Below are 144179 nucleotides of genomic sequence, written 5' to 3'. Positions count from 1 at the left end.
TTTACCATGTATGTAGTGTGTTCTTCTTTCTTAGGGTCTCTCAAATCTTTGGTGTCAAATTTGAGCTTAAAGGATTGACATCTCTTTCTAGTATGTAGGCTAGGCACCAGGAAACTAGAATAGTGCTAGTGGTTTCAGATTCATTTGATCCCTTAGGCAGAAGAGGAGTAGGGACAGTAGGACAACAAAGGGAAAATGTGCGGGGGGTGGGGTGAAGGGAAGGCTGGAGAAGAAGGGCTGAATGACTGCTGCTAAATAGCATTTTCCTCAGTGACTGTGTCTTCTAAGCAAGCAATAACTGCTAAGCAGCTCTTCCTATTGGCTTCATCAGCCTGTTGTCCTTGCCTCAGTTACTCACCTCCTCACCTTCAGCTGCAGATCATCTGGTAAAATGAACACATGGAGGGGGAAGGGGAGATTTTTTTGCCCAGGGATTATGCTCTGAGAGGAAGCACTCTATCCCAGCAGCGGCAAACAGATGATAGGTTTCTCACAGATGATATGGCTCTCATAGGGTGAGTTCTCTGTTATACTGTTCTTTAGCTTGTAGATTTGGTCCTCTGGTAAGAAAATACATGCCTGGTAAATTTTTCAAGTGATTTTTTGCACCCACTAGGGTAATTTTTACTGCTAAGCAGATGGTTAGTTTTGTCTTGGAGCTGACTTTGGATCCTAGCCTAATTACAATCACCTATATGTTCTCCCCTCCCCCCTCCCCCACAGGACAATTTCTTGGTATGTTTTTTCCATCTATCTTTTCTTCTTGAAAAATAACCTGAAAGTCCAAGAGCTTTATTATTATTGAAACACTGTAGAATAATGAGCTCATGGCTGTGGAATTTTAAACCACCAGGATTCTACATTTCTTTAGTTAATGATGGATGGATGTGATATGGGCCCACGCACAATTACCTGATTCTACTGTAGTAGTTTCCCTGCAGGTTTCACTGGAGAATGGCTTCTCACAGCCAGTCCAGGTTATTCTATGGGGGTTTGGAGTGTGGAGTCACACTTTGGGAGGGCCAGGGTTGCCCTCCTTTGTGAATCATTCATGCCAATGACTGATTCCCAGCTACACTGTCCTTGGATTAATTTATATATCTTTTTTGCAGTTCTTTTATTAAAAGACAGGAATGAATTGTTTAGAGAATGCTCTGGACAGGTACTTTCAGAACATCTATATGAGCAAAGACTAAAAAGACTGGGGACTGTTGATCTTAGAAAAGAGACAACTAAGAGGGGTAGGGTATATGATAGAAGTCTATAAAATCATGAAAGGTGTGGAGAAAGTGAATAAGGAAGTGTTATTTACCCCTTCACATAATACAAGAATGAGGGGTCACCCAATGAAATAAACAGGTTTGAAACAAATCAAAGGTAGTACTCCTTCACACAATACACAGTCAGTTTGTGGAACTCATTGCCAGGGGATGTTGTGAAGGCCAAAAGTATAACTGGGTTCAAAAAATAATTAGATAAGTTCATGGAGGACAGGTCTGTCCATGACTATTAGCCAAGATGGTCTGGGACCAGCCCCATGCTCTAGGTGTCCCTAAGTCTCCAACTGCCGGAAGCTGGGACTGGATGACAGCGGATGGATCACTCGATACTTGCCTGTTCTATTCATTCCTTCTGAAGCATCTGGCACCAGCCACTGTCTTAAGATAGGATACTGGGCTAGATGGACCATTGGTATGTTCTGAAGAACTATGCTGTAGAGAGGTAGGAAGAAAATTCAGATTAATTGTTATGATTTTGGGTAATTTGGATTTACCATTTAGTAAATTCCTGGCAATCTGTCTGTCTTCATCCATTGAATCTATATTTTGACATAAATTACATTATATGATTAAAAAATTAAATGAATTAACATTCATTATTTTTCCTGATTTCTTTTACAAAGTATGGGTGGTTCTGAATCATCTTCCTCGCAAGTTTGGAGATTTTGAATCTAATAACTATTGCATTAGAAGAGGTCACTGCAGTCACTAAATATGATCTGAATGTTGATCCATCCCAGATTATTTTAACTGTCCATTGTTATCTCCAGAAGCTTTTTGTCCGAGTTTAATTTTAGTTGCCAAATTTTCAAAGATTACAAAATTAGACAATCTCTCAACAAGTCTGAGATTTTTAACATTCCCTTTTATACCTATGTGGGCCAATAGAGTAATTCTATTCAATTTTCAATTAAGTGTTCCAACTGTTTGTTCTTTTGTGTCCATGTTTTTGATTTGGACGTGCAGTATAGAAGGGTAAATTCCATTATTTTCTCTAGTGTTATATAAATGAATGAATACTTTTCAGATCTTTGGGTGAATATAAAAAATTTCTACCATATGTAGGAGAATATTATATTTGTAATCCACTGCTCCATTTTTTACCTGGGAAAAACTCTCTCTCCTTTGGACAGCCATAATTTCATGGGTTAATTCTCTGAAATAGCTTCATTTCTCTTTCAGATGGAGCCCAGAAAGTTACCTATGGACTTCCATCCTTCTTGCCCAGCCTTATTTCATATCTCTGGGCATCCACAAGGGCAGACTGTAAAACAGCATGAATTCCAATGTGAACAATATGCACATGACACCCAGGCCTACACCTTCTTGCCAACACATGCACACAACATAATTTTGCAGCTAGGAGACATCCTAGCTGTCTTCCTAGGAGACATAAGCACCTGGATTAAAAGCAGTTGGATGAAACTAAATTTGGGCAAGGGATCAATGATGCTGGTGGGGAGAAAGAAGCTCTTCAAAGAATTTGTCCTCGTAGTAACATGACCTTTTTATACTGAGGTCGTTCTGCAGTCTTTGGGCCCTCTCTTCTCACTGATAATAGTCACAGAAATAGCTATGACTGTAAAAAATGTTCTCTTCTGAGTTCCTCTGGAGATTCTGTGACTGTCTTCTTGTGTCAGATACAGATTTCAGCAATATTTAGCAATGCAGACCACCAAAAGCTTATCATTTCATTACTCTGGTCTCTTTAGGGCCTATCCATGGCTTCAGTTGTGATCCTTACAAACCTTCATGGGAGTGCCTGGTGCTAGCTGTTGGACTGCCTCAGTCTCCAATATTATGTGTCTGCTCATGGCAGCTATGTTCCACTGGAACAGGGAACTGTCCACCAAAACATGAAGCTAGCATGTGCTGGAGATGGAGCTTTCTCAGAATCTAGCCCATAGTTGTGAAAATCACACCAGAAGGACAATGGCTCTAGCCACTTTCCAAATAAAATATAAATGCACCTCATTGACCTAGTGCTCCTCTAATAACTTTACACTCAAAAGGAAACAAAGATACAGTGTGGTCCAGGGAATAGGTACTGACTGGGACTCTGGAGACTTTGCTTCTTTTCCTTGTAGTGCCATTGACCTGCTGTGTGATCTTGGGCAAGTCACTTCACCTTTCTGTGCCTGTTTGCCCTTCCCACTTCGTTCAGTTGAAATGTAAGATCTCTGTGATAGGGAGTGTCACGGTGTATGCATAGAGCCTAGAAATGAGGCACTGATCGCAGCTGGGAACCCTACATGCTACTGTAATAGAAATAGGAAAAAAAGTCCCTGAACCTGGGGATGAAGAGAGAAATATTAGATCCTCCATGTGTTTCTGTTTAAAAAAAAAATTTGCTCAGGTATTATGGTGATGCACATGTATAAGAACATAAGCGGATAGATAATGAGATAAATGTGTAAGCAACAGTGTAATTTGATATGTTTTCAAGTTTTCTACATGCTTGGCCTTGCAATTTGCTGTATTACCATTTTAAACATTTACTATGCAATGTACAATTTTGGGGTACTTAGTGGAAGCATCTGTTCACAATAATTAAATTGCAATGTTTACATCATTTTAACTGCCCTTATTCTTCCCCAGAGGATAAGATGCTGATCCTGTTCCTAGGTCTTCCTTAATCTGCCTTTCAGGTTCCAATTATCCCTTACTGTTTTGTCTACTTCTTTGCTGAATTTAATTCCCAAGTAGACTGTGCTTTTAACACCTGTTTCCATTTTGTAAATAAGACAGAGGAGTGTTAGCTGGAAAATGCAATTATACTTATTTCTGATACCAGTTTCAGCATTATTATAGCTGGTAAATGCCCAAATCTTGAGATGCACCAAAGAAGAATTATTGACCCCTTCACTCCCAAGTGCAGCTGCTTTAGTTTCTGTGCCAAACCAAATGTGGGAGAGTATGCCTCTGAATGTCAGTGCTTAGAGTGACATGCTTGGGCCAAGAATGACTCTATGTACCCTCTCTAGTAAGTATATGCAGCAGCATTCAGCTAGCTAGTATTATCTGACCTATCAGTGACTGAATACCATGTAAATTGGATCCTTTACATTGCAGATTAGGAAATGCCGCATTTGTTGAGGGAAGACTTTAATGTTGATGGATGATGTTAATTTATAATCCTTACAATTGAATGCATAAAGTATTTTTTCTTTAGTAGATCTCAAAGTACTTTATGAACGTAGATAAGCTGTATTATTCTATAGGTGGTGTAACCGAGGCACAACAGAGAGTTAAATGACCTGTCTGAGTGCACACAGGAAATCAGAGGCACATTTAGAAGACCTGAGTTCCACTCCTATCTCCCAGCTTTATTGTCAACTTAGTAGACCACAACAGTGATTTCACTCCAAATTCGTATGTATGTTGCCACAAAGAGGAAACCAAGGCAAGAGGCATAATGTATTTAAATGATTGATCTAGCAACTTCCACACATTTTATATATATAAAACAACAACCGTGTGGATGTTGCTAGGTCAATAGGGAATCAAATGACCAATCTGTTGTCTTTGAGGGCACCTATGTATATAGGATATATTGGTGACATCAATTTAGAAAATAACTAAAATGCAAGACATGATTATGTATTATATTTTTTTTATCTGAAATGCAAAGATGGAGCTGCTTATAGAGTAGTAAGGATTTGCAGTATGATAGGCTCTGTGGACCAGATTCAACTAAGAACTATATCAGAAGTTCTCTTGCAATAAACAGTTGTGAGAATATGCTGCAGCCAGAGACTGAGATAAAAAATCACTGACAGATCCCCCCAACACCCTCCAAAGGAAGCAGTCTAAAGATATTAAAAAATCAAATACACAAAGAACAATTAGAAAAAATATGGTGCAGAAAAAGAACAATTCTTCCAAGTGTATGTGTGGGGGGAAAAAAACACTTACAAATTAGTAGCAGAACCAGATAAGATGAACAAAGGAAACCGCTGGACAAGAATGAGCTATTTTAGCATGGTAGAGAGAAATATTCGGGAGAAAGGTGTGTGTGTGGTTTTTTTTATTTAAGATGTGCATTGAGAGAGCTAAACATCTAAAAAAGCAAAATTGAAGATACAACTAGAAGAAAAGGTAGATTCTTCAGTTAATGGATGAACTAGAATAATACAGGAATACTATTGAGGAGCCAGTAAGTGGAGAGGGGAAAATCAGAAAATTCTGGCCTTTTGCATACACATACCGTACCTTCTAACCCAATAATTCCTGCATCTATCTCATAGCTTGAGCTTTTAGAAAGATACCCGTTTTGATTTAAAAACTTCAGGCGATGAAGAATCCATCACGTCCTCAGGTAAGTTGTTCCAATAGTTAAGACCCCTCGCCGTTAAAAAAGCATAACTTATTGCTAGTCTGACTCTGTGTACATTCAGGTTCCAACCAATGGAAATTGTTATACTTTTTTTTTTTCCCTGCAAGATTGAAGAGCCATTGATTATCCGAAATCTCTTCCCCATCTAGTTACTTATAAGCAGCAGGTGAAAACGAAGAGGCATAAGCCAAATCATATTTTATGTAAGAAGAAAAAAAGATTAAAGAACAGGTTATTGAGTGAAAAGAAAAGGTAGAGATGATGAAGAAACAAAAATTGGAATGTTAACAACATGCCATGCAGAGAGAGAGAGTGGGAGTTATCAAACAAACCTTGTGACAAAAGTTTGGAAAAGGTGACTGCAGCCATCAATGTATTTGGTAGAATATGGAGCTAACTTAAAGGCAGAAATCTGGAAAAAGAGCATTTAATTGCAGCAGACTGAAAAGAGCTAGTACTTAGAGCAGCTGCAAAAAGAGATGATTCTTCACCTGACAGAACTTAACAATGCTAAGAAACTGCAGCAAATGCTAAACAGAATAAGCTGGAAGGAGAGAGGCTTCTTCGAGGAGAAATGGAGCACAGAGAGAATTCCCTGTAGTAGATGTTATAGATATGTTGGGAAAGTCTTCTACTAGCTCAAATGTAAGTATCTAGTTGTTCTTAAATATTTATGGGCAAGCTTGTGAATATGTAAATGAGTGCAATCCATTATTCAAGATTTAAAGCTGTGACTTTTAATACAGCATAAAAATGTTAATAGTTAAGAATTGTACATTAAAAGGGTCTCAGTTGAAGAATATTTAGTGTGGTAGTCATGTCAGGAGCATTTTGGAATCATTACCTTTTTAGAGTGGTGCTTAATAAATAGAGGAAGTAAGGCATAATAGTAACTAAAGCAAGATGAAGGCCACTCCTGGGGCAAAGTGTGAATGAATAACATCAGCTATGTCTTAAAAGGCTTGGAGAGTTCTCTGGAGTGCAGGCTGTCTGGGAGACAGCACCCTGCACCTTCCCTTTCAGGAGCCCAGGGAATACTCAGGATTTCTTAAGTGGGGAAAAATTGAAAGGCCCAGTAATTGTGGGATAGTGTATGTGTTTAAGAAAGTATTCTTTAAATTATTTGGAGTGTTGCTGTAGCTAGGTTGGGTCACAGGATATGAGAGAGACAAGGTAGGAAAGGCCTGTAGAAGAGCTCTGTGGAGATCAAAAGTTTGTTTTTCACCAACAGAAAATGGTCCAATAAAAGATATTCTCACACCCATCTTGTCTCTTTAAATTGTTACTGAGCTGCTGGTGTGATTGCAGCATGGGCAGAGTAAACGATCAGAAAAAAACAATGGTAGTTAACAAGGTCTTTTGGAAAAGTAGAAGAAAAGAAGTTAACAAATGGGGGAAATCCTGGCCTGCTGCTTACATAAGACAGCAGAAGAAAACAAAATTTAAAAATAAGTATATACATTCATAATGTATAGAGATTTTCTTATAGCTTGGCATGGAAGAGCAGGAAGTGGTATATAACTATATAGGTGGTTTCAGGGAAATATTACCTGTTTGTCATTTCAGATGTGATTCAATATTAATATAACCATGGGCAGCGGGTATCGTAGGCAAGGAAGGCAATGCCTCCACAAACAGCCTAATGTGGTCCCACCCACACTTCACAAGGTCTCCCTTCCTGCCTGCTGCTCCCTTCAGAGAGGTTGGGGCAGGCAGGCTGGGGGCCCTGGTGCCCAAGACCATGCCACAGGCCAAGTCCTCCCAGCACTGGGACCATGCTAGGGCCAGGGGTGCTCCAGCGGTGCCACCCGCCTGCCCAACTCTGAAACTGCGCTGGAGCCGGGGGGTGCTCCGCCCGCCTGCCTGCCTGCCCAACACTGGGACTGGGGTCAAGGGAGGGGATAGTGGCGATGGTGGTGGTGGTGGTGGGGAAAGCGGTGTGCTCTGGGCTCTAGTGGGGGAGCAGAAGGGGCGTGTACTTGGGCAGAGGGGGAGGGCCAAGGGCTAGCCTCCCCCAAGTGCGCATTCACCTGCCGCCCATGAGTATAACAAACCATCTATGTATTCATCACTTAGTTCGGAATGCATCTCTCAAGGTGCCTAAGGTATGATGGAAACCCAAGATAATTATATTTACAATGGGTAGAAGTCATAGATTCAAGGGATGACTTGGAAAGAGCTCTTTCTGTGACCAGATTGCATGGACTATCTGCATTCTTTATATTTGATAGAGATGTATCAGTGTGATTCCTTGTGTAATGCCAGCAACAAATTTTGCCCAGTGTGGTTTAGTAATACTTGTTTAACCAATATAATATAATCGTGCTAGGGTTAGTGGAGGTGAATAACTGAATTATCTGTAAATGGAAATTGCATGTGATGGTACTCAGTTTTAACTTGTTGACTGGGAAATATGTTGCCAAATATCTCACATGTGAGATCTAAATGATAATTAGAATAATTTAAGAACAGTTTACTAAATGCCCTAAAAACCACAGTCCCACAATTGAGGAAGAAGGCTATGATGGTTTAAAAAAAAAAGCATGGTTTAGAGGGGAAGCAAAGGCATCTATAAAAAATAAAAAATGGAAGAAAGAAGTTGATAGTAATGAATATAAATCAGAAGCTAGGAATTCTAGAAAATTGATTAGGGAAGCAAAGGGACACAAGAAGAAATCTCTGTTCAGCAGGGTTAAACACAATAGGAAGGAATTTTTAAAATGTATTAGGAGCAAAAAGGTACTGGTCCATTATTAGATGGAAATGGTAAAATTATCAGTAATAATGAAGAAAAGGTAGAAATGTTTAATAAAAATTTCTGTTCTTTATTTGGAGAAGAACACATGTAGTGTTATCATATAGTGATGACACTCCATTCTACCTGTATCTCTGGAGGACGTTAAATGGCAGCTACTGAAGTTAAACATTTTTAAATCAGCAGATATGAATAACTTTCATCCAAGTGTTTTAAAAGATCTGGCAGAGGAGCTTGATGGACTATTAATGCTGATTTTCAATACATCTTGGAGAAGGAAGTTACATTAGCTTTCTTCCAGTCTTCTTTAATTCCGATATTTAGAAATGGTAAATGGAATGTCCCTGTTAATTCTAGGCCCGTCAGCCTGACGTCAATCCTGGAAACAGTTGATACGGGACTCAATTAATAGCAAACTAAAGGAGGGAATGTAATTAATGCAAATCAACATGGGTTTATGAAAAATTAAATGAATCTTGTCAATCTAACTTAATATACATTTTTGATAAAGGTAGTAGTATTCACATAATATACCTAGATTTCTTTATGCAGGGGTGCTGGAACTAGGGGTGCTGGAGGTGCCACTGCTCCCTTTGGCTGGAAGTAGTAATTACAAACACTAAATACATAGTTTCCATCATCAGCACCTCCACTATAAAAATTGGTCCAGCACCCTTGTCTGGAAGGTGTTTTGATTTGGTACTGCATGACATTTTGATTAGAAAACTAGAACAATATAAAATTAACATGGCATAAATTAAATGGATGAAAACCTGACTAACTCATAGGTCTCAAAATGTGATTGTAAATTGGGAATCATCATCAAGCGGGTGCGTTTTCAGTGGGGTCTTGCAGGGTCTGGCTCTTGGTCCTAAGCTATTTAGCATTTTTATCAATGACCTGGAAGAATACATAAAATCATCACCACCGATAAAGTTTGCAGATGACATAAAAAATGGGGGCGTGGTAAATAATGAAGATTGATCACTGACACAGAATGATCCCAATTGGTAAATCGGGTGCAAGCAAACAATATACATTTTAATGACTAAATATAAATGTAGGCATCTAGGAACAAAGAATATAGGCCATGCCTATAGGATGGGAATCTCTTTCTGAGGCAGCAGTGACTGAAAAAGATTGGGGGCTGTGATGGGTAATGAGCTGAACATGAGCTTCCAATGTCATGTCAAAAGAATCACTGCAGTCCTGGGATGCGTGAAAGGGGAATCTTAAGATGGTTCTTTTACTTCTATATTTGGCATTTGTGGAAGTACTGCTGGAATATTGTGTGCAATTCTGGTGCCCACAATTCAAGAAGGATGTTGATAAATTGGAGAGGGTTCAAAGTAGAGCCATGATTAAAGGATTAGAAAACATGCCTTACAATGATAGACTCAAGGAGATCAATCTATTTAGTTTAATAAAGAGAAGGTTCAGGAGGGGATGTGATTACAGTCTATAAAAACCTACATGGGGAACAAATATTTAATAATGGGTTCTTTAATCTAGCAGATAAAGGTATAACATGATCCAATGGCTGGAAGTTGAAGCTAGACAAATTCAGATTGGAAATAAGGTGGACATTTTTAACAAATCAGAGTAATTAACCACTGGATTAATTAACAAGAGTAATTGGCCATGGATCATGGTGGATTCTCCATCAGTGACTATTTTAAAATCAAAATTGGAAGCTTTTCTAAGAGATGCTCTAGGAATTATTTTGGAGAAGTTCTATGACTTGTGTTTGGTGGTCAGAGTAGATGCTCAGAATGGTCTCTTCTGCCCTCGGACTCTAGTAATCTTCAGTTTTCAAACATTGATTCATAAACTTATTTTGAAAAACATCTTCATAAATTGGACAATTGTTAAAAAGACTTTTGATATGGGATGTTAGAGTGGCTAGGTGTTGCATTTTTTAACTAACTTTTTAGTATCCTTAAGGCAACATCACAGATTACCCATAGATTTCAGTCTTGTGTACACAGAATACTAAGTAGTACTTTTCTTTCTAACTTCTCACATCATTACTGTCACTTAGTTTCTAGAGCAGCAACATTCTTTCAATCTCTTTCCATACATATTTAAAAAAATTAAAAAACCTTTAGTTTTGAAGATTGGTATCACTCTGTTTATAAGAAACAGAAATCATTATGCCCACTAAACAAACAGATCTTTCTCTCTCCATAGTGCTGTTATTGTAATCTTTTTGTAAATGTCATTTTTCAATGTGGTAGTAACTTCTGTAATCAGCCCAAATATACAATTTTTCAGTGTAGTGTTTTAAATAACTGATTTGAATGTGATATTGAATATAAAACAACTTCTCTGTCTAATTTTGATCAGGCATCCTGTTATATAAGCTTTACATAAGTACATTTTTATTTGCATTACAATTCAACTCTTGACTACCTCCACAAGCAATGGACTCTGTCTTCCCCACTTTCACTAGCCAGGAAAGACATGAGTCCAAAGAATAGGTTGTGGAATGATATTAGTGGGATTAGTTGCAGAGTATTGTACTCATTGTGTACTAACTGTGGTAACATCACAAATGCATCCGATGAAGTGAGCTGTAGCTCACGAAAGCTTATGCTCTAATAAATTTGTTAGTCTCTAAGGTGCCACAAGTACTCCTTTTCTTATCACAAATGATAAATCTGATTCAGATCTAAATTACACTGGTTTAAATCAGGAGTAACTCCGCTGTAGCCAATGGAGTTACCCAAGTTTAAAATGGGTGTGTGGTCAGAATCAGACCCAACAGATTTTATTTAACCAATTTTTTTGTATTCCTGCACAGAAAATTTGGTTAAATAAAAGAGACTGTTGCAAAAATGCATATCCAACACTGCCATTTGATATTGTTTTTCCACAGATATGTATTTAATTTTTTTTCACCTGTTGTACTATGCACCTTTGCATCATGTAATTACAAAATGAAACCCAGGAGGTCTATTTCCATGTAGTAAATGTCAATACAAAGACACTTTCTCATCAGCCTGACCTTTTTTCTATAACTTCTTTCCAAATAATTCATTACTGTTAGTTACTTTTAACCTGCGTTTAATATTACTTTTATTTCTCCTTAATTGTTACTGCTTTCACCTTGTGTTGACCAATTTTGCCATGTATTAATCCAATTCCTCTTGAGGCATTGAGTATCTCTCCATAGTATGACTGTTCAGTTGTCATCACGTCTTTATTTTTTGCTCTTGGATACAGTAGCTCTTCAGCGTATTATTATTTGTTGTTGTTTGCATTCTAATAGTACATAGAGGCCCCAGCTGAGATGGGGGTCCTGTTGTGCTAGGTGAAGTACATACACATAGTTAGAATGAGTCTCTGCTGCAAAGAGCTTGTAATTTAACTACAGCAGACAAAAGATGGGAGGAAATATTAATTCATTTTACAGAGGTGGAAGTGAGTTACATAGAGACGAAGTGCTTTGCACAATGCACACAGGGAGCCTGTCAGAGATGTCCTGAGTCCCAATTGTTTTTCCTTTCTAACAGAAATTTTCAATATATATTTAACTGGGGTGGGGGGGGGGAGGAATTTATGCTGTCTTGATGTTTTAGGGCAATCTTCACTTACAAATCAGCTGTCTGGAAACATATTTTAGATTTCTTCTACTCCTTCAAACAAGCAGTTATCCCACAGACATGAATTATAAGAAATTGAAAATGAATGTAGTAATTGCCTTTTCCTCGCTATTGCCCTATAACTGTCTGAGATGTATGTGCAATATTAGATATATTATAAGATGTTAGGGTCATTAACTAATACAAATGAACAAAAATCAAAGTAAAAAATGAAATAAGTGTAATGTACTCATGGAAATTGAGGGATTAAAGTCAGAATTTTTTCATTGTAAAAACTGGAATCACAGCTTGAAAAAGTTTCAGAAGCTCTGCATTAAATTGACATATTTATGTCTGCTAAGAAATGGACAATATAATCATGAAAAGTACCAAAGACCAACCACTGCATAATTTTAAGTTTTATCAATAATAAAGAACTGTGCACTGGAGAATTGGTGAGGGAGATTAGCCTTTGGAAGGTAGACAGAAGAAATGAAAAAGAGCCATAAAACTAGCCAGAAAAGAAGAAAATTAATGAGAGAGACTCAAAAGTATGTTGAAAAGCAAGTCTTCTAACTGCTTATCAATTCATTTTAGTTTATACCTGTAACTTCACAAATGATAAATCTGATTCAGATCTAAATTACACTGGTGTAAATCAGGAGTAACTCCGCTGTAGCCAATGGAGTTACACAAGTTTAAAATGGGTGTGTGGTTAGAATCATACCCAACAGATTTTATTTAACCAATTTTTTTGTATTCCTGCACAGAAAATTTGGTTAAATAAGAGACTGTTGCAAAATGCATGTCCAACACTGCCATTTGATATTGTTTTTCCATAGATATGTATTTAATTTTTTTCACCTGTTATCACCTTTGCATCATGTAATTACAAGTTACATTTATAATGTCAATTTTCTGTGGTCAGATGCTGCCTGTGCAATAGTGAAGAACATAGTGATTCCTCTATCTGAAGAATTAGATGGTCATCAGTTGATGAGAGCTTGCATTGAAAATCTCTCTCAAAAGTTTGAGTCCTGAAATAATAAGCTAGATGTGATGTTAAATTCTTTCACTACTAGTTAACCACCTCAAATGAGAATATTGCTATTTTAATATGAAAAGCATGATTATAAGCAAAAAAGAATATTGTGCCTTTTGACTAGGCATTTATCTGTCCTCATCACCATACTTTGAGCATGCAACACCGATGCAAGGTAGGGAAGTATAATAATCTCTTTTTACATTGTGGCAACTGAGATCCAGAAGGGCAGGTCTTCATCCTCTAATAGGAGGGATTAATATAGCTCTGCTTAAAACTCTGGTATCAATGTTATACACCAACATAGTATGTCGGCTTTTGATGTGGTATATAAAAGGTAAAATAGTAGTAATATTAACAGCCCAGAAAATGAGTTACTAAAATCTACAAAAATATTTCCTAACATCCCATAGAATACTTGCTAAGCAGAAGTCTTTACCTGGCCACATTATGATGTTACAAAATGATTTTGTAACTGATACAAAGTGTTCATCTGCAGATAAATCCAAAGACATAAACACCTAGATCCAACTACTATAAACATTTATGTTCACTTGTGGAAACTTGAACTATTATCTAAGTAAACTGCCAGAGAAGATGCCATTCCAAACAAGCACTGAAGATCACCAGAATTTGTTTTACGAGATTTCTTCTCTATCTGCCACCTTCCTCACGTGATCATCACACTAAGAATTGGTTAACACTGTTCTAGTACTATAACTAGAATAATAGAACATCAGGGTTGGAAGGGGCCTCAGGAGGTCATCTAATCCAACCTCCTGCTCAAAGCAGGACCAATCCCCCAATTTTTGCCCTAGATCCCTAAATGGTCCCCTCAAGTATTGAGTTCACAATTCTGGGTTTAGCAGGCCAATGCTCAAACCACTGAGCTATCCCTCCCCACCCCGCCGTTGAAGTGTTAACCCTGCATTATCATCATCATCATCATCATCAGTGAAACAATATTAATGAATTGTAGCAATCATGCAGATTCATACAATAGTCATGGTCTCAAACCTTTCAAGACTCATGATCACAAATCAAATGAACTGAAACTAAATTGACTCCAAAAGAATTAACAAAGGCTGTTCTAAAATATGTGGTTTGAAATCCGTCCAAATCTATTTCAGACAGGCTCACCCCAGGCTGCAAAGAAAATCTAAAGGAAATCAAAGGAGAGCTGAGAAGTGTGAAGAAAAACAGGAAGGTAGCCTGAAATGTTTCAAACAGGATCAATTGCATTAGGTGGGCACATGAATCTGAACCATCTTCAAACATTGGATATAAAGAGTAAATTAGAAGTTTGGCAGTTGTTAGGTTAATTACTTGAGAGTGAAGAAGCTTTAAATTAAAGAGGGGGTTACAGCCTGTTAAAATTGTTCAGAATAATTCCAAACGGAGGAGAGTCTTAATAGTACCATAATAGGTTTAAAAAATAGGCAAATATTCTTTCAATTACTATTTTGGAATAAAATAAAGGGAACATGTTATGGGTTTGAAACACTGCACTCAGTGACAGCTAATAAAGATACTTGTGACAACATATAGAATTCTCATTTGAGCTACTCAATAAGATCTTTGCAATGAAACTTCAGAAGGCTTTGCTGCTAGAGTTCGCTCTAACTTTCTATGAAAGTTGCAGAGAAATCATTGCCCACCATTTTAGGTGGGATTAAAGTCTGTAAATGGTCACTCTGGATTAAAGATTCAAAGTCCATTCATATTATGCAAAAGCACAGCAGGACAGAACATTAGCTAAAGCTGTACAAAGTTCAAGTATCTCTATATTCCAGTTCTCAAAAAGCCCTTAGCTTAGTTATTCTTCATTTCGATTCAAAACACCAGTTTTGAACTTTAATTTTCCTCAGCTTTAAAAGGTTCTAAGGGAAATAACAGGGAACATTCTGTACCAAGGTTTTCAAATGGCTCTCTTCATTCATAGTAAACATTTGCATTTCCCATGTGTAACCTTGTGTGCTACCTTCTAACTGTTCACAAATGGAATGTCTGATTGGCTAGCTTTGCTCTGAGAAAAGCAAAACCTTCATCCAACAAGAGCGGAGACAGCGGAAGTGTTGACTAGCTGTCTCTAATAAAAAAACATAAACCATTATACATGGCTGCTTAATAGCTGTGAATGCATCAGATAAGAGTTTAGACTAAGAACCACTTTACTGTTCTTTTTAATTTAAATTTTGATTGTTGTGACAAATAGACCTAAAAATGGAGGAATGGAAAGATAATGTAATGCGAGAAAAGTCATAAATATACAATTAATATACTATGCTGAAAACATTTCTAACGATATTTTCTGGATACAGGGAAAGAGTATGCATGAAACTAAGACATAAACAAAGGACTATTAACTTTAGTGGAATTTTACCTGATCTACACCAGTGTGAGAGGTGAATCAGGCCCATTAAACCTAATTGCATTCTGTTATACTGTCAAACTCTGTTCATGAGATATTCTAATCAGCTCTTTTAATTTCTAAAATACTGCCAGTCATTACCAGGTCATCTTCAGCAGATGCTTCTTTCTGAAAATTCCAGCTCCTTGTTTTTCCTTAACTTGCTTTAATTCTCATCTATTGTTTTTCATTTTTAGAATTTATTTTTGAGTTTGTTTCACTAGCCACAATGCAAGTCGACAACAAAAGAAGCAATTTCAATACAGTACTCAGATTATTGGTGGTATTTCATCTAATTTATAGAGACACCTTCCGGGTTCTGTATTTCAGGTTGTAGTGAGTTTTCCACTAAAAGCGGAATGTAATTTAGCAGGATAAAGAGATCATTACACATGTGGAATATTTCAAGAAGGTAATACTTTCTTTTTCTAGATTTTTTTTAATATGCTTTACAGTCTTATTGATAACACTATATTAAAAAGTTGAGCTTCATCCACAGTCTAATGTTTTTCCAGGTTTCTGTAGCATAACAATTTAAAAAAAATCATAAACTTGAAAAGCTCCCAAAAGAGCAATTTTTTTTTTTTTAGTTGCTGGGCTTCTTCACAATAGCTGTTTTATTCTTCATCATGAAGACTGAAAGAACACTGTATCTTTGTGAGACCAAGAGGTTGCCAGAGGGCAAGACAGCTTCTGTAGTGGAGCCACATACTCCACTCCTTGGGCAACTTTTGGATGTCATCCAGGCTAATTATCTAGGAACTTCTCCGAGTCCTTTTTTCTTGCTTCCAAATATTGTTGCTTCTGCTTCCATAATATTTCTAAGATTCATCCTTTTCTCTCTATTCCAACAGTTAAAATCTCTCCTCATCTCCCACCTTGATTACTTTCCAGCCTTCTGAATCACCCCTTCCAATCTATTCAGAACAATGCTGCTAAGATCATCTTCCTGAACTATCACTCAGTCCATTTCACCTGCTCTCTGAAATCCTCCATTAGCTCTTCCTATGTCACCACATCAAGTTCAAGCTGCTTGTCTTCCCTTTAAAAGGCCCTTCCTAGCTCTGGCCCTCCCCACTTGTCTCCTCTTGTTTCTTATTGCTTTGCCCCCTTCCCTTTGCTTTGCCAATGTCGACAAGTCTCGTTTTTCCGTTTTGCTTCTCACACAAATGTCTCTGCATTCTTCCATGCTGCCCCTTACACAAGGTATATCTCTCTGTTGTGAGATAACTGGATTTGATACAATCTACAGCCATCTTGTGCATTTAACAGCCTCCCACATCCCTAAATTGGAAATGAGGACACCACAGAGTCGGGAGAAAAATCTGGCCTTGCTTAGACAGACAAAAACAGCTGCAAGGTGCAGTGTTACTGACTGGGATAGATAAGTGAAAGGAAGATTCATAAGTGTGTGTGTGTGTGGGGGGGGGGGGGAAATGTGGAAAACTGATCTTGATTCTGATTGTGTTTGTAAGTTGTTTTTTTGCTGAAGCTGCTTCGCTAATAAGGAGCATAATTAATTGTTATTGGCCACTGTTAGGGAAATTTGTTAGCCTGTTGGGGATTATTATGAGTTTTATGTGCTTTGTCTCAGAAAAATCTATAAAGAGTTTAGTTAGAAAGTGCTTTGGAGCAGTCTGAGGAAGCTTTTCTGTGGGCAAACTGTGGCTCCTTTACTATTAAAGTGTGGCTTGCAAACCCTCCAGGCCACCCCGCTTCTCCGCCTACCAGACTGGGAAAGGGGAGCTCAGGATTACTGCCTTGCCGTAGGGAGGTGGGGTAGGAGCTTCTGTCCAGCAGGGAGGGGGAGTCTAGGGGCTTCAGCCCTGCAGGGCATACCTGTCACGGCTTCAGCAGGAGTGGGGCTGAAGCCCCGAGCCCTGGCTCCTGGCAGCAGATGTGCCCCGACTCTCAAACTTCTGAAGATTTTTAAATGTGGCTCAGAGCTCAGTAAGTCACCCCGCCTTATAGAAATAGTTTTTGGTACAAACAGGAATGGTTTTACCTATCATTTATCAGACAGAGGAGCTATGTCTCCATTGATTTATTCTTGACATTGCCTGGAAAGAAACAGTTAAGTTACCATTGCTTTGGGTTCTGAAAACCCTGGGTAACACTCCCACTTTTGAAAAAATTACTTGCCAAATGGCAAAGCTCTTCTGATGATCTCTAGTTATTGCAAAACAATCTTAAGTTTTCTAATATGTACTGACTGGAGGAATGAGTTATGCTAAAATATCCGAAGACCAGTCCAGTCTTACACTGAAACTGTTTAGAGTTTGGTGCAATATTTAGTTCTCTCTTGGTATTCTCCATTATGGACAGAGAAGTCATCTTTAGTTGAGTTTTTGCCTGTCCTAACTAGGCATCAGATATACCTCCCGTGCACACCAGCTCCAACCATATAAAATATAAGGGCTATTGATCCAGTTTTCTGTACCTTAACTGATGTAATACAGACACCAAATCTATAGCAATGTGGCTTTTCTCAGGCCTCTTATTCCATTAATTGGCTATGTTTCACTGACTTTTATAAAGACTACCAGTTGAGTTAAACTTGTTCAAAAAGAAAGTTCTTGCAATAATTTAGTTTGCTGCTGCCTGTCTGTACTATTTCAGCTTGACAATTTGTTATAAAATAGCTGGAGAGTTTCCTATATGCACATACTACAAATATGCACTATTTGCAGTTTTTGGCAATGAAGAACTTTATCACATTATTATTTCTATATGTACAGAGCATTTCATTCCTTCTGAAAATAAACATTAAACAAGTAATGGCCTGCCACTGAAAATCTCAGCCATGTTTGTTTTTTTTTCCTTCCCCCACAGTTCCTACTTACCTTTGAGAATGCCAAATATTGGAGGGGACCTTCATTTCACTATGCTATTCCTGGAAGTACTACTTTTAGAAGGTGATGAAATAAAGTATAGCACAGAATCAGTAAATCGGCACTGTTGAGGCCATTACTTCAACAGCAACAATAAAGATGGTGGATGGCTCAAAGAATGATAGACCTCCATTCTACTTAACCCCTCCTCTTTTTTTTTTCCATCCCCTCCTCTCCCTATTCCGGTATGTCGTCTTATTACTGTTACCCCTTTCCCCCATGATATATCTATGTAGTATTGTCTGGTCTTGCAGTTTTGACAAGATGTATAATTGCATAATTCCAATGTAGAGCCTGGGAAGCATGAAGTATTTAGAAACGTATATAAGCTGCAAGTCATTTGCCTTTTTGCACTTTTCCTTGTCTGTTTCTTTATGAAAATCAATAAAAAATTTAATCACAAAATGGTGGAGTCTGCTGGCTTGGCAACTAGTTTGGCAGGCATGACCATGATCCATGTGTTTAGAAGTACCTGAAGTTTGCTGGGCTTGTTTGACCCAACTCTAAGTAGAAACAAATGACTGTCATGGAAACAAAACCAGCAAAAAGAAAAGGAGTACTTGTGGCACCTTAGAGGCTAACAAATTTATTTGAGCATAAGCTTTCATGAGCTACAGCTCACTTCAAGCTTATGCTCAAATAAATTTGTTAGCCTCTAAGGTGCCACAAGTACTCCTTTTCTTTTTGCAAATACAGACTAACACGGCTGCTACTCTGAAAACCAGCGAAGAAGGTGAACTAAAGAAAAGTTGTTGGGCATTAGAAACAAACATGGAATACAGGATGATTAAAAATCATATTAAAATGCTTAATTTGTTCACAAATCAAGCAGATTTGTTGGGTTTCAATTATGAGCTCCCCCCCATTGGAGATTTAGCTTTTATTTTAGCTAGTTTATGGCCTGCTATGTTTTCATTACCATGATGAAAGTCTGACATTTTGCAAATTAATCCTTGTTTCAAACTTCATGCCTTTGTGGGCAAGATTTTTGAAGACCAGTGGAACCTGAAGTCCTAAATGGATAAAACAGAAATTGGACACTGTTCAGAGCAGTCTGTATAATACTAAGCAAGAGCTTCAACCGCCTTCAAACAAAGTCCAAAATGCCAAGATTAGAATGATCAGATTGGAAAACACACATGCTCTGGGTATATGCCTTGTTTGGGGGTCCAGGAAAGATCAGGATTCTCTACCAAATAGAAATGATGGTTTTGAGAACAAACTGAAATTTAGGAGTACAAATCAGCAGGAGATCCTGGAAAAAATAGTTTGGAAATTGATACCTTTTTGTGTGTGGACTGAACGTGACAACTCTGCCAGTTGCTAAATCTCTTCCCTGAGCTTCAACTGCTGTTCCCTAACCAATTTATCTTAATATTTCTTGTCTTTCCTACTTCCGATCTTGTGGGAATTGCTACAAGAATAACTTTCTCATTGTATTTTTGTAGATCTGTTTCTAGATGGATCCAGGAAATAGAGGCGCACTGAAATTTCAGCAACAAAAATTAATCGAGTTTTTTTTCAAACCTAAAAAAAACTTTTAGTTTTTAATTTGGGTGGAAAACCTTATTTTATCCACTGAATTGAATCAGTCATCCTTAATTACAAAACATGCCATGCTGGGTCAGAGAAGTGGTTTATCTAGCCCAGTATCCTGTCTCCAACACTTGCCAGAACCAGATGCTTCAGTGAAAAATGCAAGAAATTTCCCATACTGGGCAATTATGGAATAACTTGACCTGAGAAGTTTCTGTCTATTCTGTATCAGTTAGTGGTCACATACCTTGAGGGTCTGATCCAAATCCAACTGAAATCAGAGAAAATCTTTCATTGGATTTGATGTGCTTTGGATCAGGAAGGAGGGTGTTTATCCCTTCTAAATTTTTCTTTTGTTCTGTCTGATGTTATGATGGATGTTCTCCTTATCCATATACATGTCGTCTTTTTTTTTAATCCTTCTGAGCTCCTGGTCTCAATGGGTATATCTATACTGCAATAAAAAATACGGAAGCACCAAGTCTCAGAGCCTGGATCAATTCACTCAGGCTTGTGGGGCTTGGGTTGCAGGGCTAAAATTTGCAGTGTAGATGTTTGGGCTCAGGTTGGAGTCCAGGCTCTGAGACCCACCCCATTTCACAGGGTTTCAGAACCCAGGCTCCAGCCTAAACCTGAATGTCTACACTTCAATTTTTAGCCCTGCAGACCAAGCCCTGTGAGACAGAGTACGTTGACCTATGTTAACCGCAGCTGTACTGTGGGTCTTTTATTGCAATGTAGGTGTACCCAATGAATTCACTTGTGTCAATTAGTCATGCAGGCTAATTATGCAGTACATAAAAATCTCCTTTTTATCAGTTTTTAATATGTTGACCTTCAGTTTAATTGAATGACTCCTTTTTATTCTTGTATTATGAGAGGATAAATGAGTACCTGATTTACTTTCTCTGTCTTGTGCATTACTTTATGTACTTCCATCATGACCCGTCTTAACTAGTTTCTCAATTAAATCTTCTCCGTCTTTTCAGACTCTCCTGACATGGATAGCCTTCCATGCCTCTGCTCATTTTCAATGCTCTATTTGTTTCTGAGGAATTCTTTTGAGATAGGTGGACCAGAATGGAACAAAATATTTCAGGTGATGGCCTACCATTGATTTTCACTTAATGACAGAATATTTTGATGATTATTTTTCTATCCCATTCCTTATGTGTCCTAACTTTTTTTTAATCATTGCTGCACACTGAGCAAACTTTTTAATTAAGTGAGCTCTGTTGTCTCCCAGATCTTTTCCTCTAAGCAGTTTATAGTTAATTTAGAATCCCATAGTAGCTCAAATTATTCTTGCCAAAATGTGCATTTCCTTGCATTTATCTGCACTGAGTTTCATCTGCATTTATGATGCTTACTCACTTAGCTGTTTTTAGATTTCCATGTGCTTAACCTGTTTTTATTTTGTTTTATGTCACCTTATTTTCTGCCATTGGGAGTGTGTTTTTTTTTTAATAACATGCTGTTGTCACTTTAATCTATTTAAGAGATAAGGGCCTGACTTTGAGTATATTTACACTGTAATGGCAGATATGATTGCAGCCCAGGTAGATATAGCTGTGCTATCTTTAATCTAGCTAATGCAGTGGAAAATAGCTGTGAAGATGCAGCAGCGCTGGCTTCATAGAGGCCTGTGCAAGCAAGCCTGGAACCCTGGGTATGTATTCATATTCCTAGCCTGCACTGTGGCCCATGCCATGGCTTCACTGCTATTTTTAGTCATGATAACTAGATTAAGCTAGTACAGGTATGTCTACTCAAGCTGCAATCACACCTCCAAGTGCAGTGTAGATATACCTCATTTACACTACATCATTCTGACAGCATGGGTAAAAGTAATTGAAAATCAAGGCCACGTCTGTTGTGACATCATCCTAGGGAAAACCTAATAAAATAACAAAACCTACAGTAATGTCTCAAAAAGGTAGAGAAGTATTGACTCAAATAATAAAGTAGCACCTCTCAAAGCTACTGTCTGCTTGTTTTCAACCAGCATCTTCTGTTACCCTTTTGTGAAGAAGGGATTGTTGAATTATTTGTTTCAGTTTTTAAGCAACTGTTTTGTGGCTTTCAGGTTACTGTCGGAGTTTTATGAATAATTCCTTTAAACGAACATCCTGCCTCTCTCTCCTTCTTTTGAGAGCAGACCTTTGGATTTGTGCTTTTGTGCTCTTCATTTTTACAAGTTGAGTATTGCTTTTATTTTGTGCAAGAAAATTTCCATTCTAGATAGACAGCCACCTGGCGCTCACCACTGGGTGCAGTTTTTGAGCTATTTATTGATATTGGACTGGACAGCATTCTGCCTAGGGGCTCTACTGAGCTACAATAGAAAAGAATCTCAGGGTAAGTCTCAGGATTCCTCCAACCCCTGCAGTGGCACTATTCTATAGTTAATCTTCAAGAGACGTCCTAGATCAGTAATCCAAGTCTATTTGTTAGGTAACATTGTGAGGTTAAACAAGATGCCCCACACTGCCTGGGTAATGCTCTGTTAATGAGAGGTTATCACATTTTCTCATAACTTTGGCTGTATCCACTCCACCAGGCGGTGTGATGCTTCCAGTATTTGCAACAATGCCCCTTTGGGTACCAGAAAATTACTTTGCTATGTTCTACAGAAAGGCAATAATGACTGACATTGGACTGAATATTTTAAACTGACATAAATAATGCAGTTCCTTAATTGTTTGAATTTTAGTTCTTTGAGAGGGCTGTAAATTCTATGGCTCTGTGCCTGCTCATCTCAGGATCCTATGTGTATCCAAATGCATTACATGCTATGGACAAAATATACATTTAAACTCCCTCTTGTTTAGTTTTTCCATTATGTTTTCAATTCCAAGGTATGTAGGAATTTTTTGTTTTGAAATGAGTGATTCACGGACCTCATTCTTTCAATTTCCTGTAAGAGACTTTTGTTATGTAGCAATGGTAGAGAATCATGGAAAGCATCACTTTTAACAAACACCAAACAGAAAGTTTTATTAGAATAGGGAAAACAGCACTACATTTAACTCTCCTTCCTGTCTGCTTTACTGTAGATCTTCTTCTAGAACCTTCCCCAATCCCCTTCCCTTTAGCAGTATATACTCTAGCTACAGAATCATAGGGCCAGACCTAGCTATTTAAGCAGGTGTGCAAATATTTTGTACCTAAATAACTTCTGATGGGCAGAGGGGGAAAATTTGTAAGGAGCTGTGAGTTGTCACAGTAAAGGCAGTGAGACAAACTTGCCACAAGGAACAGTGGGGAGTGTTGTAGGAGGATTGAGAGCCTTTTCATATCTACTGCTCTCTCTGAAGGAGTGCCTTCATTTCAATGGTATTTCAGCTAGTCAGGTTTATTATTTTTTAGCTAGGACTTGGCCAAAAAAAAAAATAAAAAATCTTGAAACCATGGCAAGTTTATTTTTGTTCATTACTCTAACATCTTGAAATTATTGTTGGTATAAAAAATTGCTTTTGGAATTAGTGCTTTTAACCAAGTTTCAGACTGATGGGGTTTGAAGTGCTTCCACTATTAGCCCATGCAAATGTAAGTTAGAACGTTAATGCAACCTAAGCAAGGTTATTGGGCTAATTAGGCAATTAAACATAAATGACTGATCAGCAAGGGCATGTTCTTCTTGCTGACTGGGCATTTTTGGTGATGCCATATTTGTGTTTGTCTATCTCTATAGATATAAATAAGAAATGACCAGCTGTGTCATGAAATCAGCTCATTTACACAGTAAGGGCCACAGCTTCCACTACTTTCTTCCTGCATTCCGCTACATCTATGCTTCTTTTGTGTTTTCTGTATTCTGACCCCTGTGTGTCTTGGAGCAGCATCAGGGCTGCTCCAAGTTGCATTGGCTTGTAATGGGCCATGAGCAGCTAGTATGCCAATGGAAAATAGTGGGAGAACCAGGAGCGTTCTCTCTTCCCCAATATACTCCCAACCAACATGTTCCCCTATAGCTCTAGAGTGCCCAGGGAACACCAGATTGGCATAAAGAGGCTGGGGCCCACTGCAGAATTTGGTCCTAAATATAAATATACATAATATGTAAATAGACTTGTAAATGCTCTTGGTGGTGGTAGTGGGGCATGCGGAAGAAAAAGTAGGGTAGCTAAATCAATAGTGGTAAATAAGTAATTAAATAAATGGTCTCTTTCCTCTGCCATTGTAATCAGTGGGCTAAACTAACATTTGGATAGAAAAAAACTCTCCTTAGTTTCCTGTGCAGCCATTAATTAAGCCTGACGGCCACAGAACCAGGTTTTCCTCCCCCACAACCCCTACAATGGTTGCCAGCGGGACTCGGAGTGAACTTGGAGAAGTGCCATGTTTGCTACTCCCAGACCTGAAGAACAGCTTTGTGTACCCTTGAAAGTTTCTCTCTTACCAACAGAATGTGATCCAATAAAAGATATTACCTCATCCACCAAGCCTCTCTAATTGCCCAACCATGGGCCAACCATCTTTACATTTTGGATGCTGGGCTGCTGGAACTAATGGCAGGCACTCCTCTCTGCTGCTTTGCAGCTCCCTACAGGAGTGTGCATTACACACTTTGGGGCACTCGACCTGCTGCCTTATATGGCTCCTTTGGGCCTGATTTTGCTCTCATTTACAGGAGTGTAACTCCACCAGCAGAAGTGGATTGGTGTGAATGTAAAACCTATGTAAGACTAGAAACAGACCCTTTATCTGAAAGAGCCACTGGCTGATCTGAATGGTGCATAATATTTTTCTTTTTCCCCATATTGTCAGTACTCCACTAGCAGACCTACCACTGACCATAATCTGATTTTCAATAACTATTGTGTGTAGTGGAGTGTATAGAACACTGAAGCTTAGAGTGTTAGAGCGTTATTTGCTAGGGAAGGAAAGTTAGGTTTTTTCTTTTTTCCCATACCCTTGATTTACTGATCTGACATGTCTTAGCTCAGCTTCTAGAAGTGAAAGCAAAACTTCAGAGACTTCATTACCCATGGAGTTCTACTGAGCCAGGCAGCTAAGCAGTTATATTTCACAGGAGCACTAACTTTTTTGAATGCCTTTTCTTGCTTGGCCCCCTAGTGGACCAGAATCTGGCAGTTGGCAGACCCTCGTTGAAGCTTAATTTTTCACCTGTAAATCTTAAATATAACAGCATTTAACTGCTCCTATTTCACCTTTTATAAGTGAAAAACTGGTCTCCGAATGATAGATGGGAGTAGGTGCATTAATGTGCTTCTCTGAGACTGCCCTGGCTTCTGATTTGTGCAGCACTTTCTGGTCAGTGGGGCCATCCTCCATTATAAATCCTAATGCACCAGCTATTTAATACTCTCCCACCTTTTTCTCATCTTGTTTTATCCTCTGGCTTATAGAATGTGGAAGATGGTAGTGTCCCAGACAGAGACAAAGTATTGTTCAAAATGCAACTGGATTCAAGGGTAGGGGAAGGAATGTAAATCCAACATCTAAACTAAAAAATGAAATACAGATTTATTTAGGAGGGCTACTGAATTATCAGAAAACCCATTTAGTCTGAGTGAAAAGTACTTATTAAAACGGCTTGTCGTCTGATTCCTCAAACCTGTCACTCTTCTGACAAAAGGGAAGAGAAATACTGTAAGCCGATTATGCTGTTCTGTGTCTGCTCTGAACCATGCTGGGAAGGCAGCTGTCTCTCTTAAAAGCAGGAAAATAGTAGTTCTTTCAAAAGTGAACTAGAAAAAGGTCCTCATAATAGCCATCTAAGATCATGCTCACACAATCCTTATAATAGATCAGTAGGGATGAGTGAACCTAGAAGGTCATTTAAAACTCTGTTTTTCTTCCCAGAATACTGTTGTTCATCAACTACCACAGCAAATACAACCATATTTGTATAAGGAAACAGCATCGTTGTGCAGTACTAAAATGGAAAGCATGATTTAGTTGTTAAACTAGCATAAACCAGACTTGCTGCATAACATTGGACCAGTCATTGGTCTCTATTCTTAATGTGTCCACAATTATGAAATAGGCATATCTATCTCAGAGAGGCGGCGTAAGGGTCAATTCATTACCATTTGTAAGGCAATTTGAGATATTCACATGTAAGGAATTATATAAGTGCAATATATTATATCACAATTACAGTATTATAATTCTAGACAGGACTGGTAGTATCATTTATTATTAAGGTTGCCTAACTCTTCCCATTATAAGTTTCTGTTTTCAGCTGCTCATAACGTTACATAAGAATGGCCATACTGGGTCAGACCAAAGGTCCATCTAGCCCAGTGTCCTTGTCTTCTGGACAATGCCAGGTGCCCCAAAGGGAATGAACAGAACAAGTAAACATCAAGTGATCCATCCCCTGTTGCCCATTCTTAGCTTCTGGCAAACAGAGGCTAGGGGCACCATACCTGCCAATCCTGGCTAATAGCCATCAATGGACTCTATCCTCCATGAACTTATCTAGTTCTTTTTTGAACCCTGTTATAGTCTTGGCCTTCACAACATCTTCTGGCAAGGAGTTCCACAGACTAACTGTGCGTTTTGTGTGAAAAAATATTTCCTTTTGTTTGTTTTCAACCTGCTGCCTATTAATTTCATTTGGTGACCCCTAGTTCTTGTGTATTGAGAAGAAGTAAATAACACTTTCTTTTTTACTTTCTCCACACCAGTCATGATTGTATAGACCTTTATCATATTCCCCTCTTAGTCATCTCTTTCTGAGCTGAAAAGTCCTAGTCTTATTAATCTTTCCTCATATGGAAGCCGTTCCATACCTCTAATAATTTTTGTTGTCCTTTTCTGAACCTTTTCCAATGCCAATATATCTTTTTTGAGATGGGGCGACCACATCTGCACGCACTATTCAAGATGTGGGCATACCATGGATTTATATAGAGGCAATATGATATTTTCTGTCTTATTTTCTATACCTTTCTTAATGATTCCCAACTTTCTGTTCACTTTTTTGACTGCCGCTGTAGATCGAGTGGATGTTTTCAGAGAACTATCCACAATGACTCCAAGATCTTTCTTAAGTGGTAACAGCTAATTTAGACCCCATCATTTTGTATGTATAATTGGGATTATGTTTTCCAATGTGCATTACTTTATCAACATTTGAATTTCATCTGCCATTTTATTGCCCAATCACCCAGAGTTTTGTGAGATCCTTTTGTAGCTCTTCGCAGTCTGCCTGGGACTTAACTATCTTGAGTAGTTTTGTATCATTGGCAAATTTTGCACCTTACTGTTTACTCCTTTTTCCAGATCAGTTATGTTGAATAGGACTGGTCCCAGTACAGAGCCCTGGAGGACACCACTATTTACCCCTCTCCATTCTGAAAACTGACTATTTATTCCTACCCTTTGTTACTTATCTTTTACCCAGTTACCAATCCATGAGAGGAATTTCCCTTTGCCAAGCCATTTGAGCTGAAATATTCCATGCTGGATGTCTGCCTCAAGCTGAATTGTCTTGGAAAACAACAAGAGAATGGGGCTGGGGAACATGCATTGTTTTACCCATGTTCAAAAATGTTGGTAGCGTTTGAATAGTTCTAGCACCCTCATGCTTTGAAGCAGGTAGTTGAAATTTGGCAGAGCCTTTGTCAGGGATGTGTCTTTTGCCATTCCCATGAACATTTTCCCAAGTTTGTCCAATTTATAAGCGTTTGAAAAATTGTTGTTGTCACGTACACAGAGACTTCAGAGATTTTAGCTGCTAAAACTGAGGAAGAGTCCACCCTTACAGAACATGGCTCAGCCTCTCTCAGATCCTAGTTCCAACCAGACTGCACATGCATCATCCTGACAGCATGCCTCATCTCCTCACAGCTCCCTTGTGTGAACAGACTATACATACCCCTCCTCACAGAGCAAATGAGCATGCCACAAACCCAGGACAACAGGACTTTCCCTGTAGTAGCTGGAACTGAGAGCAGAAGGCCTGTCTCTGCTGTGTTCTCAGTGAGCCCCCTGCTTACTGCAGGCTGTGCAGGGTAGGAACTTGCTGTCTGATTCAAATGCAGAGAGGACAAAAGCCATATTGGGAGAGGGAAAGGAGCAACTTGGGACAAAAAATCAAGTAAGACTGAATCTCAGGGCAGGAGAATGGACTGGGACAACTGGACAAGGAGACTGGGGATGGCAGTGGGAGAGGAGAGGCTTGTATTGGTTGGACAAGGAGACTGGGCAGTGTTTTCCCCAGGAATTGAAATTAGTGTGAGATGGCTGACGAGGGATGAGACCCTGAGGGCAAAGGCAGGCTACATGGCGTGATAGTAAAAACTGAAAAATATTTCATGACCATTCTATTAGATTTAACTCATGTTTTTAAATTATCATATAAATTAAAGTTGGCTACTCAATCTTACTATGAAGCACTACATCTGTATCCTTCTTGGTTCCTTGTAATTTTGCACAACTCTGTTAATGAACTTCTCGAATGCAGTGCATTCATCTTTGGCTTCTCATGTGTCTGGTACTTCCAGTACTTCATGATATGCTTATGATGAGGCAGAAGGCAACAGAGGGAGTTTGCCTGGGATCTGTCTGAGAGGAGGTCCGTTAAGTGCTGCATTGGGGGGCTATGTTGGTGAGTATCTGAGTGTCTGTTGTGGGGACAGTTTGTCAGTTTGACCGTGTGCTTGATTGTTTGAAAAGTGTGAATTGGGAGTGCTTTGTTCCAGGTGAGCCTTGAGTGGGCCTGACTGTTATAAAAAGCCAGTCAACTGTGAACCAGCTGAAGGGCAAACAGAGGGAGTTTGCCTGGGAGTTCACCTGTGGAGAGCCCATTGGGGCTTACATCTTGCAGGCTTCTCTGAGTAGTTACTACAACTCCTGAGGAAGCTCATAGAAGGAAGGTAATATGGATGGTGAGCATTCAGCTGTTGTTACCTGCACAGGATGTGCCATGTTTGTCTTTCTTCCACAGGACAGAAGTGACTTTGTCTGTACAAAGTGCAAGCTGGTCTCCATATTGGAAGAGAAGGTTCAAGGTGTGGAGAAACAAGTAACGGCCCTGAGTTGCATAAAAGGAACTGAAGATTTCCTGGACAGACGTCAGGATATGCTTCTATGGACACAACATTCTGAAGATTCAGAGCAGGCTGCACAGCGGGGACAGAAGGACGGTGAAGAAATTTGGCAGCATGTGACCTCTTGAAGAAGAAAGGGGAGCGTCCATGTACCAGCAATGCAGATACAGGTAAGCAACTGTTTTCATGTTCTCTCCACAGGTACTAATGTGGAGAGTGGACTAGATGATACATCTGAGGGAAGGGAACAGAAGGAGACTCCACTTATTGGAAGGCATGAGATGCACTGTCCTAGGGTTGGGGGTTCCACGACCACCACTCCCAAGAAAAAGAGGCAGGTGGTGGTGGTTGGGGACTCCCTCCTCAGGGGGACTGAGTCATCTATCTGCTGCCCTGACCGGGAAAACTGAAAAGTCTGCTGCTTGCCAGGAGCTAGGATTCACGATGTGATGGAGAGACTGCCAAGACTCATCAAGCCCTCGGATCGCTACCCCTTCCTGCTTCTCCATGTGGGCACCAATGATACTGCCAAGAATGACCTTGAGTGGATCATTGCAGACTACGTGGCTCTGGGAGGAAGGATAAAGGAATTTAAGGCACAAGTGGTGTTCTCATCCATCCTCCCTGTGGAAGGAAAAGGCCCGGGTAGAGACTGTTGAATGGTGGAAGTCAACGAATGGCTACACAGGTGGTGTCGGAGAGAAGGCTTTGGATACTTTGACCATGGGATGGTGCTCCAAGAAGGAGGAGTGCTAGGCAGAGACGGGGTCCACCTAACAGAGAGGGAAGAGCATCTTCACAAGCAGGCTGGCTAACCTCATAAGGAGGGCTTTAAACTAGGTTCACCAAGGGAAGGAGACCAAAGCCCTGAGGTAAGTGGGGATGTGGGATACCGGGAGGAAGCACGAAAAGGAGAGTGCGACAGGGGAGGGCTCCTGCCTCATACTGAGAAAGAAGGAGGATCAATGAGTTATCTCAAGTGCCTATACACAAATGCAAGAAGCCTGGGAAACAAGCAGGGAGAACTGGATGTCCTGGCACAGTGAAGGAATTATGATGTGATTGGAATAACAGAGACTTGGTGGGACAACTCACATGACTGGAGTACTGTCATAGATGGATATAAACTGTTCAGGAAGGACAGACAGGGTAGAAAAGGAGGGGGAGTTGCATTGTATATAAGGTAGCAGTATGATTGCTCAGAGCTCTGGTATGAAACTGCAGAAAAACCTGAGAGTCTCTGGATTAAGTTTAGAAGCAACAAGGGTGATGTCGTGGTAGGAGTCTGCTATAGACCACTGGACCAGGGAGATGAGGTGGACGAGGCTTTCTTCCAGCAACTAACAGAAGTTGTTAGATCGCAGGCCCTGGTTCTCATGGGAGACTTCAATCACCCTGATATCTGCTGAGAGAGCAATACAGCGGTGCACACACAATCCAGGAAGTTTTTGGAAAGTGTAGGGGACAATTTCCTGGTGCAAGTGCTGGAGGAACCAATAAGGGGCAGAGCTCTTCTTGACCTGCTGCTCACAAACCGGGAAGAATTAGTAGGGGAAGCAAAAGTGGATGGGAACCTGGGAGGCAGTGACCATGAGATGGTCGAGTTCAGGATCCTGACACAAGGAAGAAAGGAGAGCAGCAGAATACGGACCCTGGACTTCAGAAAAGCAGATTTTGACAACCTCAGGGAACTGATGGACAGGATCCTCTGAGAGAATAACATGAGGGGGGAAAAGAGTCCAGGAGAGCTGGCTGTATTTTAAAGAAGACTCATTGCGACAAACCGTCCCAATGTGTAGAAAGAATAGTAAATATGGCAGGCGACCAGCTTGGCTTAACAGTGAAATCCTTGCTGATCTTAAACACAAAAAAGAAGCTTACAAGAAGTGGAAGATTGGACAAATGAACAGGGAGGAGTATACAAATATTGCTCAGGCATGCAGGCGTGAAATCAGGAAGGCCAAATAACACTTGGAGTTGCAGCTAGCAAGAGATGTTAAGAGTAACAAGAAGGGTTTCTTCAGGTATGTTAGCAACAAGAAGAAAGTCAAGGAAAGTGTGGGCCCGTACTGAATGACGGAGACAACCTAGTGACAGAGGATGTGGAAAAAGCTAATTTAATCAATGCTTTTTTTTTTTTTTTGCCTCTGTCTTCACGAACAAGGTCAGCTCCCAGACTACTGCACTGGGAAGCACAGCATGAGGAGCAGGTGACCAGCTCTCTGTGGAGAAAGAAGTGGTTTGGAACTATTTAGAAAAGCTGGAAGAGCACAAGTCCATGGGGCTGGGTGCGCTGCATCCGAGAGTGCTAAAAGAGTTGGCGGATGTGATTGCAGAACCATTGGCCATTACCTTTGAAAACTCATGGCAATTTGGGGGAGGTCATGGACGACTGGAAAAAGGCTAATGTAGTGCCCATCTTTAAAAAAGGGAAGAAGGAGGATCCGGGGAACTACAGGCCAGTCAGCCTCACCTCAGTCCCTGGAAAAATCATGAAGCAGATCTTCAAGGAATCAATTCTGAAGCATTTAGACAAGAGGAAAGTGATCAGGAACAGTCAGCATGGATTCACCAAGGGCAAGTCATACCTCACTAATCTAATTGCCTTCTATGACGAGATAACTGGCTCTGTGGATGAGGGGAAAGCAGTGGACGTGATGTTCCTTGACTGTAGCAAAGCTTTTGACACGGTCTCCCACAGTATTCTTGCCAGCAAGCTAAAGAAGTATGGGCTGGATGAATGGACTATAAGGTGGATAGAAAGCTGGCTAGATCATCAGGCTCAATGAGTAGTGATCAATGGCTCCATGTCTAGTTGGCAGCCAGTATCAAGCAGAGGTAGCCCCAACGGTTGGTTCTGGGGCTGGTTTTGTTCAATATCTTCATTTAATGATCTGGAGGATGGCATGGATTGTACCCTCAACAAGTTTGCAGATGACACTAAACTGGGAGGAGAGGTAGATATGCTGGAGGGTAGGGATAGGATACAAAGGGACCTAGACAAATTAGAGGATTGGGCCAAAAGGTTCAACAAGGACAAGTGCAGAGTCCTGCACTTAAGGTGGAAGAATCCAATGCACTGATACGGACTAGGGACCAAATGGCTAGGCAGCAGTTCTGCAGAAAAGGACCTAGGGATTACAGTGGACAAGAAGCTAGATATGAGTCAACAGTGAGCCCTTGTTGCCAAGAAGGCCAACGGCATTTTGGGCTGTATAAGTAGGGGCAATGCCAGCAGATTGAGGGACATGATCGTTCCCCTCTATTCGACATTGGTGAGGCCTCATCTGGAGTACTGTGTCCAGTTTTGGGCCCCATGCTACAAGAAGGATGTGGAAAAATTGGAAAGCATCCAGTGGAGAGCAACAAAAATGATTAGGGGACTGGAACACATGACTTATGAGGAGAGGCTGAGGGAACTGGGATTGTTCGTTCTGCGGAAAAGAAGAATGAGGGGGATTTACTAGCTGCTTTCAGCTACCTGAAAGGGGGTTCCAAAGAGGATGGATCTAAACTTTTCTCAGTGGTACCAGATGACAGAACGATGAGTAATGGCCTCAAGTTGCAGTGGGGAAAGCTTAGGTTGGATATTGGGAAAAACTTTTTCACTGGGAGGGTGGTGAAGTACTGGAATGCGTTACCTAAGGAGGTGATGGAATCTCCTTCCTTTGAGGTTTTTAAGGTCAGGCTTGACAAAGCCCTGTCTGGAACGATTTAGTTGGGGATTGGCCCTGCTTTGAGCAGGGGGTTGGACTAGATGCCTCCTGAGGTCCCTTCCAATCTTGATATTCTATGGTTCTTTCAGAACACAAAATTTTATTAAATGAAGAAAAAGAATGCTCAACTGTAGCTCTTGTGACTGGGAGTTTAATTCCTACTTCTAATTCCTACTTCTTTCATCCCAGGAAACATAGCACAAAAATTGGGTTGAACCCCTAGTAATAAGAAAGAAGAGGTTGAAGTCAAATCTTCATTCATTCATCATATGATATTCCACTCTGTGTTCAAATTCTTTGTCCTGTCCTGATCACATAGCAGCCCCATTGTGGGTAGTTCCTCACTCCACTCCAATTGTTGGTGTTTTGTAAAACAGGGATCAGTAAAAGCTGTGCAGAGGTTGAGTAGAATCCAGAAGTCACTATTGTAGATTTGTAAGAATCAAATCTTTGTACTTTTCAAGCTGGCTTAACAAACACCTTTGTCCTCTTCACTTAAGGAGTCAATATAAGTACCTTAATTAGTCAACTTTGAACTGAAGTCTTTGCTTCTTCCAGTACGTTTTCCATGGATAGCTCTCTGATTAACCTAAGTGTAGCTTCTATTGCTGGACAAAGATCTACTACTGTTGGAGCAGATGCTTGGATGGCATTGTTTAATGACCCAAGTGGTTTCAACAGTAGACTTAAGAGAATCACAATAGTATTCCCTGAACTTAGTAGCAAAAGTAGTCCATCACTACTTTAGATCACTACCCAGTCACTACCTTAGATCTGTTCCATCTCGGTAGATTCTTTCCAAAGCTGATAATAATGGTTGCTGTAATTTTAAGACAACAGCTAAGGATCACCAGGTTTTCACAGGTTGGACACAATTTCAGTCCCAGTGTATCTTCTATTTTTTCCAAGACATTCAGTCCTTTTAGCCTGTTGCTGAAAAAAGAGTATAATGAAGACATTAAATGCGTGGCTTTTTAATGACTTCTGAAGCTTCTGCAGCTCGTACTAGTGCTAGTTGGAGTAGATGGCCTCTGCAGTGTGTATAGGAGAGATTAGGGTTACACTTTTCTCTGAGCAAAGCTTATACTCCATGTTGCAGTGTGGTCACCCGCTCCAGCCTTAAAGGGCTTAAAACAGCCCAGGAGAGGGCTGTGGCTGGGACCAAGCAGTTCCCAGGCTGATTGGGGGAAGCAGGCTCAGCTGGCCCTTATAAGAGGGCAGTGGGCCAGGAGCAGACGGAGTCTCCTCTAGTTGTGGAGGGAGATGGTCCTGGCTGCTGGGGAGCTTGAGAAGGTACCTGGAGTGGAGCAGGGCTGGGGGAAGGCCAGAGGAGCTGGGGAGTGCTGGCCTGGAAAGCCCACAGGCTGAAGGCCTAGTGGAAGGCCAAAAAGGGTACTGGGGTTGCAGGGAGCAGCCCACGGGTAGGCAGAGGCACCAGGTCCAAACCCCCCTTGCATGTGGTGCTTGGCTTATACACTGCAGTCCGCCCCAGTGTGCGGGGGTTCAGTGGTGACTGGCAGTCAAAGACTGAGGTGAGGTGGGGATAGTGCGTGGGGGTTCCCCAGAGGGGAGACCCAGAGACTGGGGGGGTACTGCCAGTGGGCAGCACCCTGGGTAAAAGGAGCACCGGGGTCTGGGAGGTATATGGGGGCCAGCAACAAGTGGGACACCAGCCTGCAGAGTGCGCTCTGAAGGCTGGGAGAACTAATTCCCTGAGAGACCAGCAGGAGGAGCCACAGGGGTGAATCTTGCCCTGTGACACTCCACCATGTCTTCCAGAGATGTTTGCAACTCCATCAAATGCACAAGCAACCATCTCTTTGGGGTTCATTTTAAAAGCATTTAACTCTTCTAAGATGTGCGTTACCACAGATGCAGGTGATGTGTCTTCTATAAACTGAATATCTAGAAATGCATCTACTGGCCTACCACTGACATCAAGATAACGTATGCAATGACTTAATACTTGAATGCACCGATTCAAATTGGCATCATCAGACACGTATGCACATTTTCTGAACACGGTGAGAGAGTTCTTTACTTTTTCAACTGCTGAGTCTCACACTGTTGAAATGCATGTTTCTAACCAGTCAGTTGAGTTTCTTGCAGAAAGATAGTGACCATTTGCTGGTCTTGGTCAGAACTAGTGTGACAATGCACATAACAAGTGACAATGCACATAACAGTGGCCTTCAGTAGTGTGGTAGCTCTTGCTTAAATAAAAAAGCATGATGTGACAGCCATGTTTGTTTGCATAAAGTGTGTGGTCTCTCCAGCATTCTTAACAGCCTAATTAAGTATTTCTAAAATTGGCTTTCATAGTGACTGGCTTATAAGGTTTTCTGCATGTCAATGCATTCCAGACGCTTGGTGTTTTGCAGCCTTTTCACATAGGTTGTCAGCATTGGTTTGCTGATCAGTCTGGCAAACCAAACTCCTCCACTTTTACTGAATAAACCCCTGGTATGCCCACATCTTGAATACTGCATACAGTTCTGGTCAACCCATCTCAAAAAAGATATATTGGAGTTGGAAAAGATACAGAGAAGGACAACTAAAATGATTAGGGGTATGGAACAGCTTCAATATAAGAAGAGACTAATAAGAGGGACTTTTCAGCTCAGAAAAGAGATGACTAAGAGAGGATATAATAGAGGTCTATAATATCTTGACTGATGTGGAGAACGTGAATAAGGAAATGTTATTTACTCCTTCACATAACACAAGAACTAGGAGTCACCCAATGAAATTAATAGACAGCAGGTTTAAAATAAACAAAAGGAAGTACTTCTTCACACAACGCACAATCAACCTGTGGAACTTTTTGCCAGGGGATGTTGTTGTGAAGGCCAAAACAGGGTTAAGGATAGGTCCATCAATGACTATTAGCAGGATGGGCAGGAATAAAACACCATGTTCTGAGTGTCCCTAGCCTCTGTTCACCAAAAGCTGGGCATGGATGACAGGGAATGGATCACTCGATAATTACCCTGTTCTGTTCATTCCCTTTGAAGCACCTGGCATTGGTCACTGTCAAAAGACAGGATATTGGGCTAGATGGACCCTTGGTCTGACCCAGTATGGCGGTTCTTATGGAAAAAATAATTATAATATAATAAAAATGTTTAGTACAGAACTCCCCAAGATAACGACCGCTCAAGATAGCAACACTGAGATAATGACCTTGGCAAATAATGCATTTTAAAAATCTTGGCCTACTAGGAAATGTATCTAGAATTCTGGAGCAAAGTCCGACAAACAAATATTCCTTTTAAAGTACCCCTTCCTTCTCCCTCCACTGCATCCCACTCATAGTTGTTGTCCTTGGTCAATGAAGACCAAGAGTTCAGAGGAGCATTTGCATGAGTTCACTTCCCCGCCCTTCCCCGCCCCCATGAGGCAGGGGGAGGGAGAAGGCACCTTGTTTATTCCTCCAGCCACTCGCTCTGCCCAATTGCTCTGGCCACTGTTTGGCATGCCATTTGTTCACTCCATCGCTCCATCACCCTGCACAGTCACCTTCTGCTGCCACCTGCCATTGTGACCTTTGTGCTCTGTTGAGGTTCCACCAGCTCTTGGTGACTTCAGCTTTCAGTGGGAGAACCTCACTGCTAGTGCAGCCTGGGCAGGATCTTCCACAGAAATGCTGTCCTGCAGCAGGTCTAAGCACTTAGACCTGATTATCAGTGATTTTAGCTCTAGTGGTCACTTAACAAAACAAAAAATTCTCAGTGGAGCCTAATCAGCTCTATCTTTAAACAGCAGAGGAGGACAGATCAGATAGTGCCTGTGACTCTTAGGCAAAGCCCACACCACCAAGCAAAACACCTGTCCCCACCCTCTCTGTCTCTCCACTGGTATCTGCTATCCAAACCCCTTGCTTAGTGATGCAGTTCAGTTGAGGGGGACCAGTGCTTGCTTTGTAATTAAAGAAGTTTAGCAAGTTTTTTTTTTAAACTTTCATAACTGATGTGTCAAGCTAAGAGGTCCCAGGACTATGAACTGCTAAGCCTATATATGCTGGGGCTCAAACTTGGCAAAAATTAAGCACTGAAGGTGACCCCCTCAATCAGGTTTCAGAGTAGCAGCTGTGTTAGTCTGTATTCGCAAAAAGAAAAGGAGTACTTGTGGCACCTTAGAGACTAACAAATTTATTAGAGCATAAGCTTTCATGAGCTACAGCTCACTTCATCGGATGCATTTGGTGGAAAAAACAGAGGGGAGATTGATATTACACACACAGAGAACATGAAACAATGGGTTTATCATACACACTGTAAAGAGAGTGATCACTTAAGATAAGCCATCACCAGCAGCAGGGGGGGGAAAGGAGGAAAACCTTTCATGGTGACAAGCAAGGTAGGCTATTTCCAGCAGTTAACAAGAATATCTGAGGAACATTGGGGGGGGGGGGTGGGGGGGGGGGGGGGCAGAAATAACATGGGGAAATAGTTTTACTTTGTGTAATGACTCATCCATTCCCAGTCTCTATTCAAGCCTAAATTAATTGTATCCAGTTTGCAAATTAATTCCAATTCAGCAGTCTCTCGTTGGAGTCTATTTTTGAAGCTTTTTTTGTTGAAGGATAGCCACTCTTAGGTCTGTAATCGAGTGACCAGAGAGATTGAAGTGTTCTCCAACTGGTTTTTGAATGTTATAATTCTTGACGTCTGATTTGTGTCCATTCATTCTTTTATGTAGAGACTGTCCAGTTTGGCCAATGTACATGGCAGAGGGGCATTGCTGGCACATGATGGCATATATCACATCGGTAGATGCGCAGGTGAACGAGCCTCTGATAGTGTGGCTGATGTGATTAGGCCCTATGATGGTATCGCCTGAATAGATATGTGGACAGAGTTGGCAACGGGCTTTGTTGCAAGGATAGGTTCCTGGGTTAGTGGTTCTGTTGTGTGGTGTGTGGTTGCTGGTGAGTATTTGCTTCAGATTGGGGGGCTGTCTGTAAGCAAGGACTGGCCTGTCTCCCAAGATCTGTGAGAGTGATGGGTCGTCCTTCAGGATAGGTTGTAGATCCTTGATGATGCGTTGGAGAGGTTTTAGTTGGGGGCTGAAGGTGATGGCTAGTGGCGTTCTGTTATTTTCTTTGTTGGGCCTGTCCTGTAGTAGGTGACTTCTGGGTACTCTTCTGGCTCTGTCAATCAGGACAGGTTAAGTACAGTCCTGCTGCCCTTTACTCATACAATGAGAATAACAACATTTCATTACCTCTGCATTCAATACTAATGTGATTTGTAACCCAACATCAACCAAAATCGATCACTTGTGCTTCACAGCTCTGTCTGCTGGATACCTAGGCAGAATAGGGGTGTTCATGTAAACACAGTCTTGTCCTGAAGCCTTTCCCTCCCACCCCAAGTTCATCGTTAGTTGTCATGGGAGAGCTCATTCAGACTTTGCATACAAATCATAACTTGAAATTATTAGGTTGGCTAACACTGCCAAAACAAATATGCCAATGTGGTCAGAAAAAACAACAGCTGTGTGAGGAAATTAGTCTTTTTGTTCATACTTTTCAAACCTATTATGCTTTTTCAAATACAAGTATTTTGTCACATACTGTATATGCTTTTAAAGTGTGTATTAATGTTTAAATTTCACTTCAAATTTTCAACCAGTGACTAAATTGGCAACACTGCATGATGTAACTAGTTGGCCACAGGGGAGAGTGATGGGGAAATTCAGCGGGTTGTAGGGAAATCCCTGAGACAGGGCGTGGATGCCAGTAAGAGCAATGGGTTGGGAGCCAGTTGGCTGGGTGGGGTGGAAACACTGAGATCAATAAACTGGAGGAATGGAGAAGACTGAAACTGGCTGGACATGGAGCCTGGAGTTAGGAACCTCTGTGTGTGTGTGTGTGTGTGTGGGGAGGGGGCAGAACAGGGGCAAGGAGGAGAGGAGGCAAATCTGACATGGAGTTAGTGTGTGGGGCAGAACTGGGACTGGTTGTACAAAGAGACTAGGGAGAGGAGCTGTGGAGGGGATACTGAGAATGGACAAGGAGCCTGGGGAGGAAGACTAGAATTGGGAGCCAGGAGGGGTTAGTGGGGTGAGACAGACTGGACAAGGAGCCAGGAAGGTGGAAGTGGGATTGGCTGGGCAAGGAGACTGAGACTGGGAGTGGGAGTGGGGAAGGGGAGAAACTGGAAGTTGATGAGGTGGGGGAAGAAGATTGGGTCTTGAGCAGTGGAGTGGGAGAATGAGTGGCTGGGCAAAGAGACTGGGAATTTGGATGAGAAGCCTGAGGAATGGAGTCTGGGATTATGCGAGCGAGGTGAAAGGGACTGGGGCAAAGCACCAGAGGGAGGGAAGAGACAGGCTGGGAAAGGGCAGAAAAATCTATGCCCATCTATGCTCCTTGCCCAAGTCTTGAACAGAACCAAAGATTCCTGAGTATGTGAAACACTGGCAAAGTGTGAGCTGCATCCCTCTTTAGTGCTGGTTCACATGAAGTATAACAACCTACTACTTCAGTCAGTTATTCCATCAGTTAGCGCAAGCAACAGGGGTCTGTGCAATGGAGCTAAAGTTTCCAACCTTGCAGATGAACCATGTAGGTGTCAATATGATGCCACAGGATGGAATTACTGTTTTTTCAGGGTTTTTTTTTTTTTTTTTTTTTGGAAACCTAGGAAATTCACACACACAAACAACATTAAAGGAACATTATTAAGGTTACAAAGTCAAGCACTTAAAAGTTAGGAAATGCCAGAATTCAGGATGTCTATGCAATCCTAGTGATGACAGCCACAGCAAAGTCCAGGAGGAAATTAATAATTCTGAATTAAGTACAGGGTTTGAATAGTGTGCAGTAAATAAGATGTGGCCACATATTGACCAACGAGGATAAAACAAAATTTGAATAGCTGCTCATTAAGGCCCAGATTTTTAAAGGTATTTAGGTGTTGCCACGCTCATGGGCGCTGACTTCCCCTCTTTCCTGTGGATGCTCGACACCCCCTCCGCCCCTGGTCCTGTCCCCACTCCACCCCTTCCATGATGCCCTGTCCCTACCCCGCCTCTTTCAACTCCTTCCCCAAATCCCTGCCCCTGCCCTGCCTCTTCCCTGCCTTCTCCCCTGAGCATGCCACGTTCCTGCTCCTCCCCCACCCCCCTGGGGCATGCTAACGCTGCCAAACAGCTGGTAAGTAGGTGGAGGAGTGGGGATGCAGCGCGCTCAGGGGAGGAGGAAGTGGGTTGGGGCAGGGGGTTTAGGGAAGCTTGGGTACAGAGAACCCATTAATTTTTCCCCATGATTGCTCCAGCCCAAGAGCACCCATGAAGTCAGTGCCTATGGCTGCACTCAGTGTTGCAATGCCTAATTGATTTAGGCTCCTCATTTTCAAAAGGGTTTTAGGCACTTAAGAGCCTAAATCCCATTGATTATGAGATTTTGGCTCATAAGCACTTAATTCCCTGTTGAAAATGAGATTTAGGCTCCTAAATCAGTTGGAGGTTGTAATACTGGTGCTAGATCAATAAGCAGGGCCCTACCAAATTCACGGTCCATTTTGGTCAATTTCATGGTCATAGGATTTTAAAAATTGTAAATGTCATGATTTCAGCTATTTAAATCTGAAATTTCATGGTGTTGTAATAGTAGGGGTCCTGGAGTTGGGGGTGGGGTGTCATAAGGTTATTGTAGGAGGGGTTGCAGTACTGCTACCCTTACTTCTGCACTGCTGCTGGTGACGGCACTGCCTTTAGAGCTGGTCAGCTGGAGAGCAGTGGCTGCTGGCCAGGAGCCCAGCTCCGAAGGCAGAGCCACCACTAGCAGCAGTGCAGAAGTAAGTGTAACACAGTGTGGTATTGCTACCCTTACTTCTGTGTGACTTCTGGCAAGGTGCTACCTTCAGAGCTGGGCGCTCAACCAACAGCCACCTAGCTTTGAAGGCAGCACAGAAGTAAAGGTGGCAATACCATCAGCCCCCTAAAGAACCTAGTGACCCCCTTCCCAACTTCCCCAATTTGAGAAACACTGGTCTCCCCCCTGAAATCAGTATAGCATAGGGTAAAAGCACACAAAAGATCAGATTTCATGGGTGGGGGGAAGACCAGGTTTCACGGTCCGTGATGCGTTTTTCATGCTCGTAAATTTGGTAGGGCCCTATTAAAGCTTCATCATTTTTCTGTCAGTTGAGAATCTGGCTCATAATAGCTGAAGAAAAGCTGCTCATGTTTTGTTTTTCATTTCAGATCTGGGCTGACCTTTATTGCTTTCTTATTCATTAGAAAGTATTTGCATACTACAGTGAAGCAGGTCACATACATAGTTTAATGAGTAGCAACTTTTAATATTTCATAGATGGAAGTGTGTGGGGAGGAGCTGGGTTAGGGTTGGGGATTGGTTTTATTGGGGACCATTTGGTTTCACTTTGCATCATGCAGGACCTTCACTGAGAAGGAAATTGACTCAAAAGAATACATTACTTTGATTGTGGTACTGCTGGCAGTATATAGCTGAGCTGAGATTGAACCACAGGACTTCTTAATGGGGTTATTTCACGCTAGGCCTCCGGCTCCTCCATATCCTTGAAGGTTGGAGTGGATTGTGCAGAGGAAAGCTAAGCCTGATACACAGTAGAACACTGCGTACAGTCTGGTCTAGAGCAGAACACTGAGTAATCCTCTCTGAAGTACTGAGTTTAAGGGTTAAGAAAGAAAAGCAAAGGAACAAAAAGTTAGGGGTGAAAAAGACCCTCAGATAAAGACACAAAACCTTTCTTTCAAGTGTGCTGCTCTTTTGAATGGTCATCTCGGCCATTGGAAAAAAAGTTTGTACACTAGCCTTCCTCCCCACTTTGAGAGAAACAAAATATATTTTTAAAATTAGTTTTATACCTTGTAATAAAAGAAAGCTATATTATACTTTTTTTGAAAGTTCATACAAATAGGTAGTTGGCACAACAAACCTCATGTTTTACTTAGTTGATAAATGTTCAAGAAAGTTCCTAAATCGTGATGCATTTTCCCATAATCTGTGAGTACTGATTTTAGTACCCAATGAATCTGCTATTTTCAAGCACATTTCTTTATAACAGAATCTTGTTATAGAGTGTTGCCTAGTGGTTAGAACAAGTCACCGGCTGTCACGATTCCTGGGTCCTATTCTCATCTCTGTTACTGTCTTGATGTATATGACCGTGGGCAGATCACTTGCTTTGTGCCTCTCATCTATATATTATAGTGATATTTACCTGCCTCATGGGCATATCGTGACTAGGCTTAATTAATGTTTTTGAAGTGCATTGAGGTCCTTTGGGAAAAGTGACAATATAAGTGCAAAGTATTATAATTACTACTACTACTATTTATAAAATTAGTATTCTCATCAAGATCCAGATCCTAAGCCTACTGCAGTCAATGAGTTTTGTGATTTGATTTAAGGGGGTAGTATTGGTCCTTAACAGGGAAGCAAACAGGGTTGTAAAATGTGCAGGATCAGAAGTCAGATAATATATGTGACCTTTCCTTTAGGCATATTATGTTGTCTAGTAATGTATTCAAAAAAGAAATGTTTATCATTGGAAAAATGACTCACTAAGAAGTCTTTAAATGGCTGTATGTGCCTGCAGCACTGCTAGCACTGGCATCGTGTCAGACAGTCAGAAGATGATCAGAAATAATGATGAGTGAACAGGACATTTCTTCTAAATGAGAGTGCTCTTCCAAAGAGAGGAAGTGTAAAGTATGGAGTAATGCTGCAGCTACCCGACAATATGCTAGGTTCTCCTCTGTTGTGCAGGCAAACACAGTTTAAGGGCAATTCCCTGCAGGACTCCCTGAATCGCAGAATGGGGTCTGCACTTTTCGGTGATGTCTATTTTTGTAAAAAAAGAAACTCTGCTCCACTTGTTTCAAATTTTCATTGACTTGCACCCTGTGTGTAAAAACTGCAATAGTACACCTGTGGTTATAAGGATAACCCTCCCCACTTATAAATAAATACATAGTCCTTAGATATAAAGTCCTCAGCAGCAGTATGGTTAAAGGAATTTGCCAATTATTTCCAATTTATTTTGTTGGGTGCAACACTTTTTTTTTCCTAAATTCGCAGTTAAAATTAAATTATTATATAGCATGTACTAATTGCTCTGTGTGGAAATTATTCCAAATGATTGTTAAGCCCTATTGGACTAAGAAGTTTAGTCTTGCTGAGTCTTAGGGTTTTCCCTCCCTAATCATACCTTGAGCTTTCTGTTAGGTTTGTACAGGAGCCTCTAGATTGAATTCCAATTTATCTAGTGTGACAGGGTCAGGCCAGATGGCTATAGGAGAGTAATAGAAGGCAGATATATTAGCCCCAGGCTAAGTAGGTCCCTTTTCCCTGGGTAAGGTAACAGGGAAGGTTCCAGAACAATCAGGAACCTTCTGGAGAAAATTAAGACAGGCTGATTAAAACACCTGCAGCCAATCAAGAAGCTGCTAGAATCAATTAAGGCAGGCTAATCAGGGCACCTGGGTTTTAAAAAGGAGCTCACTTCAGTTTGTGGTGTGCATGTGAGGAGCTGGGAGCAAGAGGCACTAGGAGCTGAGTGAGAACGTGGACTGTTGGAGGACTGAGGAGTATAAGCATCATCAGACACCAGGAGGAAGGTCCTACGGTGAGGATAAAGATGGTGTTGGGAGGAGACTATGGGGAAGTAGCCCAGGGAGTTGTAGCTGTCGCACAGCTGCTCCAGGAGGCACTCTAAACAGCTGCATACCACAGGGCCCTGGGCTGGAACCCGGAGTAGAGGGTTGGCCCGGGTTCCCCCCAAACCTTCCAACTCCTGGTCAGACACAGGAGGAGTTGTCCTGGACTGTGGGCTCATGAAAATGGCCAAACTGAGGGCTGCTGTGAAGCTCCAAGGAAAGCAAATCGGCCAATAAGCGCAAGACTCACCAAGGTAGATGAGGAACTTTGTTACATTAGTTTTTTAAAATGATTATCAGAGCGCTTTTATTTTGACTTGGAACTTTATTCATCATCACCATCTGAGTATCATCATTTATTCTTCCTTTGGGGGAGCTCTTTGACAACAAGTTGGATGGAAAATATGGGCCTGTTCTTCCTCCTTTTGAAGTCGATGTGAGTCTTTCAATTGACTTCAAAGAGCTTTGGATCAGGCCCTTTGTAGTCCAGTCAGATGAATCTAATGTGGTGCACCTCAGCCTAGATTTTGCTTACTTCATTCTTTCCTGGGACACCAGCAATTTACCTATATGTGTTAGTACTAATTTTCTACTGTTCTATAGGTTGTATCTCGGTGAATTCTTGATTAACTATGGGAAAACCTCAGAAGGTTAATAGTTGAACTAGAAAGATTGGATGCTGTTTTGAAGTAAAATTCTTGGATCTGCCAAGTAAAATCAGAAATTTCATTAAAATTTTGATTTCTTGTGATGTTTCTCTAACTTCCTGCTTTATTTGGGTCAGGAATAGTGCCAGAATGCTCCGTTCTGTTCTGTTCCATTCTGTAAAGGTTTTTATATGTTTATGTTTGTTAGAAAACGTAGATCTGAGAAGGGTGCATTTTACTTGGAATAGAAGCTGGTGACATGAAGATGTTCCTACAGGAGTTTGTTTGGACTGGTGTCTGAGAAAGCTTTGTCTTCTGTACTGTCAAGCCTGACCCTTATGGTAGAAAGCTCCATTTGGCCAAAGAAGTAAAATTTGCCATGCTCCTCATCCCAGAGAATTAGGCAATCTTTTAGGTAGGCCTTAAGTGCTTTGAAGATAAGGACCAAGACCTTGAAGTTCACTCTATATTCTATGTGAAGCCAGTGTACGGAGAAGAGGACTAGTTTGATGTGCTTGCAGTAGCCTGTGTTGCCGAAACTTTCTGTAGTATTCTGTACTAGCTGGAGTTTTCTAAGGGCTCATGGCTGTGTGCCCAGGTACATTACATTGCTTTAATTTAGATAGGAGCACAGTTGCCAACTTTTATGCAGTAAATAAGCACCCTGACTTTCACAATAAGCCAAAAATCAAGCTAATGCCATTTCAAAACAAGGCCAAAACAAGCCAGTCCCTAAGAACTCCAACTCTCTGTGACTAGATTCCCCCCAGTGTACAATCTGGGACTGTGGTGGGCCTGCTGTGCACCTCTGACTCTCTCTGCCCTGGCCCCTGCTTGCTCCCGCCTTGCCCTGCTTGCCGGGAGCCAATAAAAAAAAAAGCAACCAGCTACAAGCCAAAAACTAGCCAACAAGCAAATCGCAAGCCAATGAAGCCAAAAAACAAGCCCAATTTCTGCGTTTTTTCCATGGGTCTGACATGTCTGGATAGGAGGTGTCAAAGGCAAGTATAACTGAGGGCAGATCATTGTCCACCAGGGATGGATATTTTTGGACCTGCCAAAAGTGTGAATGTTCAGAGTGCAAATAAAAAAATCCATTATTGAACTGAACTTTCCTATACCTTGGAACTAGCTCATCTGTGAAAATTGAGTGAGGGTTTGTGGTGGTGGAAATAGGTCTTATTTTATATGAACTGTTTCCCTTAAGGAGGGTCTTGTTGTTAAGGCACAGGACTGGAAGTCAGGAGATCTGTGCTGTATTCCTGGCTCTGCCATTGAGAATCCTGTGTGCTACTAGGGGAGTCACCTACCTTCTCTAGGCCTCACTTAATCCTTCTGTAAAATGGGGATAACAATACAGGGTGAAGTAAATTCATTCGTGTTCAGAGATCCTGAAAATGCTTTATAAATGCAAATATTAAGCAGCCTTATCCCCTCTGGGAATTGCCTCTGAGAAGGTGTTTATGGTAGGAGGTGTTTCTTGCCTCATTTATTTTGTAGACTTATTCCTAAATACATGCTGAACATTATCAGTCCTGAAACAGATATATATCTCCTTAAGTTATTTTTCTGCCTTTGAAGTATGCATTTACTGAAGGGAGAATATATTGCAGTCCAAAAATGGTGGGAGAAAAAATGGTTCATGAAGGGATTATATAAAAGAGTTTGGTAAAGTTATAAGGTGTGGACCTCCCAGATAAATACTTGTCTGTATTGCATAGCACACCAGACAATAGTTCTAATGCTGGCCAAACAGCAGTTCTAACTCTTTGATGTATAGAAAGTCAGCATCATGGAGTAATCAGGCAATCTGTACTCTCAGGAAATGTGCTGTATAGTGGAAACTCTAGTACCAGATAAGGTACTATCTATTAAAGCCATAGCAACAAAAAACATAGCTTGATTGGCACTGGCTGAGGAGAAATCTCTCTTGTATCAGGCCGTATGCTTTGCGGAAGAAATTTTGAATATAAAGGACACTTTGGGGCTATGTGAACCTGGAAAGAGTTGGTTTTTGCACTGATGCTGCAATTTAGTTTTCACACAGTGGAAACAACAAACTAACCCATGTAGATTTCCTTGGAGCTTTGAGTGTAAGAAAAGAAACCCCATGCCACAATTTCTTTCTCCCTTCAGCTGCCCACTTGCTCCACCATGTCCCACCTCTGCCCCAGACACACAAACCCTCCATCACCAACAAGCATCAGGACACCTAGTTTTTCTTTAGACGTTTTCTGGAGGGTGCATTGGTGTGCTCCCTTCCCCCCTTGTATAGTAGAGAATAGATGGAGAAAACACTGAACTGTTTGGGGGGGAGGAAGGCCCATAACAGTATGGTAACTAAGGAACTTCTGCAGACTTTTCTCAGCCCCAGTGCAGTAGAGCATTGCTTCCTCTGGGGTATTAGCAGGACAATACATCTTGCCCACTGGAAGACCCTGTAACGATTGGGGATGCAGTGGCTTGTGGTCCCTTTTTTGAAAGACACTCTAAAGGAAATGGGACTCAGTGAAAGCAATGGAGGATTCCATGAGACTTGAAGATGAAGGGCTGGGTGGGGGGCAGGCCATTGGAGTTGCCTGAAGATATTTAAGGCTGATGGGGAAAGTCCTGAGGCTCGGTGGAGGGGAATGAAGGAGAGCGCCTATGGGAGAAGTTGTTTCCAGGTTTTGCAGCCAAGCAAACAATCTCATCCCAGGAACATTTCAAGGCTGGGCCGAGGTTTGCAAAATCACCAAAGAATGAGCCCAATTGCAAATTCACATTAATGAGAGATTTTTTTGCCCTGCTTTTGTGAACTTGATGTTTACCAAAGAATTGAAAGAAAATTCATTTTCTGTCTCATAAATTCTCCCTGAAAATATAAAAGAACCCTAGTGTGTGTGTGTTGCAAAATTGGCAGATGACAGTTAAAACATACAATTAATCGAAGTAAGCCTTGAATTAACCTGACTTTATTGTTAGAAAACAAATCTGTATTTGAAGTGTGGATTTCAGAGGGCTGCTTTTTTATTTCTCATCAGAACAATGGTTTGCTTTAGGAAGAGCCCCACAAACACTTTAAAAGCTTTAAACAGAGCATCCCATATCATTAGTGAAAGGACATTGGTTCGCATTGTTATGAAACATGACAGTTTTAGGTTTCTTTCATAAACACACTCTAATATACTTTAAATCAGTGTTTCCCAGTCTGCTGGGAAGTCCATGACAGGGAAGGGGCAACAAACTAGTTAAAGGTGCAGTGCGGGCAGAGGAGAGGATCAATGGGGATGAATAAAGCTGTAGGGCTCAAGATCCAATCCCACACTTTGTAAATGTGCTGCTCCATTTGCAGGTGAAGTGGCAGATTGCTCCTTGGAAGCCACTTTCGTTCCCTGCTCCCATGTGGAAAGGAGGAGCTCACATGTACAGGGCTGCAGGCTCAAGAAACCTCCTCGTCTAGGAGTTTCTTCTGATATCATGGCACTCAGCTCAGCCTGGAGTGACAGTGGGTTGGATGCCCATCATTGCTAGCAGCATGTAGCTGGCTGGTGAGTGGAGGAATGGGGAGTGCGAGCAAGATGGATAAGGAAAAGAGTACAGAGGAAAGATGCAAAAGAGTAAGGAGGGAAGAAAAGAAGAGAGGTGGTAGAAGGAGCAGGCCTAATCCATTTGAATGGGAGGGGGAAAAGCAACAGATATTTTGCACATGTTGTGGAAACTGCTTTTTGGAACATGAAAGCATGTGGAGAAACCATACTGCTATTTTTCAGCCAAGATTTCTGGGGCTTCTCTCATATTCAGTCTGAAAATCTAGTGATGACAAAACTCATCGTTTACCATCGGCAGTTCTGAACAGTATCCCCGATAATGTCATGGCTAACCTGGTGGCTGAACTTTGTGACTTTGTCCTCACCCATAACTATTTCACATTTGGGGACAATGTATACCTTCAAATCAGCGGCACTGCGATGGGTACCCGCATGGCCCCACAGTATGCCAACATTTTTATGGCTGACTTAGGAGACGAGAGCTGAGGAAGCGTTCTAATGCCCCTACTCTACTTGCGCTACATTGATGACATCTTCATCATCTGGACCCATGGAAAAGAAGCCCTTGAGGAATTCCACCATGATTTCAACAATTTCCATCCCACCATCAACCTCAGCCTGGACCAGTCCACACAAGAGATGCACTATGGTGCTAATAAGCGATGGTCACATAAACACCACCCTATATCGGAAACCTACCCACTGCTAGTCCTACCTACATGCCTCTAGCTTTCATCCAGATCATACCACATGATCCATTGTCTACAGCCAAGATCTACGATATAACCGCATTTGCTCCAACCCCTCAGACAGAGACAAACACAAGATCTCTATCATGCATTCTTACAACTACAATACCCACTTGCTAAAGTGAAGAAACAGATTGACAGAGCCAGAAGAGTACCCAGAAGTCACCTACTACAGGACAGGCCCAACAAAGAAAATAACAGAACGCCACTAGCCATCACCTTCAGCCCCCAACTAAAACCTCTCCAACGCATCATCAAGGATCTATAACCTATCCTGAAGGACAACCCATCACTCTCACAGATCTTGGGAGACAGGCCAGTCCTTGCTTACAGACAGCCCCCCAGTCTGAAGCAAATACTCACCAGCAACCACACACCACACAACAGAACCACTAACCCAGGAACCTATCCTTGCAACAAAGCCCGTTGCCAACTCTGTCCACATATCTATTCAGGGGACACCATCATAGGGCCTAATCACATCAGCCACGCTATCAGAGGCTTGTTCACCTGCGCATCTACCAATGTGATATATGCCATCATGTGCCAGCAATGCCCCTCTGCCATGTACATTGGTCAAACTGGACAGTCTCTACGTAAAAGAATAAATGGACACAAATCAGACGTCAAGAATTATAACATTCAAAAACCAGTTGGAGAACACTTCAATCTTTCCGGTCACTCGATTACAGACCTGAGGGTGGCTATCCTTCAACAAAAAAGCTTCAAAAACAGACTCCAACGAGAGACTGCTGAATTGGAATTAATTTGCAAACTAGATACAATTAACTTAGGCTTGAATAGAGACTGGGAATGGATGAGTCATTACACAAAGTAAAACTATTTTCCCATGTTATTTCTTCCCCCCACCCCACCCCACCCCCCACTGTTCCTCAGATATTCTTGTTAACTGCTGGAAATAGCCTACCTTGCTTGTCACCATGAAAGGTTTTCCTCCTCCCCCCCCCCCGCTGCTGGTGATGGCTTATCTTAAGTGATCACTCTCCTTACAGTGTGTATGATAAAACCCATTGTTTCATGTTCTCTGTGTGTGTGTATATCAATCTCCCCTCTGTATTTTCCACCAAATGCATCTGATGAAGTGAGCTGTAGCTCATGAAAGCTTATGCTCAAATAAATTTGTTAGTCTCTAAGGTGCCACAAGTACTCCTTTTCTTTTTGCGAATACAGACTAACACGGCTGCTACTCTGAAATCTGAGTTCTGACAGTGAAACTATCTCCGTTTTACAGCCTGGGTAAGCTAAAGTGCAGGGAGGCTAACTTGCCTGAGACAACACAGTGAGTCAGCAGCAAAGCCAGGAACAGAGCTCAAGTTTCCTGATCCAAGTCCAGTGCCCACACTCTTTCTTAGGCCAAAATCCTTACTCTTGGGGTTAGCTTCCTGATGGACACTTAAACTTCTTCAGGCCCCTTTTTTAACATTAATACAAGGTGAAGCTGGGCTGCATTCCTTGTATGTGAAAAGGTCAGCAGAGTGATGGAGATTAAATATGCCATTTTGTCTGATTCTGCAAACTTTACTCATGTGAGCAGTCCTTAATCAGGCATGTAATACTGTTGAAGTCAATGGGACTAATTGCATGAATGAGGACTACTTACAGCAGTGAAATTTTGTCGGAATAAAGACTTACATAAGAGCCAGAAATAAATTAAATAGCATGTAGCCCCTAAAGTAAAATATTTTTCTGGTCAGACTTGGAATATTTTCCATGAAATGGTATTTACAGTAATTTCTGTGGTACTTGACTGTCTCTCTCAAATCTCTCCATTTGGAAGCATGCTGTTTTGAAAATTGTATATCTTGTGTAGCTTTGCTCCACAGTATATCTGAGGCTTAATTTTTACCTCTGTAATGCATTTCTCAGTTTGTAACCAAATGACAAATTGAGCTATGGAGCAGGAAACTGAGAGACAGATAGTTTACGGAAGATGATTTTTGCAAACAAATTATGATTCTACTTGAGCCTTTGAGTATCTTCTTTCCTTCTTTCTAATCTCTGTTTGTTTGTTCCACTATATTAACTTGCAAAGATGTTTTACTTAAAATAAAAGAAGGGTTATTCAAAATGAACAAAAAATTGGAGCCATGCTTCTGCTGTTTTTCAGACAAAGCTCCTGTTGAGTTACTATTTTTTTTTATTCTGTTTACTTACCCTTTTAAGGATCAGAACTGTCTGTTCTATATTTACCTTCAATTTGCATTACATTGTATTTCATGTTTTACTTGGATGGAGAAAAATATCATGTGATACTTGCGGCAGTCAATTTGGTGATAATTTTTTGTTGTATTTTGAAAGTTTTACATGTGAACCCCACATTGGGTCAGACCAATGGTCCATCTAGCCCAGTATCCTGTCTTCCAACAGTGGCCAGTGGCAGATGCTTCAGAGAGAATGAACAGAACAGGGCAATTTCAAGTGATCATCCCTTGTTGTCCAGTCCCATCTTCTGGCAGAGGTTAGGGACACCCAGAATATGGGGTTGCATCCCTGACCATCTTGGCTAACAACCACTGTTGGACCTATCCTCCATGAACTTATTTAAGTCTTTTTTTGAACCCATTTATACTTTGGTTTCATAACATCCCCTGGTAATGAGTTCTACAGACTGTGTGTGTAGTGTGAAATAATTCCCTTTGTTTGTTTTAAACTTGCTGCTTATTAATTTCATTGGGTGACCCCTAGTTCTTATGCTATGTGAAGGGGTTTACAACACTTTCTTAATCACTTTCTCTACTCCATTCATGATTTTATTGTACCTCTATCATATCCAACCTTAGCTGTTTTTTTTTCTAATAATTTTTGTTGCCCTTCTCTGCACCTTTTCTGTTCTAATGTGTGTGTGTGTGTGTGTGTGTGTGTGTGTGTATATATATATTTTTTTTTTTGAGAGGGGGTGACCAAAACTGCACACAGTATTCAAGGTGTGGGCATATCATGGATTTATATAGTGGCATTATTATATTTTATGTTCCATTATCTATCCTTTTCCTAATGGTTCCTAACATTTTGTTAGCTTTTTTGACTGCTGCCACACATAGAATTGATGTTTTCAGAGAATTATCCATTGAATTCAATGAGGATAGGCTCAGCTTGTTTGTTTTGACCTTTTACTTCTAATGTTTTCATTTCATGCCAGTACAAACTCCCATGCTACCTGTGGTTTTGCGAACCTTTATAAAGAACGCCCTTATTGCTGCACTTATATGGGATAATGCTCATCCTCTTTCTGCAAGGGTGCCACATCTTTTAATTCTAACTACAATATATGTGCACAACTCCAAAAAAAACTAATCAAGCTCATCAGTAAAAATATGATCCAACTTTTAAAATTGTTCTTGCAAGGCTGAATTTGATTAAAATCACTGATATTTTTTTAAACCACAGCTTATATGTACTTCAGTCAAATAACTTTGTAATTAGGAAGTTAATTATAAAAGGGACAGGTTGGATATGATAATTCTGCTTGTTCTAAATAAAAATTGTTTTTGTTGTTAGGCTAGTTAAGTTTTGGAACTGAATGTTTGGGGGCTTATCCAGAATGAACCACTAAACAACTGGCCATTTGACTAACTTTAGACAAGAAGCTGAAACTGACATTCTAGCTGTGGATGTAATAGAATCATAGAAATGTAGGGCTGGAAGGGACCTCAACAGATCATCAAGTCCAGCCCCCTGCACTGAGGCACCATCAAGTATACCAAGACCATCCTTGACAGATGTTTGTCCTATGTGTTCTTAAAAACCTCCAGTGATGGGGATTTCACAACCTCCCTTAATCTTAATTACCCTTATAGTTAGAAAGGTTTTCTGAATATCTAACTTAAATCTCCCTTGCTGCAGATTAAGCTGATCACTTCTTGTGTTACGCTCAGTGGACATGGAGAACAATTGATCCTCATCTTCTTTATAACAGCCCTGAACTCGGAGGTGCCCAAACTTTTCCTGTCACACCCCCCAGCCCCCCAGTAATGGAATCTATCACACACATCCCAACATTACTGCACAGGTGGCTCAGCAGAGGAGCTTGTGCTGACAATGGAACTGGGGGCAATACTGGAAAGGAGTTGGGGCTAGAAGTGGAGCTGTCCTGGGGATGGAGTGTGAATGAGAGCAGAGGTCTGGCCAGGGCTGGGTGGCGCTCCCTCCCTGTCCCCCGCGGGAGCTGGCCTGGCTCCTCCAAATGCCCCCCAAACTTTCCTTTGTGCCCTTTAGGGGGATGCGCCTATAGTTTGTCAAAGTGCATTACAAGGCAAAATTTAAAGAAAATAACAATCCCAATTCATAACACTATGCTGAGGGTTTTTTGGGAGAGGCGGGTTTAAATCATTCTTTGAAAACTTAGTAAAATTGTTGGGCCTGGTTGTGTGAGATCTCAACACCCTTAGCTCCTACTGTTTTTCTTGGGAGCTACGAGAATTCAGCACTTCACTTCAGATTGTCATTAAGCATCTTCATAAGGCTGCTAGTAAACGTCTCTTAAAAATCTATGCTTCAATAAATTGACTGTAATGTCTATTTTCCTATTAGAGTAAGACTTCATATTCACTTGCATTTGATTCCTTTTTTCGTGGCATTATCTGTCGTGGTGGACTTTTGACAACATTTAGTGAGCATAATTGATAAAGGTCAGATGAGTATCTGGATTTCTTGACTCAGCTGTAGCATTAGAGGTGTAAGAGACCGTTTATTAACAGAATGGTTTGGCTGCATCCCCTCAATATGGTTAGTGTCCTCAGCCAGATTTGTTTGCTTAAACTGTTAATTTGAAACATAATATCTGGCAATGCAAAGAAATATTTTGGCCAGTAAACCTTTTTTTCTTTCTTTTTCAAACTGCTTTGGGAAGAGAGACCAATGAATCATTTAAGTATTACACAAAACTGGTTACCACACAGGCCCGACAGAAAACAGGCTTGATTGGCAAGATGCTATTGTATTCTCATGATCAAAATGAAAAACATATTCGGAAGTTACCACATTTCTTTAAAGTAACTTGAGAATACAACATAATTTTAGTTTATATAATACCATGGTATCTGCATTAGAAAGCAGGAGGTTACATTACCTAGTGGTTACAGAAGGGGACTGGGATTGAGAATTGGATTCTACAGTCAATTCTCCATGTCTCAGATTTCCCACAATAAAACTTATCTGTGTAAAATCAATTTTATTCTCTTGGAAGAAAGCTACTTTATAAATGGAAACCATTATTACGGCTAATAAAAGGATTTCAGAATGGTTCTCTTTTGTAAATGTACTAGAAAATCAACTTTTTTTTTAAAAGATCTTGTGTATCAGAACAATACTAAGCACTTTACATTTTTATAAGCACTTGCCAAATGTTAGCTAGGGAATTCAAGTGGCAAATGAAATTTTAACTACTGTCTGGCATGGAGAAACGAGCATTTAATTGAAGGGACATGTTTTCATTTGCACTCAGCTCCCATTGACTCTTCTGGGTGCTGCACAGCTTGTACTGGATCTGAAGACAAAATTTGTCTTACACTATTTATTTGTGTTTTCAATCACTCGGGGGAAGGAGGAGAGAAGATAGCTTGATGCAATACTTTCCTGATACAGAAGAACCACTGCCCAAAAATCATGAGATTGTTAAAGCTACTTTCTTTCACTGAATCACATACTGTTTGTTACTGAGGAGGGAAAAAATTCTGCTTTATGCCATGGCAGGGCACTGCAGCATATGAAAAGTATTCAGGTTACAGACTAGTTGCAAGGAAATTCTACTCCGTTTTATCCGATCTGTCTCTTCCTTTCAAAATACTTGTGTTCACTTTTTTTCTTCTCACCAAAGCCTATATTTATAAATTAAACTTATTAAACAGAAAGTGTGAGCCTCTGATTCTGCAAACATTTTGTCCACACACTTACCTTTATTCACACATCAGCAGCCCCATTAATTTCAATAGGAATATTCCTATGAATAACATTAACCATGTGTGTAAGGGATTCCAGGAGGAGAGCCTAAATGTGTGTATTATCTAATTTTGCATGGCGTCTACCTACTTTGCTGGATAAAAATACTTCACATAGAATATGAACTAAAGAAAAAACTATGAGTATACTTAAAACGCATGAAAATTGTAGAACAAGTTTTTAAAATAAGATGTAAAATAAACTCTATCCTTTTTATATTCAGTTGAGTAATGTTTATTTGTCAACATATGGTTTTAATGTGGCAAGATTTTCCAGTCTGGGCAACCTTATGCTCTCTCTTCTTAGATCCAAGAAAGAGTGATCTATATATGATTGCCTACATGTTAGGGCTTTATGTTGTGAGGTGCTAAGTGCCTTCAACTCCCGAGTTGAGGACTCCTAGACCCTCTATTGTTTTTGGTGGATTTAAGTAAATTTTGTCATTCTGCTGTTTGCTGTTAGAGGTTTCTAGAATTAGTTTTGATCTGGGAAATATGAAATAGTGAAGTTTATATCTGCCAGATATTGAAGTAATATGAAAAATTATTGTCTGGTTGACATAAAATATCACTCACCTCTGTAAGAGCCATAGCTTAGGGCTGGTATTTTAAGTTATGAAATACATATTAAGGGCAGGATCTAAAGATTTTTGACTTCACTGGGGTTTGGATCAGTCCCTACATGAAAATGTGAAGTATGGTTTTTCATGCTCACAAGTAGTTTCTCAAAAGTATGACCCAAACTACAGTTTCAGGATATATTGTTTTAGCCAATTATTGTTTTGTTTTCTGATTAAAGTCTCAGTTATGTTAATCCTTGAATTTAATATTGTGTCTCCAGCTGACAGCTTTACCGTGTGTCCTGAGAACTACAATATGTGGGTTGCACCCTTATCTCCAGATCTTAGTCCACACCAGAACCAGGGTAGTCACTCTGTATAGGAGCAGGTAGAGGAGAGAAGTTTTGGGAAACCCACACCTCATACATCCTATGGATGCTTTGTGCAACTTACTCTGCATCCTCATGGGACTTAGCTTTGGAAGCAGGTTCGGGTAGGAAAGGGCCTGGGGCTGGTAGATCCATTGTTGTGCAAATCCATGGGGGGTTGCAGCAGGAGCTACTGTAATCTCAAGGCTGCACCAGTGGCTATGAAACAACTCTTCCATCTCTCTGCAGTCTGATGGGGTGGTTTGTTTTCTTTTCATACGCACAGAATCCTCTACAAGAAATTTGGCTACGAGGGCTTGGAGCAGGGGTAGAGGCAGATTTCCCCATAATAAATTAGAATATCTGGGAAGGAGAACTTGAAAAATAGGACTAAAACACTTAAAAGTGTGGATGAGTTTTTTCCCTACAGATGCAGCTTAACAAATAAAGGATATTTCACCAGGAATGGCACAATCATTTCTTCTCTTAAGGAAAGCATGATGGAGAGGGAGATGGGAGAAGAATTCTGCTGCTGTTCTTTTCCTTGGTGTATGTACCTTTTAAAGTTCAGGTATAGTCTTTCCAAATCTTCACAATGGTGACATGATAGAAAGATGATCTAACTATGTTCAAGGGGTGTTTGTGTGCATGCAAAACTAGCTCCCGGTGACATCAAGCAACTGAAAAACTGCATTTGTGATCTGCAGCAGCATTTTTCTTCTTGACTTTTCAGTTGAAAGGACAGTTCATAGGAGTGATTGCTCTAGGAAGGAGAATAAAACAGGAAGGAAAGTATTTAAGCTCCCCACTGTGAAATATGAAGTGGGGGGAGAGGGTGTGGACACCTTTTATGGACACCCAGCCAGCCACTTAGCTATAAAATCCCTGTTAGTAGCTGTTCTCTACTTGCTTTACCTGTAAAGGGTTAAAAAAGCCATAGGTAAAAGGAAGGGAGTGGGCACCCTGACCAAAAGAGAGAATAGGAAGGCTAGAACTTTTAAAAATTGGGGAAAAAAACTTTTCCCTTTTTCTGTCTGTTGTTGCTCTCCAGAGAGAGGAGAGACAGAGCAGCAATGCTGTAAAAAGCTTTAAACCAGGTATGAAAAATCGTACCTAGAAACTACTTATCTAAAACCCCAGATATGTAAGTAAATCAGGGAATGTCTAGGAAGACACAATTAGGTTTATCTCTCTTTAGTTCTTTATGGCTTGTGGACTCCTCTGTACTAACCGCCAAATGCTTTTGTTTTGCTTGTAATCATTAAGCTGGACCTCAAAAAATTGTTCTTGATGCTTAATTATTATATTTGCTCTTTTTAAATCTAGCAATAGCCTAAGTTCCAGATGTATTTTCTTTCTTTTTGTTTTTAATAAAATTTTCCTTTTTTTAAGAACAGGATTGGGTTTTTTGTGTTCTAAGAGGTTTGTGCATATGTTGTTTAATTAGCTGGTGGTAACAGCTGATTTCCTTTGTTTTCTTTCTTGGCTCTTCCCCAGAAGGGGGTAAAAAGGTTTGAGGGTACCCCACAGGGAGGAATTCCCAAGTGTGCCTTCCTGGGTCTGAAGGGTTTTTTTTTCACTTGGGTGGTGGCAGCATCTGCCCATCTAAGGTCAGAGAAAAGCTGTACCTTGGAATTTAATACCAACCTGGAGCAGCAAGAATTAATTTTTAGAATCCTTGCGGGCCCCCACCTTCTGCACTCAAAGTGCCAGAGTGGAGAATCAGTCTTGAAACCCACCAATTAGTCAATGCATCAGTAGTTAATACTGCAAAGCTGCCACATGGAAAAAGTATTTGGGTTTACAGCCTGGTTTAACCCGTGCCAGTGCTCTGTGCTTTAGTAACTTTTCTCTCTCCAGAGTGGTACCGTAATACTTGTCAGGGTGCTTTCTTTTCAGACAGTGCTTGCATGAAAAGTGGTACATGATTGAGAAGTCTTTCTGTTTTGTGTTTTTCCTTCTCCTGTTTGTGTATAATTGTATTTAGGTAATTGTCTGATTTTGAAAAATCCATCCATTAATCCTCCATTATTTTATAATTTATTTAAAATGAAGGTCTCTAATTAGAAACCTATGTCCCTTTAACTCTTATCTTGCAGCCAAGTCATTATGGGTTTGTTAGCTCTGATGTGTTCCTAGTCCAATAGGGCTGAGCTGGATCAATACTTGGATGAGAGATGTCTAAAAGTGCATTTTGGTGAGGCAGGAAGTGGCTCTGGTGATTCAGTAAATAGCAATCTGTCCTCTTTCTTTGTATTGAACTACTCCCTCAGCATGAAGTTAGAGGGGACAGTAACTTTTTTTATTTTAACTGAGACATAGAACAACAATGTCCAACCAATTGTGGCCATAAAAGATCCAATAACACTTTTAAAAAAATAGCGGTACCAACCCTATGTCTTGGCCAAATTGTGGCTTGAGATCTGCCTACTAAAATTCTCTCTGCAGTTTCCATTGGAAACAGTAGTACTCTTCACTTCTTTTCTGAACGACTCAGCAGTTCTGCTGTGAACTGTGAAACAATTGTCATATTGCATCTCAAACTTGGTCTGCATTTCTTGATTGTTTGAAATGATCCTTTTATTAATTTGTTTGCAAAATGCTGTATTGTAGAAAAGGCATGTGAACTTGCAGTCTGGTTTGGGATCCATTGACACTGAAGTTTCTATATAAATGTAAGATCATTGTCACTTCCATTCAGATCATAAAATGTGGAAATAGGACCCTGTGGATGGGCCCCAAATAAAATTAATAGGGCTTCCTGTGGATGGAATTGCCCTCCCACCCCCCATGGCTCTCTTTGCAGAACCAGAGCTCCAGACATTTTGGTTTGCCATACAAAGTTGAATAAACCTCAGATCACAACACCAAACCATACTTACTCACTTCAAAGATACACAAGCTAAAACAGATGTAATGGCGACTAAAAGTGATATTCCAACTTCTTTATATTCAAATTCAAATGCTCATATCTAAAGGCTAGCTTTTGCTCTCAGTTACACTGGAGTAAATCCATTGAAAATTTACAATAACGTATCTCAGATCAGAATCTGGGTCACAGTGACGATTCTTTGTAGCATTAGCCCTAGAATAGGCAGACGCGAGCCAAATCCGGATGGTCAGATGCTTTTGAGTGTACCCTGAAATCTTTTTATTTGCTTATTATTATTATTTTATTATTTTATTTATTATTAATTATCATTGTTGTTTTTATTTTCTCTGGAATCAGAACCTTGACTAGATCTTGACCAAGAAATTTGGACCTTGACAAAAAATAACTGACTGTCCCTGCCCTAGAGAGTAGGGCATGTGGCATTTGTACTTTGGTAGCCATTCTTTTTATGTACATTTTAATATATCTAAGCATTTTTTTAAATGTCATGCTCCACATTACTTTCCATGTTTTATTATAATATTTCACAGAAGGAAATGATAATCATACTTAAAAACAGAACACACAAATAGATTTATATTGAAACTAGCAGGATATACACTGATCACACTGCAGAATTATTACCAGATACAGGGACAATTTGCAATGATGGATATTCTGTAATACTATTTGAGGTAGAAATCTAATAAAAGTGATAAATACATTCATCTGAATTACAATGCAGAGAAATAGTGACAGATACAAAGTACTGCTAAATACAAAGGTTAATATCAGAAATATTGAAAGGATATCTGTGGCAGCCTTCTGTCATTTCTGGGCTAAAACTGTTACTACAAAATATAATCTTCATATCATTGCATGCTAAACTCCATCAACCACAGCAGATAGAATACAAGTATATAAGCTATATTAGCTACTATGAGCAAAAGAAAATTAAGAAAAATTATTGAAATGGAAAACTTTCCATTTTTTTGCAAGTGTCTTGATATGGAAAATGTGCTTACAATAATGAAATTTTACTATCTAACCCCTTTAACCTCAAGGTCTGCCTTGAAAAGGAAATATTCTGCTGAATGAGTCCAGACAAATTCTCTGTGAGACGTGGCTCCCGCAATACTCTCTCTTCATTTCAGCAATTATTTTTAATACCCAACAAAATCTTGAACCGCTTTGTTTTATTTGATGTAGATAATGAGGTATATAAATTAATGAACCACAGGTTTTCTAGCAATGATGTCCTAAGTAATGTGGGAATACAGTTGCTGTAAATCCATAACTCTGTCAAGGCTGGCCAAACTTACTGATTCTCTGAGCCACATACAATAATCTTTAGAAGTTCAAGAGCTGGGCATGCCTGTCAGGGCTTCAGCCCTGCAGCAGGGTGGTGCCTGCCCTGTGGGGAAGGGGGTCTCAGGGCTTCAGCCCTGCAGATGGTACCTGCCAGGGCTCAGGGTTTCAGCCCCACTCTTGCTGAAGCCCCAAGCCCTGGCAGGTGCCTCCCGTGGAGCAGAAGCTTAAAAAACTGTCCCCCATCCCAGTCTGGTAGGCGGAGAATGCTGGGGAAGGGGTGCGTAGACATAACTGTAAAAGAGCCGCATGCAGCTTGTGAGCCACAGTCTGGCCGTCCCTGCTCTATGTTCAGTGATAAATACTGGAGAGACAGGCCTGGCCGAATAATTGAATAATTAATTCAATTAATTCTCTGCTTTGCGAGAAACTGAATGGCCACCTCAGGATAGAACACAAAACCTCAAGGATAGAACTCAAAACTGGGTTTAGCAGGCCGTCGATTTCACAGAGGGTGGGAGGAGAAAATGAATACAAAACAAATCTGGTCTATTTCTTGTTTTGAGCCACTTCATCTATCTTTATACATCTTGCTGGCAGCAGACTGTGGAGTATGACCGCTAGCTATCGTCACCTCCTGGGTGCTCGGCAGAAGATGGTGCAGTATGACTACTGGCCATCGTCTTCTGCTAGCTGCAGATTAAAAGACAGTGCACTGCTGGTAGGACTCAATCACCATGAGACAAAACAAGGGAAATGACCTGGCTGAGTCATTCCCATGTTTGCCCAGGCACCCAGTTAAAAGAGCACCCAGGACTACGTCGACCAGTCATACTGCACTGTCCGCTGCCAAAAGGCAATAAACTGCTGCTGTGTAGCAATGCAGTACCAAGTCCGCCAGCACCCAGGAGACGTACGGGGATGGTTAGCTGAGCGGGCTCCATGCTTGCCATGGTATGGTGTCTGCATAGGTAACTCGAGAAAAAAAGGCACAAAATGATTGTCTGCCCTTGCTTTTATGGAAGGAGAGAGGGAACGGGTGCTTGATGATATGTACCCAGAACCACCTGCGACAATGTTTTTAGCCCCATCAGCACTGGGATTTCTACCCAGTATTCAAATGGGCGGTGGAGACTGCGGGAACTGTGGGATAGCTACCCACAGTGCAAAGCTCCGGAAGTCGATGGTTGCCTTGGTACTGTGGACACAGTCCACCGACTACATGCACTTAGAGCATTTGTGTGGGGACACAAACACTCGACTCTATAAAAACGCTTTCTACAAAACCGATTTCTATAAATTTGACCTAATTTTGTAGTGTAGACATACCCTTAGAGACTAAGCCCTGGTCTACACTACAAGTGCAGATCTCATCAGCAGAGGTGACCATGGAGTCCCAGAATCACAAAAGAGCTCCAGCATGGACTGAACGGGAGGTACTGGATCTGATCGCTGTATGCAGAGACAAATCTGTGCTATCTGAATTCCATTCCAAAAGACGAAATGCCAAAATATTTGAAAAAATCTCCAAGGGCATGAAGGACAGAGGTTATCACAGGGACCTGCAGTAGTACTGCATGAAATTTGAGGAGCTCAGGCAAGCATACCAAAAAACCCAAAAGGCAAACGCCCGCTCGGGGTCAGAGCCCCAGACATGCTGCTTCTATGATGAGCTGCATGCAGTTCTAGAGGGTGCCCCTACAACTACCACACACCTTTACATGGACTCCTGGAAGGGGGGAGTCTCATGCAACAGGGATGAGGATTTTGGGGACGAGGAAGATAGCGCACACCAGGCAAGCAGTGAAACCATTCTTCCCACTAGGAACTGTTTATCACCCTAGAAACAGCACCCTCCCAACCCGGGCTCCAGGACTTTGAAGGCAGAGAAGGCACCTCTGGTGAGTGTACCTTTGTAAATATAATACACGGTTTAAAAGCAAGCGTGTTTAATGATTAATTTACCCTCAAGACTTGGGATGCATTCGCGGCCAGTACAGCTACTGGAAAAGTCTGTTAATGTGTTTGGGGATGGAGCAGAAATCCTCCAGGGACATCTCAATGAAGCTGTCCTGGAGGTACTCCCCAAGCCTTTGCAAAAGGTTCCTGGGGAGGGCAGCCTTATTGCATCCTCCATGGTAGGCTACTTTACCACGGCAGGCCAGTAGCACATAGTCTGGAATCATAAGAAAGCATGGCAGCATGTGGTCCCGGTGTTTGCTGGCATTCAAGCAACATCCGTTCTTTATCTCTCTGTGTTATCCTCAGGAGAGTGATATCATTCATGATCACCTGGTTGAAATATTAAGGAGACATTCAGAGGTGGCTGTTCCTGCTGGACTGTTTGCCTGTGGCTGAAAAGAATTCATCCCTGCTGTTAGCCATGTGGTGGGGGGAGGGCTGAAGCGATCATCCCAAAGAATTGGGTGTGGGAAGGTTTAGTTGGGTTTGTTTTGCATGTTAACCTGAAAACATCAGCCCCTCCTTTTAAATGTCCAATGTCTTTTTTTTTCTTTTACTCTTCCTTTTTTCCTCCCACAGCTGCAAATATTTCAACACTGCCATGAGCATCTTCATCCCAGAGGCTAGCGCAGATAAGAAAGCGAAAAAAACGCACTTGCAATGAAATGTTCTCTGAGCTCATGCAGTCTACCCAAACTGAAAGAGCCCAGCGTGGAGGCAGACAATGGCAGAGTCCAGGAAAGCACAAAATGAATGTGAGGACAGGTGGCGGGAGCAACAGGAGACGTGGTGGGATCAAGAGGAAAGGTGGTGGCTGCCTGATGAGAGGAGGAAGGATGCAATGCTGAGGCTACTGGAGGATCCAACTGATATGCTCCGGCGTATGGTTGAGGTACAGGAAAGGCACAGACCGCCACTTCAGCCCCTGTGTAACTAACCGCCCTTGTCCCCACGTTCCATCACTTCCTCACCCAAACACCCAAGAACACAGGGTGGGGGCTCTCTGGGCACCCAACCACTCCACCCCAGAGGACTGCCCAAGCAACAGAAGGCTGGCATTCAATAAGTTTTGAAGTGCAGTGTGGCCTTGTCCTTCCCTCCTCCCCCACCACACCCAGGGCTTCCCTCTTCCCCACCCCTCCTGGGTTACCTTGGCAGTTATTCCCCCTATTGTGTGATGAATTAATAAAGAATGCATGAATTTGAAACAACAACGACTTTATTGCGTCCTGTAAGCAGTGATCAAAGGGGGGAGGGGAGATGGTTGGCTTACATGGAAGTAGATTGAACTAAGGGGGCGGGTTTTCATCAAGGAGAAACAAACAGAACTGTCACACCGTAGCCTGGTCTGCCATGAAACTGGTTTTCAAAGCTTCTCTGAGGTGCAGCATGCCCTGCTGTGCTCCTCTAACTGCCCTGGTGTCTGGCTGCACGTAATCAGCATTATGTATTATGATCCTGTATTATGACCCTGATCCAGCTCTCTTTGAAATCAGTGCAAGTTTCCCCAGTAACTTCAGTGAGAGTAAGATCAAGTCCTATTGGTAGCAAATTCAAAATCAGAATGCATACCAACCTGTGAGGCATGCAGTGGGTTTTACAGTGGTAAGTGCTGATTAGTAAACCTATTTTTATAAAGAAGCCTTTAGGAAGATGGGATACAGGATATGGTGTAGAATACATCATTGTTCTGCACATCTAGACAAGGGTGGCAGTACCACTTGCAAAATGAACTTTGGGCCGTTGGTGTTTTATATTTTGTTGAGCTAGATTTTGTGTACAGGAATGGGGAGTGCCTTTGTGTATCAAACTGGGGAGAGCTGTTTATTGTGCAAGAGAAAACTGAGTCCAGTAGCTGACACTGAGTCGGTTTGCGCTATTGAGTTATGTATTTTTAATTGCTTACGTGCACCTACAGACTATGGCCCTGATCCAGCAAAGTGCTTAAGCATGTGCTTAACTTTGAGCCTTACCAATGCTTAAAGTTAAGCACGTGTTTAGCATTTTTCTGGATCAGCACCTGTGATAGGGACATTTTATTCATCAACTGAATAAACAAACATTTTGTCTGAGAAACCAAGAACACTCTGAGAGACTGGAATCTTGGCTTTAACTTCTTGAATACACTGAGGAGAAAATGTTTGTCTACAGTAAACGCAGATGAAACAAAAGTTTTATTTGCAACATTACAAAAAATGTATTGGATGTCAATTTTTGCAAATAATGCAAGGTGTAAAAGAGAACCAGCACAAGGAACATTTATTAGAGCCATAAAAATTACCAGTAGCAAAGACTCACTGAACTAAATAATGCAGTGGTTAGCTGGACAATTCATGACAGTATCTATTAAATAAGCACATTCAGGGCCTGATCTTGTGGTCAATGGTGTTTTTTATAAGCTTGTATTTCATTTAAAAGAAACACCACATATTTGAACAAAGACTAGTTGTGTCTTTATTGTCTTTATTTGTCCCATTTTTATTGTGCTTAGCACAGTGGGGCTCTGATCCTGATCAGGCCCTTTGGACAATGCCATAATATAAATATAAGATAATAACTAAGTTTAAATCTGCATCAATATACATAATTAACTTAGAAAATGCCATTGGACTCAACAAACCCATTGTTTCATGTTCTCTGTGTGTGTGTATATAAATCTCTCCTCTGTTTTTTCCACCAAATGCATCCGATGAAGTGAGCTGTAGCTCACGAAAGCTTATGCTCTAATAAATTTGTTAGTCTCTAAGGTGCCACCGGTACTCCTTTTCTTTTTGCGAATACAGACTAACACGGCTGCTACTCTGAAACCTGTGATTATGCAAGGCACTGAATTTAGCCGTATAGAGTGGAAATCTGTCAACTTCATGAAAAAACTCGCACAGATACAGACAGACATCATCTTCCTCTCCAAATGCAAACAGATGGACATCATACCGAAAGGACTGAAGGTAAAAAATCCATTACAATCTACATACCACACAGACTATGCTGACAGCTTGTGCCACACACTCTCAAAGAAACTGCGGAACCACCTGATCAACATCCTCTACAGCAAACAGGGAAAGATTAAGAATGAGCTCTCAAAACTGGATACTCTCATAAAGAACCAACCTTCCACATAAACTTCCTCGTGGCTGGACTTTACAAAAACTAGACAAGCCATTTACAAAACACACTTTGCTTCTCTACAAAAGAAAAAGGACACTAAGCTATCTAAACTACTATATGCCACAAGGGGCCACAACAATGGTTCCCGTAACCCACCCAGCAATATTGTTAATCTATCCAACTATACTCTTAGCCCAGCAGAAGAATCTGTCCTATCTCGGGGCCTCTCCTTTTGCCCTTTCACCCCCACGAACATGATACAGTTCTGTGGTGACCTAGAATCCTATTTTCGACGTCTCAGACTCAAGGAATATTTCCAACACACCTCTGACCAACATATTAACCCACAGAGACCTTCCTGCCAACACTACAAAAAGAAGGATTCTGGGTGGACTCCTCCTGAAGGTGGAAACAGCAGCCTGGATTTCTACATAGACTGCTTCCGCCGACGTGCACGAGCTGAAATTGTGGAAAAGCAGCATCGCTTACCCCATAACCTCAGCCATGCAGAACACAGTGCCACCCACAGCCTCAGAAACAACTCTGACATCATAATCAAAAAGGCTGACAAAGGAGGTGCTGTCGTCATCATGAATAGGTCGGAGTATGAACAAGAGGCTACTAGGCAGGTCTCCAACACCACTTTCTACAAGCCATTACCCTCTGATCCCACTGAGAGTTACCAAAAGAAACTACAGCATTTGCTCAAGAAACTCCCTGAAAAAGCACAAGAACAAATCCGCACAGACACACCCCTGGAGCCCCGACCTGGGGTATTCTATCTGCTACCCAAGATCCATAAACCTGGAAATCCTGGACGCCCCATCATCTCAGGCATTGGCACCCTGACAGCAGGATTGTCTGGCTATGTAGACTCCCTCCTCAGGCCCTTCGTTACCAGCACTCCCAGCTATCTTCGAGACACCACCGATTTCCTGAGGAAACTACAGTCCATTGGTGATCTTCCTAAAAACACCATCCTAGCCACTATGGATGTAGAAGCCCTCTACACCAACATTCCACACAAAGATGGACTACGAGCCGTCAGGAACAGTATCCCCGATACTGTCACGGCTAACCTGGTGGCTGAACTTTGTGACTTTGTCCTGACCCATAACTATTTCACATTTGGTGACAATGTATACCTTCAAATCAGCGGCACTGCGATGGGTACCCGCATGGCCCACAGTATGCCAACATTTTTATGGCTGACTTAGAACAACGCTTCCTCAGCTCTCGTCCCCTAATGCCCCTACTCTACTTGCGCTACATTGATGACATCTTCATCATCTGGACCCATGGAAAAGAAGCTCTTGAGGAATTCCACCATGATTTCAACAATTTCCATCCCACCATCAACCTCAGCCTGGACCAGTCCACACAAGAGATCCACTTCCTGGACACTACGGTGCTATAAGCGATGGTCACATAAACACCACCCTATATCGGAAACCTACTGACCGCTATTCCTACCTACATGCCTCTAGCTTTCATCCAGATCATACCACTCGATCCATTGTCTACAGCCAAGCGCTACGATATAACCGCATTTGCTCCAACCCCTCAGACAGAGACAAACACCTACAAGATCTCTATCATGCATTCCTACAACTACAATACCCACCTGCTGAAGTGAGGAAACAGATTGACAGAGCCAGAAGAGTACCCAGAAGTCACCTACTACAGGACAGGCCCAACAAAGAAAACAACAGAACGCCACTAGCCATCTCCTTCAGCCCCCAACTAAAACCTCTCCAACGCATCATCAAGGATCTACAACCTATCCTGAAGGACGACCCATCACTCTCACAGATCTTGGGAGACAGACCAGTTCTTGCTTACAGACAGCCCCCCATCTGAAGCAAATACTCACCAGCAACCACACACCACACAACAGAACCACTAACCCAGGAACCTATCCTTGCAACAAAGCCCGTTGCCAACTCTGTCCACATATCTATTCAGGGGATACCATCATAGGGCCTAATCACATCAGCCACACTATCAGAGGCTCGTTCACCTGCGCATCTACCAATGTGATATATGCCATCATGTGCCAGCAATGCCCCTCTGCCATGTACATTGGCCAAACTGGACAGTCTCTACGTAAAAGAATGAATGGACACAAATCAGACATCAAGAATTATAACATTCAAAAACCAGTTGGAGAACACTTCAATCTCTCTGGTCACTCGATCACAGATCTTAGAGTGGCTATACCTCAACAAAAAAGCTTCAAAAACAGACTCCAACGAGAGACTGCTGAATTGGAATTAATTTGCAAACTGGATACAATTAACTTAGGCTTGAATAGAGACTGGGAATGGATGAGTCATTACACAAAGTAAAACTATTTCCCCATGGTATTTTTCCCTCCCACCCCACCCCCCACTGTTCCTCTGATATTCTTGTTAACTGCTGGAATTAGCCTACCTTGCTTGTCACCATGAAAGGTTTTCCTCCTTCCCCCCCCCCCCCCCCCCGCTGCTGGTGATGGCTTATCTTAAGTGATCAGTCTCCTTACAGTGTGTATGATAAACCCATTGTTTCATGTTCTCTGTGTGTGTGTATATAAATCTCTCCTCTGTTTTTTCCACCAAATGCATCCGATGAAGTGAGCTGTAGCTCACGAAAGCTTATGCTCTAATAAATTTGTTAGTCTCTAAGGTGACACCGGTACTCCTTTTCTTTTTGCGAATACAGACTAACACGGCTGCTACTCTGAAACATTGGAACTGATGCCCTCAATCTGTCACCTATTACAAAAGCTGAATTTACCCAGTGTTCATTAGAAGCTCACAAATCTGGTGGCTCATTCCAGAGAAATAAAGTAAGTGTTCTTGTGGAAAGACACTACATCCATCAAATCGCAGCCACATTAAAAAGTTAAATACCAAAAATGACTGGACAGTAATAATTTAGATTAATAGTTTGTCTGATTTTATATTTTTAAATCAAAGCCATTTTGAAACATCTAGACTGATGCACATCTATTTTTTCACACTCCAAAAAAACTTAAAAATATTTGGAAATAATGGAAAATAAGTGGGAAAAAATATGGCTTTGGTAGTAAGACTTTATGTGCTGCAGATTAGAATGTCAACCTCTTGTACTCAGAAACCAGATTATCGCTTCGTAAAAAAATAACATGGGACTATTACCTCTTACTCCAAAATAACAAAAAGAAAAGGAGTACTTGTGGCACCTTAGAGACTAACAAATTTATTAGAGCATAAGCTTTCGTGAGCTACAGCTCACTTCATCGGATGCATTTACAAATGCATCCGATGAAGTGAGCTGTAGCTCACGAAAGCTTATGCTCTAATAAATTTGTTAGTCTCTAAGGTGCCACAAGTATTCCTTTTCTTTTTGCAAATACAGTCTAACACGGCTGCTACTCTGAAATCCAAAATAACAAGCTACTATTTAAAGTGCTCTGCTTGACCTCATCATTAAATACTAAAATATGTTTCATAATGCCTGCATTACTACAACATGGGCATTCAAGTCCTGCAAATATTTATGCACATACTTAATTTTAAGCGTGTGAATATTCACATTGATTTCAGTAATTTAAAGTTAAGCATGTTTGCAGTATCGAAGATTTAGTGAGAAATTTAAAAAAACTTTACAAAAATAAACTGATTTATTGAAACATAGGAAGAATAAATTAAAAGAAAGGCAGACACCTTCTCAACATTATTTTAACCTCAGTAGGTCAATTCTTACAGTACCCTAAAGTTCATATTGCTTACTTTTATTTTTATCATAAAAAGAATTTGTGAATTAGATCACTGAAACTGCTCCCGTTAAATTCCATTGTATATTTGTTGAATTGTTCATTTTAAGGTTTTAAATTTCTAGCAGTAAGTTTGATGGATGAGCTCTATAAATCACCTGCAAACACAAAAACTAGCATAATATAGGAATTCCAATACCACACCAGTTCAATAGTCCATTATCCTGTCTCTGACAGTGGCCAGCATAGATGCCCCAGATGTAAGAAAGTCCAAATTAAGTATGTCCTGAAGCATCAGAGTTTTATCTTTAACCATTGTACCCTCTATTACTGTAGATGTTCTATAAATGCCTAATCCGTTTTGAATCCATGGTATTAAGCTTTGCCTCTAAGATATCTTGCAGTAGTGAGTGCAACAAGGTAATTATGCATTATGTAAAAAAGAAAATATTTCCTGTCTTACTAGCACAGTTTAATCAGAGGACTTTATTATCTTATCTGGCAGTGAATGAAAATTAGATGAAAGCCCTCTTCAAAAAGCATGGAAAATGGATAGACAACATTTTACAATCTGATTTGTCAGTCATTTGTCTTTTTGACAGATGCACATTAAAAGCTTTAGCCTGATGTATCTATTCTTAATGTTACCTGCTGCTATTTTACATGACCCGAGGATTGCTTACTCTTCCTGGAGTGCTGCTTCTGACATCTCTAATGAAGTGTTTACTCAGTGTATTTGCTTTGCTGTTTAATATACAAAATATATACTGTTCATTTGAACTGCATTATTGAGACAAGTCAATATAGTCCAAGTACATAATACAAAAAAATCCTTGTTTTTTAACCTGTAAATATTTACTTTCTGCAAAAGGGAGTTCTCACAGAGCAAACTAGGGCACATAAATTTGTTTCCCCAAATTAGGATACTGTAGTTTTCAGTCTAACTTCTGTTTCTGATTCTTCTGCTGACTTGTGAATGTGTCACCTACTATTGATTTTTATCAGTCTTAGGAAATTCCAGGGATACATACAATCTTCCCTCTATGACAGATGGACCCAACCTGGAAAATTCACATGTGGATTTTCAGTGTCTCAAAATTCAGGGGTATCGGAGCCTGGGGTTTTGATGTGGCCTATAACAGAGCCTGGGGGTTTATTCTCAAACAGATAAGACTCCTGATCCTGATCCATCACAAAATCCTTGCTTTTGAATGTATCTATATTCATAACAGTGCAGAATGAATCTAAACTTGTTTCAAGAAAGAGATGAGTTAATGACAGAAAGTCACTAACTTCCTTTTAATAGTGGGAGCTCTGCATGGGTATTATAACCGAGAGAGGATGCTTTAGGTCTACAATACACAACTTCTATGGTTGTACAAAGCTTCAAAGTGCAGGGACTCTGCACCACACAACCACAGCTCTCCAGCTGAAGTACCATTCTTAATTCTTTGTCCACAGTCTTGTCTACCTCCAAGTCTGGTAGCCATGTAGACTCCACAGATATTTAATTCCTTTCCAACACTTAGAGAATTGTACTTGAGCTATGCTCTCCGGCTTTCCAGTTCATGCTAGCGCAGTGGTCCCAAACTGTGGGGTGCACCTCCCAAAAACATTGCGGGGAGTGCGGCAGGGGCAGGGCCAGCCCCTATGGGTGGTGGGGAGGGAGCGCCACCCAGCCCCATCCTGCCCTCAGCTCGGCTCCAGCCCCAGCCAAGGCTCCGGCTTCGGCCCCCACTCCTGACATGGGCCCCTGCTCCTGGCTTCCAGTTACGGCTCCCCTACTGTAGCTTTGGGCCCAGCCTCAGATCGCGGCTCCCCCTGCAGCATGGACAGATTACATTGTGGGTGGGTGAGGCTTAACGTAAAAAGTTTTGGGACCACTGTGTTAGTGTCACCAAAACAGTGAAGAGGTCATAGCCTAGTGGGTGAAGTGCAACAGTAGCCATTAGAGATTATGGGAATTAACATTATAGGTAGCAGTATAATCTCCAATAATCCAACCCCTGACATTTAATATGGGCTGTTAATAAAGTGATGTCTCTTTCCTGAAAGCCTGAGTAATGCTGTATTACAGGAGGAGGGGATGAAATACACTAAAATTGGACTATTTTCATGGCCATATTATGCAGCATTGTTCTTGCTAGTCTTATGGAAAAGTCTACAGAATAAAAAGCGGTAGAATTTAATTTTCTTTTTAATTCTGTAGAATTTTTCATAAAGGAGATGTCATTCATAAAGTAAACTCTGGGAGACTGTCTAATAAATAAGGGATGGTACGTATCTGAATCTTGATTTTAAGATTAAAATGGAATTGTATACGTTTAGATGCCTCCTCATACATATGCCATCATGTTGAGGATTGATATAAGACTTCAATAAGGGATTATTAAATAAGTCTTTACTATATTCACCATTCATAAAACACATAATTAAGCAGTGCCATAAATTAGGATACAGTGGACCTAATATAAATATAACTGTCAGGTAATTAGATGTCTAAATGCTAGCATTTCCACTCTCAGTTAATTGAGGGCACAACTTAATTGTGGGCACAAAATTGTGCATGCAAAGATGGAAGCGGAGATAAGGTCCACGTAAGATATTAGTCCCCTCAAGTCAAGAATATAGTATGCAATAGCTCCAGTGTCCGTGAGTTACTTTTGTTTCTCTACATCTGAGAGTCACGGTTTCATGTCTTTTTCCCCCTCACTTTTTATCAAACATGCTACTAAAAATAATTTATTTTCAAAACCAGAGGTATAGATTCAAGAGGAAGCAGTCACTTTTTATTGGTTGATTTTATCAGATTTAAATTTAATTAAAATATAATGATTACTTCTTTTGCTGTAGTTATTTAGCTTTATATTAACTAGTCTCACAGTAAGGTGCAGGCATGGAGAAAACATATAGATCCAGAGAGATCAAGATGTCAGTAAATTACATTTTCCTTTGATAGGTTTCCTGGGCATTTGGTAGGAAATTACTGTCAGGCATCTAGATTTCATTTTGCTATTTTTTTGTCTCAAGAATAGGAATTTGGAGCCTGCTACCATGGAAACTAATTATTATGCTAGCAGTCCTTTTGCAGCCCCTCTGAAGAACCTACTGATTCTCTGGAAGGTCAAGCAGTGAAAAGAGACAGATGAAATGCAGATCAATTTTCCATCTTTATTGAAGTGGGAATGTTACCAAAGCCATTACTGAAGTGTACTGGATAAGGGACATTGTAAATAATAGTGCACTCCAATTAGGGGACAAACAATAACAGATTTTAGTTGTCATTGGAATTGTTTATTTTTTTGACCCTGGTGCAAGATTTAAAAAAAAAAAAGTGAGAGGAACTGATGCCTCTTCAAAGTATTCAGATCTTGTACAGCAAATGGTTTGATTTTTGTATTTGAAAATTTTATATGATTTTCGTGCTCTTGAAAAGTTTCAGATTGACAGCACTGGAAACTGAAATGCTTGGCATGATTGCTAATTAGTGTCGATGTGTTAATTTTTTTTTAATGTGGACACCTGTACTAGGAACTGGACTTAGTCCATTTCACATAGGGAACTGCACAGCTAGCAGATGGTGGTAACTTTTCAGCTTTCTAACCTAAAATGCTTTTGAACCAAACACTCTTGGAAGACTCCGGTAACATCACCATAAAACTTTTCTAATGTATTTAGGATTATAAAATAACAAGAAGAGACACATATTTGGACCATCTATGCATCCCTAATAGTTGATTAAAAATGCAGTATATTAAAAAGAAAACCAGCAAAATCACAAAATATGATGATCAGAATAACCATATCCCAAAAATGAATTCTCCCACTTTCCCTGTGCATCCCCGCCCAGGAAATATCTACTTCCCTGGCTGTGTTTTTAAAAATATGAGCTTTGTAGCATGCCCTGATGCTTAACAGATACAACCAGTCCTGGTGGTGAGCAGAGAACACTCCAAAGTAAAGTTGATTCATGGGGCGTGAATGGGAGAAACACAACCCCAAGTGGTAAGCCTCCAAGGCCTATAGGTACAGGACTTTGGAAAGACTGAGGGACCCCAGTTAATGACTGTTGTAGTGTGATGAATGGGAATGGTGAAAGAGGGTCAGGCTTCTAGAGGGACCTAGTTTGGTGTGACACCTGAGCTAAGGTATGGAAGATGGTGGCCAGGCTGCTACTGGACAAATCCAGACTTTGCAGTTTGTAACACTGACATCTATGCATGCTCCATAATGATCTCTTTCCTTTGCCTGCCTGCTAAATCACTTATGGCTAATGAAACAGGTATATTGGCTCATGTTCATTTGCTTTTTATAGAGTTGAATAACCAATACAGTTGCAGACAGAGGATTTAAAATTCATGACCCCTTGTTTTGGTTTAATTGGTGCTACTTACAGCTGACCCTGACAATGTTCAATTTAGTTGTGATTCCTAATATATTTATATGGGGAAATTTTGGCCTAATAGATTTTGTCTGAACAGTAATGTGTGTATTAAACCTCTCTATTGTAGCTGTAACATTGCACTGTTGTGCTACTAAAAGTGTCTCACTGAGTACATGATGACATTTTGGGAGTGTTGCAACGTCTACTTTTTATATTATAACCTTTAGTAACTTTATGTATTCAAAAAGAGATGCATTTTGCAATCATAACATTTTAAAATAACTACAACTTCTTAGTGGTTTCCCCTGAACATTACAAGCCTTTTTGCCAAGACTAGGCTTATTCACAACTGCATTTTAAAAAAGTATAGACTCAAAGGCTCTTGCTTCATTGTAATGACCATAAAAAATGATTACGGGTATGGAACGTGTTCCGTATGAAGAGAGATTAATAAGACTGGGACTTTTCAGCGTGGAAAAGAGATGACTAAGGGGGGGGGATATGATTGTAGTCTATACAATCATGACTGGTGTGGAGAAAGTAAATAAGGAAGTTTTATTTACTCCTTCTCATAACACAAGAACTAGGAGTCACCAAATGAAATTAATAGGTAGCAGATTTAAAACAAATACATTTTTTTTTCACACAATGCAGAATCAGTCTGTGGAACTCCTTGCCAGAAGATATTATGAAGGCCAAGACCATAACAGGGTTCAAAGAAAAATTAGATAAGTTCATGGAAGATAGGTCCATCAATGACTATTAGCCAGGATGGGCAGGCATGGTGTCCCTAGCCTCTGTTTGCCAGAAACTGGGAATGAGTGACTGGGAATGGATCACTTGATGAATACCTGTTCATTCCCTCTGGAGCACCTGGCATTGGCCACTGTTGGAAGACATGATACTGGGCTAGATGAACCTTTGGTCTGACCCAGTATGGCCATTCTTTTGTTCTTATGTTGTTTGAAATAATGTGTGAGATGCTCACACTACTACTCTGGTCCTGAGTAAAGATTCTTGAGTGGTCTAAAAGGGCCCTAAAAGCCCTATATATGGCTGGGGAAGAATTCTCCAGCACAGGGACTGATGAAGAAAGCAGGCAGGGCTGCCTTCTGAGGACCCCCGGCATAGGAGGCATGTGCCAAGTGGACTGGGAATGTAAGGGGCTAGGTGGAGGTAGGGCCACAACATACAGGAAATTTTGGGCAGCCACAGATAGGTTGGTGTAACTCAGCCACCCATCTAAGTTGTGTTAGAGGCCACTTCAGACCGTGGAGCAGTTTAGAATTGGGAGGATGCAAAGAGCAATCCAATTAGCCCTACCTACACTCTGGAGCTGTGTGTTGTAAGACATGCAGCCCAGAATTTCACCCCTGGTCTTTAGAAGTATGCTTATAGCTAAGTAATTTCACTGACCTGTGACAACATTCTACCACTGGATTTTTGTCTTGTTTGCGCTTGGCTAAAAGGGATCATTCTGGAGAATAGCCACAGGGCAGCGGGAGAGGTGAAGGGATCTTCCCAGAGAATAGCCATGCAGTGGGGTGGAGGGAGGTGTGTGCTGCAACATCCACCCGAAAACCACAGCCCCTCCTTTTAAATGTGAAACCCAACCAGCATTGCTTGCTATGGGAAAGGATGGCGCTGCAGTTTGAAACCGTTCCCACATGTTATGAAGGCGTAAGAAGCCAACCTCGCATACCAAAAGGCTTACCATGGCTGCCTGGAAACCGAATTCTGTTCCCAGCTGTGTGAGATGTGTCACCATACCGTCAGGCACTCAATATAAAAGGCAAAATGTGACCTTGTACCTAAAGCACGTGTGCTGTCTGCTGTGAATTGCTTGATTCACTGTGAAAGAGTCTCCCTTTTGTTCTCAGAAATGTATCATTTTAAATTTTACTCTCCCTTTTTATCTCCCCCCAGGTGCAAATGTTTCTATGCTCTCCCTATCATCTCCGTCTCTGAGGTTATCGCAGATTAGAAAGTGAAAAAAACGCACTCGTGATGACACGTTTTCCGAGCTCATGCAGTCCTCCTACACTGATAGGGCACAGCCTAATGCATGGAGGCATTCAGTGGCAGAGGCCAGGAAAGCATTAAGCGCGAAGAGCAGAGGCAGGAGGCGATGCTGAGGCTAATGGGGGAGCAAACAGACATGAGTAAGCATCTGTTGGAGCTGCAGAAAAAACAACAAGAGCACAGACCCCCACTGCATCCTTTGTATAACTGCCTGCTCTCCTCCCCAAGTTCCATATCCTTGTCACCCAGATGACCAAGAACATCATGGGGGAGGCTCTGGGCACCCAGCCACTCCACTTCAGAGGATGGCCCAAGCAACAGAAGGCTGTCATTCAAACAGTTTTGATTTGTAGTGTAGCTATAATAAGCAATGTGGCCTTGTCCTTCCCTGATCCCGCACCTCCCCCCCCACCACCCGGGCTACTTTCTTAGTTATCTCACTTTTTTTTTAATTAATAAAGAAAGAATGCATGGTTTCAAAACAATAGTTACTTTATTTCCTTTGCTAGCTGTGATCAAAGTTGGCTTACAGGGAATTAAAATCAATAAAGGGGGTGCATTTGCAGCAAGGAGAAACACACAGCTGTCACACCATAGCCTGGCCAGACATGAAACTGGTTTTCAAAGCCTCTCTGATGCGCAGCGTGCCTAGCTGTGCTCTTCTAATTGCCCTGGTGTCTGGCTGCTCAAAATCAGCTGCCAGGCGATTTGCCTCAACCTCCCACCCCACCATAAATATCTCCCCCTTACTTTCTCAGATATTATGGAGCACACAGCAAGCAGCAATAACAATGGGAATGTTGGTTGCACTGAGGTCTAACCTCCTCAGCAAACAGACCAGAGAGCTTTTAAACGTCCGAAGGCACATTCTACCACCATTCTGCACTTGCTCAGCCTATAGTTGAACTGCTCCTTACTACTGTCCAGGCTGCCTGTGTACAGCTTCATGAGCCATGGGAGCAAGGGGTAGGCTGGGTCCCCAAGGATAACTATTGGCATTTCAACATCCCCAATGGTAATTTTTTGGTCTGGGAAGTAAGTCCCTTCTTGCAACTGCTTGAATAGCCCAGAGTTCCGAAAGATGCAAGTGTCATGCATCTTTCGTGGCCATCTCATGTCGATGTTGGTGAAATGTCCCTTGTGATCCACCAGCGCTTGCAGCACCATTGAGAAGTACCCCTTGCGGTTTACATACTGGTTGGCAAGGTGCTCCGGTGCCAAGATAGGGATATGCGTTCCGTCTATTGCCCCACCACAGTTAGGGAACCCCATTGAAACAAAGCCATCCAGTATGACCTGCACATTTCCCAGAGTCACTACCCTTGATAGCAGAATGTCAGTGATTGCATCGGCTACTTGGATCACAGCAGCCCCCACAGTAGACTTGCCCAATCTAAATTGATTCCTGACTGACGGGTAGCAGTCAGGCATTGCAAGCTTCCACAGGACTATCACAACTCGCTTCTCAACTGTCAGGACAGCGCCCATCTTGTTATTCCTGTGCTTCAGGGTGGGGGGAGGGGGAGAAGCAACTCACAAAGTTCAAGGAAAGTGGCCTCACGCATGCGAAAGTTTCGCAGCCACTGTGAATCATCCCATACCTGCAACACTATGCGTTCCCACCAGTCTGTGCTTGTTTGCGGGGCCCAGAATCGGCGTTCCACTGTATCAACCAGCCCCACTGCCGCCATGGTGTACCAATTGCCACAGCCTGTGCTTTCAGGAACGTCTGTGTCCATGTCCTCATCACAATCGTCCTCGGGCTGGTGGCTCCTAGCCAGGTTCTGCACATACTCCAGGATAATGCGCGAGATGTTTACTCGAAACAGCAGCGGTGAGCTGAGCAGGCTCCATGTTTGCTGTGGTATGGTGTCTGCACGGGTAACCCAGGTAAAAAGGGCACAAAACGATTGTATGTCATTGCTTTCATGGAGGGAGGGGGGGTGACTGATGACATGTACCCAAAACCACCCTCGACAACGTTTTTGCCCCATCAGGTATTGGGAGCTTAACCCAGAATTCCATTGGGCAGTGGAGACTGCGGGAACTGTGGGATAGCTACCCAAAGTGCACTGCTCCGTAAGTCGATGCTAGCCATGATATTGAGGACACACTCCGCCGCCTTAATGTGCTTAGTAGGGACATACACAATTGACTGTATAAAATTGATTTCCAAAATCGACTTCTATAAAATCTACCTAATTTCGTAGTGTAGACGTACCCTTAGATAGAGAAGAAATCCTCAGTATTGAGATCAAAATATACACGGTTGTCTGTTGCTAATCCACATGTTTTCTAGTAGTACTGTAGCAAGGTTTGATATTACTAAAACTTCATTATTTTTATTAAATACAATACATTATATTTACTATTATCATGTTTACAATTGAACTGAAGTGGTCAAAATAAATGATCAAAGTACATTAGGTAATGCACTGTAAAATAAAAAAGATCAGATGCAGTGTCGCAGTCCAAGAAAGACCATATTTCCTGGAGTGTGGTGTTTTTTCTGAAGAATCACTTCGGGGTATGAATTGATTATGAAGGATATATTGCCAGGCTCCCTGACCTCTCCACCCACATAATAGAGAAAGCACTACACAAAAGAAGTGGATCTTGGTTTTGCATTGACTATGGTAAGACTCAAGCTCAGCCTGAGTTTTGATGGCAGGAGTTCTGTAGCTAAGGGCCCTTCTCTGAGGATGTTCTGTTCCCAGTCTTTGAGAGTTTAGCCTGAAGCATGGTCAAACTTATTAGCTCTGTTGAGTGTACTTTTCTCAGAGAGGTGTTGAGAGAGAGTGAGTTAATCTAGAAAATAGCTAGATTCTAGCCTATTTGCCGCTTTCTGATTCACAAAATTCAGTACTTTGTTGTTGGTCTTCCAGTGTAGTGTAAATTAGTTAGGGAACTCTCTAACTGTGTGTGGAGTTGCTAATGTCAGACATTCTTGTGAACTGATTCCTCTCTCTCTGTGTCCCTCAGTTTTCACTCCAGGATCAGGGCCAAAATTTACATACAGGGTCAAAGTCAACTTCTTCCTGATGTTTCGTTTTATTAGTAACCCATTTCTAACATTTATCCTAATGTTACTGCAATTATTTTGTAATGATCTATCCAGTGCTCTCCTGATAGACTGAACATTTAGATGAAGCCCCTTCTTCATGTGCTACAAACAAATCTGTTTATTTTAAAACATAAGGACAGGAACAGGACTGTTAAAATTGTGCCCAGAAGAATGTGGTAATTTCACAGATCATAATTTTAATGGAGTCGTAGACATTTGGTAATAATACTTAAATGCTTCAATAAGGGCAAAAACTATTTCTGGTGTAACTCCATTGACCATTTCATGATCAAGCAAGCTTTGATTTCCTTCCATTGTGTTCCTTCATTATCTTTGTCTGGGCCTAGATTGTTCCCATAGTTTAAGGCCCATAGTAAGGGGCAATGCGGAGCTCCACTGCCTGCAAGAGAACATGGGACACATTCTACTTCCAAAAATCAGAGAGCATCCCAAAGCTCCTTGGAGTGCACTACAACATCCCTTTATAGGGTGCAATTTACTCCTCACACTATACTGGTCCCATCAGCAGGCTGGTGTGGAGAGGAGTAGGGCTATAACTCTTGACCCCTCTCTTTGCATTGTTGTGGACTCAGGAGGAATAGGGATGGGACTGTATTTTGGCCTTATAAAGGCTGTGCAAGAGGAAAAGTTCCTTGTACCTCTTCTCCTCTGCCCCAATACTGCATCTTTGTAAGCAGTGGTGGATTAGCCACTGGGCCGACGGGGCCCGAGCCCAGGGACCCAAGTGAATTTGGGGCGCCCCCCGTAAAATGGGCACCTTTGTGCCCCAACCTGCTCCGCCCAACCAGTGCTCCTGCCGGAGAGCGGGGGAAGCCCCCAGGCCCAATCCCACTCCCTGGTAGGAGCGCCCGGTAGGCGGGGCAGGGCAAGCCCCCATACCCTGACCCCACTCACTGGCAGGAGCACCAGAGAGACTGCAGGTGGATGGGGTGGGGAGGCCCCCACTTGCATTGGCCCAGGGACCCACAAGCTCCTAATCCACCTCTGTGTGTAAAAGTCAAGTAGAATCTTCTCCTTAATGGCTGATTAAGTTAAAATGAAGGTTTTATAGAGGAATTTGAATCTTTTAAAATATATATAGTGCTGTCCTATAAGGATTTCTGTTATTAACCCAAAGATACTGAAATACAGATTCTCTCATGTTTCTTGCTTTCTCAAACAACTTTATAAAAGTCTGTAATCCCTTTTGGCCCAATCCTTCACTTTTTACCCAGACAGAACTCCCATGGACCTCAGTGACAATTTTATTTAAGCAAAGAATGCAGGTGCTGGTCTATTGCTTACTGACTTTGGATGATGCAGTTGTATTTGAATTCTCATTCTTTTGCAGACCTTGGAATTTCTTACTTATGAGAGTCATGGATTTTTTTTTATATATCATCTCAGGTCTCTTGTCCCTTGCTTGGATGGATTTTATGATCACACTATTGCTTTTATTATTCTAGAGATGTGCTATTTCAACTTATTTTGACTACTGTCAATAAATATTCACTTATATTTTATGGGAATAAACCTGTTCCTAGAATTTTCTATGTGCAGTCTGCTATTTCATCTTTGTCCATGTCTGACTTAATTTAAAGTCAGTTTTGTTCCATTATACCCTGCTGGCAGATTAATTGTCATGTGAAAGTATTTATCCATTAATTTAAAAAAACAGTTTAATAAGCAGTAATATTAATGCGATGTTACAGGGTTTTTAAAATCACCTTCCATTTTAAAATGTTGATTTTATGCAACAAAGCCTGATGGATGATGACAAAAGCTAAGAAGTTATGTGTGAAGTACAGTAATCTTCTCAGGTTGAGATCTTCAAGGAGTGCAGAGGATTTATCCATATATCTTCAATTAGTTTTAAAGGTAAATGTGCAGCTAAATCTGCAGGACGGCTTTGAAAACCAAGTTTCTTGAAATATCAGGCCTTGTTGCACAAATCACAATTTTAAAAGGAGGCTCTGTTGTTAAAGCCTCTATCACCACACTCAGTTATGTATGGTTATTACTCATTTTTATTACAGTTTGGGTAAAATTTTCAAAAGACTTAAACAGCCTAAGAGCCTAAGTTCCATTTTCAAAAGTGATTTAGCATTTAGGCATTTGTTGAAAGCCCGTCAGGATTCTGGACAGTCAGTAAGGGTCCGTACTGGCAGATTCCTTTGCAGGATTGGGGTCTTAGAGTATAAAAAATGCTTAAATCAAACTAAAATAACTGCTAATAAAGTATAAAATGCCTGATCTGAGTCTGCTTTTACAATGGCAGGTTCAAAGAGATTTGTGCCCTCTGCAAAACTACTGAATGGGTAGTTATGGTCAATTACTCATCTTCCACAGACTGGAATGAAGTGCTGATAGTGAGTTGGGGAAGCAGTCCTAGGATGTGATATAAATAATAGTGACCCCTTTGAGGAGTTTCATCTGTTGATGATTGCCTGATAGGGTTGCTGACTTTCTACTTGCACAAAACTGAACACCCTTGCCCTGCCCTGCCTCTCCTCCAAAGCCCTGCCCATGCCCCATCCCTTCTCCGAGGCCCTGCTCACCACTCACTCCATCCCCCCTCCCTCTGTCACTCACTTTTCCCACCCTCACTTTCTCGCTCATTTTCACTGGGGTGCAAAAGCGGGTGAGTGCTCCGGCTGGAGGTGCGGGCTCTGGGATGGGGCCAGAAATGAGGGGTTCAGGGTGTGGAAGGGGGCTCAAGGCTGCGGCAGGGGGGTTGATGTGTGTATGGGGGGGTGAGGGCTCCGACTGTGGTCTCTAATGTGGGGCCGGGGATGAGGGATTTGGGGTGCAGGAGGGGGCTCTGGGCTGGTCCTGAGGGTTTGGAGAGTGGGAGGGGGCTCTGGGATGAGGTGGGGGTTGGGGTGTGGGGGGCTGTGAGGGCTCTGGCTGGGGGTTCAGACTCTGGGGTAGTGCTGGGGATGAGGGGTGTGGGGTGCAAGAGGGTGCTCTGGGTTGATCTCAAAGGGTTCTGAGGGCGGGAGGGGAATCAGGGCTGGGGCAGGTGGTTAGGGCAGGTGGTTGTGGGAGGGAGTGGCTCAGGGGTGCAGGCTTTGGGAGGTGCTTACCTCATGCAGCTCCTGGAAGCAGTGTCATGTCCTCCCCTCTGCCTCCTACACAGAGACGCAGCCAGGAGGCTCTGTGTGCTGCCCGGTCCGCAGACACCGCCTCCGTAGCTCCCATTGGCTGCAGTTCCTGGCTAATGGGAGCTGTAGGGGCAGCGCTTAGGGCAGGGACAGTGTGCGGTGCTCCCTGGCTGACCCTATGCATAGGAGCTGGAGGGAGTACATGCTGGCTGCTTCCCGGGAGCCATGCAGCGTGGAGGCTAGCAGAGAGCCTGCCAGCCCCTCCATGCAGTGCCACCAACCGGACAGTCAATGGCCCCATCAGCGGTGCTGACCGGAGCCACCAGGATCTCTTTTTGACTGAGTGTTCTGGTTGAAAACCGTACACCTGGTCACTGTATTGCCTGAGTTTCCAATTTAGGGATGGTTTTAGATCTCCAGTTACTTTAAATAAGCATATTACATATTACAGTAAAGACTAAGGCAGCTTTTTTCCATCTGTTCCTGGCCAGATGGTCACAACCTTCTTTCTTCAGTGCATACCTCACAATTGTAAAATTGCTTTTTTTTACTGCATGCACCCTCTGTCGGGCTACTCCTTAAATCCATTTGGAAACTGAAGCTGAGGCAGAATGCAAACTACCACTTATTGAGCAGCATATTTTACTGGGAGCATGTACCACTAATGCTCTGGGATAGAAATTTAGCTGCCCATTGGTCTCCAGGTGGACTTTAAGAAGCTTTTAACCTCTAATCATAATAAATATTCTTTTCATCTCTAGATCTCAAAGCGCCTTATGAGGTGAAGCCTGAGGTCACCCAACAGGCCAATGGCAAATCTGGGAATAGAACTGAGCCCCAGTTCAGTGATCTAGCCACTAGATCACACCCTCTCGCTATAAATCCATAAGGGTATGTCTACACTGCAGTGTAAGACCAGGGTTTGAACTCAGGCTCAAGACTAACCCCTCTTTTGTCTACACACAAATTGTGCTAACCCAGAACTCGAACTTAGGGTCCCAGGACCACCCCCAACCCCAACCCCAACCCCAGGTCCAAGTCTGAGTCAAGCCAGACCCCGGGTTCAAGCCCTATTTCTTTGCAAGGCACATCCATTACCACTGGACTTATGCTGTGGGATCTGCCAAAAGTATCCCACAATCCCCTGGGCTGATTGTCTTGTTGATAGTCAAGTTTGGTGGACAGTCAAGTTTTCCCACACTGCACCAAAGGGCTAGAGAGTCGACATTTTGGGAGGCATGAGGAAGTCTGGGATACGGATGGGTACACTTGGGCCTGGATAATGCAGTGTAGATGCTGGAGCTCCAGATTGGGACCCAGGGTTCAACAGTTTCTAACTTGAGTTACAAATGAGTGTAGATGCTCAAGCCTTAAGTTAACAAACCTAGGGTCTGCTAACTCAAGTTCTACTAATCCTAGATTTACATTGCAGTGTAGACATACCCTGAATACCTTAGGACCTACTTACTTGACAGATGGCTCCTCTTCCCATGTGAGGTTGTTTCAGCTGCAATTGGCAGAGGAGCTTCTGCTGGCACCTTCTTGAAATGGAACAGAGGTTGCTGCTGCTGGCAGCATTCTTTAGGAAGTTTCCTAGTCTCTGAAACTATCTTGTTCACCAGTCCCTTGTCTCTGAAACAACACTATCCAATCTGAAAGTGCCCAGATTTTCCCCTTTGAATGAATGGCTGCATGAATGGGTTTTGTTATACTGCTGGGTGTCTATTTCCGTTTTCAAAACAATTGAAGGGACATATGCCACTAGGAGCAGGAATCTTTATTTGGAACCCCTACAACTGCAGGTTTGACTGCACTGCCTGAACTTACCCTGCTGTAGCTCTATAGACTTCAGTGGAGTTGCTCTTGATTTATACAGAGGTAAGTGAAATAAGGATCAGACTTTTTGTACTTTCAAAAATAGAACTTGTTGGGAATTGGAGAGAGGAATGAAGGAACCCGGGAGGTGAAAATGCTACAGGTCATGTGCAGAGTATAGTGTTAATTTTATATTCAGTTTAGTACACTGATGATTGTTGCTAGATTTCTTAAAGATTATTTTTGTTTAATGTACATTACCACATATTTTGGATTAACAGAAGCTGTGACTTCTAAAGGCAATTACTTCCCCTTGCAGTTGTAATGGAAGGCAGCTCCCATTAAACTTAATTACTTTCCTTTGTGATTTGTATGATTAGCCCACATGTTAAAGAGAAGCCTACTAAGTAAGGGTGCTGATTATTAAAAATATATAAGGAAGGAAAGACTATAAGTGAGGGTAGTTATTAAGAGAGGATGGCTTCTAAGCAATGACACATACATCATTGGGTTAAACTTGCATGGGAAAACAAGGCATAACTCATATTCTCAATAACTTCCTATAAAAATGGACCTGATATCCCAGAGTTTCATTCAAACTTTCCAATCTTTTCCATAGGGTGATGACTTTTATTATGCAAGGCATATTATGCAAGGCAATGTCTCATGACAAATTCCAAATAGTCATTAATAGCTCCAAAGCAAATAACCCTGCAGGTAAAATTATTACTTTTCTGTTTATTTTCAATTAGTGTAATTAAAAACTGTTTCTATTATCTCATCTAATGAATGCTGTTGAGCCTCATGGCTATGTAGACCTCATCTATGATGATAATGTTCAATCAATTGTTAAATAATGCATTAATGACAGATGTAATTGAATGAGATGCATGGCACTTCTTGCCAGCACACTGCTTTGTTTGCATCCCAGGCACCAAAAGAAGTTCATATAAAGAACCCTGCAGCTGCATCTGTTCTAGACCAACTATTCCATGTTGTTGCTGTATTCATTTCAATGATGTAGCGGGGATTTTCTTCCTTTGTGCTTGGAAAACAACTAGCACAACGGGGCACTACTGCAGTATAATTAATAAACTGTTTTGGATCAAACTGTCCTAAAAACAATTCAGCCTAATACAGGCACCAGACTTGGAAAACTTCCACCCAAAAGGTTAAATATTGTCAAAATTGCCAGTAATTGAAAATGGGATTATAATGGAAAGTGTTAAGCAAACTTTATTACAGGTGAGGTTAGTCTTGCAATTAATACCCTGGAGTGGGACTCAGGAGATCTGAGTTTATTTGCTGGATCTGCCACAGATTTTCTGTATGACCTTGGGCAAGGCACATAATCGCTCTTTGCCTCAGATCCCCTGTTTATAACATGGGGATGATAACTCTTTTCTCCCATCATTTGTCTGTTTCGTCTGTTTATAGTGTAAGCTTTTCAGGGCAGGGATTCTTACTCTCTCCCTCTATATGGGTTTGTCTACACTACAATTAGAGATCTGTGGCTGACCCATGCCAACTGACTCAGGCTCATGGTGCTTGGGGAAAGGGGCTGTTTAATTGCAGTGTAGAATTCTGGGCTCGGGCTGGGGCCTGGGCTTTATGACCCTATGAGTTTTTTGTTTGCCTTGTAGACATACCTGTGGTGCATGTATCTCCCCTAGCACAGTAGGGTCCCAGTCTCAGCATCTCAAGGCCCTACCATAAGACAAACAATAAATACTGCGACAGCTAAGAAGTATCTGAGCTCCACTTATGGAAGAATCACAGTCTTCATTTTCTAATCAGTTTCAAAGAAGTACTTTTCGTATAGTTTCAAATAAACTACTGTATTAGGAAAGCAAAAATATATATTAAAATTTTAAATATATACTATGACCAAATAAAATCTCAGCACTCTTGTTACCACACAGAAGAAAGTATTCAGATTTCTTTGGATCACTCATCCAAGTTATTTTAATGGTGGTGCATTTGTTGTTCAAGTAACAGATATGTTCTGCATAGTAAACTTGCTATTGTTAAAACCCTTGTGGTTATGATTTCACGTTAGAAGGGCATTTCTTTTAAACACCAAACACCATATTATTTTCATTATTAAAGTATGATGATGTGCAGTCAAAAATAGGACAGAAGCCCATTTGGACTCTCTTAATGGTTTTTAATTATGTTGTTAACATCAGCATATTAGCTGTTAGTTCTATTCTATTGTTACTATTAGGAGCTAAAAGGCATTAAAAGAAAAATGAAGATAGCCGCCTAAAATCAGGGTGATTCGCTAGACTGTAAAATCTAAAGGGTTCATTTTGCTGTGATTTTTCTCAAAATAAGAAGAATAAGATGGGTTCATGGCATTTGTTTCTGCCAGAAAATTAATTTTCTTTGAACATGGTTATCCATTTCAACTTCAGCATCTGTGACACATTAATAAATGTTCATCACATGTTTTGCCACTTCTAAATTTATGCTTCCCAATTCTGATCTCAGTTATACCAGTATAAACCAGAAATAACTCCGCTGAAGTTAGTGGAGTTAAACTGATAATGAAAAGGGTGTGATCAAACATAGTCTTTACTTAACATTTTCCATTTAAAACTCACAAACACACACACTGCTTATTTGATCTGCACAAAGATCTTACGTTCATGGATTCGAGGGGTATTAATGAGGCCAGAGAAGAGGTTACAGTAATCAAAATGAGAAGTGCCTGGATGAGGGTGTTAGGTGTTGGGACAAAAAGAGAAGACAGCTCTTGAAATTTTATAGAGGAAAAGTTAGCAAGATTTGTACACAGCCTGGATATGTGGGACAACGGAGAGGGAAAGCTGCAGATGACCACCATAGTACAGGCCTGACTGACAGGAGGAGGATGGGAGTATGTGAAGAAGAATGTAGAGACTAGTGAGTTTTGGAGGAAAGCCCAGGAGTTCAGTTCTGGACATGTTAAGTTGACAGTGACCCATCCAGGAGAAGATCTCAGACAGACAGGCTGAGATGTGGGATTGAGTGAGGGGAGGAATGTCAGCATCGGCGAGGTAGATCCAGAGGAGCTGGAACAATGTTTATATTGGGGGTGCTGAAAGAACAAAACTGTAAATGTGATATATGATGGAAGCTATGCATTTGGTTGCTGTTATTACTTCAAGCCAGGGGGTGCTGCTGCACCCCGCACCCGCACCTCTAGTTGCACTGAGCATAGGTAGATCTGTGAATCATTAGCTAAAGATGGTAGTTGAAACTGAGTGAACAGATGAGATCACCCAGTCAGAGGGCATAAAGGGATAGGAGGAGGAACCAGTGATGGAGCTCCGTGGGTTCCCCACTAACGGTGTCAGAGGCAAGAGGAAATTCACTGAAAGAGATGCTGAGGGAACAATCACAGATAGGAGGAGAAACAGGTGAGAACTGACCCACAAAGGGGAAGGGAGGACAAACTTTCAAGTAAGGGTTTGATTGGCAGCAGCTGAGAGGTCAAGAAAGAAAAGGATTGATGGAGTATAAACTCTGATATTTGGCTAGAATGAGAAACCTCAGTGAAGCTGTGAGGGGGAAATCACACTAGACAGGATACAAGATGGAAATGGATGGAGAGGAATCCAAAGCAACAGTTGTAAATGGCATGTTCAGTAAGTTTAGAGGTGAATCGAAGAAGAAATAGGCTGTAACTGGAGAGACAAGTAGAGCCAAGGGTAAATTCTGAGGATGAGGAGACCAGTGCTTGTACTGTATTATGAGAGGAAAAGGCCAGAAAAGGATGAGAGGCTGAAGATTAGATCGGGGCCTCTAATGGTAGGTCTACACTTTAATTAATTACCCGTGGCTGGCCTCTGTCAGATGACTGGGGCTCAGGCTATGGGGCTGTTTAATTACAGGGTATATGTTTGGGCGCAGGCTGGAGCCCTGGCTATTGGACCCTCCCCTTTGCAGGATTCCAGAGCCCGGGGTTCCAGCATGGGTGGCAGGTGAACCCACACTTTGGGGAGGCTAGCCCGCTGGCCCTGCCCCTTCCACCCGAGGTCCCTCCCCCTGCATGCTGGAGCCCCAAAACGCACCCCCCCCATAACAGGAGGAGCCCTGAGCCCCACCTCCTGCAATCAGAGGAGCCCCGACTCGCCCTCCCCAAACCCCCCGGGCCAATCCCTCCCAGCCCCAGCGCTGGGCCAAGAACCAAGCCAGGCCTCTCCCAGCACCAGGCCAAGCTGCTCCCCTCCCCGCCCAAGGTACCAAGGTCGAGCTGCTGCCCCCCCTGCCCAAGTGCCAGTCTGAGCCTCTCTCCCTTGTCCCCCCCCAAGCAGTGGCTCCAGTGCCTGCCTGAGCTGCCTCATTCTCCCGCACCCACTGCTTGCTCGCAGCGTCCCTCCTCAGTCCCCCACCCTGAGGAGAAGCAATGTGGCGAGCAGCAGGGATCTGGGGGGTGGGGGTGGAGTGCAGGTAGGCAGGCGGCAGCAGCAGCAGGCGATGGGTAGGGTGCCTCAGGGAAGGGGCACAGCCACCATGGCCCAGGTGTCCCTCGGGGGCAGCTGCTCCAGGGAAGGCTTTGCTTTCTCTGACCTATTATACCTGCCACCCATGAGTTTCAGCCTGAGCCCAGATGTCTATACTGAAATTAAACATAGTAGCCTGAGCCCTGCGAGCTTGAGTCAGCTGACATAGGCCAGCCAGGGGTGTTTAATTGCAATGTAGACATATTCTAGGTGGTTTATTTAGGAAGCATGGGATACAGTGTCTCCAATATTCCTCTTGTACAATCTCACTGAAGTAATGGCATGGACAAGTCAGTGATTACAGGAGATTGGGACGTGGTGCTCCCTTGGTCTGAGAGAGAGAGAGCTGCAGCCAGAGCATTTTTTGTAAAGGCCTCTTGACTTTGCTCCTCTCATTGGCCTGCCAGAGGTTAGAGCTGTTAGTCTTCTGGTCATGCTGTAAACTCATCTCCCCTCGCCCGCCAGGCATTCTGGGTGAAAGTGCTTGGCTTTGGGATTGGGGGTTAAATGTGAGCATTTCAGGTGAGATGGCGAGACTGCTGATGGTAAAATGTTGATTGCGTGGGAGCAGTTTATTATCTGATATTATTTTATTATAGTGGTTCTTGTTCTATTATACACTTTAATTATCATTAGAGAGCTCAAAGTATTTGGGTAGGCCATATTTATGCTGGCTTCATAATCTAATAAATAAATCATATGAAGTGGCGGATAAGCCACCGGGCCAACAGGGCCTGTACCCAGGGGCCCTGGACATTTGGGGGACTGCCAGAAAAATGGACCCTGCACCCAGATTCCATTCCCCAGCATAAGAACTGGGCAGGTGGAGTGGGGCAAGCCTCCGCACCCTGACCCCACTCTATGGCTGGATTTCCGGGGGGGGGAAGGTAGTGGGGAGGGGCCCCTACTTGCTCTGGCTCAGGGCCCCACAAACCTCTAATCCTTCTCTGATCATATGAATTACAGCACCTATATTGGATGAAGAGCTGTGTGAAATGTTCCAGTAAACCAGAGACTAGCAAAATTCACCTTGTTTGTTTTTTCACAACTCTCAATTCAGACCAGATTTATTAAAAAAGTTCTTTAATATTTATGAAATTCTGAACATGATCCTGGACCAGTTTGAATTATATATGACTTTGAATCAAAGCCATGTAAAATTCATGGTTTGATCTGGTTACAGCACAGAAACAGCAGTAATCCTGCCATTTCAGCTTTTTTGCTCTGAAATGTTATATTAGTTGGAACCCCAAATTCAAGGCAAATACCCAGTGTTCTACCTACTTTCAAACCTTGAAAAATTGCACGCTCCCTTGGAAAGTGAAACAGCCAGATTTCACACACCTCTCATAAATGCTCAGATTTACGTATTTTTGAGCCTTTCAAGGCCTGCTACAAACTTGTTCAATGCTTTTTGCAGCTGTTCAACACATGGCTTGCAAATGATACTTTTTCTTGAAGAGTTATAATCTTTAAATTTTGATCAATATGTCAATCCAGTCCAGGCTACAATTATTTGTATGAGAATGTGTTGTGCTCACCAGGACCTGTTCTCCTGCAGATCTAGGAGCATTGAATACAGAAGTGTTTTCTGACTTGAAGCCAATCATCAACTTTAAGGTTAACTTCTAGGTCACCAGTTCAGATCAGGCCCAGTGTAGTCATGACAGAAGTCATTACTGTGTATGTTTCTTCAGTAGCTTGTGTGCAAATCAATTTCTGTCGTCAGGCCCTGTTCCTTGGTACCTTTGTGGCAACGTCCAACAGAGAACAAGGGTGGAGTGGGCATTGAGAGTAAATTAAATAAGAGGTGACTGGGTCTGTGAAGTTGTAGAAAAAAGCAGCTCATGGCACAATCATGATTTGAACTTGAATAAACAAAAATGGCAACAACCTAAAAAAGGATTGAGGTTAATGAAAGATAATAATCTCTCCAAGAGCTTCTCTGCAGAGAGGAATTTCAGAAGGCTTCTCAAGCAGGGAGGGCTTAAAGGATGCAGATTCATTGCAATCCCCTGCCCTTACATTTTCCATTCAGAGACACAGACTGATCACAGGGACTTTTAAGTCCTTTGAAGCAGAGGAAAGAAGCCTTTTGGTTGAAATGTCAGATTTTCATAGAAATGTCATTTCATTTGAAGAAATAATGCAGTTTGCTGGTCTGTTTGGTGAGTGGAGCCATAGTGGAGTGAAAGAGGTGAGAGTAAAAGGTATTTGTTAAGTAGAGTTTTCTATTCTGTGTAACACTGTCTGTACTAGGGGAAGAGGAAGCTGAGAAAGAGCGAAAAGTTTCCAGCAGAAAGTTTTCCTGGCTGTCATCCATCCAGAATCAGCAGCAAGGAAACATGGCAGAAAAAGTGATTATTGGAGGCCAAACTGAGTTGAGACTAAGGACTTTAAGATGTTTGTAAGACTTAAGATAAAGTGTTTCCTCAGTAGTAAAAATTTGTCCAGAGAACTGAAAGAAGTTTTGGACTCTCTCACAAGCATAACTCAAAACAAGGTGACAGACACAAACAGCACATAAGTATTGATCTCTAGCCATTAGTGGAAGAGGAATCTGCAGATGGAAGAAAGGTGTAGGCTACTAGACACCAACAGCAAATCAGTCCTGAAGAATCTAAGTAAAATATCATAGTGACTGTTGTGTAACTAAAGGCTTCTTTGCATGGTAAATGGAACTGAAATAACAAACTCAGCAGCAATTCAGACCTTTCATTTTGGTTCAAGTCTGTGTGTGGACACTTACTGGGAATAAGGGTTTCTATTCTGAAATAACTTAATTCAGTTCAAAAAAATTACATTATTTCAAAATAGGCATGCTTATCTGACCTTGATATCCACATAGACTTGAACTGAAACAATAAGATGTGAGTTACATCTCAGTTAGTTATTCTGGTTCCATTTAGCATGTAGATAAGCTTTATAACACTAAAAAAGACAAGTAGATTCTATCTACTCCAGGGAATCTGTAATATGATGACAAAGGAAGGAAATTCTGGGAGGAAGCTCAACTGAAGAGACAATTCGGCTAGTGGTGAGGATGTGGGCAGAGAAACATGCTTGATGAAAAAGAGTCTTTACCATTGGCCATTGGCTTTTCTAGAATCAGAAAGGGCAGGAAGAAATGAATGATGATAGCTAAACTCTTGAAACCCATCTCTGTTGCTGTGAGTCACCTGAGTTTTCCCCAGTGTGATGGCAAAAGCTTTTCTTCTGAGGTGGTTATTTTTGCTATGGGAAAGAGACAGAGCACGGCTGAGCTAAAAGGTTCTGTCCATGTTTACCCTATTGATTTTAAGACTGGAGGTGGAAGAAGTGTGTCATACTTAAGTGTGCTTCTAATCTGAAAAGCGACTATGAAAAGAGCATTTCCTTATTCGGTAGATCTGCTTCCTGTGTGTAACCAGAGTCACAGATGCTTATTTAATATAAAAAGTGAGTTATTAATACTTTTTACTGCTGTCAGCCCTGCAGAACCAATCCAACTTGAGGAGAGTGAAATAGCTCCTATTTCCTCAACAGAATTGTTCACTGAGTTCCAATTACCAGGCCACCTGTGCAACTACATTTACTTCACATTCTGCCTCAGGTACAGCTGGTCAGTTGGCCTGAAGGCAATAGTGTTGCATAGATCAATAGATTAAAACAGTTATTGAATTCAATGGGCTGTGGATAAGGCCCGAAACAAACATTCATCCTGCTGAATCTTTATTATTGATGTTGCCTGGTCCAAAAAGAATGCAACTTAAGTTTCAGAACCTAGGCTGGGTTTGCAGGGCTGGCAGTTATGTTTAAAAAAGTATACTTTGAAGAGCTAGATTATGATGTGGACTATGTACCTGCGCAAAGGAATAAATGGAAATAAGACACTCCCTCCTTATGTCCCTACTTGGGCTGCACAGATGTTGGATCTAGTCATGTAGGAAGGGGCAGAGCTGCTAGCATGCTCATTCCCTTCTTGGAGTAGGTAGAAGGCAACAGGCAAAACCTTGTCTCCAACCCTCCTCTCTACTCACTGGCCACAATAGCTAAGCCAATGCAGGGAGGATACCAATAGGCCGGTAGCACATTATTACGTCCTGCAAGTGGAGGAGGCATTGTGATTTCTACATGTGTCTGTCACAATGCCTCTTGGGCTGGGGCAGCTTATGCAACATCCTTGCCCTGGGTTGTGCCTAAAGTCATGACCTAGTCTGAAGTTAGCACTGTTTTTCTGGAAGTCCATGACACAGTCAGTGTAGAACCCCAATTATATAGATGTATTGTTCAGAGCGAAACTGTACATTAAATGATAAAATGTTAAAAGTTTCACTAATCTTCTTGTTTTGAATGGGGAACAATACAAATGGGGCGTGGGAGAGGGTTCTACTGAAAATGTGTGGGGGGGTTGGGGGGGGGGGGGGGGATGTCTGGAACATTGTAAAGAGGGGAGTTTGGAGAATTAGCAGTAAACTGCAAGTGAGGAAAAATTATTTGGAAACGTACAAGGAAAGACAGAAATCAGCTGATTTTTATATTTATCCCCAAAACTAGCTTGCACATAGATGAAACTATTTACTTGGTTTGATTGAACTAGATTCCTGACCAATTTCTCCCCTTGTTTCCTATGGGGACTGACCAGGCCGTTAAGAAAAGCATGAAAAGTGCTGAATGGTAATGCCAGAAAATATAACAAACTGCATCTAAACTGAGGGCCAGATCCTCAGTTGGTGTAAATCCATTTAGTTCCATGGAATTCAATAGAGCATCTTATACAAGTTGGTGATCTGAGGGCCAAATCAGAGATAAATATCCTGCCTGAGTAGAGGGAACTGGCATCTTTCAGGTGGCTGTCAATGGAAGACGAATATGCTTAATGAAGGATACTTTATCCTAATGTCTGAGTAGCCCTCTATAGTTCCAACTTGCCCTCTCTGTGAGGGGAGCTGGCCTCTCTGCCATGCAGGGCTGTGCATTCCTTCTGTCTCTCCTAAATCCAGCTCCCCCATGAACACTGGAACTGTACCAGATTTGATAGGGGCACCTCTGCAGGTGGGAGTTAAATTTGCCTTTTAAAAACACTTTAATTGACTAAAATGTGCTGTGTTAAATCTTTACCTTCATTGCTTGTGAGTTATGGAGTTGATTGTCAAAAGAAAAGCCTACAATTTGCTCTAAAAGATTGGTTGTACTAAACTACTTTGATTGGATAACTTTGGTTCTTTTTGGTTAACTTGGCTTGAAGTTGCTGATGTCACCTGGGTCTGAATAAAAATAGTAAATTGAAGTAAGTGTCCCATATATAAACCAGCTGATACACCTTTTCTCCCTAGAAGTGGTCCTGCTAGGTTCTGGTAGAGACACAATTACAGAACAGCATGGGTAGTTTGTGCTGCTACCACCTGTTCTGTGCCTGTCCTGTGAATATTTCAGTCCTCATAGTGACTGAGAAAGCCAAAGGTAATATTGCTAATAGTGAACCTGGGATCTTCAAACTTGAATAAAGTTTGAATAAAGAATAAAGAAGCCAGAGGCTGCTGGATTGCTTCAAACAATAATCTGAGTTTGTAGCTAAGCTGTGTGGTGGTTTGATTTTTTTTTTACATAATATTTGTATAGTGTTGTGGTATTATTGTCATATTTTCATATGGTTTGCATTATATTTCATTGTTATGTATCTTTAAAAAAAATTCTTAGCTTAAAATTACCATGTCATGACCATTTATTAATTATTACGTTAGAGGATCTAGTCAGTGATTTCTTTCTATAACCAGTCATAACATTCCATGTTATTTTCTGCTGTTTTGAACTATACTTGAAGTCGTGTTTATTTAATTATTTCATTCAAAGTAGTAAACAAAGTACAGTCTTTGTATATGGAGTTTGTATTCATAACACTAAGTCTTGTGTAACATGAATTGAAAAGCTTACATTTTAATTCCCTGCACTTTGTGAATTTTATGCTTCTGGAAGATACTAGTCCTTGAAAGTCTTTGAAGATGAGTCCAGATTCCTGGAAAGTCCTTGAAGATGAACTCATTTACTCAAGAATAGACAAGCAGGGTCAGTGTAATTATCCTCTTCTCTTATTGAGGGTTCAGATTTAGTTGAAATGGAGGAGCACAAGAGTACCACATAAAGAACCAAACTCTACTCACTCTTGACATCAAAATGAGATGCCACTTGGAGTAGATTGTACAGATTTTCATAATCTGATGACTCCTCTTCTTTTCTATATGCTATAAACCAGTGGTTCTCAAAGCCAGTCTGCTGCTTGTTCAGGGAAAGCCCCTGGTGCGCAGGACTGGTCTGTTTACCTGCTGCATCGGTTGCTTCGGCCAATCGTGGCTCCCACTGGCCATGGTTCACCACTCCAGGCCAATGGGGGCTGCGGGAAGTGGCGCGGGCCAAGGGATGTATTGACCGCCTTTCCCACAGCCCCCATTGGCCTGGAGCGGCGAACCATGACCAGTGGGAGCCGTGATCGGCTGAACCTGCGGACGTGGCAGGTAAACAAACTGGTCTGGCACGCCAGGGGCTTTGCCTGATCAAGCGGTGGACCGGCTTTGAGAACCACTGCTATAAACAACAATTTATAAACAATTTGATATTAATGAGTGGAATTCACACCTCACAGAGCTATTGGTTCAGGCTATTTGAGGACTCAGGCTCATATCTCTGCATCAGTTCACATTTTGAAGGTTTTCTTCACTAGAGCTAGAATTCTGTTTTTTTCTTTTTAAATGAAAGCTTAGATTCTGAAGTGCAAGAAATGAGTTCCAGGTCCTGGGCCTATTGCAGTGCAACCCCTGCCTGTTGGCTAGAATGACCACTTCTATGGTGTGAGGATTGTTCATTCTTTGTGTGCATTACATCTTTGCAGAGACTGTCGGCAAGAGGTCTAAACTATGATTGTAGTTTTTTTTCACTAAGTAAAGAACTTAGGTAACCAACCCATTTCATAAAGGCCACCAAACAGCTCAATCACATGAACTGCATTTTACTCCTGAGGGAATTCTGCGCCAAAAAAAAAAATCAAATATTTTAAAATTCTGCATATCTTATTTGTCAAAATAATGCAATATAATCACTCTGGTTTCAATTATTTTGGTATTTATTTAAACTAAAATACAATGGATGGAGAATGGGAGTGGGAGCATTGGAGGAAAACCCCCGACCCCCTTGCCTACTAGTAATGTAGCTAGGTTTGACCCTTTATTTACAGTTATTAGTCAACAGATATATGCAGCCATATGCTCAGTGTTACATCATAGGCAAATGAGGGCTGGGGAATCAAACTCACAGTTTAAATGGGCTACTGACCATCTCCAGAAAGGTCACTAGCAAACAGTTCATGGGGCACATTTTGACAGGAAATTTTTTCAGCCCAAACATTTAGACCAGTTCTAATCACAAAACACCATAAGCATTTATAAGGCCATACTGTCCTTTATACCATTCTGGCAATGTAAAGGAGCCTTAAAACTTTTACACCTGTTTTTTACTCCTGGGTAATTCACAAAGACATGGAACAATTCACTAGGCAGGCAGGCTGCTATATCTGCTCTGACTGAGGGGACAAAGGCCTGCCCGCCGCATAGCTCCTCAGAAACACTCTGAAGCCTCACCCTTCCACGTCGAGTGTGCTGCAATGGTGAGCAAGAGGGACCGAGTGTCTCTCTCTCTCTCACATGCACGACTGACACCCCCACCTCCTCCCCAGCAGTGATTTTCATCTCTACTGGCTGCTTCGGGCACCCAAAACAACCTGCATGTGCTGCCCGGGAGGGGCTGGTGACCGCTGTTGCGCCTTCCCTTTGCTTCCTTGTCAGAAGTCATTTTTCTGCAGAGAAGCAAAGAAATCTGCGGGGGATATGAATTCTGCACATGCCGCAATGATTCAGAATTCCCCAGTAGTAGCATTTGGACCCATGACTTAGAGTTGAAAAGCTCTGCATCTCATTAACAATCCCCTGAGCCCTGAAGTCCTCAGAGTTCCTTATTGTTAAATAAATTACTCTATGTGAGAGATGCACATTGAGCTTTTGTCCTCATGATATAAATATTTTAAAGTTGCTTCACTTTTTTTTTTTAAAGCTATGACTTCTGCTGAATTCAGTGGGTCAAATTCTGCTCCAGGGGAATTGTTTGGTTGACAGGATTCTGGATTAGATGCACCACTGGTTTGACTTAGTCTGTACAATTTCTATGTTCTTATGTTCTTATATTGGGGGTAGAATTTGGCCCAATGGGAATAGAATGGTAAAGTGCAAGGCAACTTTATGAATATTTTCCTTTTAACACAATGGTAAAAAATTTTAATTGAAAAAGTTACTGCATTTGCACAGGACCAAATATAAAATTGTATATATATTCTCTGTTGGAGATGCGCATATTCATATGGTCAGTTAATACCTTATCAAAATTCAGTTTTTACTTGATTTTATTTTTATCTCATCTTTATTCATTTCTATATAACTAATAGATTAATTAAAAAACTTGCTCACAGCCATCTCTTTACACACCTTTTTCCTGCTTTTACTTTTATTCTTTGGGTGTCTTTGTTTTCTGAAACTAGGACCAAAACAAGCAAACTAACCATGTCACCCCTTTTCCAAATGTACAACACAAATTAAATCCATAATATTATTTTTTAATACATCAGTGGTTTTTCATGAGATGTTTTCTCTCCTAAGTTTCTTCCTATGCATGGTCCTGGTTTCATACAGAATCCTTTTTGAAAATGTAATCCTCATTTCCTTGGTTTATGCTTTGATTATTCTGAAAAGTGGGTGAGTATAGAATATTTTCTTTAAATAATGTATCTGAAGGGTCAGAAAATGATTGGATAAAAGAAAAATTGTATGTGTGTGGGTAGGTGATTTAAGGTTACTATTCTTTTGGCTATGGAATCGCTATTTTTCACTTACCCTAATTTTTTCTATTGCAAAGTGTATGTAAATTCTAAAACTGCACTTAAGTGTGGGATAAAATGTCAGAACACAGTGTTCTCACATCACTAACTAAATAGTATGTGATTAATGTACTCAGAAGTACTCTGGAATTGGTAAATTAAAGCAAATATGCTGATAAAGAGAACTGATGGGTTGTTTACTGTAAAATAGTCATTGAAACTTAGCCAAATATATTCATTTTTAAAAAGAATCTTCATGATCGAAGACCATGTTATTAAACATAGCAGCTGTACACAAAAAGATTGCTAAGTAAATACTTTGTGGCCAATGCCATTTAGTAAAATATATATTTACTCATGGACTAGACCTTTTGCTTTTTGTTTTTATATCTTGATGCCATATCTACTTTATGATTGGCTCTGGCCTTTCTTTCCTTTGTCATCTGATGCTCAATTCCCATTGAAGTCCTCTTTATATATGGCATAATATTGCATGACTCAGACTAATGGTTTTCAAACTTTAGGATTTTAGAAAAGTTGCAGCAGTTTAGCTAAATTGATTTAAAATTGATTTAGTTCAATGGACACAAACTCTAAAATTACTGCATTAACTTAAACTGATTTAAGTGAGGTTAAACTGGTTAAGTACATCTGTATTAAGGATTTGAACTGCTTTAACTAGATTTATTTTAAAATGACTTAGTTAAATCAATGCAACTTTGCTAATGCTGACAAGTCCTTAGAGTCTGAGCCCATTATATTTTTCCCCAGTATTTTCACCCCATCCCAACTAAACATATGTATTCATTTTAATCAGAATATTAAATGAGTCCACTTTCATGGATCTATGGGCTGGCCTACCTCTCTTCAGCACAGGGCCCAATCCTGCTAGACTCAGATCTATGGTAGTGACAGGTGTGTTCACCATTAATTTAGGGAGAGCTGGGAGCCTCTCTCGGAAAACAGAAGCAGATGTGGTGTGAAAACTGCTAGAGAAGTACTTATAATCCCTTTAGGCTACTGCCTATGGATTGGAACCACTTAGAATCATAGAATATTAGGGGTGAAAGAGACCTCAGGAGGTCATCTAGTCCAATCCCCTGCTCAAAGCAGGACCAGCACCAACTAAATCATCCCAGCCAAGGCTTTGTCAAGCTGGGCCTTAAAAACCTCTAAGGATGGAGATTCTACCACCTCCCTAGCTAACCCATTTCAGTGCTTCACCACCCTCCTAGTGAAATAGTGTTTCCTAACATCCAACCTAGACCTCCCGCACTGAAACTTGAGAATATTGCCCCTTGTTCTGTCATCTGCCACCACTGAGAACAGTCTAGCTCCATCCTCTTTGGAACCCCCCTTCAGGTAATTGAAGGCTGCTATCAAATCTCCCCAAATCTTCTTTTCTACAGACTATATAAGCCCAGTTCCCTCAGTCTCTCCTCATAAATCATGTGCCTCAGTCCTGTAATCATTTTCATTGCCCTCTGCTGGACTCTCTCCACTTTGTCCACATCCTTTCTGTAGTGGGGGGACCAAAACTGGACGCAATACTCCGTGTGTGGCCTCACCAGTGCTAAATAGAGGGGAATAATCACTTCCCTCAATCTGCTCGCAATGCTCCTACTAATACAGCCCAATATGCCGTTGGCCTTCTTGGCAATGAGGGCACACTGCTGACACATATCCATCTTCTTGTCCACTGTAATCCCCTGGTCCTTTTTTGCAGAACTGCTGTTTAGCCAGTCAGTCCCCAGCCTGTAACGGTGCATGGGATTCTTCCTTCCTAAGTGCAGAATTCTGCACTTGTTCTTGTTGAACCTCATAAGATTTCTTTTGGCTCAATCCTCCAATTTGTCTAGGTCACTCTGGACCCTATCTCTACCCTCCATCGTATCTACCTCTCCCCCCAGCTTAGTGTCATCTGCGAACTTTCTGAGGGTTCAATTAATCTCATCATCCAGATCATTGATAAAGATGTTGAACAAAAGCAGCCCCAGGATTGACCCTTGGGGCACTCCCCTTGATACCTGCTGCCAACTAGACATCGAGCCATTGATCACTACCTGTTGAATCCAACAATCTAGCCAGCTTTCTATCCACTTTAGGGAATCACATCTCCTAGTAAAGTCAAGAAATGCAGGCTCAGGCCCATAATAGGTATTGAAATGCAATCACTGAAACTGTGTATTTGAAAAGATGAGTTAGACGCTTATCTTTTCATTAGCTGTATTTTCCAGCAGCACAGTATCTTTATAGAGTGCAGCAGACAAATATGAAACAAATTGTCATTGGCAAACATTTGAACTTATACTTAACTGCAGTTAAGTCCGGTAATATGGGCTTCAGAAATTATCTTGCTCAAAACCGATTAAAATATTAAAATCGAGATAGGTTTTTCTACTGCAGCTTCTTATTATGGGAATTAAAGATTGATGCATTTTTACAAACATTTAAAACACTAATGAAACTACTTCCGTTAATCAACCTGGGGCACAGGTTGACGCTAATTGATTTCTTGACACTGAGTGATTTCCGTCTTTCTTGTGGGATATATTACTGTTATGTTTGTTTCAGAGTAGCAGCCATGTTAGTCTGTATTCGCAAAAAGAAAAGGAGTACTTGTGGCACCTTAGAGACTAACAAATTTATTAGAGCATAATAGGGAAGTGGGCTCAGTAGCTGCTCCTGATGTCAGCTCCCTAATCCTAGTCCCTTCTTGAAACTGTGCTGGTGATGGTTGGGGGTAAGAAAATTAGAGGCCTCAAAGTCTAGGAAGCTGCAGTTAGAAATAGCATTGGATATGGCCTTCAGATTCCCTATATTATTTCTGCCAAGATGTAGGAGAGTTGAGGGGTGGCTGGGAGTCCACTTCTTCCGGGCATAATGCATCCGATGAAGTGAGCTGTAGCTCACGAAAGCTTATGCTCTAATAAATTTGTTAGTCTCTAAGGTGCCACAAGTACTCCTTTTCTTTTTGTTATGTTTGTGTTTATTTACAGAAACACTTTGGCCTAATTGCTCCACTCCAGCAGAAAAATCCTGGGGATGGATGCCTAAACTGTAAGGAAACCTGTAATTATGCATCCTGCAATGTTCTGACATTACGTCCCTCTCCGGAGAGATGAGTGTGCAGCCTTGCAGACATGGCAGGGGGCACAGTGATTTGACCAGGTCAAAGTGTTTGGCTGCAAAGACATAGCAATGTGGAAGTTTATTAGAGGAAAAGGTTATGCATGGATGATGGCTGCCGTAACATGGGGTCCTGTAGGATATACTACAATGGCCTTGATAGTAGCCACAGACAAGGAGGGTCTCTTCAGATGAATCACATGACCCCAGACGTGGAGGATTGTCCAAATCCTTTCCTTAAACCTTTTAATGCTCATCTGGCATCCCAGATTCAATCTTCCCTTACTGTATTCAGATGTATGCACAGAACAGATATTCCTAATATACCTGAGCTTGGATGAGCCTGACCCTCTAGTGTTGGGTAGGCCATTACTGGCATCCAGTATAGCAGGGATCTGCAGTGTAGCCATTGGAAGGTTGATAGTCTTATGACAAGGCCTCCTGTGGGGAGGAGAAAGATAAAAGGGGCAGTTTTCCCCAGGCCCCCTATTTAAGACCCATGTAATTTGAGTGAGCGGTATCACGACCTGGTACACAGGGTCTCAGCACCAATCAGGTTTGGCCTGGCTGCCCCTCTGTCATGAGGGATGTTCCAATACCCGGAGAGGGGAACCTGGCCTAGCTTTGCCCAGGTCAGGATCTGCCACTGCTGGGTGAGTATGGGGCAGGCTCGTTGTCCATTACCTATCCCTGGGACTTTTGCATCTCCATTTTGTTTTGGAAGGATGGGGACCTCAGCTCCAGATTTTGCCTTGGGCCCCCCAAAAATCTCTGCAGCTCTGTGTGTGACTGGCAATAGCTTCACTGTTATTGTGTCCCAGTCCCATGTAGTCTATAATAGGGAAGTGGGCTCAGTAGCTGCTCCTGATGTCAGCTCCCTAATCCTAGTCCCTTCTTGAAACTGTGCTGTTGATGGTTGGGGGTAAGAAAATTAGAGGCCTCAAAGTCTAGGAAGCTGCAGTTAGAAATAGCATTGGATATGGCCTTCAGATTCCCTATATTATTTCTGCCAAGATGTAGGAGAGTTGAGGGGTGACTGGGAGTCCACTTCTTCCGGGCATCAGGAGGCGCACCCAGTGCCAGGTGGTAATAGCATGCACGCAGCATGAGCTGTGTGATGTGGGGATAGGAGCAGAGCAGAGCTGCGCAGGAAGTAGAGATTTTCAGCACTTTCAAATAATGGCATCCTTTTATGGGGATGCTTGTGGAGTCCCTAGCCACACCCTTCACCTTAAGAAGGTGGGTTGGATTGACCAGTACTAGCTCATCCGATGTAAGGGTGAGCACCACTGATTGGCGGGGGAATACATTGCTGGACATCTGGCCTTCACTGCTCAAACCCCACAGTGTAATCCCGTGTGCCATAGGGTTGGAGCTGATTTTTCCATTACAGTGGTAGGTAACTTGAAGACATTTAATTTTTTTACCATTAGACGTATTAATGGTTCATAGTTTTAAACCTTAATAATACTGAAGATATCGTAGTATGCATATTGGCTATCACATCACAGAGGAATGTGATTACAATTTTTTTGTACCCAGAAAGGTTATTCTGAAAATTACATTTGACGTAAATTCTTCCAAATGAGAGCGGAAATGGACCAGGTGCCTCAGAGGCTTTTCATAAATCAGAGTTTAATTTTCATACACTTTTACAATTCATTCATTTTCTTTCTCAGAAATGTTTGTCAAACTGCCTGCGTTGCTTCAGTTATTTTGAAACCAATGGTAAGCAGCCTTCATAAATATCTTTGCAATAACGGTTCCAGAAAATTTCTCTTTCATTATTAGCAGATATTTAAAGAGATATTGATGCAGTTTTATATATATACATATGTCTTTTTGCTTACGGCTTTGCTCTCATCTATATGTATAAACTGTCTTATCTTTTCAGACAGCACAGTTCTGAGTGGTTGAGGTAGCGCTTTCAGCATTTGTTTTGTTTGGGTCCTCAATCCGATAGCATTTGCACTGTCACTGAGGCACCTACTTTACATTATTTATTTCCTATGAACATATTGCCCCAGGTTATTCCTTGGCAAGTTGTTTACCATTGTTTCACAGGTACTATTAATGCTTATCAGCTTAGAATCTGTGTTATCACATGACCATAAAACATAACCCTTGTTAATTCAAAGTCAGGAATGTGTAAATGAACATTACATTAATCCATATGCATTAACACCATAGCTTGCCTTTATTCCCTATCTGGAAATCCCATGAAGTCAATAGGATTTTGCAGTATGTAGTCTCATCATGCCCAAACCTATGACATCAAGGATAACTTGGATAACCACAAACTATTAAAAACGCTCTTGTTGACTTCAGCAGGCATTGGCTCAGGTCTTTAATATTTAAGTGTATTTATTTATAGTCTTCCTCAAAAAAAAGCAACGGTGAGGGCCAGAGATTACAAAGGAGTTTAGTTACTGTTTTTAAAAAAACATATTTCTTACTGTATTATAAATTGGCAATATTTTATATAAATTTCTAAAATTATATAAACTAAAATTCCATATTTGATTTACCAACTAATGCTTAAAATTGTACAGGCTTTTTGGTATTTTCAAATTTTTCATTAGAATAATGTCCTTTAAACTCCTTTTTGCTAATAATTTATCTTCTTCATAATGTCATCATGCTTAAGTTTTCAAACTACATTTTAATATATTTCAATATACCAGTTACCTTGTAAATGTGCATAGATGGATTTGATGGTGACACAGTTTTGAGTAAAGCTGAGGATTATTAGGTGAAGTGAATACAGAAGAGGCAGGGTCTGCCTTAAAACTAGGCTGCCATAGCACAAATAAAATTTGATGTTGACAAATGGAATAGTGCACACATGGCTCAATAATAATGAACAAAAGTACAAAATATAAGGGAACATTAAGTAATAAGGACATAACTCCGAAATGGACAGATAATGCTGAGAATAACAATATAACAAAATATTAGATTTCAGTACATACAGTGCCTAGCTCAGTAAAATACTCAGGGCCAGGTTTTTGGAATAATGTGCATGCATTTTTGTGCCTAATCTGCATCACATTTTGCAGTTCAGTGACTGTGCACACAAATGAGCATCTGTGTCTCTAATTAATCATTTGCATGTACAGTTACCATGAATGCATATGAAATCACAGTGACAGCATATGCAATGTAGGTATACAAAATATTGCTACCCTCTTTTGACCCATGCTAAAAATCGGGGCTCTGAGGTTTGTTTCTGTTAGGAAGAGACACTGATGATAAAATCACGTATTTCTTTGGGTGCATCTACATTGCAGATGGGAGTGTGTTTCCCAGTTTAGGCAGACAGATATGTGCTAGCTCTGCTTGAGTTAGCTTGCTGAAACTAGCCAGTGTAGCTGGGGGGTAGCACAGGTGGCTAGTCCAGGCTGAGTACAAACCCGCCTGGACCTCCTGGTATATACTCGGGTGGCTAGCCCAAGCTGCCGCCCATGCTACCCATACTACGCCGCTATTTTAGTGTTCTAGCTTGAGCAGTGCTAGCAGGTCTGCCTGTCACAGCTGGGAAACACGCTCCCAGCTGATGTGCAGACATACCCTGCGATGAAATCCTGTATATTTACAAAGAATGCACAAAGTTCTGTTTCCCCAAACACAGCAGGAATCAAACAACAGGAGTTAGCTGCTTTGCTCACAGCTCCAAACCCCTGTCAGCTGGCACATAGGTCCAAAAATGTTCTCTCTGTGCTTTTCTTAGGGCTATTCTCTCAGTGCTTATTCAGGCTGTGTCTGGATTTCTCTCTCTCTCGCTCTCACACACACAAAACAAAACTCCTCTCCCCACATCTTGCCTGGGTGTGGAGGCTGCTCTTATTTCAGATTTCTGGTTCCATAAAGGAGCTCAATTGTTTCTTACCGCTATTTTAAAAGAAGGGCAGCAGTCATGCCCACCAGCTTCAGTGATGTTTCGCCCAACCTACAACAATGTGAATGCATTTTATACACACATTTACATACAAGGTACTCTGAAAACTTGGCCCTGTATGTCTGGGTAGAGAGAGGATAGTGGGGAAAAATGGGTAAATACCAATGGCCTGATGCTTCTATATGCAGATTTTTCCTGAGTAAGGGCTGGGAAACTTCAAGAATTCTCACTCACAGTGTCCTCCTCATTCTTCCATCTCAAGGAGCAGGGTTTGCCCACCAATGAAAACAGCAAGAGGTTCAGCCCCTAAAACCTGTGGAGAGCCCTGAAACTAAAGCTGTCTGCCCTGTGGCTCTAAACCGCTTTAAGCCCCCCCCCCAACGCCTGGCTCCATAGCAGCACAGTATAGCCATACTTCCAGGGGTTCCCCCACTGGATGTGTTACCCAGAGAATCCTCCTTGCAGGGTTTTCCCATCAGAGTGCTGAAATGATCAGCATGAATTTGCAGAGGGTTGGTGGGTGGGGATACTGTTGAGTGACTTGTGACCCACCCCTTTCAAAACTGCTGAGGCTAAATCGTGGGAAGCACATTTAGAGGCACTTCTGAGAGGTGACAGGTAAAGGGTTGTATGGCTTAGAGCTAGCATTTTCTCCAGGCCAGAATCCCAAGGTTCTGCTATTGTCAGCTAGCAAAGGGGAAGGGTCACATGTGGCCTGAAGGTTAAAAAAGAGATAAAGGTATTCTTGGAAATTGACCTTTTTTAAAAAACATTAAGATATATCCATTTTATCATTCAAGAAAGCTGGGAATCAGCCAAAATATTGTTACCCCTTTTGGACCCCAGGGGCTAGTGAAAGTTTGGGGCCTTGGGGATGTTCTAGTTGGGAGCAGAAATTGGTGATGGGGTCTTGAGTTTTCTTTGATGCAATCTTTTTTATTTACAAGGAATGTACAAAGTCCTGCTCCAGGAGGAACCAACACCAGAGGATAGCTTCTTTGCTTACAGCCCAGGTTTCTTTCAGCCAGTGTATTGCTGACAGATCCTGGTCATCGACAGGTGGGATCAAACCTGGAGCCTCAATGCGTGAGCCTCTACTGCATGAGCTAAAAGCTCTTAGAGAGAGAGACTAATGAGTCTGGTCTACAGCCTTAGCCAAGTGGTCTCGGTGCCACTAGATGGGACAGAACACCACATCCAGAAGGTGTAGTGCTGGTGTAACCCACACAACCCAGAACCTTCCTATGCGCTTCTCCCAGGTCACACTATGATTACACACAGGTTGCTGCTTGGCTTTCTTGCTGCCTCTGAGGCTCGCTCAGTTTCTTGTCTGCCCCCCAGCTAGATGTTTTCCACACTCATCGACATACCTACCCTCCTGGACAGAACAATACTCAGTAGACCCCTCCGTCCACATGGTGCTAGACTCCATTATGCCTTGTTTCAGGTGTGGCCCCTTAATTGTCCTTTAAAGCAATCTTAAATGAAGAGAACACTCGTACATCAGTTTCATCAAGGTTTTAACTCAGCATCTAACAAGTTTTAATCCAGCTCATTACAATATAATGCCAAATTATGAGATTTTTTTAAATAACAGGGGAATTAAATGGAAGAGGTTCTCTGTTAAGCAGCACAAATCAAGATCACCCCCCACTATCTTGCGTGAGAACTCTTATGCATTCTTATGAAGAAATACAAGTATATGTTTTAGAGGATTAGGAACTCTAGATAGCTCATGGATTACAATTTTGCTTGTGCCCCACTCTACTTACAAGCACACTGTTACAAACCACATCACAGTTTGCGGCTGACTGCAGCACATGAAGAAGCAAGGATATTTAACTGGTACAATCGCCTGGATGAAATTTCTTTTGAGACAAAAATTGAAAAATATTTCCTGAAATAAAAGTATGACGAAGACAAATGTGGTTAGAAGTAGTTTTTTTAAAAGTAATTACAGAGATACTAGTGAGAATATTCATAAATGGGCATTGTCTGTTCCTAAGGAAGAAATAAATGAAATGTTAGATAGTGAAATAATAATAAAATATATTCCACTGAAGTATAATAATAAAATATATTCCACTGAGGCCCAAACAGATAAAAGTCAGGGGATTATTAGACAAAGTTGCTACACTGACTTCAATGTTCTCATTGTGTCCAAAAGCAGTTCTGGGAACACTGTCAACATCTTTTCAGTTATTAAAGCCAGTCTTCCCAAATTAGTGCAAAAATATGTTTAGTAATATATGTAATGAACTCTTCCCTGACATCTATTGATGAATTGTGGGGAAAGACCTCAGAAGCAGACTGTATTTGCAAAGACACATCCACTTTGCTTAGGGGATCAACAGACATACCTGCTGCAATCAATTTTGGCTGTTTTGGGGTAGAATTCTCTTAAGTCTTGGACTCAGGGTAAAGAAAGTCAGAGGGTGTGGTGAGAAGTGTTCCCATGTGGTGTTGTGGACTCACTTAGAGGATCCTATGTCATTTGACCCTCCCCCTCCAAGGACTAATTGAGAGTCCTTGTCTCTTAGTGATCACAAGAGTTGAAATCACTGATAAGCTGCTCTTGTGGCTGAGTCTTAAACCTGATGTGAGGAGGGTGTTGTGGTGGCAGCAGTAGCAGTGAGAGGTTGTGGCCAGCAGCAGAGGTGATAGTGACAGCAGTGATCTGAAGCAGAGGCATTACTCGACCACCCCAGCCCCCTAGGGGTGGCAAGTGAAACTATCTGAATGCACCCCTGGACTCTGGGACGTTGCTGACCTCGGGCAACAAACCATGAGTGAGGTGCTGCAGAGCAAAAAGGGCAGTGGAATGTGTGACAGATTTGGTGATTTCCTGCAATATCCTGGACAAATCTTATTGAATTAAGTTGAAGTGTTTTTAGGAGTTCATTGGATTAAGATACAGTGTTTATGTATTACTGTGGGATTGTACATAATGTCTCAAGCGAGGAGATGTGACTAATGTAAACCCTGGGAACTGTTATGAGCTACAAAGGACCATTTGAAACAAAGGGCAAGACAAGTTTAAAGTTAAGTACATTTCCCAGGAAATTTCTAGAAGGAGGCACAAATATACCTCTTCTGGTAATGCAAGAACTCAGCCTTTTGAAGCTTCGTCCTGAGGAGGGAACCTTTCTCTGCTGATCATCTGTTGCATGAGGCCAAGATCAGAGGCCCAACAAGTATAAAGGAGTGATTCAGAGATTGATGGTGTGCTTGTTTTGAGCTAAGGCGGTTATGAACTTGAAACCTCAGAAAACCCCCTTGGTGGAGTTTGAAGGACTGACTCATACCAGAGCCCTTGTTGGAGTTGGGGTGATCTCTGGTAAGCTTATTAGCATGGGTGTAGATTCTTTTATTGTTTTAATATGTTTTCTCTGTAATGATTTCACCTTAAGAATAAATGTGCTTGCTTAGGGAAAGCTGGGTGGTAATGTATAACTGTGGGGAATTACGCTGTGTGTAGCCTCTGAAGAGAAAAGGAAAGAAGTCCTGTGTAGGTAGTCTGACATGTTGCGGGCTTCACAATGTACTCAGGGAACTGTGCTGTCGGGTCATGAGGGAGTGAGACGTGTGTCTCTACCCAAGAGAGGGGACAGCTTTGGAGCTGGAAGCCTGAGAGAGGGTTCCCTTGCTGCACCATGGAGGAGAAATACAGGTACAGTTGCCCTGAACTGTGACAGCAACTTAAAGGAGAATTCATCCACTGGACTTTCATACTACAAGGAGGGAAACAGAGGCAAAGGGTTACTGGTCAAGATACTGTGGGGCAGGTGTTTACTTATGGTTTGAACACTTTTTAATCATTGCTGTGTTTTTTTTCAATTAATGCTCTTTCCCCTTCTCCTCTTAATAAAAGTTTTCTTTTGTCATATAGACACTCAGTGCTTGTGAATGGGGAAGTATTGCCTCTTAGAGGCACTCAGGGTTGGTGTTTAGTTCTCCCAGATTTTCTGGGTGGGAGGACAAGCGGCTACATTCTGTAATGTTAAGAGGAACCCCTAGATACTGAATCTGGCTCTTGTTGCTGCTGACACCATCTGCTGGAAGGGTTACAAGGAACGAAGGAATAATCTGATCAAATTTCAGATTTTACATGCATTCCCCTTGACAAGATTATATCCTTCAAGTGGAAGTTACTATTAAGAATACCCTCTGTACTATGCAGGGCAAATCAGCATAGATCCATTGACTTCAGTGGACATATGCCAATTTATCCTATCTAAGGATCTGGCCTACAAAGTTTGATTTGAACTTTCATCTCTGCTTGGTAGCGGTCACCAGTATTTGTGAGCACCGCAGGATCTAGTCACTGCTTTAACTACTGCTCACAAGTATACTAACCATCTTTCCTAGTCTTTGCCACTTGGTTGAGTTCATGTGGAAATACAGCAATAAGGTTGTTCTCCTGCACTGTGCATTCATTAAAGATGAAAAAATTGGGCATTTTCACCTTTTGTTGTTACACACTAAAGTCATTTTATGTAACACAACCAGATCAAAGCTGCCAAAATGTGGGTTCTCTGTACACAGCTGTTAAGACAAATAGAAGGATAAATATTCCAAAGTGACAGTAAAAGAACATGAAGGGAATTTCTTTCCCATACACTGGAAACAGGATATAGGAGTTATTAAAAAGCTCAGGATATTTTAATATACACAGAGAATGCCTCCCATAGGACATTTAATTTGTCGTGTCTATAATGAAAGATTTCATTAGCTTGAACTTGAAACTGAATGGAAAATAGATCTTGAAATGTTGGGCCAGATCCTCAGTTGGTGGGCATAGATAAATGTCTGTTTATGAGTGACACCAATTTCTACCATCTGAGGCTCTGTTTTTTTATCTTGAGGGATGTACACATGCAATAGTTGTGTGATGTAGATCTGGTACTGCATTATTTTAAATAAGAGCAATTGCACATGATCAATGATTTTTCACGGATTATGTAAAAGTTTTTTGCTCTACCCAAAATTAGTGTAAAAAAAATCAAAGAAAATAATTGTGTAAATAAAAGAAGAAAAATAGATTTTCATTGCTAGACAGAATAAACAGGGAATATGAAACCCTACGCTTATTGATCTTAATAGGAATTTTGCCACGGACTTCAATGGGGCCAGGATTTCACCAGAGATATTTACAGTTCAGGAGATCAGAATGTGGTAAGCCCTGTGGCCAGAAGCTCCAGGGTGAAAGAGCTCTCTACTATATTGGTGAAAAGGGAAAAGTGCTATCATAGACAGCTTCATTTGCATAGGCTAGCTACCCACCATTCCTCTACTGACAGATGGACAGTTACCATAACTAGAGATGAACTTGGATTTTGGGGCTAATAGACTTCCATAGAGGCTTGTAGAGAAGAAAGACGCCATATCAGGAGGAAGCTTCTTTCCAAGGAGCTATGTTTCTGTTTAAGGATTCTAAGTGGTCTTAGTTCCCCTTCTGTGGAGACTTCATGGCAGGAGATGATGCATAGGACAGCAGCAGAGGTAAATGGACTCTGGTGAGGCTCTGCCTAATCTACCTTGCATCTTAATAAATCTGAATTACTAAAGTGGGTTAAACTAGTGTCACTTCCAGGTGGGACCACATTAGCTGCTCTTTTGGGACTGGAGACAGAGCTGCTAATCAGCTACTTGCTGATCCTAAGTGTGAGTAGGGTTTGGTAGATGGGTGAGGTAGTACAGCCCAGGGACTATTGGCTGTGGGACATGGTGAGTGGGAAGGGAGTTAGATGGACTAGTGTCAAAGTTGATGGGAGAGGGGTTGTATTTTACTGTTTATTTGCATATATAGTCTGTTGCTGGGTTTCCCAAGTTTATGAGTGTGTCCCCTTTCCCATAATAAGGGTTTCCTTATTTGTATACAGTCTCAGAGAGCTTGCAAGTGGGGCAGTTTTGCCTGTTAAGGGCACCTAGGGTGGGTGTATTTAGTTTCCCCAAGTTACTGGATAGGGCTTGTGCTGGTTTAGTTATTTGTCAAGGAGTCTAGATATATTGAACCATGCATTGTTTTGCTGCCCTTAGCTGCCTGGCAGAAGGGTTACAGTGATAGCTCTTGCCTTGACGATTATGGTATTGAGGACTGTGTCTTTAAGGGCTGAGATTCCAGGCAGAGAGTCTGGGCAGAGTGCTGTGAAGATCTTGTTCCAACAGGCTGTGTATAACAACAACCAGACACAGCTTTCTTGAGAGCACCTTCAGCACTGAGTAATCACTGAACACCACAACTACTACTATGTTCAGTTGTAAATCAGAGTTCTACCACCAATAGAGTCTTCTAAAGTTATGTTTTAAACTACATAGTGACTTTATTTTCTCAGGATGTGTTGTTGATTCACCTTCTTTGAAATAGGAACTATGAGCACATTGATAAATGGATAGAAAAGGTTGTATGTCAATGCTGTCTATAGCACCACCCAGTAGAGAGACAATAACTTCAGCAGTGGAAGAACACCATTGTCACAAAATCTGTGCCAGATCAGCACAGAAGCACTTGCTAAATACAGATAAGGCCAATGCTTGTGGCCCTCCCCTCCGCTCCCCTTCCTTTCCCTCCCCTGTGTGCAATAGAGGGGGATTAAATTGTGATGAGTCTGGCTGGAATTAGGCTATAGAGGCTCCAATGGAACTGCCTGCCAATACAGACTCCAATGTGCTGCCTTCCCCTTGCAGGCTGTTGCCAATCCTGTTTTATGATCCCCATGGAGTATTCCAGGTGAGCTTTCCCTTTCTCAGAAATCAGTGCCAAGGGAGATGCTCCTTTAAACTCCAATCTAAAGAGTCAATGATAATCTGGCTTATTAATGACATGAAGCAATGCAGGGAAAAAGAGTAGGGTGGGGAGATTATGTAACAGTTGAGTGATTCAAGTGAAAAAGCGTGATCTGAAATATTCAAAAAAACTAAAATATCCCAGACAATTATATCATTGATTTTATTGTTCTGCTTAGTTCCCAAAGGTTTGGACACTTGCTTGGCAGAGAACAGCCTAGTGTACGATTTCTATTGATTTCTGCTTATGGTTGGGTTGATCATACTGTGAGAATAGCAGCCTTTCTTGTGGCTCAATTCTGACTCAGTGACACCGGTGCTCAGTGTTTCTTGTCAAGGCCAGAAAGTTTGAGATCCAGAGTTTCAGCAGTGTACTCAAATCTGGGGCTCTTTAATTATTGGGTGGTCATTTTGGAGATACAGACGTGATGCACATCTGTAGCTCCCCAGTGAAGTAAAATGGATGTGGGTGGCCAGTATTTCTGGAAATTAAGTCCTAGTTATTTCAAGTTAAGCACCCAGAATTTGTGAATTACTGAAACTCCATAATAGTGTTTTGTTTCTGGCTTGACTGGAAGCAAGAAGTACCAGAAATATCATCAGAATTACTGATATTTCTATTGATCCAATTCAATTTTGCAGGTACACATTATGATGGTTTGAAAAACTTCCATACTTTTGCATGCTTAATTGACCTGAACCTCTCTCTGTCTTTTGAAGGTTGTGAATTTAAAACACAAAAAACAAAACAAGAACTCCAGAAAGATGGCCTAAGGTGTCTATTTGAGAACTTCCTGAACTATATTCTTGCTTTACTATGCTTTTTGAAAATAAATAAAATGTTCTCAAAGTGGTTTTCTTTGTTAGTTTAGGGGAGAAGAACTGGCAAAGGTAATGCAAAAGGATTTATTTATAGCAGAAAAAAGAGCAGCTATCTAACTGCTCCATATACAATCACATGAAAGGGTAAAAGAAACAAACCAGATTTTCTGGTTAAAGATTCACAGCCATAAACTGCTTGGTTTCTGGTTGTCTCCAACACTGGCATTATAGCCAATTACTCCACCCAATTTTTCTCATATTAGTTAACAGCGATAAACGTCAGCAGCTTCGGCAGTGGCCACAAAATGGTAGTGCTATAAACCATCTAACGTGGTCTATAGACTGCAGTGTGCTGTTCTGCTTCCCAGCATATAGCTCTGTATTGATTTTTAAAGCTTGTATGGCACAGAGATGCTACAATGATTTACAATAAATAAATAATATTGTTTTGTTCACAATCAAGATGACTCAAGATGCTAGTTAGGTGACTCATAACCAGACTTTCAGACCTCCACCAGCTGTAAACTATTTTGCCTATCCTCAGGAATTTAGGGATGGGATAAGATAGTTAAGCCCTTTGCTGTTTTGTTTTAGTTAAATTGCTAATGTAATCTAGCTGACTATTGCTTTTGTGGTGTAAATTGTTCCTTATCGCAATCCATGCAATTTGAATCAATAAACCCCAGATATTTTGGCTGGTACTTAAATTTCCTTTAGATGATTTTGTGATTTATTTTTGCTTTGATAGTCGATGCAGGTGGCAGCACTAACAAGTGCTTTAGTTCTTTTTATTATGAGAGGTTTAAAATGCTGATGGCATAATGCAGTTTGCAATTACCATTTCTTTAAAAATTATATCGTTTTTATTGTCCATGTATTGTGTAGTCATTTTATAAGCCTCAGAGAATGATTACATAATGTTCAGTTTACTGCTGCACATTGCACTTAGTGCTTGTGTGTACTCCATAGTTGTGATATTAGCCTCTTGTACAGTATGTGGGCCTGATCCTGCCAGTGCTAACCCATGTGAGTATTCCCACTGAAGTTAATTGAACTACTCAGAAGACCATCTGTCTGTCTATTTTTTATGTTGCCATCATATCTAAGCACTTGAACGTTAAAGAGACACAGAGAAGTAAAAGTCATTTGCCTCAGGTCACACAGCAAGTTATTGCCAGAGAGATTGCAGGATCGGGTTCCATGTAATAAAATACAGTTTTAAAATAATTGTACTTTATCATTTGACACCTTTTTGTTTCTCTCCATTTATTACAAGCTAAGGCTGACTGTACTAAATAGAAGCAAATGTAATTTCAGGGCTGATTCCGAAATCAAATCACTTTGGCTTCTGTGCTGTGCCATGGAAATCCAACTTCAGCCTTGCGTGATATGGGATCCAGATGGATATTTTTGCTGAATCTAGGCTTTTGCTCATAAATGTCTCAATTTATTAGAAATGAAACCAATTAACTTGCTCACATGCAGTTAGTTATAAGAAAATGACTTCACTATAGCAAGCGCACTTCAACATCGTACTTTGCAGAATGTCTTACTGACGATGATTCTCAGTTTTTCTAAGGCAATGTAAAGCCATTTTTTTCTTCCAGTTTTAATAGTCCTTTGAAATATGAATTTTGCCTTTGCTATCTGAACTAATATTTTTTTCCAGTGGAAATTAGTTCCATTAGTTCCAAAAAAGGCCTTATCCTCCCTGATTGTTTTCATCTGTCTGTTATAACACATTTTATAGTGAAACAGTACAGAAGGATCCATTTGTCAAACAAAAGGACAATATAACAAAACTACAGAGATTCTTTCAGAACACTGGCAATTCCCTTGCATATCTCTAAGACAGAAAATTTGTACCCAGAGCTCCTTCAGAATTTTACCAAAACTCTCTCTGGACTTTGGACATTATAACAACAATATTTTGTACTTCTGTAATGCCTTCCATTCCAAGTGCTTTACTAACATCAATGACTGTTCTTTTTGGTGATTACAGCTATTGTTATCCTGAATTTACAGACAGGGAAATTGAAGCACAATGCATCCAGAATTTTCATATTTAAATCAATGGTGAAATTCCCATTGACTTCAGCAGGAGTGGGATTGAATTGAGGACCATCAAAGACAATCAATCAACCTCTGAGGTAATGAGGATCTTCCATGTCCTTATAGACCTGATCCAGAGCCCCACTGAAGTCAATAGCAATATTCCTGTTGACTTCAGTGGGCATTTAGGTGTCTTACCCAGTGACACACAGGAAGACTCTGGCCCCTGGAATGGAAGTCACATGGGGTCCAACATGCTTGAGATGGGAAGGTTTTCAGCTGTTCACTTATCTTGGTAATATATAACATACATTTTACTAAACTTTAGATGTGAGCAATGGTTGCCTTGAGATTGCTGCTTAAGAAAAAGCAATTACTTAATTGCTGCAGAGTACAGGTGCTTGCCTATAGGGCAGAATTAATCTCTAGTGCTTACCAGTGAGCCTCAGAAGTCATCTTCAGAGTGCTACTATTCCAAGGCATGGTTGGTTTAGAACATTTGTACTTAAAAGAATTAATCTATGGACTGCTGCAGGGGATGCCAGCAGAGTAAGAGTTAATGTTCTTGAAGTATACATTTATTTACATTTTGTGCAAACTGTAATCATCATCATCAATCTACTTTCCATTAAAGTGTTTCAAAAAACAAGATAAAACTGCTGTTGCAAGATATAAGATCATAGCAACTAGCAGTTCTATTGTTACTTAAATGCACTTATACATCATAAAGTCACAGTAGATATACTATAATATAATAGTTTCCACCCCAATGTGTGACACTTATGTTACCACTGCAGTCACTCTGTTATATTGAATACTTTGGCAAGATTGGCGATCCCTGTTTTCTCTTTTCTGAGTTCAATTTACAGTGCTGCTACTGAGATGGTTGGGTTCCTTCCACAGCAATTTTCTTCTCTTCTCTTATTCATTATTTGATGTTTTTAAGATACAGAAACTAGGGTCTGTTCTCCACACTTGCTCTTTTCCTTACTGTATGACTGATCCCTTATTCAATTAAAAAAATTATGTGAATGCATTGAGGAAAGAAAAATTGGTCCTGTTGAGTGAATAGCAGACAATGTCTGCAAGCATGTTTGTCAGAGTTGGCGTCTTTTTGATTTGCTTCTAGCACCAATCAGTTTTTAACTCTGGAAGACAGTGTAACCTGTTTATTATTCATTTGAACTTTTTGGGCTAAGGACCCAAAAGGATCCTACCATGTATTTGAAAGATACCAACCACATGCTGGACACCACTGTAATCTATAATAATAAAAAAAAGAGCTTCTAGCCTGAAGCTGAAGACTATAGGAGTGGAAATGCATAGTTGTTGTGATAAAAATGATCATACATACTCAAAATAGCTTCCCTCTCACAAAATAGCTTCCCTTTGGTGGGCCCAGTCCTGTATCCCTTGCATACTTAAAACTCTCAGTGGAGTCAGTGGGAACACTGTGTGTGCAAAGAATACAAGGAGTGGGCCCTATGTGGGAAGGATGGGGAGAGATAGAGAGAGACACACACATGTCTGTTTCAGTGAGATCTGAGGAATGTGTGACCTGCAGAATAATTGCCTTTTTTTTTTTTTTTTTTATAAACTCAGTTTGGAGACTTACTTGAAATCCAAATTTTGAAATATTGGAATCTCCCACAGGACAGAAATTATGTTTTTTCACTTAGCTGTACTTGCAGTGAAGTGGTAGGTGAACCATGAAGTTTTGGGGATTCAAATAAACACCACATGTTTAAATGTTTTTTCTGAACCTTTGGATATTGGAGTGGAAATGTTGTGGTAACACGCTTTCTTGGTGACAGCGCTATCCCTTACTGACAGAAATGCCATGCGAATGACCTTCCTTATGGGATTTTGGCATGTAGGTCTGGGCTAGAATTTTGGGCAGTAGTTTGGGCTGGTTCTTTTTTTATTTAAATCCTTTCTTATTGACATTCAGGGGATAAGTATTTTCTTCACAGTCCATGAGATAGATCCCAAAGGATCTTTCAACATTTCCTACCATGGTTTTGAAATGTCACTTTTCTAATGAGATCTGTCATAAATCCTATTACTTTTAATTGTGAACTGTTGATGTAGCTGGCACAGGGAAGTTATGAGATTGTCTTGTGGACACCTCCCCTTCTGTTCACAATCTATTTATTTAATTATGAATGTTCCATAATATGAAAAAGATAGATTAGGTTCAGGGATCCTCAACCTATATATCTGCCTGCATCACCAAAATCCACAAACCTCCTGCTGTGCTCAGATCCCAGTTTTGAGCAAGCCCATGCTATTTCCTGGTTTCTGGTAGAATCAATCTGTAAATTGCAGGTGGGGCCATATGATTTTGACAGAAAATCAACTTGATTGCTTCAGTTGAGTTTTGCTTTTTGTTTTAGATTGGTCTGACCCAAAATTCAATCTGACATTTTTGTGGAGTAAACCAATGCAAACTTCAAGAAGATATTCACAGATCTCTGTGTAGCAAATCTGCTTAGTTTTGCATGGTTTTGTTTGCAAGTTAATCTGAAAATTACCCACACAGAGCTAGCTGTAATTTTTTCTTGGATAGTTGACCCTTTAAAAATACTTCTAATAAAATCTTTAAAAGGGATGCTTTTTGTTAGTGTCTTTGTCTTTTACTATACGTTGAAAGGAGGCATATTCTACCCTGATCAATCAATTCAAGTTGTGTTAGTTCAGGTATTCTCTAACATTTTCCACAGTGTGGAAGACACAGGGATTGTCCCATGGCCCACCTTTCCCATTCATGATTGCAGAGATCACCTTCTCCCCCTTCTGAATCACAGAACGTAGCCATGGATCCGTAAAAACCCTAAAATCTACCTGTTAATTAGATTAGAATTATTATGTTTTGTTAATAATAAAAATCACTGAGAGATTCATAAATTTACACACTATTACAAACCAGAGGCCAGATTCTCACTTTGTGTAAATCTGACTTTAGTGGAACTACATGGATTGACACCAGCTGAGGATCTAGCCCAGGTACAACGTACATTCCATTTCTAAAGAGCATACAGTCTTAAGGCCTGATCCTGCAAGATGCTGCAAACCCTCAATTCCCTTTTATGTCAATGGGAGTTGAGATCTCTCAGGAGGTGCTCAGCATCTTGCAGGATCTGGCCATAATATAGACAACCCATATAAGGAAGACTACTTCTGGGGGAATTCTGCGCCAAAAAATCTAAAATTCTGCACCAAAAAATTAAAATTCTGTGCACAATATTTTAAAATTCTGCAAAAGTCTGCATATTTAATTTGTCAAAATAACATAATATAATCACACCAGTTTCAATTATTTTGGTAATTTATTTCAAAATACCTATCAGCAAATGTCTGTAACAATACAGACAACAATAAAGATTCAGAAAATGGTTTTTTGACAAATAGATTCCTTAGTAGGCATATTAATATAGAACTCTGAGTTATCATTCATTCAAACTACAATACAGACAGAACAGTATTTCCCGCACCCTTCAGAAGTGCAATGGCTTGGAGGAGTGAGGGAGATGGATGTAATTGCTGGTTGTGAACTTGGAGGGTTGTTGGATGTGGGTGGGAGAAGTATGGAACAGGTTTTTTGGAGGGTGGGGAGGGATTGTTAGGGAGCCTCCCCCATGCACACCTTGGCTGACCCCTAGTCAGGCACATCTGCCCCTGTCCCCATGTGTCCCTCCATCCCCTTCCTCCATTTGGCCCTACACTGCTCCCCCCATCCCTATCTGTCCCTGCATCCTCCCACTCAGCCATCCCCTCCCCCATCCTCATGTCCCTGCACCCCCTATCCCTATGTAGCCTTGTGCTCCCACTCAGCCACCCTCTTTCCCCTTGTGTCCCTGCATCCCCTACTCCCTGTCTGAATGTGTGTCCCTGCACCTCCACTCCCATTCATCCCTCTCCCCAGTCTGTCTTCCCCAGTCTGTGACCCTCCCCATGTGCCCCATGCTGTTCGTCTCCCCCCATATCCTGTGTTTCCTGACCTGGTCCCATGGGCAGGGTGCTGTGAGGAACACAGCCTCTTCTCTTCCCTATCTGCAGCTGGGGTGGGGGAAAGGTGTAACTGCAGCACCTTTTTGGCAGAATGTATTTTCTGTGGTGAAAAAAAATTCTATGCGGCACATGAATTCTGTGCATGCACAGTGGTGCAGAATTCCCCCAAGAGTAGGCAACACACAGGATGGCAGTGTGGGAAAGAGAGTCAAAGGGGGCGTTACTGATGAACAGAGGTCAAGAAGGAGTATTTGAAGAGATTTGGATAAGAAGACAAAGAGGTATTTGGTGGAAAGTAAGTGTGATTCTGTGCCAAGCAACGGGCATGGTAGAAGGAGAAAAGGAGAAGAAGAGAAATGTAAGAATCTTTAGAACACTGAACCAGCTTTACCCACGTGGATCTTTCACTGGGCAGATGAACATTCTAAACTGTTATGTTAATAGCTGTGAATGGGTGGTGTAAGGTATTTGGATGAAGGGACATTTATTTTAATTATCTTTCTGAGTGGGTACCCAACTGACCATCTATGTGTGCTAAACTGCTGCTCTGCTAAGATTCTGCTGTCCTCTTTAGGATGGTATGTGCTTGGAGATACCCCAAATGGGATGTGTTTTGACTAAACGTGGAAGGTTGCACGCCTAGAATGCAAGTTGTTCATATATGGAATAAATTGTTCGAGTCTAATGTAATGCTTACATTGAATTTTTGTCAGTGAATATATGGGACAAATGGTTTTTGATGTAAAGCTGAGTCTGGCTGAGATCTGTTTTAGTTTACTATTATAAATATGAGACTTGCCAAGTCACATTCATTTCCAAGAGTGGTCACTTACAGTGTTTTCAATTTTGAGATTGCATTTGTGATGAAGGATTCTGCAAGTGTTTCATAACCAATCTCACTCATTTTCATCATAAAATTTCAAAAGCAAGGTTATTCTTTAGTAACTTGTTTTCAATTATAACTGAGGCTTGTGGTGTCCATGCAAACACAATAACCTCAGTTGCGCACAAAAATGATTAGTTGTGCACATACCTAAATATTTGAATGTGCAGCCATCCTCTTTGCATGACATTTCATACTCAGTATATGTGAACAACTGCTCGTACATTTTGCATGTGCAAATCTATTTTTAAAACATTTGAACTTGAATGCTTTCCAAGGTTACTGGAAATCTGTGCAAAATGTTTTACTTGAGCCACATGTGTGCTCAAAATCATCCTTGGAATTAATACTTTTTCTGTGTCTGTATTTGTTGAAGATTTTCATGAGACATGTTCCTCAAGATATCATTCAACCTTTTTAACTGGCTATTTGCAGTATACTTAGACAAGTCTCAAGGTGAAAGTCCTAGGGTACCATTGTGACATTCTATACCTTGGGGGAGTATGCTGTAACCCCCATATTCCTAATTTTCATATAATTGTGATCTTACATATAAAGCATGACTTATAAGGTATCAGGGGAAAGGTTATGATCTGCTGAAAGTCATTTCTCTATCCATATATCATTAATGCATATGAAGTTATGATAATTGTGTAGTATGGTTGTCACAAAAACATGTTGTAAATTGGGGGAATCAGCCAGATATTAGCTCCCCAGAGGCAAAGCAAGGAAAGTAACCAATGCCCGGGTAGGGTGTCATACAACCCATCAACTGCCATTGTCCAGCAAGGGAGCTACAATGCAATGAGTCACCTGCATGAGGCTACACCAGGGGAATTGCTCAACCTTACTTGAGAGACTTAGGGCTTGTCTACACTTACATTTTATAGCACTCTAACTTGCTAGCTCAGGGGTGTGAAAAATCACCCCCCGAATGCAGGAAGTCTGAGCGCTTTAAAGTGCTAGTGTGGACAGGTTCTGAGCACTGGGAGCCGTGCTTCCAGCGCTCTGAGCTAATCCCCTTGTGGAGGTGGATTACCAGGAGTGCTGGGAGAGCTCTCTCCCAGTGCTCGCGCATGACCACACTTGCACTTCAAAGCGCTGCCGTGGGAGCGCTCCCGTGGCAGCACATTGAAGTTTCCAGTGTAGTCATGCCCTCAGTAATGCTCACCTGAGTCTGGAGGGGGTGGGGGGCAAAGCCGAGGGGGAGGAAAGCACATGATAAAAGGAAGAGACGTTTGCCATGCTCTTCCTCTCTCTTTCACTTCCATCTACAGACACCTCACCAAGTGACTGAAGTGCTGATCAAAGGGGAGAGCCTGGCTGCAGAGCAACCAGCTAGATTGTGGTGAGAAGCATCTAAGTTTTTAAGGGCACTGAAAGTGTTAAGATCAGCTTAGAACGCGTTTTGCTTTTATTTCATTTGACCAAATCTGACTTGTTATGCTTTGCCTTATAATCACTTAAAATTGATCTTTGTATTTAATAAATCTGTTTATTTTACTTGAAGCAGTGCATTTGGTTTGAAGTGTGTCAGAGACTCCCTTTGGGATAACAAGGCTGGTACATATACATTTCTTTGTGAAATTGACAAACTCATATAAGCTTGCAGCTTCTAGTGGGCATAACTGGACACTGCAAGATGGAGGTTCCTAGGGTTGTATCTGGGACTGGAGATACTGACTAATGTCATTTGGTTGCAAGTAGCTGGGAGCAGCTTACATGCCAGAGGCTATGCGTGAACAGCCCAGGAGTAGGGGTTCTCACAGCAGAGCAGGGTAAGGCTGGCTCCCAGAGTCAAGGATTAGCGTGACCTAGCAGATCGCCAGTCCAGATAACACCAGAAGGGAATGTCACAACCGTATATATATTCTGTGTCCCAAATTGGCTGAGCCAACCCCATATTAACTGTTGAATTAACATAAACAAAGGCAGGACCAAGAAAACCAAACCTGGCTCATGGGTTCACAATGAAATTTAAGAAAATAAGTTTGTACAAACCCAGACTGTAGACATCAGGGTTGGTGAACCCATGCAAACTATTTATGATAAGGAAAAATATGAATCTTTTGCAAATCAACCTTGAAGTTTTCATATAGCTCTGTCTAACAAGATATGAACAGGTGTCTTCTAAGCTGATAGTTATTTTGGACCTGATTCTCTATTCGCCTTTCCTGCTAGAGAGTTACTTGCAACAGTGCATAATGAGTGCCAAGTGAGTGTAAAATGCTACCACATCACACTTTTCACCTTTGCACTCCATTTGCATGAGTATATCTGACAGCACATTGTGCAGAGCAGTAGGGAATAAGGCCCTTTATGTGCTCAATAGTGATTCTGCTACCATAAAATAAGGGACTTGGGAGTGGATATTATTCCTGAAATGGAGTTAATATGTGAAAAATTATAACTTCTGTGTGTTTTTTCACTCTACCTTCATGGAAGGTGATGAAAAGCTGATGAAAAATCAGAACACACAGCCAGACAGGTTACTTATAGAATGGTTGGAGAAGGCCAGATTCTGCCACCCTTACTCATGTTGAATAGTACCTTATGAAGTTAATGGCACTACTTCTAGAGTTAGGCTCTACTGAACATGTGGAAAAGTGGCAGGATCTGGTTCTTACACAGCAGCAGTAGCTTCATAATCGGAGTACAATGGCCTTTATAAAATTTCAGTAAAACAAACCTTGTTATTTTAGCCAAGTCTGTCTAATTTACTGTCCTCTAGGCATTACAATATTATCCAAACACTGTGCTTAAAAATATAAAATTGGCATTTCATCAATAGCACACAAGTGGAATGTTGTTTGTGAAATGCTCTATATTAGAAACATTTCCCTTCCAGAATATTAGTGGTAAAATGAGTCCTCTGAAAAATACCAAGAAAGAGGCTGACTTCATTAGCACCAAATATGCCTTTGGAAGATATGGGACTACATTCTGTGCTGTGAATCTCATGAGACATGCTTTAGATCCCTTTTTACCATCTAGATTGTGGGTTCCTTGAGAAGCTGTTCCAGTCCTTAGCCTAAATTAGAATAGGCCATAGACTGCTCTAATTTAAGGCAGTCTTACCTAGATACCTATAGGTTGCTCTCCAGCCGAGAACTACCAAAACTCAGTGCACTATAGCTATTCCCCTGTCTACCTCAATTCCCTCTCTTGCCATTGGCCCCACCCCAAAATGGTCCCATGCCAGGGGTTGCTAGCAAACATTAAGTAAACTAGATTTCTCTAGGGGACTGTGGAGAGTGAGCCCAGTTGCTTGTCTGACTGAAAGAGGGATTGAAATGTTGGAACCAACTTGACACAATTATACAAAATGCATTATGCTCTGACAGTAATTTTCTTCCATATTCCTTTGTTATGTTTGGTTTGAAGCAGAGTTTTTTTCCTTTCAGTTTTGTCGGAATTTGTGTTAATGACATCTGTCAGTTACCATGGAGATAATTGTGATATCCCAGATTCATCATTATGGCTTCATTATAGGATTAAGTTCAGGGGAAAATAAAACAAAATAACAAACAAACAAACGCACAAAATCAACCCCAAATGGGCCAGATTCTGTACTGACTAATATCCTGCGCCATCTGATTGATACTTTTCTGTCATAACTGGGTTGACAGGCCCTGGCGTTTCAATAGGTTCAATGCAGTGAGTGGGGCTTCCTGGAGCATAGGTCAACCCCGAATTCACCCCAAGGTTGAAGTCCTGCTATTTATAGTATGCCACTTCAGGTTATGACCTCAAAAGCTAAGCAGAGCTGATGGATATTTGGATGGAAAAGCTTGAGAAAGCACCCACCCAGGCCCGCTGATACCAACTCTGGGCCCCAGGAAAGAACAATCAATGGGCCTGTGTGGATGCGGTCTGCCTGACATTTGGGTGGTGCTGCGCCTGCACTGGCTGGTGCCCAGCGAGCTGCCGACTGCGCTGCTGGTGTCCAGTGAGTTGCCGGCTGCGCTGCTGGGTGCACTCTTCTAGCACGGCCAGGGCTTCCACATGCCCACCTGGTAGGGTTGCCAATTGTCTCATAGCGCAAACCCAATGACCCTTACCCCGCCCCCTTCCCTGAGACCACATCCTTGTCTTGTACCTGTCTCCCAGGGTGCGGGCCCCGGGAAGGAGTTTGGGTGCAGGAGGGGATGAGGGGTTGGAGCAGGGCGGCCCACAACATTTTGGCACCTGAGGCAAGGAGCTCAAATGACGCCCCCATAACCTCTCACTTGGGCCAAAACTTTGAAAGGTCTGAATTCTGCCTTCTTCCTATTCTACTCCTTTCATGGTACTGCCCTCTACCTACCCCAGTAAAAGAGAACTAACAACTTAAAATGCCTTGTTCAAATTTGTTAAGTAACACTTAACTTTCAAATGCCTGAACAACAAATGTAACTTTTTTGTCTGCATAGTAAACACTGGCATTTTTATCTGTTTGAATAATCAAAGTGGAGCTTTCCGTGCATTCTTGGTTGCAAAGATTTGAACTGCTTCCTGCTGAAGGCCCACAGTCTGGGCCAGCTCATGCTCTGTTGAGATGGTTGCAAGGCCGACCAGCCTCTCCTGTGTCATTGTGGAGCGTAGATGTGTTTTTATTAAGTTCAGCTTGGAGAAGCTGGGTTCTCCACTGGCAACTGTTACAGGCAGTGTTAGAAGTATGCGCAGAGCAACAAAAGCCTTTAGAAAGAAGGTAGTCATCTTATTTGTGCACATATATTCCAGAATAGACTTTGGAGTTGATCCTGCTGAAAAGTATCTTGAAAGGGCCTTCAGTTCATCACTTAAATCACTCGCATCAATATCGCGCATGTCATCATGTATCAACACTTCAACTGACTGTGTTGCACAATCTAGCACCTGGTTAAAGAATTCAACTTTGAATTGTTGTTTGGGGTCTCTTATGGGATTATCCCGTGCCTTGTAATAAAAATGTCTTCTTCTTTGGTGACTCTTGTATCCTTGAATGGGTGGGAAAATAGCTTCAGTGTGAAGTTCCTCTACCAACTTCTGTGCATTCTTCAGAATGTTTTGAAATCCCTCATCTAACCAGTAAGACTGTAGGTATGACTTTGCTTTGTCCAGTTGTTCCATTGCTCCAGATATATCAAGGTCAACATCTTGGAGTCTCTTGCTTACAACATTTATTTCAAACAGTATGTCATGCCACAACACTAAGCCACACAGATATTTGAAGTTATGTATGTTTCTGATAATTCCATTTCTCTCTGCCACCGTTCTCCCACAAACAGTTCCTGTCATAGCATTATCCTCCATAATGGCAACTATGGCATCATCTGTCTTCCCAATTTGGTGTTTGATAGGCTTTATTGCCTCCAGTTCAATGAATGAGAACTGGATGGGACAAAAAAAGCTCAAAGGTTTAACTCTCAGATCCATGTCTACACTCCTCTGTTCTTTCCTCTCATGTTGGCATCATTATCGTAGCCCTGACCTCTTATGTCCGCTATCGCAATTCCTATATTTTCCAGCTTTTTAAGATGCACATTTGTCAGACCAGTTCCTGTAGTATCATCAATGTCAATAAATTCTAGAAAATGCTCTCTGACAGTCACCATTGCAGGAACATTTTCACTAGGTTCTGTTGTTGTTACAAAACGCACCATTAAAGTCATTTGTTCTGTATGGCAGATGTCAGGTGTGCAGTCCAGAATAACAGAGTAATATCTTGGTGACTTGAGATCTGCCACAATCTTCTGTTACCAGTAACTGTATGATCTCATTTTGAATTGTTTTTCCAAGGTAGTGGTGTGTGTACATTTTTTGGGTGGTGACTCTTCCTAGATGCTCCTGGAGTACAGCATCAAATTCAGCCATCAGCCCCACAATTTTAAGGAAGTTTCCATTGTTTGGCACATACAGCTAATCTGAAGTGCCACGCAGTGCTAGGTTTTGGGTAGCAAGCATTCTCACAATGGCAATGAGCCTTTTCAGTACATTTTACCAGTAAAGAGACTCTGATGCAATCTTCTCTTGATGCTGATCATCTATGGTGGCTTTTAACCTTAGTCTCATCTCAAGTTCTTTTCACCAATGGAATTCTCTCTGGTGATTTGCTGCCTTCTCATGGCATGCCAGATTTCTAGTCAGATTTTTCCAGTCCTTTGTTCCTGTAGAACCCAGTGTGGCTGGAACATTAGACTCAAAGAATCTGCAACAAAAACAGTATGCAGCATTCTGGGTTTTTGAGTACATAAGCCATGGCCTCTTCACTTTGTCACCATTGGGGATTTCATGCCAATAATGTGTTGGATGGAAACTTCTATTTTCATTGTCTTTGGGGAACATGAACTTTTTCACTTGTTGTGGCGCATGCAGTACAAGGAAGTCCCTCAGGCTACTGCTCAAGTGGGTCCACAGTCCTGGATCATCTAGACTTAGGGAACTAAACTCAGAGCAGCTGTTTCTTGCACCTCCACCACACTCTTCTCTGATCTACATTTTTCTTCAGGAATGTGCATGGTTACATCCATTTAAGATGGAGATATGGATGCTGCAGTAGGTGCCAGGTCACCTGTACTCTGACTAACTGGAAGATCGAGCATCTCCTCACCATTCACATCCGCACTGGGGCTGGAAGGCTCACTGTGAACATTTGTGTCTATGTATCTCAGGAGAGCTCCTTCCTGCTTAGATAGAAAAGCTTCTTTTGCTTGCTTTCTTTTTCTGAATGTGTCCCAGAGGGGCGTTTTCTTCTTTTACTCATGACTGCTGTTCTGTGCCAGCTATAATGGCTCTCAACACTCAATTGAAGGGGACAAATAAGCAGGCTGCTAGCAGGGCCTGAGTGAGAGAAGATACCAGTGTCTTAAGGGCCTAACTGGCTCCTACTACTTCAGTTGACTGCCTGTTCTCCTCAAGTGGGTTCAGGGAAGCAGCAGGAAACAGGCAGCTCCCTGAGAAGCTGGTGTTAATCAGTCCAGGCTCCTTGGGGTGTTAGTGAGGTACATAAGAGGCTCCTCCTCCTCTCTCTCCCTGCAGTTCCTGCTGCTTTCTGTTTATGCCCTCTCACCTTTTCTCCCACCTGCCTGTTATGTCTCTTATGCCCTCCTTCCTCCAGCACAGCTCTCCACCATCTTTGTGCATCTAGAGCAGAGAGAATACATGTGCACCAGGAGCAGACACAATTTTCTACAGTCTGGGTCCTGGTTGCGCCCTTCTCCCCCCACAGTCTGGCACCTTAGGCGGCCTCCTCAGTTTGCCTCATGGTAAGGCCAGCCCTGGGTTGGGGTCTGGGAGGGAGTTGGAATGAGGGTGCAGGCTCTAGGCTGGGGCAGGGAGTTGGGGTGTAGGAGGATGCCAGGGGGTAGGTACTTATCTCTTGCAGCTCCCGAAAGCAACCAGTACACCCCTCTGGCAATGGGTCCTACGTGGGGGGGCTCAGAGGATCAGAAGCGCTGCATCAGAGAGTGCTAAAGGAGTTGGCGGATGTGATTGCAGAGCCATCGGCCATTATCTTTGAAAACACATGGCGATTGGGGGAGGTCCCGGATCGACTGGAAAAAGTGCCCATCTTTAAAAAAGGGAAGAAGGAGGATCCGGAGAACTACAGACCAGTCAGCCTCACCTCAGTCCCTGGAAAAATCATGGAGCAGATCCTCAAGGAATCAATTCTGAAGCACTTAGAGAAGAGGAAAGTGATCAGGCACAGTCAGCATGGATTCACCAAGGGCAAGTCATGCCTCACTAATCTAATTGCCTTCTATGACCAGATAACTGGCTCTGTGGATGAGGGGAAAGCAGTGGACATGTTGTTCCTTGACTTTAGCAAAGCTTTTGACATGGTCTCCCACAGTATTCTTGCCAGCAAGTTAAAGAAGTATGGGCTGGATGAATGGACTGTAAGGTGGATAGAAAGCTGGTTAGATTGTCGGGCTCAACGGGTAGTGATCAATGGCTCCATGTCTAGGTGGTAGCTGGTATTAAGTGGAGTGCCCCAAGGGTCAGCCCTGGGGCTGGTTTTGTTCAATATCTTCATTAATGATCTGGAGGATGGTGTGGATTGCACCCTCAGTAAATTTGCGGATGACACTGAACTGGGAGGAATGGTAGATACACTGGAGGGTAGGGATAGGCTACAGAGGTCCCTAGACAAATTAGAGGATTGGGCCAAAAGAAATCTGATGAGGTTCAACAAGTACAAGTACAGAATCCTGCACGTAGGAAGGAAGAATCCCATGCACGGCTGCAGACTAGGGACCGAATGGCTAGGCAGCAGTTCTGTAGAAAAGGACCTAGGTATTACAGTGGACGAGAAGCTGGATATGAGTCAACAGTGAGCCCTTGTTGCCAAGAAGGCCAACGGCATTTTGGACTGTATAAGTAGGGGCATTGACAGCAGATCGAGGGACGTGATCGTTCCCCTCTATTCGACCTTGGTGAGGCCTCATCTGGAGTACTGTGTCCAGTTTGGGCCCCACACTACAAGAAGAATGTGAAAAAATTGGAAAGCATCCAGCGGAGGGCAATAAAAATGATTAGGGGACTGGAACACATGACTTATGAGGAGAGGCTGAGGGAACTGGGATTGTTTAGTCTGCAGAAGAGAAGAATGAGGGGGGATTTGATAGCTGCTTTCAACTACCTGAAAGGTGGTTCCAAAGAGATTGATCTAGACTGTTCTCAGTGGTAGCAGATGACAGAACAAGGACTAATGGTTTCAAGATGCAGTGGGGGAGGTTTAGGTTGGATATTAGGAAAAACTTTTTCATTAGGAGGGTGGTGAAGCACTGGAATGTGTTACCTAGGGATGTGGTGGAATCTCCTTCCTTTGAAGTTTTAAGATCAGGCTTGACAAAACCCTGGCTGCGATCATTATGTTACGAATTGGTCCTGCTTTGAGCAGGGGGTTGGACTGGATGACCTCCTGAGGTCCCTTCCAATCCTGATATTCTGTGGGGGGTCTCCGTGCATCGCTGCCCACAGGCACTGCCCCCACAGCTCCCATTGGTCGCAATTCCCCGCCAATGGGAGTTGCGGAGTCAGCGTGGGGAGTGGGAAAGCACATGGAGACCCACTCCCCAGGGGCTGCAGGGACGTGCTGATTGCTTCTGGGAACGGTGTGGAGCAAGGGTGGGCAGGAAGCCTGCCTTAGCTCCTCTGCGCTGCTGGTGGTAGCCGGGGGCCCCCAGTCCTTTTAAATCACCCTGGCCCCTGGGCATTTGGCCCCTTTGCCCCCCCTGTCAGCAGGCCTGCACCCACCTGCTGCAGAACATTTTAATTATGATTCATGAGATAACACACATCCCTCTCAGTCAGCTCTGAACCCATGCCCCTGCATGATCTTTGGGATACTGCAGATAGACATATTCTATTTCAGTGAGATGTAAAATGAAGCTCCTGGCCACTTGTAGCTAGGATTGCCAGGTGTCCGGTTTTCGACCAGAACGCCTGGTTGAAAAGGGACCCTTGTGGCTCCAGCCGGCATCTGGGCTGTTAAAAGACCAGTTGTTGGTGCAGTGGGGGCTGGGGCTAAAGCAGGCTCTCTGCCTGCCTTGGCTCTGCACATCTCTAGGAAGCAGCCGCCAGATCCCTGCAGCCCCTACACACATGGGTGTCCAGGAAGGCTCTGCCCACTGCCCCCGCTCCCAGGGCCAGTTCCACAGCTCCCATTGGCCGGGAACCGTGACCAATGAGAGCTGCGGGGGTGGCTCTTCCGGGCGCAAAGGCAGTGCATGGAGCCTCCCTGGCCACCCATGTATCTAGGGGCTGCAGGGACCTGGCGGTCACTTTCCGGGAGCCGTAGTAAGCATGGCACCCTGAACCCTCTCCCGCACCCCAAACCCCTGCCCCAGCCTGGAGTCCCCTTCCACACCCAAACTCCCTCCTGGAGCCTGCACCCCCTAACCTGCTGCCCCAGCCCTGAGCCCTCTCCTGCACTCCAAACCCCTCATCCCTGGCCCCACCCTAGAGTCCACACCCCCAGCCAGAGTCCTCATCCCCCTGCACCTCAACCTCCTGCTCCAGCCCAGAGCCCTTTCCCATACTCTGAACCCCTCATTTCTGGCCCACCCAGAGCCTGCACCCCCATCCCAGGGCCCATACCCCCCCTGCACCCCAATCCAATGCCCCATCCTGGAGCCATCTCTCACCCCCCCAAACTCCTCATTTCTGGCCCCACCCCAGAACCTGCACCCACAGCCGGAGCTCTCACACTTCTCCCATATCCCAACCCCCTGTTGCAGCCCAGTGAAAGTGAGTGAGGGTAGGGGACAGTGAGCGACAGAGGGAGGGGAGATGGAGTGAGTGGGGGGGATGGAGTGAGTGGAGGCAGGGCCTTGGAGAAGGAGTGGGGCAGGGTGGGGCAGGGTGGGGTAGGGATGTTCAGTTGTGTGCAATTAGAAAGTTGGCAACCCAACTTGTAGCCTTTAAAGATCCACTGGCTTTATTCAAAAACTTTTAGAGTGTTAGCTTCAGTGTCAGCCGAATTTCAACATGTGTAATTGTGTTCTGCCAACTACTTCTTCCAGGACTTTCAGTAAGATATGCAAAATAGTGGAAAGAAGTGATTGATTGGCATAAATATAGAGAGATGATAGACTTGTCATCTGGAGGACTTGTGGCTATTCAGGCCTGTTCAGGAAGAGTTCTTTAGTTTTGTAAAATGTTTTGTGCCTATAAAAGTGTAGGTCATTGCTATTATGCAATAGGCATCTGGTGAAGGATGGACATCTAAAAGTTCAAACTGCAAGGATAAATTGCAGAAGGATACTTGTCATTTTATGGGGACTTCCCCTAAAGCTAAATGTTTTAAAAGGGCCGTTTAGGTGGAACAATCTTGGATTTGGGGGTTATTTCCTCTTTTCTGCATCCACCACCTGTGAGAATAGAGCCATTTTGGCACATTTGCACAATTTAATTTGACGGAAAGCTGTTAGGACAGGGGTGGGCAAATTTTTTGGCCCAAGGACCACATCAGTGTTGCGAAATGGTATGGAGGGCTGGGTAGGGAAGACTGTGCCTCCCCAAACAGCCTGGCCCCCGACCCCTATCCGCCCCCTCCAACTTTCTGTCCCCTGACTTCCCCCCTCAAAACCCCTGACCCATCCAACCCCCCGGCTCTTTGTCCCCTGACTGCCCCATCCTGGGACCCCCCACCCCTAACCGCACCCCTGGGACCCACCCCCATCCAACCCCCCTGTTCCCTGTCCCCTGACCACTCCCCCCCGGAACCTCCGCCCCATCCAACTGCCCCCTATCCCCTGACTGCCCCCCAGGACCTCCTGCCCCTGATCCAATCCCTCCTCCCCCCTCACCCTTACCCTTAACCTTACCATGCCACTCAGAGCAGCAGGAGTGGCTTATTTGAAATCCTGGGAGGTGGGCGGGTGCAAGTCATGCTGCCCGTGCAGCGGCATGGCTGCAGGGGAGGGGGGACAGCAGGGGAAGGGTCGGGAGCTCAGGGGACGGGCAGGATGGTCCAGCGGGTTGGATGTGGCCTGCAGGCCATAGTTTGCCCACCCCTGTGTTAGGACATTTCTGTAGCTTTGTTTTAGTTTGCCTAATTCCAGTGATACATATTCAAAATAAGACAAAGTACTTTTAGTATCATGTATTGTACCAGAAACTTTCTCCTTGCTGGCATTTCAAATTTCTTCTGTCTGGGAATATTTTCCATAGAGAAACTAAATTTCTGAGGTTCAAATGTCCCTTACAAGAGAACTTTTCATTCTAAAGAAAATGTTCATACATATAATATTTCAAAGCAGGAGTTTACGTAACTTCACTCTGTCCGCAATCATAGGATGGAATCTGCGGCTGGTAGAAGCAGGAGGAGATGCTGATTTCTGAGTGACAGTTTTTATTCTAACACAAATACCTACATGTTATGCTGAGTATGTTGATCTTCTTGTAAATGGTCTAGCCTACAAGTCCCAGGACTAGCTGTGGGGAAAGGAATTTGATTGATAGATCACGCACTTGCCACCAGCTAATCTGATTACATCAAGTAGGTCTGGGGCAGGAAATCTGTGATATAGAAGTAGACCTGAGGCAGTAGCTCTCATTGTGCGGGTGCCTGGGCAGCAAGGATTCTTATGAGAGAAGGTCAGATGAAAAAGAGGTGTAGATCTTCAGCAGTACAATAAAGTACTAGAGAAAGGCCTGGGGCTTGATTCTGAGCCCCATTCAGACTCTGCCTGTCAGTCTAATGCCACAAAGGGACTAGAAATCCTGAGGTGGATTAGAGCTATTGTAACTAGCATTAATGCCTCTTCCTTCCCATACCCTGACATAGGATGTGTGCTGGGGACAGGAGTATGTATGGATTGCAGTGCCCCTGGCAATTCCTGGCTGGGTGCACAGCTCTGTCCTTTGGGGTCATAGCCAGCTAGGTGTAGTTTAATAGCAACTCTTTGGGTGGTTTAAACTGTGCCATGAGCTAGCCTCAGGACTGGGGAACTGCAAATGGCTTCTTTGTGTTTTTTGCCTTCTGCCCTGAGCCATATCCAACGCTTACTGGAGTCGTATGTCTGAGAGGTGACACAGATCCTGAGGTAACTGCACCTCTGATCCCTTGGTGGCCTCCTTCAGGGCACCTCACTTTGGTCTCAGGCCTCTAGCTATCATCTTTCAGATCCTTCAGACTGGAGATTTAGACTTCAGACTCCTGTGATTGTCCTCTGTGATTATCTCAACAGGTCTGACTTTAATTTAGCAATGCACTCCTGTTCTCTGAGGGGAATGGCACGGTTCTTCAGTGACAGGCCAGCTCTCATAGAATAAAGGGCTATTTATTCAAAACAAAAACATTTTAGAGAAAACATTTAATAAAAACAATAAAAAGCTTCTGTGTATGCCTGGCTTACCCATTTTCCACAGAGACCATGACAGGACTAAAGTACTTCAGTCCTTCTCACAGGGCCTGTCTCTCTTGATCACAGTCTTATATCAGTTCTTGGATCAGGTGTGAGAGTCCTCACACTTTACTTTATACTGTTTCAAGTTCTTTGCCTGACAGGCCTCAGGTCAAACCAGTATATGCTATTTCTTCCGGAGACTAAACTTCCACAGAGTTACAACCTGTATTGTTTCAGCATTTGGGATTCACATTAATTATACTCTCTCTCCTACCACTCACCCTGAGAGACTTTCATTCATGCAGGAAACACCATTAAGGCCACCCACTGAATCAGGAATACAATCACTAGCCAACCCATACAGATATATTTATAAAGTTGATGCAAGTCTTTGAATATTCCATGAGTCCATAGCATCTGTTACATGTCAATATAATAGTTTTTGAATATTCCATTTTTCCAAAACATTATATCTGTCACAAGAAGCTTTCATCCATTGATAATGCAAGTTAGATGGGATCAACAGTATTTAGCCATAACAAAATGCAAGAATTATACTTCCTAAAATGTTCCACTAACCAGGCATTTTTCTTCTGCTGTAATATTAGGTTAATACATCTGGACACAGATATTGTGGAGAGCACTTGAGCAGTATGAAGTGGTGGATGCTGTGGTACAAATGACCTAATTTCTAGCATCAAAAATAGCGCAGCTCAATACCACACTGAAGGCCTGATCTATTGCTCAGAGAACTGCCCTGAAAATCAGCGAGAGATCTGCAATATGATGAAATGGGTCTATCATAATTAAGTTTCAGATACAATTATAGTAAAAGAAACTCTATCCCTCCTATTGTAATTAAACAGTACTTTACTTTACAAAAGGGCCAGATTTTTAAAGGGAATTAGGCCGTAAAGATGTAGAAAGCATCTAGTGGGATCCATCTATTTTTGAAAACCCCAATAAGCACCGATTTATATCTTCAGGTGCTGATGGCCCATATCCTATTTAGGTATTTAGGTGCCTAACTTTCTATTGGTTTCAATTTCTATTGGACCTTTGAAGATCTGGGCCCAAATACCTTAAAAAAATATGGCCCTTGGTGTTTATTATTTGAAGGAACCTTGAAATAGGAAAAATAACATTAACATTAAAGGATTCATTCCATATGAAGAAAAATTCCTTTTGCACTACTCTAGAATTAAAATTAATAGGAGGTCTGGTTTCTATTCTTTAAATATGACACACTATAATAACATATCTCAGCTTGACAGCGAGTACAGAGTGTTTATTCTTTCACAGAGGCACAAGCCACTATATCAAACCTTCTTTCCACTTCTCCAAGTGAAGGAGCTTATTTAAACTTATTAAACCATTTAAAGTGTGGTTGTGCACTGAGCAGTGATGCTGTGAAAATGCCATTGTGGGGATTCTTGTTTATTGTATCTCAGTGACCCAGGCTCAGATTTGTTCAGTTTACAAGTAATAAGGATGTTATGTTCTGCCATTCCTGCAAACACACTCAGGGATTTGAAAGGCAAGAGGTCTCTCTCCCGTTTGCTTATAATCACCAGCAACCTTGATCCAGCGTGGTGGTGCAGCAGGTGTAGTCAAGGGTAGTTGTCAAAGGAAGCATCAGATTTGTTTCATATTTTAAATAAGGAGGATCAGGCACTGATTTAAATGCAATTAACGTAGCACAGGATTTGAAGGTGGGGGTCACATCAAAGCTTGCCACTAGCTCTGCATTGCATATTTCCTTGAAAACTCCTAAATGTCCTGTAATGGACTGTTCAATTGGGATGTCCGAGTTCATTCTGTAAGTGACAGAACAGAGTCCGCAGTCCAAAGCCTCATAATATATTTTCTTGCAACTGAACAGCTTCTTTTTGCGTACATACCCTAGGTTTCAGAGTAGCAGCCGTGTTAGTCTATATTCGCAAAAGGAAAAGAAGTACTTGTGGCACCTTAGAGACTAACAAATTTATTTGAGCATAAGCTTTCATGAGCTACAGCTCACTTCATCGGATGCATTTGGTGGAAAATAAAGAGGGGAGATTGATATACACACACAGGGAACATGAAACAATAGGTTTTATCATACACACTGTAAGGAGAGGTTTCAGAGTAGCAGCCGTGTTAATCTGTATTCGCAAAAAGAAAAGGAGTACTTGTGGCACCTTAAAGACTAACAAATGTATTAGAGCATAAGCTTTCGTGAGCTACAGCTTAATTGGAATTAATTTGCAAACTGGATACAATTAATTTAGGCTTGAATAGAGACTGGGAATGGATGAGTCATTACACAAAGTAAAACTATTTCCCCATGTTATTTCTCCCCCTCACCTCACCCCCCACTGTTCCTCAGATATTCTTGTTAACTGCTGGAAATAGCCTACCTGCTTGTCACCATGAAAGGTTTTCCTTCTTTCCCCCCCTGCTGCTGGTGATGGCTTATCTTAAGTGATCACTCTCCTTACAGTGTGTATGATAAAACCCATTGTTTCATGTTCTCTGTGTGTGTATATCAATCTCCCCTCTGTATTTTCCACCAGATGCATCTGATGAAGTGAGTTGTAGCTCACGAAAGCTTATGCTCAAATAAATTTGTTAGTCTCTAAGGTGCCACAAGTACTCCTTTTCTTTTTGCTACATACCCTATTCTGTTCTGTTTTATTCTGTTCAGCTTTCTGCACTGCGCCCATTCCCTTTTTATCTGAGTACCCACAAAAGGACCTGTCTTCTGAATCTTGGAACTTAACGGTGCTAGTCAGATACATGGAGCAGAATAAAGGATTGGCTAGTTTGTCTCATTTTATAGCTTAGTAAATTAAGTAAAAACATCTTGGTCAAGCAGACATAAGCCTGGTGGGGCAGGTATTGTCTTTTTTCTGTATTCATGCAGCCTTAGCAGAATGAGTCTCCACTCCTGTTTGTGGCCCTTGGGTGCTACTATAATGTACACATTTAATAATAACATTAACAAATTCCAGTCTTCCCACCACCTGAAAAGGGGAGATTTAAATGCCATTCTCTGGAAGAACATAAGTTCTTACAGAGAGCCCAGATAATGTCAGAAATAGCTTTATGTTCCATTTGATGTTCACTTGCCTGTCCCCTGGCTGGCTGCATTTCCTTCTTTCAAATTGTTGGTGCAAGAAAAATATGTGAAATAGACATGGGTTGTTTTTTAATGTGCCCTTTCTAGGATAAATCAGAACTGCTTAGCTGTGTCTCATAGCCTTTATACAGCTGATAGCTGAAGGGGATTCTCCTTTTAGCTCAAGTGATAAAGGGCCTTTGCCTTCTCGGGCACGAGAAAGTGAATTCTGTCCCTGCTGCCATTTGACATTCCAAGTGCAGATGGTATGCAATAGAATAGCAACCATGGAGTCCTAAGTGGCCACAGATTTGTTACAATATTTTTTTTATCCTGGCCTTTCCTTCTGTTGCCTATTAAAGAACTGCAGAAAAGTAAATGACGTTCACCATTTCTCTCCCACTGATTTTCCCAATATTTCAGTAAGAATCAATGTGTCTTGTACTAGAGGAAGGAAAAGAGAGATCTTGTGTTACTTTTACCTACATTACCTACTTCATGAGACAATGCAACTGGGAAGATAAATTGGGAGCCATATTCATTCAGCTGCTAAATTGGTTATAAGCTGTATGGTTTGTACAGCTTATGTTCTGTTCTCCTAAATGAAACAGCTTGTGGCTATTATATTCACAGTACAAAAAGGCTGAATCGCTCTTGAAGCAGTTATAGAAGTTTGCAGCTTTAGTAATTGTAAAGCAAAAACAAAGGAGGTTTTGTCTGTACTCTCTCTTTATTCTCTAATGTGTGTACATTGTGCCATTTAGGTTAGATGGGCCAAAGAACTCAGCATTCAATGTTATGATATTTCAGATTTGCAGAGATTGAAAAACTGTTCTAAAACAGTTCAAAGACAGTTATGTGGGACTTTCAGAGGTCTCTTTTCTTCTGGAAAACTCAAATAGAAATTTGTTCACAACAGGCTTTTATAGCTAGCAGTTCTCAAATACTACTGAGTATTATATCATCACTAGGGATGAGCGAATACTTTTAACAAAAATGTTTGTGAATAGTCACTTGAAGAAAATTTTTGAACTTGTTTCTGTATGTTTGTGTTGGCTTCCTGCTCCAATTCTAGTAATCACATTCCCTTGGAGACATGTTCAGTGAAAATTAAGTGAATGTTTGAAAGGTAAATAATTTTAAATGTAGACGTTAACAAAGATTACAATTTGTTTGGGGATGAGTCACAAGCTTAAAGTTGATATCCACTGTCATTTATATACTCAGCTGTAGTCTCTACTCAAATTTCTGTCTATGTTCCTAAAAATCCTGAGATTTTGCTGTCTGGAATTATCCTATTATAATATATTAATTGCTTCAGAAATATTAAGAATTGTAGAGGTAGCACAGTAAGATTTCAATTTACAGAGTTTCCTTGAGTCTTAAGATTTCACGTCTTTGTTGCAATGTATTCCCTGTCCTAGGTTTTGGAAACAATTCCTAATTATTAACCATTGTGACAGAAAGTAACCAAAAGGTGACAGCACTCTAATAATTTATTAAAGCTAATGTTTAAAATCAAGTTTACGCAAGTTAAGAAGGAAGGTACTGTACATCTGGGGTCAGGCTTGAGTAATGAGAGATTACAAGTATCGGTTACAAGATTCTCAAGATACATACATAGTACATAACCAGCATAGACCCAGATTGGGGTGCGGGAGTTTTTAAAGAGTCAGTGAATAAGTGATTTCAGGTAAGTCACCCATAGAATGTATTTAGAATCCATGTCAGTATTGGTGTAGCGAATAGGTACATTGGTGGGGTCCATCCCTTGGATTGTCAGGGAAGGAAGGAAGTTATTTCCTTGACCAGCGGTCTCGTTTACTTGTCCTAGTACTGACAGTGTCCCATGATGTGCTCCATGTAGATGGACCTGGATAGTAGATTGGGAAGAGTTACTATATTATCAGCACATGGATATTTGTTTTAGTTACCTTTCATGGGCGGGAGATGGGTGGGGGAGATTCATAAAACAGAGATCAGAAAGACCGTTGCAGCTTTCATACATAACAAAAATACGAACTATATTTTCCGTTATAAAAATGCAACATGCGGAACAAACACTCTGAATGTAGGAAATAAAGAACCAAAACTACCCTGATTGGAATGGCTGGCCAATCCAAGTGGGAAAAGTTTGTTTCTTGTTAAGGAAACATAAGTTATAAAATCTGTAAACTGAACTTATGCTAAAAATAACTCAAATAAAAAGTGCAATTAGCTCTCTACAACCGGGAAGTGAAATCTTAATTGCATCCAACTCTCTGTGACTGAATCAGGCAATCAGGAAAGACACACAGAGCAAGGTTCCCTTGCCTCATAATCCAAAAGAGTTAGTAAATCTAATTTTGGAGTTGTCAACCTTGTCAGGATCCTTCTGAAGCCAAATAAGCTATCTTCATGCCTGTACATTCCAACCTTCCTGCTGACTTGCATTCAGTAGATGTATTGTTTGTGGGGAGACAATTCAACTTTGTGGGGAGACAAGTCAACACGACAAGTCAACTTGGAGACAAGTCAACAAAGTGATCTCAACAGTCCTCATCCAAAGCCCGCTAAAGTCAGAGAAAAGGTTCCCATTGACTTCACTGGATTTTGTCTCAGTCCCAATAAATATCACAAGAGTGGCTGAAATGGACCAAAATACAGTTTAGATTACTGTGCTGCTACTCTAGATTAATTTAGGGTGGGGAAGTTTTCAGGTCATCAGTATGGCTGGGTAGATAATGAGAGCAGGTAGGGGCTGTTTCCCTTTGGGGAAAATTTGGCTTGCATCGTTCTGCGTTTAGGAAAGAAACTCCCTATCAGGCTTTAAAAGAAAAGAAAAACACTTACCCACACCCACACAAAAATCCAAAGCACTGAAACTTTGAAACACCTCCCAAGTCAAATTATGTAACATCTTTCAAAACATAGAAAATCCCTTAGGAAAAGGTTTCTCATAATCAGGAATTTCCTTACAAGAGATTGCTCAATAATTCTTAAGCAACATTTCCATTATGTCCCTGTATGCATTCACTTGTTCTCTGTCCCAGGATAACCATTTGTTGTTGGTCTACTTTGCTATCAGATGTTTGTAAGGTAAATTCCAATTAGGGACTTGATTCTGTAAATCCCTACTTACACATGTGGTTCTTTCTTACTCTAATCCATAGCAACATTTACTTCAATGGAACTACTAATATCCTATTTATCTAATCAATGTGGTACCTCAGTACTGGATTACTTGAATAGTTGAAGATTTTTAGGATTGGGCCCCAGCTTGTTCATTTCTTTTACACATTTTCTTTTTACTTACTGTTTGTTTTTGGTGGCTCAAAGCTACATGCTGAAGCCAGACAATGTGAATAAATAAAGGAAACAAAACCAATGTGTGATTCATATACTCTTGGCCTCTAAATCATAGTTACTGGTCCATTTGTGAGTAGTGCCTGCCCTTTTTTACGGCACTCTTCACAAACCTTGGAGAGACAAAGGAAAGCAAAAGGAGAAAAGAAGTGACCTGACCCAAAGAAATTTATGTGATTTGCTTACCCACTTTCCAAATGTCACCAGCTTCCACTACCCTTAAACCTAACCTGCTCTGGTGTTCTAATTACATGACTATTTGTCACCACGTTTTATTCTTTTAAAGAAAAACAAATAACAAAACAAAACATTATCTGTGCCAGTGAAGAACCATCTACAGCTCCAGAAATTCCAGTCACTTTTTTTGATCTGCATTTTTCATAGATTCACAGATATTAAGGTCAGATGGGACTATTATGATCATCTAGTCTGACCTCCTGCACAATGCAGGCCACAGAATCTCACCCACCCACTCCTGCAATAAATCTCTCACCTATGTCTGAGCTACTGAAGTCCTCAAATCATGGTTTAAAGACTTCAAGGTGCAGAGAATCCTCCAGCAAGTGACCCGTGCCACATGCTACAGAGGAAGGCGAAAACCCCCCAGGGCATCTTCCAATCTGCCCTGGAGGAAAATTCCTTCCCGATCCCAAATATGGTGATCAGCTGAACCCTGAGCATATGGGCAAGATTCACCAGCCAGATACCCAGGAAAGAATTCTCTGTAGTAACTCAGATCCCACCCCATCTAACATCCCATCACAGGCCATTGGGCCTATTTACCATGAATATTTAAAGATCAATTAATTGCCAAAATCATGGTATCCCATCATACCATCTCCACCATAAACTCATCGAGTTCAATCTTGAAGCCAGATAGGTCTTTTGCCCCCACTGCTTCCCTTGGAAGGCTCTTCCAGAACTTCACTCCTCTGATGGTTAGAAACCTTCATCTAATTTCAAGTCTAAATTTCCCAATGGACAGTTCATATCCATTTGTTCTTGTGTCCACATTGGTACTGAGTTTAAATAATTCCTCTCCCTCTCTAGTATTTATTCCTCTGATATATTTATAGAGAGCAATCATATTTCCCCTCAACCTTCTTTTGGTTAGACTAAACAAGCCAAGCTCCTTGAGTCTCCTTTCATAAGACAGGCTTTCCGTTCCTTGGCTCATCCTAGTAGCCCTTCTCTGTTCCTCTTCCAGTTTGAATTCATCCTTCTTAAACATGGGAGACCAGAACTGCACACAGTATTCTAGGTGAGGTCTCACCAGTGCCTTGTATAATGGTACTAACACCTCCTTATCTCGATTGGAAATACCTCGCCTCATGCATCCCAAGACCGCATTAGCTTTTTTCATGGCCACATCACATTGGCGGCTCATAGTCATCCTGTGGTCAACCAATACTCCAAGGTCCTTCTCCTCCTCCGTTACTTCTAATTGATGTGTCCCCAGCTTATAACTAAAATTCTTGTTGTTAATCCCTAAATGCATAACCTTACACTTCTCACTATTTTCAGAGTAGCAGCCGTGTTAGTCTGTATTCGCAAAAAGAAAAGGAGTACTTGTGGCACCTTAGAGACTAACAAATTTATTAGAGCATAAGCTTTCGTGAGCTACAGCTCACTTCATCGGATGCATTTGGTGGAAAAAACAGAGGAGAGATTTATATACACACACACAGAGAACATGAAACAATGGGTTTATCATACACACTGTAAGGAGAGTGATCACTTAAGATAAGCCATCACCAACAGCAGGGGGGGGAAGGAGGAAAACCTTTCATGGTGACAAGCAGGTAGGCTAATTCCAGCAGTTAACAAGAATATCAGAGGAACAGTGGGGGGTGGGGTGGGAGGGAGAAATACCATGGGGAAATAGTTTTACTTTGTGTAATGACTCATCCATTCCCAGTCTCTATTCAAGCCTAAGTTAATTGTATCCAGTTTGCAAATTAATTCCAATTCAGCAGTCTCTCGTTGGAGTCTGTTTTTGAAGCTTTTTTGTTGAAGTATAGCCACTCTTAGGTCTGTGATCGAGTGACCAGAGAGATTGAAGTGTTCTCCAACTGGTTTTTGAATGTTATAATTCTTGATGTCTGATTTGTGTCCATTCATTCTTTTACGTAGAGACTGTCCAGTTTGGCCAATGTACATGGCAGAGGGGCATTGCTGGCACATGATGGCATATATCACATTGGTAGATGCGCAGGTGAACGAGCCTCTGATAGTGTGGCTGATGTGATTAGGCCCTATGATGGTATCCCCTGAATAGATATGTGGACAGAGTTGGCAACGGGCTTTGTTGCAAGGATAGGTTCCTGGGTTAGTGGTTCTGTTGTGTGGTGTGTGGTTGCTGGTGAGTATTTGCTTCAGATTGGGGGGCTGTCTGTAAGCAAGGACTGGTCTGTCTCCCAAGATCTGAGAGAGCGATGGCTAGATTGACAGAGCCAGAAGAGTACCCAGAAGTCACCTACTACAGGACAGGCCCAACAAAGAAAACAACAGAACACCACTAGCCATCACCTTCAGCCCCCAACTAAAACCCCTCCAACGCATCATCAAGGATCTACAACCTATCCTGAAGGACGAGCCATCGCTCTCTCAGATCTTGGGAGACAGACCAGTCCTTGCTTACAGACAGCCCCCCAATCTGAAGCAAATACTCACCAGCAACCACACACCACACAACAGAACCACTAACCCAGGAACCTATCCTTGCAACAAAGCCCGTTGCCAACTCTGTCCACATATCTATTCAGGGGATACCATCATAGGGCCTAATCACATCAGCCACACTATCAGAGGCTCGTTCACCTGCGCATCTACCAATGTGATATATGCCATCATGTGCCAGCAATGCCCCTCTGCCATGTACATTGGCCAAACTGGACAGTCTCTACGTAAAAGAATGAATGGACACAAATCAGACGTCAAGAATTATAACCTTCAAAGACCAGTTGGAGAACACTTCAATCTCTCTGGTCACTCGATCACAGACCTAAGAGTGGCTATACTTCAACAAAAAAGCTTCAAAAACAGACTCCAACGAGAGACTGCTGAATTGGAATTAATTTGCAAACTGGATACAATTAACTTAGGCTTGAATAGAGACTGGGAATGGATGAGTCATTACACAAAGTAAAACTATTTCCCCATGGTATTTCTCCCTCCCACCCCACCCCCCACTGTTCCTCTGATATTCTTGTTAACTGCTGGAATTAGCCTACCTGCTTGTCACCATGAAAGGTTTTCCTCCTTCCCCCCCTGCTGTTGGTGATGGCTTATCTTAAGTGATCACTCTCCTTACAGTGTGTATGATAAACCCATTGTTTCATGTTCTCTGTGTGTGTGTGTATATAAATCTCTCCTCTGTTTTTTCCACCAAATGCATCCGATGAAGTGAGCTGTAGCTCACGAAAGCTTATGCTCTAATAAATTTGTTAGTCTCTAAGGTGCCACAAGTACTCCTTTTCTTTTTACTTCTCACTATTAAATTCCATCCTATTACTATTACTCCAGTTTACAAGGTCATCCAGATCCTCCTGTATAATATCCCGATCCTTCTCTGAATTGGCAATACCTCCCAGCTTTGTATCATCCACAAACTTTATTAGCACACGCCCACTTTTTGTGCCGAGGTCAGTAATAAAAAGATTAAATAAGATTGGTCCCAAAACTGATCCCTGAGGAACTCTACTGGTAACATCCCTCCAGCCCGATAGTTCACCTTTCAGTACGACCCGCTGTAGTCTCCCTTTTAACCAGTTCCTTATCCACCTTTCAATTTTCATGTTGATCCCCATCTTTTCCAATTTAACTAATAATTCCCCATGTGGTACCGTATCAAACGCCTTACTGAAATCTAGGTAAATTAGATACACTGCGTTTCCTTTGTCTAAAAAATTTGTTACCTTCTCAAAGAAGGAGATTAGGTTGGTTTGGCACGATCTACCTTTTGTAAAACCATGTTGTATTTTGCCCCATTTACCATTGACCTCAATGTCCTTAACTACTTTCTCCTTCAAAATTTTTTCCAAGACCTTGAGATGTTAGATGGGGTGGGATCTGAGTTACTACAGAGAATTCTTTTCTGGGTATCTGGCTGGTGAGTCTTGCCCATATGTTCAGGGTTCAGCTGATCGCCATATTTGGGGTCGGGAAGGAATTTTCCTTCAGGGAAGATTGGAAGAGGCTCTGGGGGGTTTTCGCCTTCCTCTGTAGCATATGGCACGGGTCACTTGCTGGAGGATTCTCTGCACCTTGAAGTCTTTAAACCATTATTTGAGGACTTCAATAGCTCAGACATAGGTGAGAGGTTTATCGCAGGAGTGGGTGGGTGAGATTCTGTGGCCTGCATTGTGCAGGAGGTCAGACTAGATGATCATGATGGTTCCTTCTGACCTTAATATCTATGAATCTATGAATCTATACTACAGATGTCAAAGTAACAGGCCTGTAGTTATCTGGATCACTTTTTTTTCCTTTCTTAAAAATAGGAACTATGTTAGCAATTCTCCAGTCATACGGTACAACCCCTGAGTTTACAGATTCATTAAAAATTCTTGCTAATGGGCTTGCAATTTCATGTGCCAATTCCTTTAATTTTCTTGGGTGAAGATTATCTGGGCCGCCCGATTTATGCTGTAACATTAAGCTGTTCGAGTTTCGCTTCTAGCTCAGATATGATAATATCTACCTGCATATCCTCAATCCCATTTGTCATGCTACCATTATCCCTAAGATCCTCATTAGCCTTATTAAAGACTGAGGCAAAGTATTTGTTTAGATATTGGGCCATGTCTAGATTATATCCTTAACCTCCACTCCATCCTCAGTGTGTAGTGGTCCCACTTCTTCTTTCTTTGTTTTCTTTTTATTTATATGGCTATAGAATCTTTTACTATTGGATTTAATTCCCTTTGCAAGGTCCAACTCTGCTTGACTTTTAGCCTTTCTCACTTTATCCCTACATGTTCTGACCTCAATCAGGTAGCTTTCCTTGCTGATCCCTCCCATCTTCCACTCCCTGTATACTTTCTGCTTTTTCTTAATCACCTCTCTGAGATGCTTGCTCATCCAGCTTGGTCTACAACTCCTGCCTATGAATTTTTTCCCCTTTCTTGGGATGAAGGCTTCCGATAGCTTCTGAAGCTTTGACTTAAAGTAATCCCAGGCCTCCTCTACCTTTAGATCCATAAATTCTTCAGTCCAATCCACTTCCCTAACTAATTTCCTTAATTTTTGAAAGTCAGCCCTTTTGAAATCAAAAACCCTAGTCGCAGATTTATTTTTGTTTATCCTTCCGTTCAGTTTGAACTGAATTAGCTCATGATCACTTGAACCAAGGTTGTCCCCTACAACCATTTCTTCTATGAGGTCCTCACTACTCACCAAAACCAAACCTAAAATGGCATCCCCTCTAGTCGGTTCAGCAACTACTTGATAAAGGAATCTATCAGCTATTGCATCAAGGAAAATCTAAGCCCTATTATTATTACTAGCACTTGTCCTCCAGTCTATATCTGGGAAGTTAAAGTCTCCCATGATCATGCAGTTTCTATTAGTATTTACTTCATTAAAAACATTAAAGAGGGCTCTAGCCATATCCAGATTCATTCTCGCCCTGACTCAGCCACCCTTTCTCACATTCAGTATGACCTTACTCTCTGCAAGTGGTCCCATTGAAATGAATGCATAGCAAAAGGGAGATGGAGCAAGAGAGAATTTTCGACTGAAATAGGTACATCAAAACAACCCATAGCAGTTATATCAGTATAAAAGTTCTCAGACTGGTAGAGTTTATTCCTAATCCCTTTTGGGAATAAGCTATACTAATGTATGGACCTTTCTGCTGATATAACTCTGTCTGCTGTGTGTGAGGGGGAGGGCAGGGGGCTGTTGTACCACTTTATACCAGTATAGTTAAAAGCAATACAATTGGTATGTGTAGATGAGCCAGTGTACATCTAGCAAACTGCAATGTATGTAATACTGTCCCTTTTACATGCACATCTGGAAACTCTATAACACGCAGGCACAAAAAATAAAATGAATCATTTAAACCAGCGTGATAAATTTCACATGACCAAATGAACATTTTAACCTTGGTGCTTTACTACAGTGTTCTTTCAAAGACAGCCCTAAAACACAGGGCTCAAAGATTTACAGCACAAGTTATGTTTATTCACTCTTCAGGAATCAATTCTAAGGGGACAAATTACATCTTGGATCTGGTGAGTTCACTTCAAATCAGGAAGTGAAGCAAGGCTGGCCTTACCATGAGGCGAACTGAGGAGGCTGCCTAAGGTGCCAGACTGTGGGGGGTGCCACCAGGACCCAGAGTATAGAAAATTGTGTCTGCTCCTGGTGCACATGTATTCTCTCTGCTCTAGATGCACAGAGATGGCGGAGTGCTGTGCCGGAGGAATGAGGGCACAAGAGACATAACAGGCAGGCAGGAGAAAAGGTGAGAGGGAATAACCGAAAGCAGCAGGAGCTGCAGGAGGAGCCTTTATGTACTTCTCTAGCACCCCCAGGAGCCTGGACTGATTAACACCAGCTTCTCAGGGAGCTGCCTGTTTCCTGCTGCTTCCCTGAACCCACTTGAGGAGAACAGGCAGTCAACTGAAGAAGTAGGAGCCAGTTAGGCCCTTAAGATGCTGATATCTTCCCTCACTCAGGCCTTGCTAGCAGCCTGCTTATTTGTCCCCTTCAATTGAGTGTTGAGAATCATTATAGCTGGCACAGAACAGCAGTCATGAGTAAAAGAAGAAAACGCCCCTCTGGGGCACATTCAGAAAAAGAAAGCAAGCAAAAGAAGCTTTTCTATCTAAGCAGGAAGAAGCTCTTACATAGACACAAATGTTCACGGTGAGCCTTCCGGCCCCAGTGCGGATGTGAGTGGTGAGGAGATGCTTGATCTTCCAGTTAGTCAGAGTACAGGTGACCTGGCACCTACTGCAGCATCCATATCTCCATCTCAAATGAATGTAACCATGCACATTCCTGAAGAAAAATGTAGATCAGAGAAGAGTGTGGTGGAGGTGCAAGAAACAGCTGCTGCTGAGTTTAGTTCCCTAAGTCTAGATGATCCAGGACTGTGGACCCACTTGAGCAGTAGCCTGAGGGACTTCCTTGTACTGCATGCGCCACAACAAGTGAAAAAGTTCATGTTCCCCAAAGACAATGAAAATAGAAGTTTCCATCCAACACATTATTGGCATGAAATCCCCAATGGTGACAAAGTGAAGAGGCCATGGCTTATGTACTCAAAAACCCAGAATGCTGCATACTGTTTTTGTTGCAGATTCTTTGAGTCTAATGTTCCAGCCACACTGGGTTCTACAGGAACAAAGGACTGAAAAAATCTGACTAGAAATCTGGCATGCCATGAGAAGGCAGCAAATCACCAGAGAGAATTCCATTGGTGAAAAGAACTTGAGATGAGACTAAGGTTAAAGGCCACCATAGATGATCAGCATCAAGAGAAGATTGCATCAGAGTCTCTTTACTGGCAAAATGTACTGAA

Source organism: Dermochelys coriacea, chromosome 8 (assembly GCF_009764565.3).
Source record: "Dermochelys coriacea isolate rDerCor1 chromosome 8, rDerCor1.pri.v4, whole genome shotgun sequence".
In the NCBI taxonomy this organism is placed as follows: domain Eukaryota; kingdom Metazoa; phylum Chordata; order Testudines; family Dermochelyidae; genus Dermochelys; species Dermochelys coriacea.
This window is presented reverse-complemented; position numbering follows the sequence as displayed.